The sequence below is a fragment of the Chelon labrosus genome, assembly GCF_963514085.1.
Source record: "Chelon labrosus genome assembly, chromosome: 20".
In the NCBI taxonomy this organism is placed as follows: domain Eukaryota; kingdom Metazoa; phylum Chordata; class Actinopteri; order Mugiliformes; family Mugilidae; genus Chelon; species Chelon labrosus.
This window is the reverse complement of record NC_140353.1, coordinates 5,363,170-5,468,378: the sequence shown is the minus strand read 5'-3', so window position 1 is coordinate 5,468,378 and position 105,209 is coordinate 5,363,170. Positions and strand designations below refer to the sequence as shown.

The 105,209-nt window shown below is 42.3% G+C and overlaps 12 protein-coding genes across 18 annotated transcripts; 8 read left to right on the top strand and 4 right to left on the bottom strand.

Moving 5' to 3' along the window:
* The first annotated feature begins 1,478 nt into the window (after window positions 1-1,478).
* On the top strand, window positions 1,479-6,930 carry tdrd6b (tudor domain containing 6b). 2 transcript variants are annotated; one of them, XM_084569117.1, is made up of 3 exons: window positions 1,479-6,547; window positions 6,646-6,718; window positions 6,842-6,930. In XM_084569117.1, the coding sequence occupies exons 1-3, from the start codon at window positions 1,540-1,542 to the stop codon at window positions 6,870-6,872; spliced, it is 5,112 nt and encodes a 1,703-aa protein (XP_084425243.1). In that variant the 5' UTR covers window positions 1,479-1,539; the 3' UTR covers window positions 6,873-6,930. The 2 variants fall into 2 exon arrangements, with proteins under 2 accessions (XP_084425243.1, XP_084425242.1); XM_084569116.1 differs by having other exon boundaries at window positions 6,619-6,718.
* Window positions 6,931-7,817: 887 nt separating this feature from the next.
* Window positions 7,818-9,937, top strand: ankrd66 (ankyrin repeat domain 66; the record flags this gene model as incomplete). Its single annotated transcript, XM_084568986.1, has 3 exons — window positions 7,818-7,956; window positions 9,471-9,699; window positions 9,799-9,937. The coding sequence occupies 3 exons, from the start codon at window positions 7,818-7,820 to the stop codon at window positions 9,935-9,937; spliced, it is 507 nt and encodes a 168-aa protein (XP_084425112.1).
* A 294-nt stretch (window positions 9,938-10,231) lies between these two features.
* On the bottom strand, window positions 10,232-19,551 carry adgrf3a (adhesion G protein-coupled receptor F3a; the record flags this gene model as incomplete). Its single annotated transcript, XM_084568491.1, has 17 exons — window positions 10,232-10,319; window positions 10,401-10,436; window positions 10,730-10,771; window positions 10,851-12,179; window positions 14,341-14,520; window positions 14,700-14,775; window positions 14,869-14,977; window positions 15,720-15,860; window positions 15,968-16,204; window positions 17,194-17,409; window positions 18,363-18,487; window positions 18,577-18,635; window positions 18,734-18,840; window positions 18,928-19,080; window positions 19,166-19,294; window positions 19,408-19,420; window positions 19,504-19,551. The coding sequence occupies 17 exons, from the start codon at window positions 19,549-19,551 to the stop codon at window positions 10,263-10,265; spliced, it is 3,057 nt and encodes a 1,018-aa protein (XP_084424617.1). The 3' UTR covers window positions 10,232-10,262.
* Window positions 19,552-24,425: 4,874 nt separating this feature from the next.
* On the bottom strand, window positions 24,426-38,855 carry slc5a6b (solute carrier family 5 member 6). Of its 2 annotated transcripts, XM_084569500.1 has the most exons (17): window positions 38,828-38,855; window positions 38,599-38,680; window positions 36,977-37,436; window positions 36,823-36,888; window positions 35,807-35,858; window positions 35,660-35,727; window positions 35,274-35,428; window positions 34,277-34,417; window positions 29,994-30,123; window positions 29,552-29,640; window positions 28,845-28,957; window positions 28,689-28,759; window positions 28,521-28,607; window positions 27,826-27,983; window positions 27,626-27,732; window positions 25,823-25,941; window positions 24,426-25,016 (listed from the first exon to the last, which is right to left on the bottom strand). In XM_084569500.1, exons 3-17 carry the CDS (start codon window positions 37,322-37,324, stop codon window positions 24,870-24,872), a joined length of 1,851 nt encoding a protein of 616 aa, XP_084425626.1. In that variant the 5' UTR covers window positions 37,325-37,436; window positions 38,599-38,680; window positions 38,828-38,855; the 3' UTR covers window positions 24,426-24,869. The 2 variants fall into 2 exon arrangements, with proteins under 2 accessions (XP_084425626.1, XP_084425625.1); XM_084569499.1 differs by having other exon boundaries at window positions 27,626-27,983.
* Window positions 38,856-38,858: 3 nt separating this feature from the next.
* On the top strand, window positions 38,859-44,377 carry cenpo (centromere protein O). 2 transcript variants are annotated; one of them, XM_084569504.1, is made up of 6 exons: window positions 38,859-39,044; window positions 39,235-39,386; window positions 40,648-40,789; window positions 40,890-41,161; window positions 42,096-42,255; window positions 42,942-44,376. In XM_084569504.1, the coding sequence occupies exons 1-6, from the start codon at window positions 39,023-39,025 to the stop codon at window positions 43,049-43,051; spliced, it is 858 nt and encodes a 285-aa protein (XP_084425630.1). In that variant the 5' UTR covers window positions 38,859-39,022; the 3' UTR covers window positions 43,052-44,376. The 2 variants fall into 2 exon arrangements, with proteins under 2 accessions (XP_084425630.1, XP_084425629.1); XM_084569503.1 differs by having other exon boundaries at window positions 38,859-39,386; window positions 42,942-44,377.
* Window positions 44,378-44,527: 150 nt separating this feature from the next.
* tp53i3 (tumor protein p53 inducible protein 3) lies at window positions 44,528-51,029 on the top strand. Of its 2 annotated transcripts, XM_084568446.1 has the most exons (7): window positions 44,528-44,951; window positions 48,771-48,854; window positions 48,958-49,134; window positions 49,261-49,528; window positions 49,668-49,880; window positions 50,337-50,533; window positions 50,759-51,029. In XM_084568446.1, the coding sequence occupies exons 2-7, from the start codon at window positions 48,801-48,803 to the stop codon at window positions 50,936-50,938; spliced, it is 1,089 nt and encodes a 362-aa protein (XP_084424572.1). In that variant the 5' UTR covers window positions 44,528-44,951; window positions 48,771-48,800; the 3' UTR covers window positions 50,939-51,029. The 2 variants fall into 2 exon arrangements, with proteins under 2 accessions (XP_084424572.1, XP_084424573.1); XM_084568447.1 differs by lacking the exon at window positions 44,528-44,951 and having other exon boundaries at window positions 48,558-49,134.
* A 1,205-nt stretch (window positions 51,030-52,234) lies between these two features.
* dnajc5gb (DnaJ (Hsp40) homolog, subfamily C, member 5 gamma b) lies at window positions 52,235-59,451 on the top strand. Of its 2 annotated transcripts, XM_084568600.1 has the most exons (6): window positions 52,235-52,388; window positions 52,745-52,875; window positions 53,855-54,068; window positions 54,175-54,331; window positions 55,368-55,424; window positions 57,481-59,451. In XM_084568600.1, the coding sequence occupies exons 2-6, from the start codon at window positions 52,763-52,765 to the stop codon at window positions 57,570-57,572; spliced, it is 633 nt and encodes a 210-aa protein (XP_084424726.1). In that variant the 5' UTR covers window positions 52,235-52,388; window positions 52,745-52,762; the 3' UTR covers window positions 57,573-59,451. The 2 variants fall into 2 exon arrangements, with proteins under 2 accessions (XP_084424726.1, XP_084424727.1); XM_084568601.1 differs by lacking the exon at window positions 55,368-55,424.
* Window positions 59,452-59,637: 186 nt separating this feature from the next.
* LOC311505088 (proton-coupled zinc antiporter SLC30A2-like) lies at window positions 59,638-62,665 on the top strand (the record flags this gene model as incomplete). Its single annotated transcript, XM_084568490.1, has 8 exons — window positions 59,638-59,703; window positions 59,775-59,977; window positions 60,174-60,320; window positions 60,539-60,692; window positions 60,764-60,989; window positions 61,537-61,642; window positions 61,720-61,854; window positions 62,532-62,665. The coding sequence occupies exons 1-8, from the start codon at window positions 59,639-59,641 to the stop codon at window positions 62,663-62,665; spliced, it is 1,170 nt and encodes a 389-aa protein (XP_084424616.1). The 5' UTR covers window position 59,638.
* A 1,067-nt stretch (window positions 62,666-63,732) lies between these two features.
* Window positions 63,733-75,644, bottom strand: coq8ab (coenzyme Q8A-b). The gene is made up of 15 exons (XM_084569498.1): window positions 75,505-75,644; window positions 75,048-75,210; window positions 73,354-73,656; window positions 73,204-73,270; window positions 72,229-72,300; window positions 71,037-71,162; window positions 69,715-69,800; window positions 69,481-69,621; window positions 69,322-69,403; window positions 69,078-69,171; window positions 67,108-67,249; window positions 66,800-66,907; window positions 66,659-66,724; window positions 65,442-65,528; window positions 63,733-64,391 (listed from the first exon to the last, which is right to left on the bottom strand). Exons 1-15 carry the CDS (start codon window positions 75,546-75,548, stop codon window positions 64,098-64,100), a joined length of 1,875 nt encoding a protein of 624 aa, XP_084425624.1. The 5' UTR covers window positions 75,549-75,644; the 3' UTR covers window positions 63,733-64,097.
* A 1,071-nt stretch (window positions 75,645-76,715) lies between these two features.
* On the bottom strand, window positions 76,716-80,915 carry LOC311505231 (putative deoxyribonuclease TATDN3). 2 transcript variants are annotated; one of them, XM_084568683.1, is made up of 10 exons: window positions 80,826-80,915; window positions 80,706-80,738; window positions 80,558-80,631; window positions 80,399-80,483; window positions 80,128-80,190; window positions 79,915-80,024; window positions 78,693-78,748; window positions 78,487-78,599; window positions 78,242-78,322; window positions 76,716-77,563 (listed from the first exon to the last, which is right to left on the bottom strand). In XM_084568683.1, the coding sequence occupies exons 1-10, from the start codon at window positions 80,877-80,879 to the stop codon at window positions 77,420-77,422; spliced, it is 813 nt and encodes a 270-aa protein (XP_084424809.1). In that variant the 5' UTR covers window positions 80,880-80,915; the 3' UTR covers window positions 76,716-77,419. The 2 variants fall into 2 exon arrangements, with proteins under 2 accessions (XP_084424809.1, XP_084424810.1); XM_084568684.1 differs by having other exon boundaries at window positions 76,719-77,563; window positions 78,242-78,319.
* Window positions 80,916-81,047: 132 nt separating this feature from the next.
* fuca2 (alpha-L-fucosidase 2) lies at window positions 81,048-86,193 on the top strand. Its single transcript, XM_084569114.1, has 7 exons — window positions 81,048-81,397; window positions 82,603-82,790; window positions 82,890-83,229; window positions 83,312-83,522; window positions 84,327-84,517; window positions 84,877-84,982; window positions 85,684-86,193. The coding sequence occupies exons 1-7, from the start codon at window positions 81,204-81,206 to the stop codon at window positions 85,819-85,821; spliced, it is 1,368 nt and encodes a 455-aa protein (XP_084425240.1). The 5' UTR covers window positions 81,048-81,203; the 3' UTR covers window positions 85,822-86,193.
* Window positions 86,194-94,585: 8,392 nt separating this feature from the next.
* Window positions 94,586-102,409, top strand: hivep2b (HIVEP zinc finger 2b; the record flags this gene model as incomplete). The annotated part of the gene is made up of 6 exons (XM_084569748.1): window positions 94,586-98,380; window positions 98,878-99,035; window positions 99,204-99,379; window positions 99,619-99,717; window positions 99,803-100,590; window positions 101,289-102,409. 6 exons carry the CDS (start codon window positions 94,586-94,588, stop codon window positions 101,697-101,699), a joined length of 5,427 nt encoding a protein of 1,808 aa, XP_084425874.1. The 3' UTR covers window positions 101,700-102,409.
* Window positions 102,410-105,209: the final 2,800 nt, after the last annotated feature.

Below are 105,209 nucleotides of genomic sequence, written 5' to 3'. Positions count from 1 at the left end.
AAAGCCTTTAAAAATGCCATGTGCGTATGCGCCCCACCTTACGGACACTGAATCTAATTAAAAATCACAGAGAGGACGATGAGACACGTCGTCTGCAGCAAACACGGTGAGAAAATGCGCAAAAGCCCGTATTTTAAACGATGTAGACTTGTAAAACACCTGACATATGCAAATATAATGTGGTTCTGATCATTAACCACAGGTTATATTTGCAAGTGCATTGACCAGGCTGCAAGGTTTCATAGGGATTTCTCACACAAGTTTGAGAAATGTCTTGAAATGCACTCAAATTCTGGTTCATACCTATGAATCATGTTGGCATGTTCAACAGACGGACAGTGGATGGCACCAAATGCAAACTTAGAAGTTTATAATACCCATAAATTAAGCTCACACTCCAGCGCCCTTGCTTGTCGTATTTTATGTGCATATAATCTGTCAGGTCTCTGTTTATCTACTTGTTACAGGTGTTTCCTGTGTTTGACGTGTGCCCTGTTGGATGTATTTTCAGTTTGTAACCGATAAGCCACCGAGCTCACAGACCCTCGGGCCTCTTTGTGCCGTTGAGCATTAGTCGCTGTGTGACAGCTGTGCTAGGGGAGTAGGAAGCAGTCATGTTGTAATGTATTTATTTGAGTAGAAAGCGAATGGTCAACTGGAAAGAGGCCCAGTTTGGTTCCTCTTTGTATTTTGTGCTTGTGTTTTTTAGTTAAGCAACTTCTTTTCTAAACCTGGAGGGATATATGGAAAACCCAGAAGCCAGTTTGACAACATTTACACCAGCAGCAAAGGTTTTCTTCAACAAAAACGTTTTTCCCTGGAGCACATTCCCAGCTTTGTTTTTTTTTGTTGTTTTTTACCCGTTTCCCCAGTGGCATTACTTGCATGTCTCTGCTAAGACCAACATTTAAATGCAGTTATGCAGAAGAGTGTTTGAGGACTTTACAAATGCCTTTTTAAAATTGAGTTGAATGCACATGTCGTTAAATGGCCTTAAGGGATTTTTGAAGATCACCTGGGATTCATCTTTCTGAAAAACAAATTCACAGCTCTCAAAAAAGTTCAGAAAAAATACATTGCATGAAAGAAAGCTAAAATTGCACAGTTCTAATAATGGCATTGCATTTCACAGATAAATATTAGTACCTCAGCACTCGGAGCACCATAGATTAGTAGATCTCTATTGAAATTATCAAACATCGTGCAGAAGCTTTCTTCAAGTAGTTTAAGATGGCAGCAAGGTGGCATTATATCTGGTACTATGTCCACGCTGCAAGTATTGTCAGCTAAATTGTTGGCCGGGTCAATACTGAGGTGTTTCTCAAGCGCTAAAGATGGCGTTGTGTCGTCTTCTACAACTACAAGATATTTAAAAAAGCAAATGCATATGCCTTGTTGATGCTTTACCTCATCATTGGAGTGTTAATGAAAAGCTGAAGCCTGTGCAACTTTGATTGACTTTGATACATGTTGGTTAAATGGTTAAAATGACTATTTTCTCCTCCACTTTGCAGGTGTATTTGAGCCTAGATCTTCACAATGTGTTCAATTCCCGGCCTTCCAACACCGGGATCAGAAGTACCCGTTCTCATCACAAGGGTAAACCTCAACCCCGCATGCGGTCTGGTTGAATTGTGGGTTAACATGGATGATGGGAGGAAGCATATTTATGAGCAGATGAGAGAGGAAATTCAGATTCCTAAGAGAAGCTTTTACGGATCAGAGGGAAAACCAGGCGACCTCTGCCTGGTTTGCATCAGTGACACCTGGCACAGAGCTCGGATTGTCTCGATTAAAAGCGAAACTTACAGTGTTTTTCTAATTGACCAGGGACAGCCCCACACTGCGACGAGTGAAGCTCTAGCGTGGGGACAGAGCGACAGTTTTCTCCTCCCTCCTGAAATTGAATCTTGCATTCTTGCAAACGTCCTCTCCCTTGATAATAACTGGCCTGAGAGAGCCACAAAGTTTCTGATGTCTCTGCCAGGGAAGAAGTTCAAGGGATTAGTTCAACACGTGCTGATGTCAGACAGGATTATTCTCCTTGACATACCAATGGCTTCAAGGCATATGTGCAAGTTAGGAGTTGTAAAGAAGATCCCAGTGGATGAGTTTAAACGTCTTGTGGTGGAATGTGTATGCTTGCCAAAAGGAGAGGCTTCTGAGTTCATGACACACGAACAGAATTTGCATGTCAGCCCCCAACTTGACGAACAAGAACAATATTTTTACCCAGAGCTGTCAACCAATACCTTTGAAAGTGTCACAGTGACAGAAGTAACCGATCCACTCAATATTGTTTGCCAGCTCGTCATTTTTTCCAAAGCGGTGAAGCTATTGTCCGAACAGATCCAACAACACTACGAGGCGAGCTCAGATTTTGGAGGCGCGCAGCCGCAGACCAGCGGGAGTCCGTGCGCCGCTAAAGGCGCGAATGGCAGATGGCACCGCTCGTTACTAAAGCAAGACGTCGTGAGCGGCGATGGCGAGGTAGAAGTCTTTCATGTGGATGAAGGAAAGACTGAATCGGTTCCCGCTGGAAACATCAAACCGCTGCTTGGAAGATTCCTAAGAATGCCTGTGGTCACATACTTCTGTTCTCTTAGTGGAATAAAAGAAAATGGCAGAGAGTGGCCCGAAGAGGAGGCTAATTATTTGAAATCACGGCTTCTGAACCAGACGGTGGTGGCGAAGTTTGACCACTACAGTGTAACTCAAGACGTCTACTTTGTCACTCTTTATGGCGCCAATGCCGCATGTGTAAACAGTTCTTTTATAGAGAAGATGGGCCTTATTCCACCCTTGGAACAAGTTTTCAACGTCCAGAATGAACCTCTTCCGTCATTTCTTTATTCAGTTGGAGATGAACAGTGCATGGATTCACAGAACAAAGCTGAAGGTTTACCAGACGACACTTGGACAAGCACTGGACTCAGAGAAGTCAATGGCAGGACAGATGATGTAACCCCTCCCCGTACAAACGAGATTCACATCAAAGCAAGCTCCGCATGCCCGGATGTGAAGCGAAATCTTTTAACAAGTTTCTCCTCTGAGGTGCAAAGTTCTTGTAATGACGGTACATTTACTGCAGGAAGTGTTGTCGATGTGAAAGTATCTTGCATTGAAAGTCTGCAGAAGTTCTGGTGTCAAGCAACGGACAATAGTGACTCTCTCAGAGACCTCATGCAAGACCTGCAAACCCACTATGCATCTGCCCACTGTCGGCCACTTTTTGAGACCGTCTGTGTCGCCCGCAATCCAGATGATGACATGTGGTACAGAGCGAGGATGATTTCGAGCCAGCGCTCCTCTATTGTGGACGTCAGATTCATAGACTACGGTCATATTCAAAAGGTCCCTCTGCAAGATGTGCTTCCCATTGATGCGTCTTTCTTGCAGCTGAATGCGCAGGCTTTTCAGTGCTCTTTATTTAATCTGAATAATCCCACCGATGCTGCATTAACAGAGTTTCAGAAGTTGGTTGATTTGGGTCCTTCATTAAACGCCGGGTTAAAATGTGTTGTAAAAGCCGTAACATCTGACGGAGAAGGTCTTCTTCTTAACGTGGTAGATATTGAAACGGCATCTGACAGTGCGTGCAGGCTACTGGCTGAGAAATGTGCACAGCCTCAAGCTTGTGAGCAAATTCCTCCACAGGTCCCGTCAGATGTGTACAATTACTCAACTTATGATATTGAAGTGGGTGGGAAAGAAGAGGTGTTGGTGACCGCTTCGGAGTCCGTCGATCACTTCTACTGTCAACTGCACAGGAATTCTCATCTGTTTGACAAAGTGAATGAAAATGTTGCACAACTTCTTGGCCAGCAACAGGGCTCCGATCACCCACTTCGACTAAACAGTATTTGCTTTGCTAGGTACACTGATAACCAGTGGTACAGAGGTGAAGTGGTAGAAATGTCGCCGAAAACTAAAGTGCACTTTGTGGACTTTGGGGATACCCTTGAAGTGAATAAAACTGATATTCGCCCCATTCCCTCTGAAACAAGTGCTGTCAGGTCTGTTTCTGTGCTAGCTGTCCCACTTGGATTGTTCAACGTCCCTGCAGAAGTGCCACAGGAAGTAAACCAGTGGTTTGCAGATCATGCCATTGGCCAAAGTTTTACTATTTCTGTGATAGAAAAGGGTGAAAAGGGAAAGCTGATTGTTGAATTGTTCGAAGGATCCCTGAATGTTAATAATAAAGTCAGAGAGAGGATGGCAAAAATGGGACAACACAAGATGACTGGTGTCATTCAGCAGACTGACCGGCAGCTGCCTAAAATCTCCAAAGAGCCTACGGTGTTGACGCAAGAGCTCACGACTCCATCAGAGAAGAGAGAACAAAATTCAGTCCACAGCGAAAATGGAGTATGTGCAGAAGATGAGCTAGAAATTAATTTAGAATCCACAACTAATGTCCTTTCATCTGAGACTGAACAGATTTTGGATGAAGGAAGAGAAAACACTTTGAATGTCGTTCTTGAAGACAAAGAAAGTGTGGCAGAGACTTTCATACAAGGCTGCCACAGTGATCCAGAAATGACACAGCCCTCCCTTCCTTCTTGCCTTGAGGGAAACATGAACATTTGCATGTACACGACACCAAACGTTTCTCAGAACAAAATCATAGAGGCGTACGCTTCCTGCATCGCCGGACCGCATTTCTTCTGGTGTCAGTACACCAACACTGAAGACCTGAATGCAGTGTCAAATCTTGCCCAGGAAGCGGGATGGGCACTGGATGAGGTTATTCCAGAGACTCTGGCGCCTGGCAGCCCATGCCTTGCTCTTTATTCCAGTGACAAACAGTGGTACAGAGCTCAAGTTATACGGAAATCTGACAGAAATGTCCATGTTCTGTTTGTCGATTATGGAAATGAGTCTGACGTTGACATTGAAAATGTGAGAGCCATGCCTCAGAGTGTGCTGGAGTTTGCTCCTCAGGCCTTTTTGTGCTCTCTGAATGGCTTCGATGAGTCCAAGGGATCCTGGGATGACGACGTTTTTGATGACTTCTACAATCTCTTGGTTGATAAGCAGCTGATAGTGACGGCCTTCGATATGCAAAACAATTTAGAGATTGCAGTTCCTCAATATACGGTGAAAATTGAGTGTGATAAGGTGGTCATTAATGACTTAATGCAGAAATACTGGACATCAGAGAATGATGTGGCCCAAACTGAAACTTTACCCCAAGACATTCAAACCGAGGGAATTGTAACCAAAGGAAATGGCGATACTCCCATGTACAGGGAGCCAGAAATTCTCAAAAACAAGACAGAGACTGTGTATGCTTCTTGTATTGTGGAACCTAACTTCTTCTGGTGTCAGTTCTCCAACACAGAAGATCTCAGCACAGTGTCACAGCTTGCTCAGGAAGCAGGACGGGCCCAGCAGGATGAGACGTTCCCCGAGTCTCTTGGTCCTGGCAGTCCATGCCTCGCTCTGTTTACCAGCGACAACCAGTGGTATCGAGCTCAGGTAATACGCAGAGTTGATGATGCATTCTGCGCTGTGTTTATTGATTACGGAAATGAGTCCAATGTTGAAATTGAAAATGTGAGACCACTTCCTCAGAGTCTGCAGGAGAAAGCTCCCCTGGCCTTTTTGTGCCGTTTAAATGGTTTCGATGAGTCCGAGGGCTCCTGGGATGATGAAGTTTATGACGTCTTCTACAATCTTCTGGTTGATAAACCCCTCAAAGTCACAGTGTTCAGCCTGGGGGGGCATTCAGAGATCACAGTTCCTCAGTATTCAGTGGCGATTGAGTGCGAAGGAGAGATTGTAAATGGGGCGATGCAGAAATACTGGAAACCAGTTACGGAAGAAAGCGTCATAACAGAAGACCCACAAACAGAAACCATTCTCCAGGATTATCAAACTGAGTCCGACATGACGCATACCTGTGTTTTCAAAGATAACGTGAGCACTTGTGTGTACAAAGAGCCAGCAATATCCCAGAACAAGACGGAGACTGTGTATGCCTCTTGTATCGTGGAACCACATTTCTTCTGGTGTCAGTTCAACAACACAGAAGATCTGAGCTCAGTGTCACAGCTTGCTCAGGAAGCAGGACAGGCCGAGAAGGATATAACGTTCCTCGAGTCTCTTGGTCCTGGCAGTCCATGCCTCGTTCTGTTTTCCAGTGACAACCAGTGGTATCGAGCTCAAGTAATGGGAAGAGTTGATGATACAGTCTGTGTTGTGTTTATTGATTATGGAAATGAGTCCGAAGTTGACATCAAGAATGTGAGATCCCTGCCTCAGAGTCTGCAGGAGAAGGCTCCCCTGGCCTTCTTGTGCTGTTTGAATGGATTCGATGAGTCCAGAGGCTCCTGGGACGATGAAGTTTATGACGTCTTCTACAATCTTCTGGTTGATAAACCCCTCCAAGTTACGGTCTTGAGCTCAGGAGACCATTCAGAGCTCGCTGTTCCTCAGTATGCTGTTGAAGTAGAGTGCGAAGGAGCGGTTGTGAATTCACTGATGGAGAAATACTGGAGGGGAGTGGACATAGATGGTGACTTGGCAGAAAGTTTCGAATCAGGTTAGTAGACTATGTTGAGTTTTTTTTATTTTTTTTTTTGGAAGTTCCTAAACTCCTCTTTGATTATTTAGCTTTGCCGTGTCATCTCTCGTCTTCAGTGGACCTGAATGAAACCAGCACCATAAATGAGAGCGTTGAGATTGAAAATCATCAAATAGCTGCAAATGAATGGTAAGACTTCGCCTGCCAAGTTCACTTTGCATGTGCAGCTTTAAGTCAATTCCTAGAAATGGAGAATGAATTAAATGACTTGTTAAAGTTTTAATAATGAGATTTATTCTTTGTTTCTTTCAGGTCTGAACCCAGAGAAATGACCCAGTTGTGACGCATCAGCCTGACGATCCATGTTTGTCTTGGATCTTATATTAACTAAATAAATGAGCTTCTTGTGAAGTTAATGTGTACTTTTTTTTTTTTTTTTTTTTAAATTAAATCTTTGCAACCAAAAGTAAATGACACTGACCATCTAGTGACAATCTGATGTTCTGCTGGGAAACTTTCGGACCTGGCATTCACATTGCCAAGACTAGACCTGGCACCCCCACTCCATAGCAATGACACTCCTTGATGGCAGCAGCCATCCCCAGCAGGATGCAGCCTGACACAGACACACACACAAAAAATGGTTTAGGAACAACTTAAAAAAAAAAAAAACATGAAGAACATCACAAGGTGTTGACCTGGCCTCCAAATTCACTAGATCCCAAACTGATCAAGTATCTGTGGGATGATCCACAGAGGCCCCTCCCCTCAAAGGCCCCCACTAACAAAATTCTGTTGCCAGACACAAGGGAGATTTACTCAATATTAGGAAGGTGGTCATAATGTTATGCCTGATTTGCGTATACCTATCTATAGTATTGCATTTATTATTTTGCATCCATTATTGCAAAATGCTTACTTACTTAATGCAATAGTCATATGTTGTGTCCTATTATTGGGTTAATTTTGCACTTCCAGTTAGATGCCAAACTGTACTACATGTATATGCATTGACAACAAAATTGAATCTCATCTAATCTGATATCAGCAAAGTGAGTTATCTTAAAGTCATTCAGTTTAACTTAATTTTCCTCCACAGTTCCTTCAATATTAACGTCCAGTTGTCTTGAGCTCGCGTTACACTCGTGAAGTTCACCCTCCTCACACCCTGGTTCCCGCTGTTCCTGCAGGTGGCAGCAGGTGGCAGCATCACCGTTGTGCAGGCTCAGGCCAGCACTTGGCACCGTGTTGTGTTGATAAACAGTCGCTAGGCAACGCTCGTCGCGAAATGACCGAGCTGCACCAAGCTGCAGCTGCAGGCGATCATGACCGAGTTGAGGAGATTCTGAGGCAACAGCAATGCAATCCCAACCAGAGGGACGTGGACTGGAGCTACAAGACGCCTCTGCACTGGGCTGCAGCTAAAGGTAGTCAGTTAAATATGTTTACTGCGCAGGCTGTTTGTCCCCCAAGGCCACACCTGCAGGTTTTGCATTTGTTCAGGTTGAAATTACATCTGGCAGTCACAGGAATGGGGGCACAAAAAGCTCTAGTGCCCAGTTTTGCCATCACCAATCCAGTTTATTTTAAATATCTAACACCTCTGCTTACGTGATATAGATGAAACCCTAACCCTGTCTTCATAAATACTTGTGTATAATAATAATTAATACATTTATTCCTTATGAAATGATCATCGAAAATAATAATTCATAATAATTACTAAAAGGGAAAATTGTTCATTTCTTGGGATTAAAGCTGAAACAAAATAATATCAATTATCTGAAAAATAAAATTTGAATAGAAACCCCATTTTTACACGTGGAGATTTAGGCCAAGTTACCAGAATATCTTTAGGGTTTGGATCTTACTTTATTATTTCCGCAGCATATTTTGTCTGCATTTATTAGACACGAACAGAAAAGTTAGGGGGAGATGCATCAAAGGTCCCAACCAGAGAGACGAGGACGTGGTGCTACAAGACGCCTCTTCACCGGGCTTGAGCTAAAGGTTAAATTAGTAATAATTATAATACATATAATAATAATAATAATACATCTGACAGTCACGGGAATGGGTGCACAAAAACCTCTAGACTGTCTTCAGGTGCCCAGTTTTAGGGAAATGCACATACAGTGTACGTGTTGGAGCTGCAAGTAAAAAATAAGTCATTTCTCAGTTTACTCCCGTGCTCTTTGAAGTTTAAATCCAATTTGTTGTAACAGAACAGCACAAGTTTGCACAGGCCACTGTCTTTTAGGTTGTTCTCGTTTTGTGGTGGTAATCCAATGCTTAAGTCTAAGTACTAGTAAAAGTATGTGTAATCTGAAATAAATACTAAAAGTAAAACATTTCCAATGCAGAAAAATGTCCCAGAGTCCCTGTTATACTACCATGTATGTCATCATGGGCATATTTTTACTCATTACTCATGCAGCTGTAGTTGGTTGCAATAGGGCAAAAGTTGAATTATTTTTGTAAGGGAGTGAGAATACTGATTACGTTCATTACAGGTGAACCAACATCAAATGACTGATTTATTGAATAATCAAGTGTTTCTGCTGCACTTGTTGTAACACTACAACACATCAGTAACTAGAGAAAGGTGCAATATTCCCATCTGAGCTGTAAAAAGAGTAATCGGTATGTGTCAAAAGTAGAAATTTGTGCTTAAATACAACTCTTGATTAATTGTGCTCAGTCCATTTACAGTTGTGTAAAACGGAGAATGTCCAGAAAACGGGAACTGTTTGTGTTGCACCTTGATTAATGACGTCAGCCTAATATTCCCTTCACTTAGTTAAATCCCTTTATTATATTTGTGGTTTGTACCTTGGAATGTACTTTTTACCGCCTCCTCCTTCACAAGGGGATCCTCTTTCCTGCAAGTCTAGATGAAAAAGAAAAATCCCCAGGCTCTCGTATGTGACCTTTGGCACAGGACACACTGAAACGGTCCGGATCCTCGTGGAGCACGGGGCGCGGCCGTGCCTCAGGACCGAGCACGGATGGACTCCCGCTCACTTTGCCGCAGAGTCCGGTCAGCTGGCCGTGTTGCGGCTGCTGCACTCCCTCCACGCGCCTGTGGACAAGGAGGACTGCTGTGGAGACAAACCGGCGCGCATAGCGGAAATATACGGACACCAAGACTGCGTTAGATTCCTGAAAAAGTAGGTTGTGAAGCCCGTTCTTTAATTTCTTTTATTGTTTTAATACACACACACACACATTTATACATGATAAGTAAATTCTCCCTTTCTGTGTTGCAGGGCGGAGATTGAGTGCCAGGCCTACCGCAGGGTAGCAGCCCAGAGAGGGATTTCAGTGGATGACACAGATGAGGAGTGGGAAGCACAGAAGAAAGAAAATGAAGAACACATGTTATCTAAAAGTGACATTCACACGTAGGTCTAAAACATCATTACACAACAGAGTATGTACAAGAGTTAAGTAGTCTTCCGGTTTTTCTGTGGCGTTTAACTGTTGAATTAAAAAAATGAACATCATGTAAAATACAGCATTGCTTAAAACATATTTAACATTAGCGTGCACATGCAGTTCAGTTTAAAGCTGCAAACAGAGCAACACATACAGTATATGCACATGTATAATAATAATAATAATCATGAATTCAACTCTTATCACGAAATTTAAACAATAAAACAGTCAAACCAAGGAGAAGCTTATCGAGCTATTAACAGTGATTTTAGGTGTAAAATGTAGTTTGTCGTGTTCATTTCTTCAGGGTCGAGTCCATTTTTGAGGCGCTCTCGCTGGTGGGGGCTGGAGCCTGGAGATCAGAGTCACAGTAAAATGAGTCATGGCGGTCTTTAACACACGAGTGCTGAACATCTGCTTGTACTGCACTTACTTTTTTCTTGAAGCGCTTCAGCAGTGCGTCGCGGGTCTGTCGGGATTGGATGAAAACGTTTTTAAATATGCTGTTTTATGGCATTAACACAGTGAATTAAACCGCTACCAACAGCCAGGGAAACCAGTTTCAACGTCAAGTTAAATTTGATGAAATGTGGTGATTTTTGGATCAAAATTATTTCGGTACAATAGCCTTAAAGCTTGATGCTTTAAATGTTCATAGTGTTTTCTGCTATCAAATTAAGAGCATACCTTACATGACCAGAAAATGCAAAATTCACTGAAATCTTGGTTGGCATTTACTGCTAAGAAGTAAAACCATCTTACCATTTTGTCCCCAACGCACGTGGTCAACAAAATGAACAAACCCTGGAAAGGAAGGACAGAATTTACTAAGCGAGAAATACTTGAGGTTTAGTTAATTCAGATTAGATCATAGTGATCCTACCTGGAATGCGTTCAGCACCGTGAAGATGTAATTCACTGCTAAAGCTTGGGGTCCATCTGTGAGGTCGAAAAGCATCAAAGCGAATCCAAAAATCCACGTCACACCGAAGATGGGAGTCAGAAGAATTATCGACCTGATGACAGTTTTGGCGGCCGTTTTATCCTTTTCAAAGGATTTCTCTGTATTCTTATGGTGTTCCAAAAGCTTCATGATGACGACTGCCATGGAGAATATATTGACAAAAACGATTATGCCAGCCGGTATGATAAATGTAAAGATGGACCCGCGCATGAATCCACTATAAACAAGCCAACAGGTATCTTCGGAGTAGTACTTGTCTTTTGCGCCTGCTTCGTTCGTAAGGAACGTGATAAAAACGATAAGCAAAGGACAAGCATAGCCGAGGATTAATGAGAACCTCAGGTAGTTTTTCTTGCTCACTTTATGGAACAGGAAAACTGCTTGATGAAGGAGTGTGCAGCTCAGACACAACATCCAAAAGAACATGGCCAGGTAACAGAAATGCTTCAGCAACACAAAGGCCTTACACCAGTGAGATGGAGTTTTCTTGGGATCAGCTGCTGCCAAAAAACTGCAGTCAGCAACTAGCAAACATAGAGAAATGTTTACGTGGGCAGTGTGCCGTAAATACAAAGTATTTGTCTTGACAACGTCGCTCCAGACAATCAGTTCTATAATGAGGCTGATAACGAGTGATATGACTGAAATAGACACTCCGGCGTAGGTGATCTCGGTCAGTAAAGGGATTTCAAGGGGCTCTTTTGACATCAGAACAGAAAATGCGGACAAATGGGTGCAAACGCAGCGCTGGGCGTCAGAAGCACCCGACCACTCGCATCCTTCACTTGACCACCGTCTGGTGTTGTTGTCCCATGAAACGCAAGATATTTTTACATTGCGAGGCCTTGGTCTGAACAATACGAAGTCAATTGTAATCTTAAAGCCAGTTGTCCTGTTAGCAGTTGCTGACACAACAATACTGTTGGGCTCAGTTCCATTGTCATCGTTGGGCAACAACGACTGCAGTTCTTTGAATCCAGCTGTTTTTACATTGCTTGCACCTGTGAGACTGACATTAACATTAAACACAGTGTTTTTACAGCCTGACTCCTCACTGGTATCACATGAGGCTACTTCTAGATTCGTACGTTGTTTCTTAGTGTTTTCCGTAATGTTTGATATCTCAATTAATTGCTCGACTGACTGCAGATATGTCTCGGCCAGTGTAAAGTTGCTTTCAGAATTTGGTGTAGTCCAGGAATCTACAACAGAGCTATTCAACAGATTGCTGGAAGAGTCCAGAAAGTTCTGAAAAGAAGAAGAAGAAGAGGAAATGCAGTTAGTTTAAATACAACATAAATCAAAGACTTTGTGTAACAACAAATTGTTACATAAAGTATTATACACCTTCTACTGGGCTGACTTCTACTTTTTCCGATTCTGAGGTTGTGGACGAACCACAGCAGTAGCAAATTACAGGTAAACAAGCCGACCGTCGCGCCACTCAGAGATGACATTATCCAGGTCAGAAGACATCATCCGGGGTCTGTAGGTCAATCTACAGGATGATTGTATATGGTCGCCCGTAGTGCGCATTGTATTATGACCCTACGCAGACCCTAACACCATAGCTTTCTGGGGAGGTGCACATCAGCTATGGTACAATAATACAATGCGCACTACGGGCGACCATAGACATATATACAATCATCCTGTAGATTGACTACAGACCCCGGATGATGTCTTCTGACCTGGATAATGTCGTCTCTGTCGGCTTGTTTACCTGTAATTTGCTACTGCTATGGTTCGTCCACAACCTCAGAATCGGAAAAATATTCAGCCATGTTGCAAAAAACTAGCAGTAGCAAATTACAGGTAAACAAGTCGACCGTCGCGGTTGCCCGCACCACTCCGAGATGACATCGTCCAGGTCAGAAGACACAGGTAACAGGTAACTCTGGACTCAATAGGGTATAGCATTAGCGTATCATAACAAAATATTGGCGAAATGAACCAGTTTCATGGCAGATAATGCCCTGATCACTCTCGCTAAATGGATATACGCTGATCTAGTTATTTCCTGAACGAGTGCAAATGAAACAAATGTGATATTGGTGAGTAAACGATGGTATTTTATGCTAGAAATAAGGTCTAGGTTGTAAAGTAATACACAGGATAAGATATTATAATCCCTTGTGCCAAGATCCCAGGCAAAACACATTTAGAGGCCCTGTTCAACAGTTGCTCCACAGAGGTTTCCCTGCACACAGCCCTAGGCCTCCACGCCCTTGCTGTACATGACCTATGATATCCCTATGTTTAAGAGCTGCCTGTGCTTGCTGCACTGCCTCTTTTGCCTTCCACTTCCTCCCTGCCTTAACAGTAGGCGCTACACTCCTAACCACTGGATCCTTGGACTGAGTAAGAGTCATTTCCAGTCTAACTTTAGCGCACTTAAACTCCTCTGTTAGGCCGGTAACTGGAAGCTCCAGAATGCCTTTCCCATACAAAACAGCTGAACAACAACAACATAAAAAAACAGCTGTTCCCCTTGAAGTATCAAAAGTATCGATATTTTGATTTGAGAATTGATTTTTGAGCATAAAGATCTGGTATTGGAGGTATCGATATTTCAGTATCGATCCGCACATCACTAACGTAGGCTACGTGCGTAGGTTATGGCGTCTAGTCTCGCAGTACCCTAAATGAGCCTTAAGACTATTGATAAAGAATAAACCACCATGTTTGGGAGCTTAAAGTTGTAATCCTCAATATTTTGTGTCACATCAACTAGGATTTAGTACACAACTGATGAAACTCTTCTTAGATTGTCAAAAAGTTGAATAATCTGCCTCTTTCCATCCAGCCTCGATGAACCAGGAAACTATTTCATGCAAAGTAGCTGAGAGGCTGACTGAAGTCAGTCGTTATCGTTCCATTACCCGTTGCCAAAATAGTCTTTGCTTGGGCTGTGAGAACTACAAAAAATACCAATTCATTCATTTTCTGTAACCCCTTGGCCTGTGAAGGGTCTGGAGCCCATCCCGGCTGTCATTGGGCGAGAGGCCCTGGACAGACAACCATTCACACCTACAGCCAATTTAGAATCACCAATGAACCTAACGATCATGTCTTTGGACGGTGGGAGGGAACTGGAGTACCTGGAGAGAACCCACGTAGACACAGGGAGAACATGTGAAACTTGAAATGTTTTACAGTGGAGTTATTTACCATCTCTTTAAATGAAGTATCGTATCTGCTGTGGGTCATCCCTGAGTAAGATGGGATGACGCACTGTGTCTTCTAATCCCCCATTTAAAATCTACAGGCTGTATAATATGGACACTAACAAATGTAAATTCATTGAATGCTTTATATTGTATCAACGTCTTAAGGTTTACCTTTTACCTTTCGCCTAAATGTTATTTGATATTATCCGGTAAAGACACTCAAGAACTTTGATACTTACCTCAGTCGCTGTCACATTAGTTAGTGTGATCGGCTTATCACTCAAGGTCTTCAACACACTAATTGATGCGTTCACATTGGCAAAGGAGTCGATAACGTTTGTCCGACCTGTGACATCCCGAAGGCGGTGAAATACGTCTGCAGCATTTTTATCCAGCTCGCCGAGTCCAATGTCAGAAATCTGCAACAACAGAGTAGACTCCTTAATGATGATTCATTGTGCAAGCATCCTCAGCTGATTCGGCAAAACAATTACGAACTTGATGCTTGTAAGCAAGAATTGTTGTTAGTATTCTACTGAGTTAAGTCTCAGTTATTTTTCTGTTAAACTATAACTTCACTTTTGAAAGTTATGCTTACTATTGCACTTTGAAGCACACTGTTCAGTTCTGAATTCACGCATGCCGAATGCTCCTGTTCCCAGTTTCCGTCCTTTCTGAAACAATTAAGTGATGAACAGAAAATTAATCATAAAACGAAAATCTTCCTTTAGTGATAGTTCTCTCATTAGTCTCGGCTGCAGTCTTACCCGCATTTCCTTTGTCTTATTCCAGCTGAATTCTGGCACTTTAGTTTTGCAGTATAACCAGCTTTGGTGTCTTCCCAGTCACCTTCAGCTTTACAGAATTTGTCACCTTCTGTTTTGTTTAAAGAGAAAGAAAATCCGGGTTGGGGCTCAGATTATAATGAACGCCAACTACAACAAGTTAGCCTTATTTTTATCACAAATCCTGCTGGACTCACCTTTCTGTAACAGATAACTCCATGTTAGTCATGGTAATGGACACTATTGCACCTTACTATCATCCCTGTGTATATAATATATATTCTTCCATCTCTATTTCTTGTACATTTGTCTATATACTAATATGCTAATTTGTACATTTTGCTTATACTATTTTATTTTACTTATTTTTATTTTATTTTATTTTATTTAATCTTTCTTTTATACGTGGTTCTTAAGAGTGTTACTGCTAATTTGACCAACCAATTTCCCTTGTGGATGAGCCACACACTCTGCCCGTAGTGGTTATATAACTGTTGGGAAGTCAGTCTGGTTATATATAAATGTATGTATAGTGTCAAAGAAGGAGTCCTTCCTCTGGATCAATAAATTTGCATCTTAACTTACCAGCAAACGAAAACTATAGTGTTATTTGAACATATATTCACTTTCTTTGTGTAATTTACTCTAAAGTGGGCAGAAAACAGTGGTTTCAGATCACATTTTTAAATACGTTAAAATGAATGTAAGTACTAAGTGTTATTTTAGAGCAATTCACAGTGACAACTGGTGTACTCAAAAAGAAGTATACTAAATGTGGAGTGATATTGGTTTTATATTTCCAGACAGTATTTTTAAAAGACACAAAAGCATACCTTGTATGATACTGATTTTAACAGAGGCACTTTTGCTTTGGTTGAGCCTGTTGGTAAATGTGCATGACACGGGTTCCAGTGACTTGGAGGAATCTGAACAGTCAACTGTCACGACAGAGCTATACGTTATCGTGTCTGTGTCTGCAAGAACCACACATGCATATTGTTAATGTTTACATGTTTGCACAAGAATTCATTTTAAGCAAAGGAGACAAACAAAAAACAAACAAACAAGAAATTGTACTTACTGTTCTTTTCTGATCTTTTCGAGGTGCTGTCTGTCCATGTGACATTGTATGTTTCACTGCTTTTCTGTACCTCACAGTTGACTGTTACTTGCAGAATATCAGCGATGTCACAACGTGGAAATGACGGGTTTGTGAAGGTCTCAATGTTTGGCAGAAGGGCTACATCCATTACAGCGGTGGCTTTGTGATTTATGGAGATGCTGCCTCGTTTTTGATTGTATTCACATATGTACTGTCCTGAGGAAAAACAGATGGGAATGAGGATTAAAGCCACTGTGTGTAGGACATTTACAATATTATAGAATCTCTCAGATTACTGTGATGGTTTTATTCTGATTGTTGTTGTGCTTATATCTGTTAGTAGGGTAAACACAGACCAGAGGCATTCTTTTATCTGTCTGCCTTCACTACACAGCATTTCAGCACAACACAACAATTAATAAATAAAGTCATTAATAAATAAAGTAAAATTTATGAATACAGTAAAAAAATGAATAAATGAAATAAAATAAGATGGTCAGGATGAAACACTGTGGGATGCAAAAGGATACAGGTGCTGTTGCTCACATTTGCTGATGTTTATATTTTAACCTTCACTGACTAAAATAAATCAACTGGTTAAATGTAGTGCAGTAAAAGTACAATAATTTCCTCCTAAAGTAGGTGGAGTTGAATTATAAATTGCTAAAGTAGCATTAAAAAAGTTCCTCAAAATGTAGATACACCAATCAGCCACAACATTATGACCACTTACAGGTGAAGTTAATAACACTTATCATCTTGTGACAATTCAGTGTTCTGCTGGGAAACTTTCGGACCTGGCATTCATTCATGTGGATGTTACTTAGACATGTAGCACCCACCTAGACCAGACCAGGCACCCCCACCCCATAGCAATGACACTCCTTGGTGGAAAGCATGGCAACTAAAAAAAAACATGAAGAACAGCACAAGGTGTTGACCTGGCCTCCAAATTCACTAGATCCCAAACTGATCAAGTATCTGTGGATGATCCACAGAGGCCCCTCCCCTCAACCCATAGGACCCAAAGTCCCCCACTAACAACATTCTGGTGCCAGACACCACAGGACATCCTCAGAAGGCCCATGTCCATTTTCTGATGAGTCACAACTGTTTGGGAGGAAACAAGGGAGACCTACACGATATTAGGAAGGTGGTCATAATCTTATGCCTGATCGGTGTATAGTTGCTGAAATAAAACATACCTGCCCAGAGTTCAGATACATTCTTGAGTTTGATTTCGGACTGCGTACGTCCCAGTGTTATTTGTGATTCTGTGCCATTAGTTATGTCAAATACTCTGTTCGTTTTATTCAGACTCAGCTTCGGATTACTTCTCAGGTCCTCCTGTGCTGTGCATGTAAGATTGCGGGCGCTGTTGTAAGGCACAGGGTTGACTGGCATCTTTAAGGTAACAACACCTGTGAAGATAAGCGTCAGCACAGAAACCACAAATAAGTTACATCCAGGAGGTATAATGTGTGGAAATACATCTTGGGAAAACTGTGACCTGGAGATTCTACGAGCACTTCTGAGTAATCGTGAGCTTGTTTTTGGAAAGGCACATCGATATTAGGGACAATTACACATTCCTAGTGTAGTGGGAATCAGTGGGAGTTAATGCTACTCCCTAAAACGTTGTAGCAGACTTAGATAAACTTTATTCATCCACAAGGGAAATTGCTTGGTCACAGTAGCTTAGTTGTACATAAAAAACACTTAAGAACCTCAGATAAAAAAGATTAAATTAAATAAAATAGGTAATAAAAAATAAGTAAAATAAAATCTAGTAAAATAAAATAAAATAAAAAATCACATAAAACCAAAACGACTATAAAATATAAATATCAGTGAGAACCTTTTCTAGCCTTCAACCACATCACACAAGTCTATATTTAGCTGTATTTTAGATTTTATATCATATCATGCAAAAGCTTTCCACTGCGTTTTCTGATCCCCATTTAGAATCTATTATATGGGTATGGACATTAACAAATGTAAATTCATTGAATGCCAAAATCTAAATCTAGTCTGCTGCAAAACAGGGTTGATGTAAGAAGAAAAAAAAAAACAACAACAATGAGCTGAAAGGTTCTAAAATGCTGCAGTTTGGTAAAAAGATGTGCGCATCCTGCATGCTAACTAGCCTGTGAGGCTAAACGACTAAATGCTAACCTCTGCGAGACAATGTCAATACTTCAGTTAATACTGCTAGTAGATTTAAAAATATGTGGGAAATCCTCACCAAGATATTTCTGTACAGATGTGACTTGTGTTTGATTAAAGAGTAGATTTGATGAAGACAAACCATAATTCAGTTCAGGGTGAAACTTTATTCTAACAGGTGCATTCCACTACCATAAAATGCAATTACCTGTAGTCTGCATAGAAAGTCTAGCATTTAGTTTAGTCGTCAGGTTTGTAGCTTTGTCAATCAGATTTTGTGCATTGATTCTGGAAACAATGACTAACTGAAAGTCTACGATGACACTTCCAACCCTGGGGGGATAACATAAAAAAAAATCAGCAATATAGTGATACCAGTACAAAAAACAACTGACATTTAAATCAAAACAAAAAGCAAATACCTGAATCCTTGAATTGTTAAAGTGTCAAATCCGCTTAAAGTGCTGTACTCTTCTTTCATCTAAAAGGTAACAAAGGAAAAGTTACTGCCATTTTTCATGATTCCTGAAGGTAATCTGTGAAATGTTGTGCTGTTTACTTATAAATACTTGTTTTTACCTCGTCTAACAAACCGTCATGACATTTCTGATAGACGCTAGGATTCTCGCTCAGACAACCTGTATAATTCTGTGCTTCTGTCAAAGTCAGAGAACCCGTGATGGTAACTGTGAAGAAAACGTACTGTAATTGGGATGTGCACAAACACAAATGTACCGTATGTATATGCATGTATGAAGACAGTAAAAACTTACCGATGCTCTCTGAAACGCACTCTTGGACGGAACTTGTCTTGAAGGTGCACTCTGGTTCCCCACAACATTCCTCATTAGACTTGCAAACCGTATCACTCCACTTGTGGCCAGACTCGCAGGTACACTTTGTGTTGGTTGAGTCAGTTTCACATCCTTATTAGAAAGAAAAAAAAGAAAAAAAACTCAAGGCTCAATCGTTCAGATCATGTGGGATTCAGAATCTGACAAGCGTGCTTACTTGTTGTTATTTTCAGGCTGTCGACTATGAAGGTGTTATTCGCAATGCTATTATTCAGTAGGTCTTTTATATGTTTAAGTAAACTCTTGTCTGCTTTCAGTTTGGCATGATACACTTGTGTGGAGTTGTCTGAAAAACACGCAAAACGGACATACAATCAAAAGGCACTACATCACAATGCTGCGCTTCAAAAACATTAAAGAAAAAACTGCCAGCTTCCACATTCATGCAGATCATTTTACCTCTCCCTGCAGCCTGTAAAGGAAAAAAGAAATAAATCAGTTTAATGCAATGAAATGGTGTAAGTCTGAAGATTTAACGTGCGATCACCGACAAACCTGGCAGATGATCAGGCCCAGGATACAAAGAAATATGAGGGTCCGCATCCTGTTTCTGCGAATAATAAAAAAATGGTTTAAAAAAAAAATGATGTAAGTCAATAGTACAAATATAAATAGGTTCTGGTGGCAGTGAGGTGGCTGTTAAAGATGGTGTCTGGATTCATTTTATTTTTGTCCTTCCCATTTACATGCATGAAGGAGGCAGAACTATTATCAAAAGCACAACTGGTATAGCTTGGAAGCCAGCCTGAGTTCTTGCACTCACAAAAGTTTTTGAAAAGATCTGTCGGGCCGATCAAATCTTTTAGGCGGGCTTAATGCGGCATTTCTTTCTATATCTCTTGTGACCAGTTTATGCAACTGTGCACCATTTGACGTCTGACTGGCAAAATGATCTAATCAAATAGATTATGGAAGAACACTGGCAGACAGATATATGTTCTGGAGCTGTCAGAAGATGTCAGATTTTTGGACTCAAAAATTTTGCGTAAACCCATCGATTTATATCCTTTGATGAGTCCGGAAGTCGTACATAATACGAAAGAGTGTTGGACAGAATTTGATGTCATTTATCAGTGAAAATTTATATTACTCAACTGGAAAACTGCACCAGCAGCCATAAGAATTGGGGTGATTAAATATCTGGAATTAGAGACGACTGAATTCACTCTGGAAAAACAAGACATTTTTCTCTTTATGGATCACACCCCCCCCCCCCCCGGTCTGAATGTAACATGGTCCAGAACAAAACCACAGCTAGCTGTGACCTCAAGGCCGAAACACGTATTAGTACTGAAAGTGTTAAACAGCTGAACTGAACTTAATGTGTATCGTGTCCAAAAACTGAGAGTAATACTCACTTAGTTCAGTCCCAAACATTTCTCCTTTCATGACTTGCATAAACAGAGCAATGAGAAGTACTTTTTGAAAATTCTCTTGCTGCTTTTGAATATTTTTTATTGATTCACGCATGTATATTTTAAAAGTTTAAAACAGAGAGGCAGAATATGAAGCATGCAAATTAATCAGCGATAAGGACGTATTAGGCTCCTCATAAAATGATGTCCTTAACAGCGTTTTGAAATGTATTTACTGACGGTATGCTGGTAATAATGACATGAATAAATATTTTGTCTGCTTTAAACTACAATAAATAATGTTATAAAGGCTGTCTGAGATGGCCAGACAAGGAATTTAAAGCGTTGCAATGTCTTTTCTTAATTTGAACTTAACTTTTCCTCACCTTTAAAACAACTAAAATTACCAGAAATATTAACACTAGGAATATTTTCTGTCATTCTTTCCTATTAACAGATATTCAGATCATAATAGTGAATAAAGGGCTGTTAGTTAATTATTATGTTGTGTTTAGACTAACATGAAATTAATAAAATGGAATATGTGACATTCAGAATGAGGAAAAGCTGGAGTTTTAGAAATTAAATTCTGTGCGTTTCAATATAACGACTCGTATGAAATGTAAACATAGGAAGATCAGCTTACCTGCTTTCCTTGAGACACATCAGAGAAGCATCACAGCAGTAATCAGAAGGACTCGTCCGTGCCCACTAAGGACGGCAGCACCCTGATGGAGCTGTGGCTCCAGGAGCTTACAAGGAAATACAAAATCCCCAGACTGAAGTCGGTTTTCTTTGTACAACTGTATTTCACGGTCAGTGGACGGAGCGCCATGCGAAAGCACAAAGGCTGTTATGTCGTACTAATTTGACTTTCAAATGTGGAGCATGCACGGTGTTTGTGTAACGAAATAATTTAGGTGGGGCCTGTTCGGCTGTAGAACTGAAGGTGAAGCATGACGCAATGGATGGTGCAGCAAAATTTGAACAAATATAAAATGCGAACCCTGAGGTTCAATCTAAATGTGATAAACCTGTGTCTAATCACCCTTAAAATCAAAGATGCTTCAGCTTACAAAATAATAAAATTATTATACACCAATCAGGCATAACATTATGACCACCTTCCTAATATTGTGTAGTGCCTCTAAAACAGTTGTGATTCATCAGAAAACAGACATGGGCCTCCTGAGGGTGTCCTGTGGTGTCTGGTAACAGGATGTTGTTAGTGGGGGCCTTTGAGGGGAGGGGGCTCTCTGGATCATCCCACAGATACCTGATCAATTTGGGATGTAGTGAGCTTGTGCTGTTCTTCATGTTTTTTGTTTTGTTTTTTTGTTGTTCCTAAACAGTTTTTGTGTGTGTGTCTGTGTCAGGCTGCATCCTGCTGGGGATGGCTGCTGCCATCAAGGAGTGTCATTGCTATGGGGTGGGGGTGCCTGCTCTGGTCTAGGTGGGTGCTACATGTCTAAGTAACATGAATGAATGCCAGGTCCAAAAGTTTCCCAACAGAACACTGAATTATCACAAGATGGCCAATGTTACTGACGTCTCCTGTCAGTGGTTTTAATGTTGTGGCTGATCAGTTTAAGATGATACCATTGTGGGTGACTTAACATTTTTGGTAATTTTACACAAAGGTGGACTCAGTTATAGAAATTCAACCCATCTTGGGTACATTTTGGTTGATATATTTTGTACAACAGCAGTAAAAGGGCTAAACTGATGGCAGCATTACTGTAATACACATCTGAAAGGTCAAAGTTCATGACATGAGAAGGGAAGCTTTTAACGCAGTGACATGCGACTTCATGTGGACTTAGTTCCAATCAATTAAAAGACCTAAAAGACAACACACGGTTTAAAATAATTGATGGACTTCCATCTGATAGCCTTTGCGTGGAAACCAGATTGAATCTGATTATCATGAAATTTGCTGAACATGTTCAGGCTGCATTTTTTAATACTTTGAGGTTTGGCTCAGTAACTCCTTCCTAGATCATAGACAAACATGTGCGCTACGTCACTGCTAGTATTCTGGACTTTTTATTTTTTTTACTATGCAAATAATGCTGTTTAGGATCTATAAAATATATAGATTTACAGAAGATAGCAGCAGGCACAGACCAAAGCGATGCTTTCAAAGATTTGCATCTTGCAGCTAAAGGGATTTTTTGCAGAAAGCGGATGTCAAAGATTAGTAGACAGTTAGTCAAAACAACTACAAGACGCTAAGGGTGGTGCATATTTATACTGATGTTTTTGTTGGTTAAAAAGTCGTTATCCTTGCAGTTATGTCCAAGAATATCACCTTTGATTTCTTGTCTAAGTATGTCATCAAGTCGTCAGCCTCCATGGCATGTACCTATTAACCCACAAGCCTGTAGGTGCACTATGTGATAGCATGTATTTGCAGCCTTTACAAGGTAACACGCCACCCTTGTGTTCGGGACAAACACGTGAGCAGAGTACAGGGGAAATTTTGGAAGCTGGACTTTGGCTGGCTGCTAATATTTGGATAATTGTGGCATGTAAAAGTCTAAGCTCACAACAAAGACATCATTTAGTGTGAGGTGACCGGACATGTTTAGTCAAATTATATTAATAAGCAAGGGAGCATGCAGTGGGTAAAGGTTTACAGTCATAGGCACGGTATTAAAGGTGACCCTACTTTATACACCGATCAGCCACAACATTAAAACCACTTACAGGTGAAGTTAATAACATTGAACATCTTGTGACAATTCAGTGTTCTGCTGGGAAACTTCTGGACCTGGCATTCATTCATCTGGATGTTACTTAGACATGTAGCACCCACCTAGACCAGACCAGGCACCCCCACCCCATAGCAATGACACTCCTTGATGGCAGCAGCCATCCCCAGCAGGATGCAGCCTGACACAGACACACACACACATACAAACGCTTTAGGAACAACTCAAATTCACTAGATCCCAAACTGATCAAGTATCTGTGGGATGATCCACAGAGGCCCCTCCCTTAATCCATAGGACCCAAAAGCCCCCTATAACAACACTGTGATACCAGACACCACAGGACACCCTCAGAAGGCCCATGTCCATTCTCTGATGAGCCACAACTGTTTTGGAGACACAAGGGAGACCTCCACAATATTAGGAAGGTGGTCATAATGTTATGCCTGATCAGCATATGTGTAACTGGTCACTGATGAAATGAATACATATATCCAAGATGCTTGGACACATATTGTAAGAGACTTTATGGTTGAAGTTGTAGTTATTTCTGTTCTATAAAAGTTAAAACAAAAAAAAAGTCTTACAAGAACAAATTATGAATAAAATAATGATAATAATGTTATTTTTGAGGCAGCGAATGGTCAAATTAAACAATTTAATCTATTATTAAGGTTTACAATTTATGATTTTGAGCTAAAAAAAAAAAAAAATTATAATTTTATGTCTGGCACATGAGCAAACACTGCCCTGTTCACCAGCTTCAGGTGCTAACAGGAAATCGAGAATAAAAAACATATTCTTCCAAATGGGACACAGTCAAAGCACACATGCAAAGCATTTCTTGCAACAAAGAGGCGTAAACCCAAGCAGGCGAACGCAGGAATTTTATGACTGTATATATTATTTTAACGTGCGTTGAGGGTCACGAGAGTCAAGATTCAGATGCTTGACTGCAATAAAACCTAAAAGCACGTTGGGTATTATCAGCAGACGTGTACAAGTCCTGAATTAAGACGCAAAACGACCTCTAAAAGTATTAAATTATTATCTTTCGGTTTATTGCACCTCATTCCTTAAGATTAAGCAGCACTTTAAAGATGCAGAGGACCCACTTATATACTGCTGGGTTATTTATTGATTCTATACCAATAAGTATATCTAACAAATTAAAGTAGTAAACGGCAATATTCTCCTCTAAAATTAAGCAGAAATGCAAAATAGTATAGAATTAAAAGTGCATATTCTTAACTTCTTGTAATGGAGGTTATAAATGACATGATATGTACATTTTCTAGTATTCTGGAGATGTATAAAATGAAAATAAGACGACGAAACAATACAAAACTTTAAAAAAAAAAAAAACTTTAATCCTTTACATTTGCATAACAGTCACCAGTCGGCCATGCATTTTTCACAAGATTGTTCGTACATCTGCAGCAGTGCCAAAGTCAAGTAGAAAATAACGGTATAAAACATTTTTACTTGTCCTAAAGCTCCATGGACAATCCCTGATCCCCATATAACAGTGTAGTGCAGTATTATATAGAAACATCAGAGCGGAAAAGAACCAAATGATGAATTAAAGATTATTCACCTGGACTGGATGACTACCGGGTGTAATAATCAGGCGGGACTATCAGGCTCAGCCTGTTCTGGAGGAGAGTGACTGAAAATTCACCGTGACCTCGCTTCGAACCGCGTTACTTCCTCAAACACACATGTTTATTTCAAGTTCACGTACTTTGCACGAGGTGATTTCCATAATTTCACCAAAACACTTGGTTTGATTTCACACCGCTGTTTCGTACTCGACAAGAGGCGCGTGGGCCTCAGGAAGGTAGCTGTCCGTCTCCCAGTGCGATGGTCCGTCCCCTTGAGGGAAAGTCAGTCCGTTATTTTCTTTCTGCTCTGGAGAAGTTCTCTGTTGTGTTGGAATCTGTAAAAGGATTAACATAGATTAGCTTCTCATAAGGGAGACTAAATAAAAGTTTGTTCTGCATGCACATGTGCCACAACACTTATATGCTGATGTTTAGCAGGGACAATGTTTATCATTCACAATGTTAGCTTAACATGTTAGCATGCTAACATTAGCTTAAAATATATGCAGCACAAAGTTTAGCTGAGGTTAACGGGAGTTGTTACAGATATAAAATAATTTATAGTAATTTACAAATAACATTTTGATGTGATAATGGCCCTTCAAGAACAGGATGAACAGATTTATTAAGTTTTCCTTAAGGGAACATGAACATTTGTTGCAATATTTACCAGAAATATTATTTCACTCAAAATCTAAACTGAAATCTGGTGGTGCAGGAGGAAACGTCAGGTTTTATTTAAGATGAAGTATTTCTTGATTAAACTGCTGAATTAACCAATCGATACAGCGATCTATAAAGTCGCGTCTCCTAACACATTTGACTGTTGACAATGTAAATGAGCAACACACTGTTCAATCATTAACCAACTTTTTTTATTTACCTTTGCCTTTTCAATCGGCAGCCGGAGTTCAGTACCGATCTATACTCAACTACTTTGAAAACATGACTGAGAAACTCAAAAACTCACTCATTCCTACATTGGTCCTTAGTGGAGAGTCACAGTCAGACAAGGCTCGGTAGTGCCAGAAAATATTACCCGGCCTCGGGATAGTCTTTCCTTTGCCCTCAGTCACATATCTGCATCATGATATGTGACTAGTCTGAATATAATCCTTACTGTGTCCTGGACTTCACTCACCGTCTGTCCCAGAGGTGTCACGCAGCAGAGCTTCTTTTTGAGGTGTTCAGGTAGAAAACAAAACAATCTCCCCAAGGGATAGATTGTTCCTGGGGCCACATCTTCTTCTTTCATGGGGCCTAAATAAAAACAGCATGCATGAAAACATTTCAAAGTGAAAAAGAAAAGGCTTTGCACGCGTTCGCAAGTGCTCTGGTTTCGTTCAAAGCTGGATCCCTTCTGGGAGACAGTATTTACAGCCTTATCAGGTGTTTAACAAGCTTTAACAAGATACACGCTTGAGGCATCATGCAAAGGATATGATAGCCTTTGCATCAGTTTTAGCATGACGACTTCTATTGTTTAACTGGAAAAAAAACAAAACACCTCCAACTTTTAAGCTGTGGATTAAAGACTTTACATACCATGTGACACTGGAGAAAATCCGCCATTCTACAAGAGGCTGTGGTTTTATGTTGTGAATATAAATACCAGGGACATTACGGCTTTGTCACAGGGACCCTATGCTATATATAGTTTTACTTTATTAGTATTTCTTTTTTCTTTTCTCTCTTTCCGTTCTGTTTATTTATGTGTTCTTTATTTACTGAATAATAATTTCTACTTTTAGTTTGTCACTTACACAACATTTTGGAAATTTAACGTCTATATTATCCCAACAGATCACTTCGATCTCAAAGTGCAGGCCTACCCGCGGTTCCTAGAATTTCAAAAAGTTGAATGGGAGGTATAGCCTTCAGCTATCAGGTTCCTGTCCTGTAGAACCAGCACAGAGTTTGGGTTTGGGACGCAGACACTCACTCTACTTTTAAGGTCAGGCTTAAGACTTTCCTTTTTGATCAAGCTTAAAGTTAGGGCTGGACTGAGCCATCCCTTAGTTATGCTGCAATAGGCCCAGGCTGCTGGGAGCTACGATGCACTGAGCACATGTCCTCTACCCTCTTCTCTCATGCACCAAGCTCCTATCCTCTAATTTCTTCTCTCATGCACCAAGCTCCTATCCTCTAATTTCTTTTCTCTGGCACGGAGCTCCTATCCTCTAATTTCTTTTCTCTGGCACCGAGCTCCTATCCTCTAATTTCTTTTCTCTGGCACCGAGCTCCTATCCTCTAATTTCTTTTCTCTGGCACCGGGCTCCTATCCTCTAATTTCTGTTCCCTGGCACTGAGCTCCTATCCTCTAATTTCTTTTCTCTGGCACTTAGCTCCTATCCTCTAATTTCGTTTCTCTGGCACCGAGCTCCTGTCCTCTAATTTCTTTTCCCTGGCACTGAGCTCCTATCCTCTAATTTCGTTTCTCTGGCACCAAGCTCCTGTCCTCTCATTTCTTTTCTCTGGCACTGAGCTCCTGTCCTCTACCCTCTTCTCTCTCGCACGGAGCTCCTATCCTCTAATTTCTTTTCTCTGCCACAAGCTCTTATTTAATTTCTTCTCCATTACTAGTCATGTAATTCTGTGCTACCACTGCATAGCATGTTAACTGCTCTGTGTCACTCTGCCGCCCCTTTTCTGTCTCTATCTGGCCAGCCTTAGGAAAATGGGTCCCTCTATATGAGCTTAAGGTTCTGCTCAAGGTTTCTTGATGTTAAAGGGGAGTTTTTCCTTGCCACCGTTACCTTCAGGCTTCCTCTGGGGGTTTTGGGCCGGATTTTGTAAAGCGTCTTGAGACAATTTGTATTGTTATTGAATTACATTAATTACCAATGTCTACAATGTGTTTCTTTCTGGTGACCTAATGGTACAGTAATGGTACTTTGAACGAAAATAAGAAAAGCTCTGGATCAGAAAACTTAATTTCACCTACCTGTGAGAAAGCTGATGATCAGTCCAACTAGAATAACCGTGAAGCAGTTGAATGCACTGTACCACATATAGGACAACGAATAAAATCTCTTCAGTCCAGAGGGTCGGCTGGAGAGCAAAGAGACAATAAAAGCTGTAAAGTGGCCGCAGTAAAAAAAAGAAAAAAAGAGAGCGCCCTGCGGTGCCGCGGTGATTTCATACCTCAGAGTGACGTTGCTGAGCGCCGTCTCAAAGGCAGCGGTGGCGTTGACTCGACAGTCAGGCGGCAGCAGTCTCGTGCCGGAGCTGCGAGTGACGATGCTCCCGATGCCGAGCCAAAAAGACACGACCAGACCTGAGGCCAGACCCACCAACGCTCCCTGGAAACAATCAGAAAAGAAACAAAAAGGTCTAATTCTGGCTTTTTGAGGATAACTCCATCTATATAATATATCTATATAGTAATTATAAGAAGGATATGCAGACTTTTTTGTTTTCAAGTCACATTTTTACCCCATTTGTTGTCAGTATTTTAAGTAACTACCACGGCGCGGGGAAAGATATAGGTCAGGCAGCAATCCATTCATCAATCCTGTGGTGGTTTTCTTACTCACAGCCAAACATATTTTTAAACGAATGAACATTCATCCTGCGAGCTTGTGTGGGAATTTTTCCAGATATAATGCAAAAAAATCAATAAATAAACAGGACTCAACCTCTGTTTGAGGGGATTCACTAATAATCTTGGAAATATGGAAATAGCCTATTTTTTTTTAACCGCACTTCCTCCAGCATCGCTCCTGCTTGTGACTACCTCTTTGTACACATTTCATTCTGGGATATCATATTTCCCAGAATGACACAAAACAATAGCAAGTATTGAATAACATATATATAACTGTTGAGGCTGAACTTACGGTGGAGTTGGCGCACGGGAAGAACAGCCCGAGACAAAACAGGCCGAGGATGGGACCGCCCACCAAGCCGAAGATTTTCAAAGCCACCTGGAGTTCAAGCGCACGAGCCAGTGAACATTTAGCGAGAAACATTAGTTTTTAATTTGACCATGTAACACGTGAGTTTACCTGTAAAACCGAATCGCCCATGAGGTGAGTGAGGTAGGCCATGGCCAGACACAGCAGCCCATATGATACAGCTTTTCAAAGAGAAACAAAACTTTAAAACAAATATTTCATTTATCCGTCAGCTGTGCATAATTGATAGCAGATTTTAAAGCTAACCTAAAGCTTTGGACAGCAGCGTTGCTCTCTCCTCAGTCATGGCGGGGAATTGGGGCTTGATGAGGTCTTCCATTGTCACAGTAGCTAAAGAGTTGAAGGCAGAGGAGATGGTGCTGCACAGGACAAGCAAAAAACACAATATAATCTTTAAAATACAATAAAATGTACAACTTTTTTTTTTTTTTTTTTTTTTTACAGAGACAGGCATATAGGGATGGGACAGGCAGCAGAATAAAAAGCTTGCACTGCACATTTTCTTTCAGGATAAGATAAAACTAATTCAGTTTCTTTCAAAGCTCTCCTGCAATAAATTCGCGGCACCCCCACCAGACGAGGCACCCCCACCCCATAGCAATGACACTCCTTGATGGCAGCAGCCATCCCCAGCAGGATGCAGCCTGACACAGACACACACACAAAAATGCTACTAAAAAAAAACCTGGCCTCCAAATTCACTAGATCCCAAACTGATCATTTATCTGTGGGATGATCCACAGAGGCCCCTCGGCTCAACTCATAGGACCCAAAGGCCCCCCACTAACAACATCCTGTTGCCTGACACCACAGGACACCCTCAGAAGGCCCATTCTCTGATGAGTCACAACAGTTTTGTAGGCGCCTCTGTAGACCTACACAATATTAGGAAGGTGGTTATGACGTTATGCTTGATTGGTGGATATGGACCGACATTGTGGAAAGTCCCATACCTGAGCGCTGCACTGAATAAACAAGCGACAAACAGTCCAGGCAGTCCAGGCAGGCCCTGCAGCATGTCCATCACAAAGTATATCACCATCTGCAGAAGACAAACTGTAAATATATTTTCCTGGAACAGTTGGATTTGCATGAAATTACCATTCACCAGAAAGAAAATACAAATCGTACAGCGTGTGGTCTCACTGACGCTACAGACGCCACATTCATGGAATGAACATATTATACTAACCTGGATTGCAATAGATTAAACACATACTGCTGTAATTTATAGACACTAGAAATGTCACCTTACATTCTGCATAACGTCTCTCGATCATTCTTCTGTATAAGGAAACCAGAAAATGCTGGAAAGTTTTAAACCAATGTCCATATTTGCAAGTAAAAGGAGCAGTGGACAACGAAAGAAAAAAATAAATAAAAATAGCAACTCACAGCGTCCCTTGATGCGCTGCCCAGCTTGTCGGAGTGGTCCTCTCCGCAGTAGCGTGCGAACATGACCAGCCCCATCACGCAGCTTAGAGCCAGAGCGACCTGCAGGGACGGAAACACCATGTAGCAAGACCTGCAGAGGGACAACATGCACAGAGATCACTTGACGATCAATGTGTGAGATTTTGAAGCATTTTCAGAGGATTACGAAGCCACTTGTCCGTCCATCAAGTGATATGATAATGCTAACATGGTGACTTTGGTAGGAATAATCTCTACTGTGTTAATATTCAAAGTTTGGCCCGCTACTGTGTTAACACTTGACTTGAAGTGCAACTCAGGCTGATGGAAAGCTTAAGTCACAAACCAAAGCACTTAGGAAAAGTAACTTTTTAATTGTCAGTACAGAAACATGTTTCCCTGTATAATGAACTTCTTCTGTTGCTGTCCACCCAAATTCCTAACAAATATAAAATCTTAGAAGTTGCAAGAGTCTGCTAGAAGGGCTCATCTGGGATTTGAAACCAGGACTTCTCACACCCAAAGCGAGAATCATACGCCCAGACCAATGAGTCCAAGGAAGGAAAGTCTTTAAAGGGGAACTACTATTTTTTATAACCTGGACCTTATTTCTGGCATAAAATATGGTCATTTACTCACCCATATAACTTTTGTGTAATTTGTATTCCTTTGGGATATATTTACATATGCGTGTATCCATATAGTGGGAGTGACTGGGGCACCGAAACGTGGCCTCTAAATAATTATCTGCCACAAAACTTGTTCATTTCATCAATATTTTGATATCGTACGCTAGTGCTATTCCCAGTTGAGTCCGGAGTTAGCTGTTGTCATCACCCGGGGTCTGTAGATTGACCTAAAAAAAATAAAACCTGACGTGATGAGACTATTGATCCCGAGGAAGAACATACGAACGACCTGACAGTGTTTAAATCAGCCCCGCCTTTGCACCGATGCACACATTAATGCTTGATTTAATGATTTCATCCGTCTAGATGGGGGAATGGGTCAGCGACATCTGGACTTTGCACCCGAACATCTGTCAGAACTTTGGTTTATAACACATTCTTTCACATTCATAATTCTTAAGTGACAAGAGGCAGAAAAAAGCCACTAATCAAACAAAAGTCTTGAAAAAGTAAAAACACAAATCATAGAGATGCCTCCGTGCTGCGAGAAACAGGGATCACAGACGACCTCTGCTATTATTACAAATTACCAGAGGTGAAACTAGTCATAGACACTAATCACAGAAGAAATGCATAATACATCACATAAATTCATCTCTTAATTCTTGTTTGGGTGTACTGTATATAATTAACAGCTACAAGAACAAAATTTTTTAAACGGCTCTCATTACTGATGAAGACATGATCACTTTAGGTGCTCTTGTCGTGCAAGGCCATCATTCAAATTAGCGGTTGCGTGTTTTATTCTGAATGAATGAGGAAAAACTTATGCAAGAGAACATCAGTTGCGTGGGCGGTCCTAAATGTGACCCAAGACTCATTGTGTGTTTACTCTGTGGATTCACCCGTGCTCATAAAGCCGGCCACTTGTCACCAGATCACTGGGGACTCATGTTAACATCATGTTTGGACAGAGCCGCAGAGTACTAACACTAAACAGTATCAGCTGTTTCACTGCTTGAACTGTCTGAACTAACGTTGGGTAGATTGTCATGAGATTTCTACGGGTATTCATAATTCATAGAGGACGAATCTTGAGGAATTAGAGAATTTTCTCTAGTTCCACCAACAGGTTGACATTTCTCATCTTAAAGGGGAACTACAGTTTTTTACAACCTGGACCTTATTTCTGGCATAAAATACTATCGTTTACTCACCCATATAACTTTTGTGTAATTTGTAGTCGTTCGGGAGATATTTAGATCTGCATATATCCATATAGTGGGAGTGAATGGGGCACCGAAACGCAGCCTCTAAATAACGCGTTATCTGCCGTGAAACTTGTTAATTTCACTCATATTTTGTTATGAGTCCCCAGTGATCTGGTGACAAGTGGCCGGCTTTATGAGCACGTGTGAATCCACGGAGTAAACACACAATGAGTCTTGGGTCACATTTAGGACCGCCCACGCAACTGATGTTCTCTTGCATAAGTTTTTCCTCATTCATTCAGAATAAAACACGCAACCGCTAATTTGAATGATGGCCTGACAAGACAAGAGCACCTAAAGTGATCATGTCTTCATCAGTAATGAGAGCCGTTTAAAAAATTTTGTTCTTGTAGCTGTTAATTATATACAGTACACCCAAACAAGAATTAAGAGATGAGATATTTCTTCAGTGATTAGTGTCTTTGACTAGGTTCACCTCTGGTAATTTGTAATAATAGCAGAGGTCGTCTGTGATCCCTTTTCCTTGCAGCACGGAGGCATCTCTGTGATTTGTGTTTTTACTTTTTCAAGACTTTTGTTTGATTAGTGGCTTTTTTCTGCCCCTTTGTCACTTAAGAATTATGAAGAATGTGTTATAAATCAAAATTTGGACAGATGTTCGGGTGCAAAGTCCAGATGTCGCCGACCCATTCCCCCATCTAGATGGATGAAATCATTAAATCAAGCATTAATGTGTGCATCGGTGCAAAGGTGGGGCTGATTTAAACACTGCCAGGTCGTTCGTATGTTCTTCCTCGGGATCAATATATGTATATTTTTTTATCATCAGTTAGAATTTGCAAAGTGAATAAAGCTGTCAAAAAGTGTAAAATGTTCCCAGACGTCCAGTGGAGCGAAGCGGAAAGTAGCAGAGACATAACTATGAATAGTGAATTTGAGTAAAACATAGTTTGCTTATCCCGTGCGAATGCGTCACATGAAACACAGACGTACGGGGGTCATTTCTGAATCACATGACGTCCCTAGCTAACAACTAATCCTGTGTGAGTGGCCCGGGAGTCATTGACAGACTGGCCCACTTCATGCGCAGTGTGGGGAGTCAGCCAGCCAGCCGGCAACACTATTTTCATGTACCATGATGAAAAAAACTGCATTTGATGTTGTTTTGGACCATAATCATATAGTAATCATTAACCTGAACCCTTAAGTAGCCTACTGTAAATAATTACAGCAGTATAGTGATTTTACAGCATGCAGTAAAATTATGATCTGTGAAGAACAAATGCGGGCCGATCAGTCAGCCAAAGGGCCGTATACGGCCCGCGGGCCGTGTCATGGGGAAATCCCTGGTGTCCCCGTACGCCAATCCGCCCTTGGATGGGGGCATCAGGGTAAGAAGAGAGGCAGATGAAGTGATGCTCCCATCATGCCTAGTGTCTACTGTTCAAGCCTGTGGGGGCAGTGCTATGTTCTGGAGTTGCTGCAGTTGCTCAGGTCTAGGTTCAGCAACATTATGTGCCCAAAGAATGAGGTCAGCTGACTACCTTAATATTCTGAATGACCAGGTTATACTATCAATGGATTTTTTCTTCCCTGATGTTCACGGGCATATTCCAAGATGACAATGCCAGGATTCATGGGGCTCAAACTGTGCAAGAGTGGTTCAGGGAGCATGAGACATCATTTTCACACATGGATTGGCCACCACAGAGTCCAGACCTTAATCCCATTGAAAATCTTTGGGATGTGCTGGAGAAGGCTTTGTGCAGTGGCCAGACTCTCCCATCATCAATACAAGATCTTGGTGAAAGATTAATGCAAAACTGGATGGAAATAAATCTGGTGACATTGAATAAACCTTATCAAAACAATGACACCTGATCATTTTTAAATAAACAAACAAATAAATAAACACAGTGAATGCGTGTTGTAATCAAAGCTAAAGGCGAAATATTAGAGTGTGTGACCTTTATTCTTTATTGGTCGGGCAGTGGATTTTGTCTCTACAAGTCTTCAGACACTATCTTTGGCTTTTCTGTTCTGCAGTATTTTAATATAAGATAATATTGGTCAGCTTGGTTTGTATTTTATCATATATTTAGTGTCATGTCAGTCTATAAAAAGTTGTTTTATCTTTGTTTTCAGCTACCACTGTGAAACAAGACGCTTTGGATATGGTCAGAGCAGATCTTTATGTATCGTGTAAACAACAGAGATGCTCACACAGTGGACCAACACAAGTTACGGTAAATGCTTTGCATACTGTGCCTGTTAATTGTGAACAAAGGATACGTATGTAAAATACAAATACACTGGCCTCCTTTCACCTTGTAGTGTCAGGAGTTGATTTTGAAGTAAACACTCTTTCCTTCAATAGCACATCTAAAAAACAAAAAAAACCTACCTGACAGCCTCTTTCTCTGTGCGAGCGCTGAGGTATCTCTGGACCTGAGCCTGGTTCACTCCGTACAGGGACAGCATGAGGAAGACCCCGCCAACCCCAAGAGTCCAGAAGGTGTGTCTCTCGGTGGGATCCGGGTTTAGGCTGAAATCCAGGAGAGGAGATAAAGTTCAAAGTTCATGACTTCACAGTGGATATTTAATTCATGGTGTACTAACTAAAACACAAGAGTATGTTTCAGCAAGCATTTACTCTACAATATACAAGACCATTTGAACACTATATTTATAGTATTTATCATATACTGTATAACCTGTGTTGACCTCTATGCTATTCTTATTATTCAGCTGTGTATTATAAATTGTAGAACATGCTACGCTGAAAATGTGCAAATGAAAGTAGACTAAAGGCTATAAGTCTGTATATTCTATAATGTCCAAAAATTCAGCACATCTGTCGCAAAGCTGAGCGGAACTTGAGTCTCATGTAAGTTTCACAGCTTCCAAAAATATCTACGTTTTCAGTCATTTGTTGCTGGGTTTGCACTGCATATAAAATACGAGGCATATTATATACAGAAGTTAACAGCAGGAAGACACGGCCGAGCTCGATGAGCAGCTTTAGAGCCAAATATTCTCCTTTGGTGTCGATGGAGAAGCAAATAGAGCTCACGGAATGGACAGAGACAACTTCAAATATGATAACAAGAGTTGCCTCATTAAAAGCAGGTTTAAATCTGCTAACAAAACATGGTTGGAGGATACAGTCCACTGCAAGTGGTGTTAACATAGACAGTTTGACAGCAAATATAAGCAGAACCAGAGCAGAACTTGTTCCCTTTTCCTTCCTTCCTCTTCAATAAATCAGAAAATAAGTTCCCTTGCACCCCCTACAGGCCACCTACAGAACTACAGTCCACATAAATGCCAAATGATGTAAAGGACTGTTGACAGGGTTTGTAGGATGTTGCAGGTTGTTCTCCTACAAAGTTGAGACTCACTCGATTCCAGAGATGCGGTTTCCCTCCCAGGCTTTCCTCCAGACTTCAGACACTCCTCCAGCCTTCTGAACTCCCACCACAATGACAGCCAGCTGCCCTGCGAACATCACAACAGTCTGAAAGACGTCGGTCCAGATGACGGCCTTCAAACCGCCCTGTGAGGAACAGAAACATGGAAAGATTAGTAAATAATATCTTTAAAACCTTTCCACAAGTAGGTCTTTTTTAGTAGGAAAGAACATTTCTGGGAGTAACTCTATGGCATCCTGCTTATGCTACTTCATCATGTCGTCTCTTATTGCTTTTTACTTGCACATGATCTCTTCTTATTGAACTGTTCGCTATACGCTGACTGTCAAACTAACTTTTCCTGTAATATGACTCACCATTGTTGTGTACAATGTGCACACTAGTCCAGTGGCCAGCACTACTCCCCATAATTCAAATCCAGTAACTGAAAGAAAAGACAGCAACACATTGAGCCACAAATCTCATTTGCACAACTTAACGTAAAATATATGATATTTTATTACCTGCATTAAGTGCAAAGGCAGGAGTATAGACACAAACTCCCATATAGATAACCTGTAGTCAAGTAAACAAGAGACAAATAAGAAACACAGCGTAAGAGGGTAGGTATAAACCAATCAGCCACAACATTATGACCACTGACAGGAGAAGTAAATAACATTGACCATCTTGTGACAATTCAGTGTTCTGCTGGGAAACTTTTAGACCTGCCATTCATTCGTGTGGATGTTACTTAGACATGTAGCACCCACCTAGACCAGACCAGGCACCCCCACCCTCCTTGATGGCAGCAGCTATCCCCTGCAGGATGCAGCCTGACACAGACACACACACACACTGGAACAAGCCTGATCCACAGAGGCCCCCTCCCCTCAACTAATAGGATCCAAAGGCCCCCCACTAACAATATTGTGTTGCCAGACACCACAGGACACCCTCAGAAGGCCCATGTCCATTCTCTGATGAGTCACAGCTGTTTTGGAGGTACAAGGGAGATCTACACACTATTAGGAAGGTGGTCATAATGTTATGGCTGGTCGGTGTAGATGGTTTAATGAAAGTCGCTGAAATGTTTTGCCTTTGTGTGGGGAGATGCATCAGGAGATTAACGTGACACGTCAGTTAGCTTAGCTTAGCAGAAAAGATAGGGGGGAATGGCTAGCATGGCTTTCTGCTGAAAGGCAACTGTTCCCACCAAAGAAACAGTGTGATTACACGTTTATTTTTGTACAGAAGAGAAATACAGTACAAAGACAGAGCTTTTGGGAGATTTAGAGGTTCTGGAAGCACAGGTGCCACTTTCTGACTGGAGTCTGTCTAGTCTAGACATAAAGCCGGAGAATATTTTCCAAAATTCTGCACAATTTCTTGATATAAAGTACCAATACCTGGTCTAAAGTTACCCCACTGACTTAAAAGCAATGAGCTTTGCATGTTTTATTAATTCCTGATGTTGTGTTTTAGTTGAGGTATGTGAATCATCTTCCTGACTTCATTATCTGTAGTGTGTTGCACCCACCATTTGAAAGATGAAGGTCAAAGTTCCACAGATGCGCACTGCTTTGCTGAAGCGCAGCTCAAGGTACTGTGAAATAAAAACAACATGGTAGGTCATTTAAATACAGTATTTTTCCAAGTGATTTAAAAAAAATAATAAAAAAGCTTCAGTATACCTGGTAAGCACTGGAGAGACGTAGTTTGTACAAAACTGGAATGAAAATATGGGCTGGAATGAAGAGGCCCAGAATGTAGGCAAAGCCGATAAACCAGTACTGAGTACCGTGAGTGTAGATCTCTGCCGGTACGCCGATGATGGCAACGGCCGACTGGAACGAGGCGATGAGCGACAGGGAAACGGGAAGACAGCTCATACTCCTGTCTGCCATCAGGAACTCCTGTGTCGTGCGCTGGCGCCCTCCGGAGAGAGCGTAATAGAGGCCGATGGCCAGAGAGGCTGTGAGTAAGATGGCGAATATCACATAGTCCACAACAGTGAAGTGCTTCTGTTCGGACGGGTCCATCTTGATCGTCTCCTGGCTGCAGGTGGAGAAGACTGCGGGTTCCCTCGCTCATACGGTCGAATAAATGGGAAACGCCTTCGTTAACACCCATCAGACAGGAGAATCCAACAACCTTGAGGAACATGAAAACACAGATAAAGAATATATATGTAAATACTTATATGCTCAGACTCACAAAATGCTTCATAACCTGTCGTGCACAGTAACGTGGGAGAACTTAGCGTCTGTGAAATGGGACAGAATTTGAGGTCACACAACACACAAGTGTCAACTTTCCCCCGCTTGTGCAGATCCAAAAATAATTTTTGGAAATGGGAGGTCCTAATGGGAGGTTCCCTGCTCCCACGCCAAGAAGACAAACAGATTTAACCGTCTCTGTGGGCTTTCAAGGTCACTGATATGAAAAGTTTCAACAAGAGCTGCCACCTGTGGAAGACTGAGGTTTAGAAATTATCCGCAGGCAGCTTGTGGGTTTTACCCACGTTAAAATGTTTAAATGGATCCTGTTCACACAGATGGTACTAGGAAGTGGTAATTACAGCAGCAGTAACTGGTTAATTACTTAAACAGTGGCTCAAGAAAAACCTACAAATTAGTCAAGAAATCTTTTTGAGCAGCCTTTTAAGCAGGTTTTTCTGTCTCTTATACTTATTATAAACTAAATACCTATAGCTTTTTCATTGTTAGTTGGTTAAACAAACAATATAAACATGGCAGTCGTAGGAAATAATTGTTTTTTTTATATTTTCATTCATTTAATCAAACCTGGGCTACAATTCACAAATATTATACTTTTTTTATTAATTTTATTGTTATTCTTAAATATTTTAAGAACATCCTTTCATTTCAGCAGCTGGATGATTCATCGGTAGTCAGAATAGCTGCCGATTACTATTCAGTTAATCGACTAGTTGACTAATTGAAGGATCTGCGCAGCTCAAAGAGCAGTGCAGAATATTTTCGGTGTATTTAACTGACATTTGACTTTAACTCACTTCTGCTGTTACTGTTGCTGTTAGTTATTATTAGTATCTAATGGTGGTACTTCTCAGATGTGTAAATGTAGCCCGTAGTGATCCTCAAATCTTTGGCAACAGCTGCAAAAAGTATTTAAGTACTGAATATGAGAAATATCATGACATCTGCTGCATGAGTAAGTGAACATGAGTAATTATAAAGAGAAAACAAACTTGGTTATAATAATACCACACGTATGAGAAGGAAGTGTGTTGGTAAAGGCACAACCAGGTGGAAATAGCATGAGACGAACTCACCTTTGCTCGCCAGCTAAGAGGTTATCCGGGTCTGTCAGAAGAACCATGCTGGAGAAGGAGGCGTTCAAGAGCGCTACGTTAGCTAAAAAATAAAAAACAACAACTTGTCTTAGTGTTTACATGAAAAAAACAACAACTTTAAGCGCCACACTGGGCCACACTTCCTAGAAAGATAACAATCGCGTTATTATCTCTTCTGCTGTGGTCAAAGATTGGTATATTAACCTACCATCTGGCTGGCTAATCTATTGCTCCATGTGATCGCTAAGTGTTTTGAATTCTCTTCCGGGGTTGCGTCTGTGGGCGGCGTTGCTAGTGACGACGACGCAGCCGCCGCCAAAATCAAAAAGGTTGTAGTCTGATCTGAGTCGCTTAGATTTTTGCGACAAAATAATAATAATAAAAAAAAAAGACCAAGCGAAACATGGAGGGATCGTCTACGAAAGGTGCCTCTAGTGCTACTGCTAATTAGCTTACTGACACTGCTAGCTGGCTAGTAAAAAAAGAGTTTGTTGTGATGCTGCGTTAGCGAGCTAATGCTAGCAAGTATATGAGTTATTAGCCTAATGGTTATAGCTGTCAGCTCTGTTGCTTGAGAGTTAATGAGAGTATTTTTTTTATTTTTTTTATCCGCAGGTGTTTTGAATCATCTAGATCTGTTGAAAGTGCAGGCAAGGAGCCGTAGATGTCAGCCTCAGCAGCAGAGTCGTGTGAAGGAGCTAAAGGCTAAAGTTGAATCTCTGAGGCTCCAGAGGGAACAGCTGAAGGCAGAGATACGGACGCACAAGGTGGGATGACTGCAGAGGGCAGACTAGAATAGATAATTATCTCCCAGTTATAGGAAGTTTTGGCATGACACTTGATGCAACACAATTGCCTAAGCATGTTTCTATTATTTTGACAACACCATATTAGTCAATGGGCTAGGCTAAGTACCATAAACACTATGTTTAACTCAGTACAGTTCAACTACATCCTACAAAATGATGATACAGTTGAATTAGCTCATTTCTAAAGCTGTTTTAACATAAACTGAACATTATACATACACTGAATAACTAAAATATGTACTTAGCATATATTTAATCTCATCTGTGTGTGACAAAATGAACATGTGGACTCTTATACATACATATTTAAAATGATGAGGCAGTATAATTTGAGTAAATATGCAGTTTTCACCATGATATGCTGTTACGTTATTGTTCTGAAAGTCAATGAGAAAGACGGTATTTTACCTTTTATATTAATCTTGTGTTGATTTATTCTGGATATGCCGTGAAACAAATATCCTTAGCGCGCTATGTTATTTTACAGCAATGTTTACTATCATTAATTACTCAATCAATTTTCCTTCTAGTTCATTTTTTATTTTTTTTCTACGTGCTTGTCCTTGCATATCTAAAACAAAACTAAGATTACATCCTTAATCTACCGGTGCGGGTTTCCTTCCACAGTCCAAAGGCGCACAACTTTTTGCAGCTTTCAGCACGTGCTGAACAGTTTTGCAACCTGTTCCTGTCAGCCAGCGTGACCACGACCATGCTGTGGTTTACCAAAACAAAACTAAACTCCACCACTTGTTGTTTCACCGCTCTAGCAGGTAGCTTCTTCGGTTCTGAAATTAATAAGCCATTCGCTTACTTGGACGAGCGGTGAAACAACTTCGAGAAAACAAGTCCAGTTGTCTTTGTTTTTGCTTTGTTTTACTGTGACCTGGATGACGGAGAATCTTCACAGTCATCGGCATAGTCAAACCCGTCACAGCGTCCATACAAGTTGCAAACATGTCGTATGTCTTTGGACTGTGGAAGCAAAAACCCACGCGGGCGGAGAGAAGATGTAAACTCTAACCAGATGGGCTCAAAACAGGCAGATCTGGGTTCAGAAGCGCTAAAAACTGTATCACCATGTCATCTGATTCATATTCATATTACTTCATGTACTGTGATAGAGGGTTTTGCGCCCACTTCTGTGACAGCGATGAAATCCTAAATGAGTGTAAAACATGATGGTAACTTATTCCGACGGTTGTCACGTAACCTCCAGGAACTGAGGTCGTCCTTTGACAAACGGCAAGAAGATGAAGGAGACGAGGAAATGGATCAAGACTCGGAGGACTCGCAACTTCTGCGGCTGATGGCCAGACACGCACAGCTGAAAGATCTTCTAAATGCTCATCACCTCATTGGTATCAACACCTAGCTGTTTTACTGCTTCTTTCCCTTCTCTTTCTTAATCCTCTCTTTTTTTTTTTTCACAAGCCGTGTTTCATTCTCTGGTGTCACTAGGTGGGTATGACATTGTCAAGACCCGTGAAGGTAAAGGAGTGTGCGTGTCTCTGGCGGCCGCCTACGAAGGCGTCTACTTAGACACCTACAACCTGCAGATCAACCTGAAGCCGACAGCGAGGATCGTTCGGCACAACATCCCCCCCGTCATTCCCCTGGACAGCCTCGCCGAACAGAACGACATGAAGAAAGACTTGAAGACTTTTCTGGACGTGCTCCATCAGCATCTCAATGGGTTTGCGGGTCGCAAGCAGCAGCTGAAGCTTGTCAAGGTGCCAGACTTCATTTTTTTTTGGTTAAATGATATCTAAGTGGCTGTTATGTGGTGAACCTCAAGCACAAAATAAATTTAAGCACCACGAAAAAGCCGTTTTATATACAGACAGCTGTCGTCTAATATATGAAGATGGTAGGCAAGTATTTCTAAATAAGCAGGAAGTAGCGAAAACACAAAAAATACCTCTAAAGGCAACTGGATAGACCGACAGCCAGTCAGAGCCGTTTTGTAGTAAACAAATTCAACACCAACCACGGCGCTCAGATAACGCAGATGTCCACATCACTGTTGCTCTTGTGTCCATCACCACATAAAGCCCGCCTCAAACAAGCGACTCCAGATCATCTTTTTGCCACAAAACAAAATGTGTGGGCAAGGGAAGCCGGGATATTGACGTTGAATAAGCTGAAATATTTACAGATAAGAATCAGGAAGGAAAATAATCAGCTATTCAACCTGTGCAACGTGCTAAAAAACGACAACAGAACAGAAATGTTATTTTGCAGCACCCGTACTTATCGGTATGCTTCAAGCTTCATGGCAGGTAGGTTGTCAACTTACATTTCGTCAGTGATTCACGCAGTGTCGCTGTCTTCTGTCTCTTCATTAGACCCCTGTGGAGGCTACCCCATGTGATGCAGGACTTCTTGTCAGTGAATATAGCTCTTTGTGACTCAGGCTGTGTGTTTAGGCTCATTGTCCTGCTGCAAAATGAATTTATGTGAACGCAATCAAACCCTCTCAGACAGCATGCATTTGGTTGGAGTTTTTAACAATTTGACGTGCAGGCAAGACTCAGAAATGATTAGTTTCTAGTGTTCTTTTATTCTAGGAAGTAGAAATATATATATAGCGGTAATAGCAAGGCTAAGATTGCATGCCTTCTACTTGTGAAAAAATTTCAAACTGACCTTCCTGCTTGTTTATAGGAGCAGCATAAGTCTGTCGAAGTGATGGAGAGTAATGTTTTATGTTCGATACTGGTGCTGATGTTCACCGTGCCGAAAAAGAAGACGGCCGTGCTCTGCACACTGGACTACGCGGACCGCACCAGATGTCTTCCCACTCGAGTCCAGTTTGAATGTGAAGGTAGGATTCAAACCGGAAGCTGCACCTAGTTTCTGTAATTGTACGGGTTCCTCTTCTGTGTGTTTTGCGTCTTTCTAAATCACAAACGACACGCACCTTTTCATTCATTCATTCATTCATCTTCTATACCCGCTTAGTCCTGTTAAGGGTCGCGGGGGTCTGCTGGAGCCTATCCCAGCTGTCATCGGGCGAGAGGCGGGGGTACACCCTGGACAGGTCGCCAGTCCATCGCAGGGCTAACACAGAGACAGACAACCATTCACACTCACACTCACACCTACGGCCAATGTAGAATCACCAATTAACCTAACGAGCATGTCTTTGGACGGTGGGAGGAAGCCGGAGTACCCGGAGAGAACCCACGCAGACACAGGGAGAACTTCGAACCGGTCACCTTCTCGCTGTGAGGCATCAGTGCTAACCACCTCGCCACTGTGCCGCCACACGCACCTTTTCTGTTGTTTAAACCTATTAATCTGTGATAAAAGAATCTGCAACCCACAAGCTTAAGCCTATGAGAAGATAAGAAGATGAGAAAAGGTTAATTAAAGTTAGTTTAACAATGAGTTGAGGGTCTGTTCAGAAGATCCTCCAACCTTACATAGTCAATTTTAGAATATGGTAATACCAGTTTTGTTACCTCACATTTCCTTGTAATATTTGCGTCTTTTTATGTTTATTTGCAGACAAGCAGCTTCCTGACTCTCCTCAGTGGAAGAACGATGTCAACTTACTAATGGAGACTCCTCTGCACAAAGCTTTGTCAACCATGAAGAAGATGGGCAACATTGTTTAATTTATTCAGCACTTATGGACTTTTTACATTTTAATCAAAGAATAATGTACATACTCATTGTGATGAAACACTATCATCTATATGATATGAGGTATTCACATAATAAAATCAGTTCAACTTTTAAGTTCCTCTATGGAACGACTTTTTCCACGTTTCCCTTCTCCTTGAGCCTTTCTATAAAAGAAGTGACCCTGTTGTGTAAACTTTCCCACTGAAGCCGCCTCAGCCTCTCCACTTCCTCTTGGGCTTTCTGCTGTTGCCTCGTCAGCTCTTTTTCCGAGATTGAGTCAATCATTGCGATATTCTTCATCTGCATGAGCGACACGTTACTCTGGATGTTGCCTCTGTGTCTCAGTGAACTCGTGGGTTCGGCCGAGGGCGGCGGCGGCGCAGACACCGACCGACTCTGCTCCGCCGCTTCGGCTCCTCCGCCGTGACGTTGGGATTTGGTAGAAGGCCGTCTTCTCCCGTCAGATGTGTGAATACTCCTGCTGAAGCTCGTCTCTGCGTCTTTGTGTTCTCCTATTTCTTTCATGGCGATGTTGACCGTAGCTTTTGGTTCGCAGACTTTTACCATCACCACTTTTCTCTCTTCTTTTAACAGCGAGTCTCTTCTCTGTTGAAGCATTTTGCGGGTGTACCTGTACTGTTTCTCCAACATGTTCAGTTTATGCTGCAGATCTCTTTCCTCCTTATGGTTCAGCACTCTCAGCTCTCCCTGTCCCACAGGTCTTCTATGCATTTGATCCATTGCAGACAAGGACTAGAGGAAGAAACACACTTTTTCCTATTTAATCTTTTTTTTTTTCCTTTTTAAATTAATAACTAAAATGTTTTCCTACCTGAATTTGTGTCCACTGCTCACAGAGAGCACGGTCACACAGGTGTGTTTGCTGCTATGGCCATCTCGTGCTCTGTAATATAATAGCCCATTGTAAAGTGTGACAAGTAAAAGTGCAGTAATTGTGCTCGGACACATTCTTCAAAGATTAAATTTCAGCACAGTCACGAGGGCCCTCTTGCACAAATAACGACTGACCTTGTGCAAAGTACCCTGGTGATGCTGCTGGAATATTTTAAATAAAATAACTGAGATGTGAGAGATCTGTCATTTCTAATTTCTAAACTATGAGTGGTCAATGTTAATGGTGATTAAATAAATAACTTGAATTAAATATTATAAGAGAGATATCTATCAGACTGCCTCAACCAAAATATTGTTTTTGAACAAGTATTCAAGGTCTGAGATTTTTTTGTGTGAAACCATCAATTTTGAATTTTTTTAATGAGCAAAATAAAAAATCTAAAAGAAATCTTATTCTTGTTTGATAGTAACCTTGGTCGTTTGGGATGATCTTTGGGCTTTGGTGTCAAAGAAGAATTTCACTTTATAAAATCTATTTAAAAAAGTATATTTAATTAGTTCCCTCCCCTTTTTTTTAAATTAATACATCTATTAATGAGTAGTGGACTGTAAACATGATGAAGACAATTTGTAGATTGGTCAGAATTTATCCTAAATTGTGTTTTTGGGAACATGTGGTGGTAATCTGGTGTAGCAGTATGAAATAAAACTGACTAATCAATATTTATAAATAATGAAAATTAATTTGCAGCCAAAATCTCCTCACTGACAGGGATATGACTCCTATTACTACGCTTGTGTATTTGATTTGCCTATAAATTGTCAAACTGTCAACACAACCTGCTCTCAGTTTCTATACCATTGCAGTGCCCCTTTAATGTTCCTGGTCACAGACATAGACCATGTTAAGCCAGCCCATTTCGGTGGTTTGATCCCTCCCGCGCCAAATTACAGTCTGGTCTTGAAGATGGAACAACAAAACTTCCCAAAATCTCGCACAGTCCCCTCAGATCTCGTGAACTGTTGACACCACAGGTCGGTAAATTCATTTTCTGCAACGCTTGAGCTTAATTTACATATAACTGATCGATCTACGGTAAGTTACCAGATAGAGGGTTTTCTGCACACTGCTGCCTTTTTGTATAATATAATATATTTATATATATATAATCGTTTCGGTAATAAAGCTCAGTCAATCGGTTATATCGACTTAGACGCTTTAATCGAAAGTTAAAGAAATTAACCTGAACGTGTTTGGAGTTAGATCGCATGCGCGTTGCGTAACGGGATCGTAATCGTGGAAGATCACTGACTCGTATAAATCCTTAACTACTCTCTTTTACCATTTACTTCCCCTTTTCTTCTCCTTCTGTTAGAGTTTCGTTATAAGTTATAAGCTAATAACCTAAAGCCAGTGTTTGCTTTGCACCATGGACTGTATAAATTATAATTAATATTACATAGTCAGTGCTTTGCATCTGTATGGAGGTCCCGATGGTCCAAAAATGTGTCGATTTTTTTATTTATTTTTTTTGTATTTTACTTAAATTCACCGAAATGAAAAAAATAAATAAATTCAAACAAAAGCATGACAGCAATAAAAACATAATATCTAATACTGAAGGCCTGTGGTGAACAGCTAGCCGGTGTGTATGCTTAGACTTAGACTTAGATAAACTTTATTCATCCACAAGGGAAATTGCTTGGTCACAGTAGCTTAGTTGTACATAAAAAACACTTAAGAACCTCCGATAAAAAAGATTAAATTAAATAAAATAGAAATAAAAAAATAAGTAAAATAAAATCTAGTAAAATAAAATAAAAATAGTATAAGCAAAAATGTACAAATTAGCATATTAGCATATGCACAAATGTACAAGAAATAGAGAAGGAAGAATATAAATTATAAATACAGGGTAAGGTGTAAGGTGCAATAGTGTGCATTAACATTTATAACATGGAGTTATCTGTTACAGAAAGGTGAGTTGTTGTACAGCTGGACAGAGAATGGTATGAATGACATCCTGTAGCGTTCAGTGTGGGAGCGGAGCTGGATCAGCCTGTTGGAGAATGAGCTCCGCTGCCCCTCTATAGTCTGGTGTAGTGGATGTGAAGGATTGTCCATGATGGAGAGCAGTTTGTCCAGTGTCCTCCTGTCCCTCACTGAGACAAACGTCTCCAACTTACTGCCAATCACATGACCAGCCTTTCGGATCAATTTGTCGATCCTACTTATGTCCTTTTTGCTGGTGCTGCTCCCCCAACAAACCACAGCAAAGTACAGGGCACTCGCAACAACAGACTGGTAGAAAATCTCCAGCAACTTGCTGCATATGTTAAAAGACCTAAGCTTCCTCAGGAAGTAGAGTCTACTCAGTCCCTTCTTGTACACAGCATCACTGTTGTCCCTCCAGTCCAGTCTGCTGTTCATGTGGACTCCCAGGTACTTATAATGGTCCACTACTTCCACCTCCAGACCCTGGATGGTGATGGGCTCCATTGGTGTCCTTTTCTTCCTGAAGTCAATGACCAGCAGAAGATGCTGACATCTTCAACATGTCATTATCTCAGGCTGTAGTCCCCCGTATCTTTAAAACCTCCACCATCATACCAGTCCCCAAAAGACCAGACACACCCACCCTAAACGCCCAGTCGCCATGAAGTGCCTCGAAAAAATAGTCCTCACCCACATCAACGACACGGTCTCAGACACAGTCGACCCCCTCCAGTTTGCATACCGCCCCAACCGATCAGTGGACAGCACGGTACCAATAGACCTTCACCACACCCTGCAACACCTGGAGAGCAGTAGAACGTATGCCAGGATGCTCTTCCTTGACTGCAGTTCTGCATTCAACACCATCCACCCAGGCAGACTGATCGAGAAGCTGACAGACCTCGGAGTCCCCACTCCCACCTGCAACTGGATCTTGGATTTCTTGACCGAAAGACCACAGGTGGTGAAGATGGGAGGACGGGTGTCTGCTGAGCTCAGGGTCAGCACAGGATCACCACAGGGCTGCTGCCTCAGCCCCAAACTCTTCACCCTGTACACACACGACTGCGTCTCCACCCAGGACAGCATCATCATCATCAGATATGCTGATGACACCACCATCCTGGGGCTCATCAAGGGGGGAGACGAGTCAGGATACAGGGCCCTGGTCAACAACATCCTGGTCTACGGAGAGGAGAACGACCTCATCCTGAATACAGACAAGACCAAGGAAATAATTCTGGACTTCAGGAAGAATCCTCCCCCTCTACAGCCTCTTTTCATCTGAGTGACTGAGGTGGAGAGGGCAGACATCTACAGATTCCTGGGACTGCAGGTCACATCTGACCTGAGCTGGACTCTCAACACCACAGCCACAGTTTCATCAGGCTGCTCAGGAAAGCTGGTCTGAACCACCGCCCCCTCACCCAGGCCTACAGAGGGCTGATAGAGAGGATCCTCACTGCAGGCATCACTGTCTGGTACGGCAACACCACACAGGCAGAGAGGACGGCTCTGCAAAGAGTCATAAAGACAGCGGAGAGGATTTTAGGGACAAAACTTCCTTCCATTGACTGTATGTACACGCAGCGCTGTAGGAAACAAGCAGAGGGAATCACCAGAGACTCACTCCACCCGGCTCACTCTCTGCTCAGACACAAACACTGCACGTACAACCTGAGACACAGCAGAGCAGACAGCATAATCACACATAGAACTCGCTTTTTCAACAGCTTCTTCCCTGCCACAGTCAGACTGACGGCAAAACAAACACTACCTCACTTTAATTACATGTGCGATAGCTGACTTAATATTATTATCTCTGTACAATGTGAAATTTGTTCTGTAGTTCTCCGATAAATGTGCAATAGTTCATCAGTGCAATATTCCCAATACTCTCTCCTTCTCTCCTACTCTCCCCCTCACCCCCACCTCACATTCCTAGAACCAGTCCAACCAGTTTATCTATCTACTATTATTTATTACTGTCACCAACATTGCCCTCTCACCTTCATACTTGTTTATTGTAATATTACAGTTGTATATTGCTTCTATATTTTGTATTTATATTTTTTTTTGTATAGTGATTTCTATATTTTATACTTCTTTTTTAACTAAACTGTTGACTCTGTGAGAGCCCTGCCCAAGAATTCCAATGTGCCTGGACTGTTGGTTTATGCACAAATGGCCAAATAAAGAACCTTGAACTTTGAACCTTTTTGTTTTTCATAATGCTAACAGTTGTGTACTCAGTGCAAACTGAAGAAACTACTCAGATGAGTGCTGAAATGTCTTCAAGAAACTCTACAAGTTCAGTTGTCTTTCAGCTTTTTCAGCAAAAAACATTGAAGAATGGGCAACTGGACTTGTAGAGTTACTTGAAGACGATTTAAATAGGAACATCTGTGGGTGTAGCCCAAAGTTGTTTGACTGTTGTTTGAGATTCCGGCACGATAGTGTCTGTTAAAGGCTAGATACTTACCTGTCGTTGTCCCCGTCCTCTCTTCCTAAGGAATGGTGTCTTCTCTGGCTAAATGTAGACGTAATTCTTCTTCAGATGAATGATGTCTGTCAGTCAGGTGTAGATGGATTGCTTGATCGTTTCCTGATAAGCTGGTCCTCCTGTGTTGGCACATGCGCTTATGGATGTTTGAGAACCAGCTTATCAGGAAACAATTCAGCAATCCACTCACACCTGAACGATAAAGTTGCCTTTCTTTATCACTTTTGGATATACCATGACTTGGATGACTGAGAACCTTCATAGAGACATGTGATGACCTGGACGACCGAGAACCTTCCCGGACGATTTGTGCTCTTAACTAGTTTTCCTTCCTTTTTTTTTTTAATCAATCAAGCCACGGCTGCCAGTGCCGAGACAGCATCAAATGCACCACCTTCTGCGAAGTCGACAATCTTTACTCAGAAATGTCCACCAGACAGTAAGTGTTCAAAGCCTTCATAGAACTGACTTTCTTGACATTGACATTTGGTACGCAAATTGCAGGAAAAAAAGTATTTAATGTAAAACAATTCCTTTTATAGGCCTGGCACAATTGTTGCTCAAGTTTTGCTAAGATGATGATGCAGGCAGTGTGTGTTGACGTACCTGGCGGACCAGAGAATTTGCTGCTGCGATCTGTTCCCAGACCTCGGCCTAAAGAGGGAGAAGTCCTGATTAAAGTTCATGCAGCTGCCCTCAACAGGGCAGACTTACTCCAGGTACAATACAATATTCTTTGAAGGCGTGCTCAATGCAATCTGTTGTAAATTCTTGTTCTTGCTTACTGCCATCCTGATTTCGAAGCACGTCACAATTAATCTGGTCTAACAATGTGTTTTTCGCAGAGACGAGGTCTGTACCCACCTCCCCAAGGTGAGAGTGACATCATAGGCCTGGAAGTAGCTGGTACTGTGGACACTCTGGGCTCAGGAGTGAAAATGAATTGGAAACCAGATGATAAAGTCATGGCCTTGCTGTGCGGAGGAGGATATGCAGAATATGTTTCCGTGCCTGAGGAGCTTCTCATGCCTGTTCCCTCCAATCTCACATTCTGCCAAGCTGCTGCGATCCCAGAGGCTTGGCTCACTGCTTTCCAGCTACTGGTTTTTGTAGGTATGGAAAAACAAAAACTAATACATAAAACTGCTTCAAACACAATCCAGAACAATAGTGGGTGGAGAGAATTATTTTCTACTTTATACGAGAGGTCAATATTAAACTCTGTACTTGCCATCTGTCTTCTCTGTCACAGCTCAGGTGAAGGAGGGTGAGGTGGTGCTGGCTCACGCCGGAGCCAGCGGCGTTGGAACAGCTGCCGTACAGCTGATTCACCTGCTTGGTGCCGTGCCCCTCGTCACCGCAGGGAGCCCAGAAAAACTGAAGGTGGCTGAGGAACTGGGCGCAGCGGCTGGATTCAACTACAAAGAAGAGAGCTTTGTGCAGGGAGTTCATGACTTCACAGGAGGTGAATTGTGCGGCCGTGCAGACTGTTTACGATTCTTTGCTGATAATCTGTGTTTTCTGCAAAGTATTTGCATTCTTGTTTTTGCACTGAATAGAAAATTTGATTATAACTGTAAAGGATTAAACTATTTTCATGCTGTTAACAAATCTGATAAGAGGATATTTAAGTCAGTCTCTCAACTCCATACCTCGTGTTTGGCTCAATTTCTGATGAAGAAGTAAATCTATAAATAAAAGTACAAAATCTACAGTTTATTTATCATTATTTAGTATAATACTATTCTTTAATATACAAACATCTTGACTGCCACAGTAGAGAAAATAAAAGTGTATTTGCAGTGGATGCATTCCACTTAGAACATGTCCTACTTCTGTGCACGCTGGTTCATTGGCACGGCGGACCAGGACACATGAAAAGGGTCTTTTATTCATATTAATAATACCTGTGATTTTACAGGCAAGGGCGCAAACATCATCCTCGACTGCATTGGTGGGCAGAACTGGGATCAGAATGTGAGCTCTCTAGCCATGGATGGCAGGTGGGTGCTGTACGGCACCATGGGAGGCAGAGCAGTCAACGGAGATCTGCTGGGCAAGCTGCTCTCCAAGAGAGGCCACTTGCTCAGCAGCCTCCTCCGCTCTCGCAGCCTTCAGGTGAGAATTCAGACCAGAATTCACGCACCAGCTGTTTGTCTCCATCCCTGCATGTGAACACACTGACTAATGTCAAGTGTAAATTTAACACTTCTGCTTTTCCTGTTTCCTCACTGTGTCTGATCTTCCATAATGAGGCAATTTGCAAGTTAGTTTTGACACATCATTTGTATTCACATGTGTGTATCTGGGCCTGATTATTGCTTTGCATTTCCCCCCTCACAGTACAAAGCCGACCTGGTGAGGGCTTTTTCACGCAGAGTCTTACCATATTTCTCAGATGAGCCTGCCTCCTTGAGGCCAGTGATTGACAGTACATTCAGCCTGGAGGACGTCGCGGAGGCTCACAGACACATGGAATCCAACAGGAACGTGGGAAAGATTGTGATTAATGTGATTCCTTAGGATGAAGACACACAGTGATTAACTCCTGGAGTAATGTTAAGATAAATGCTGTGATAAATGCTGACAGGGCTACTTTAAAAATATTTTTATCTAGTCCCATGTTTATTATGCACTAATAAAAAGTTCCAAATGACCGTTGACATCATGAGTGCAGTTTCTTTTTTTAGTCACTATTTACTGTTAAAAGTTTATTATAAGTCTGATCGGGCAGGTAACACAGAAAGGCTGCAGCAGAATCACATTTACACATATTATCCAAGTGCTGTAATCGGTTTTACTAAAACTTTACAAGATGAATGGTAAAGAAGAGCTAGTCTGCTGTGTAGACATCGTGTAGCCTTGTCACTAGTTGGGGAACAAAAATGCAATTAAAGAATGATACATTTAGATTTTCATTAATGGTGATAAATTATTATTCTAATGTGTAATCAAATAAATGAAAATAATACATCATTGTGTTGGTAATAAATGTTGATGCAAACAATTCAGCAGCAGATGGTCTAGTCTGGTAAGAATGAGCCTCTACAGTAAATAGTCACTTAGAACCTCAATGCTCTGCAGAAGAGGAACCTTTTATATTTTACACAATCTGGGAGTTTTCCCTTTAAAAAAAAAAAAAACGCCACTCCCAGGCTGAACTAATCTTTCAAGAACTTTCCCAATTACTGGCGATATGCAACAGTTGGCGACTGGTGCAACAGTTCAGCTGGTGTCAGTTTGATTATTTGCAAATTAAAGTTCAATTTAAATCTAGCATTATTTGCTACTTTTCAGCCCCTGTCTTGTACACTGGTTATATTAGATACAGATAGAGATATAGAAACAGAAAGTTTTATTAATCCCCAAAGGGCAATTCAGTTTCTACTGTCCACTATCTACACATACAACCATTAACACAACAATAGTATATGGCAGGAGTGATATGATATGGCCTGGGTCCAAGTACAATTAAGTAATAAACATCAGAAGCAGAATAAATAATGATAAAAAAAGAATACAATTAACCGCTTGTCCTTGATAAAAATAGCAGCCCAGAATATATAATATTACGCTTATATTATATTATATTATATTTTCAAATAATGTATTTATACATAATAATAATATGTTATATATAAATGATATAATCTTGCTATTTTTATTAGTTTATTGCTTTATTTAGCTAATTCTTGGTCCAATGGTCCAGTGTCTTGCCAGGTTATGCCATAGACTGTAAACCAAACGGGCCAATGAAATAACAGGATTTATTTTTACCCAGGATTCCTTGCGGTCTCAAACTTCCGGGTTTACCGCCGCGGCTCCTCTGAGTTTCTCCCGGGGCATGAGGAGATACGTTCGAACATCAGAAACCATGCTCCAGTGACACTTAAATGAAAATTATTTTACACCTGTCACCGGATAAACTCTCGGACTGCATGATTTAACGGAGAACGACACGTTTATTTGTCTGGTGGGTGAGATTTTAACTTCTTCACGACGCCCCTGCTAAAGTTGTCTGCGTCAGTTAGCAGTTTGACTCGAGTTGAGCCCTCGGGGGGTTAGCGTGCGGCGTTAAATATTTGAGTCAAACAGATGTTTTGTGTGTATTCGAGTCTTTACTTGCATAAACTATAGCTGTGTAACGACAATCTGTGGCTGTCAGGGCTTCCAGCACTCTGTGGCTCACGTTGTCTGTGGTTTAATTACTTCCTCACTCAATCTTTTTGTAGTTTAAAGTCACGTTGCCAGCCTGTATGCATATGTGTGTCTGCCAGGAAGTGATTGGTAATTCTTGTGTTTTGTTTTTTGTTTTGTTTTATGTGACAGCCCCTCATATCCTGAAACATGGAGGATCCAAACAGACCTCAGAGGAAAATGTCAACAGCAGGAGACAGCCTGTACAAAGTCCTGGGCCTTGAGAAAGGAGCGTCTCCAGATGAAATAAAGAGGGCCTACAGGTGTGTTTACCTTCACATTTAGAGCTGTGACATGTGATGAAGACACTTCTCCTTTCGCTCATTAATCAGTTGGTAAATAAAGTGTTGGAAAACATCACGGTTATGGTGGCGTAAGTGAGATCTTTGTCAGTATTGGAGGAAAAAGCCTGTCGGCAGTTCAAAGGTCTTTTAGAGAACTGAAAGTTAACGTTTATAGCTACTGAATGATTAAATCTGTTAGATATTATATGTTTATATTTTCTCCTAACATTGATTTAAGCCATAAACATGAGAGGAAGTTATACTAAACCCTATTTTTTTTTTTATGGGATTGTCCCTGATCTGATCCCCATGAATTTAATATTAAATTATCGTTCACTCAGAGTCCTGATTGCATTTTTATTATTACATTATTATTATTTTTGCATGTTTCGTTGACTAAATTTTTCCCCTGGTGTTCTGGTGCTCCGCTTTGTGATGTCCTGGCTGCTGGACGGGTGCAGCCGAACATAGCCAGAGAAAGTCCCACCGACTGGTTTCCTGTATGCTACGTCAGCAGCCAGTTATCATGTCATCACAGTTGAACATCTTCCTGTCATGCAGTGCACAGACACTTGTTTGTTGACAGGACAACAAAAGCTGCTTTTCCACTTCAAACCAAGCAGAACGAGTCTGTTTCTCTGTGAAAGTGTCGACATCGAGCGACTTGTCGGCCCTGCAGGTTGTTTTAGCCGAGGAGAAGACTGTGGAGTCAGAATAATTACTTTTTAAACCTGGTGTTCTGTGCACAATTGATTTATTTACTTTGTTCACTTAGATTGTAGGTTTAATCGTCATGTCTCATAACTCTTTGAGTGTTTGGCTCATTAATTAGACCGGGCCTTTAAATGTGTCTTGGCACAAGGGATTGTTACATCTAATCCAGTGCATTAACGAATTTTACTATTTTTTTAAACATATTATAAGATATGAATTACAACTCTTGTTTCCCTCCCCCCAGGAAATTAGCATTAAAGCATCACCCTGATAAAAACCCAGATAACCCACAAGCTGCTGAGAGATTCAAGGAGATCAACAATGCCAACTCCATCCTCAATGATGAGAACAAGCGTAATATCTACGACGAGTACGGCTCCATGGGGCTCTACGTGGCCGAGCAGTTTGGGGAAGAGAGTGTCAAGTATTATTTCCTCATGTCCAGGTGCTGGTTCAAGGTGAGAGGCTCTAAAGGCGCAAACTGATCGAATATCTGCGTGCAAATGTGTTGTAGTTGTAGCTGCCAGCAGGTGTCTTAACGTGTCTCACATTTGTTTCCTTCAGACTCTTGTGGTGTGCTGCAGTATCTTCACCTGCTGCTGCTGTTTGTGCTGCTGCTGTTTCTGCTGTGGGAAGTGTAAACCGTCGGAAGATGAGGAAAATTTCGCGTACATGGACCCCGAGGACCTGGAGGCAGAGATCAGAGAACAAGAACATGCAGGTAAGGGACTTTGATTGGACGGTTGGACGGCTGGTTCGGATTCATCGTAGCTTCTGCAAAATAGAAACAAAACGGTGAAACATCTGGAAAACAACAACGTTACCTTGCTGATTGTCAGGTTTTTAGTTTTTCAATATTTAAAATGTTTCCTGAAGAATTTTAGGATAGCTGAAAAAATCCCATAAAGATTAATACAGAACAGTTTAATTAAAAACCCTAACTACACAGTGACACAATCATAAGGTCATTTGCTTGTCCAAGCTAAACATTTTGTTATGCTGCCAAGTTTTCGTGGTGTATTTAAGCACTTTTGCCCTAAATAAATGTCTAGTGTTATTAGCCATGCTGAAATATGGCTGCTGGTCATCTGGTAACTACTCATCATGACAATCTCACAGGTCTTTGGTTTGTGTTTAGACTGAGCAAATGGAGGATACTCTGTTTTCACCCGGATACACAGCTGCAGTCTGCGCATTGATAAACTGAAAATATACCGGTGGAGCAGCATGTAACAGTCAATATTAACATTAACAGAGCCTTTTAGCGTACGACTCAGCTGCCGTGGAGGTAAAAGGAGTAGAATAGGATCTAATCTAGATTAGATAATGTGCTTGTTTGTTTCCTTTCACCTGTGCTGTACGGATACACCTGGAGCCAGATTCTAGTTAAACTAGAGAATGTGTTCAAAGGTTGTGTTGGGTTGACTCCTGGCCAGTAAATACCTCAGCATTAAGAAATTAATACAGAAGCAAATACATATAATAAAACGGCTCAGTGTCAGTTTTGACACTTGGTTTTTGTCTGAGTTAAGAAATTTGGATTAAAAGCAAATTAGTTGAGACAAAGCCAGGGTGGCTGTTTCCTCCTGTTTCCAGTCCTAAGTTTTGTTTTTAGCTCAGATCCAAGCTGAAGGCAAGAAAATGTGAAACTGTTCCTTTAAATCCAGTAACTCTGAAGCTTGTCTTTTTTTATAAAATCAGCTCAGGTTGTTTTATCAGCAAGCAGCTTTTCTCAGAGTTGAATTCTGTTTTTACAGCAGGAGACAACGTAATAGTTATTCAGCCGAGCTCTAGCGATGCCGCTGTAACTTCAGGTAAAGTTTCCTCCATCCTGTCCTCCGCTCGCCGCCGCTCTGTGCTGCTTGGCTCAGATATCGAAGCAGACAGATTCTTCTAACACACCAACTAAAACAAAAAGTTTTATTTCATACAAATGTTAAGAAGCACTAATCTCAAGCGACTGATGTTGGTGCAAGCTACGAAAAACTAAAACCATTAATTTAATGGTGTTTGTGCTGCTTAATCTCAAGCTTCTGTTTTGTTGTCGCGTTTGCTCTGTTGACGTGCTCCTCAGTGTCGTGTCGTCTAAAATGTGTCTTTCTCTTTCTACCTGCCCTGTACGACATGTTTGTTTACAGCATTGCATTATCTGTTGGACGGCTTTATTCACCGTCATAAATGCTACGCTTAATGGCAGAGCAGAAACACGAAATAATGTTGTTATTAATTTAAAAAAACTCCATGTAAGATACGTGCACAGAGCAGAACGTACAACCAAGCTGCTCAAAACTACAGCATGACAACAAAACAATGAAGAGGGGAAAAACTAATCAGATAACTTACATCGTCCGTGGTTAAAAAATGAAACATGCATGAGTTGGACAAAATGTGTTGTCTCAAATATTTTAAAGCACTTCCTGCCCAGATGTGCGTGAAGTAAATATATTCATTTGCACAATAACATGCATGTGGGAAAGTGGCAAATTCTCCAAACTCCAATTTGATGCATTTTTGGTATTTTTGCTTCAAAATTAAAAAAAAAATTCACAGTCTACGACCGATACATAGTTTTAACTGATTTTATTTATCCCCTCACTGTTAGAGAATAATTTCTCTTCAATACTGCTGGGGTGAGTTATCTGCCCTATTTTATCTTTGAGGAACATACCAAGGCCATGGTCCCTCTTTTGGCTTCTTCAATCTCACTGTCTGGCTGTCTACAGGCACAGCTGTAGAGTTAGATGATAACGTCCTCCGTTCCTGGAAGACAATTTGTATTTCCTAGCTGGTGTGAGTCCTTATCTTCATGTTTATGTACAATAGCCAATTGGATGTTAACACATCTCCCCTTTGCTGACTCGGCCCACCTTTCTGGTATAAGAATCTGAGCTTTACTGTTTGACCCTTAGAATTGAGGTGGACTCATGCACTTATATTGTGATGACAAATCTTCTGTTCTCCTCGTATACAAGCCTAAAATGAACTCCTTCAACATAAGACATACAGGACTCTGGTGGTACTTCTTCTTCATCGGCATCACCACAAATTTCTCCCTAACACTGACTTTCTCCAGAGTCCCTAGCATTTCTCCAGGTTTGTATTTGTAGTTTTGAGTGAAATGTCTCAATATAGCAAGAAAAGAAGCTCAGACTTTTCTTATTTCTTATAGAAATTAATTATAGCACGTCAGGTCATCACCTAACTTGTTATCTATCACCATCATCCGGTCCAGGGCTTTGGTTCAGGATGCTAACGCACTAAACTTAAAGGGGAACTACTGTTTTTTACAACCTGGACCTTATTTCTAGCATAAAATACAATCGTTTACTCACCCATATAACTTTTGGGTTATTTGCATTCCTTCAGGAGATAATTAGATCTGTGTATATCCATATAGTGGGAGTGACTGGGGCACCGAAACGCAGCCTTTTAAATAACGCATTATCTGCCGCGAAACTCGTTCATTTCGCCAATATTTTGTCACAGGTAACTCCGGCCTCAACGGGGAATAGCACTAGCGTATCATAACAAAATATTGGCGAAATGAACGAGTTTCGCGGCAGATAATGCGTTATTTAAAAGGCTGCGTTTCGGTGCCCCACTCACTCTCACTATATGGATATACGCAGATCTAAATATCATCCGAACGACTCCAAATGACACCAAAGTTATATGGATGAGTAAACAATTGTATTTTATGCTAGAAATAAGGTCCAGGTTGTAAAAAACGGTAGTTCCCCGTTAATATACTAAACATGCTAAACATTATACTTGCTTTTGTTTTCATGTTTCTGTGTGAATTTCTGTGCTTTTCTTGCTCAAAGGTAAATTTTACAGCTGATTTCATCATCTTTTTTTTTTTTATTGCAGGTGAAGACGTGCCGATTGTGATTCAGCCTCAAGCAGCCAACGGCGCCTCAGGCCCCGGTGCCACCGTCATAGCACTGCCATCTGGGGAATGAATAAATAAATAACTGAGCGAGTGCTTGTTTGAGTCGTGGTGCCGCTGAGAGCTTCGGCTTCTGGACTGAATCATCACCATCATCATCATCATCAGCAGCAGCCGCCGCCGTGTTGATGACGAGTGTAAATGCAGTGTGTGTGTGTGTGTGCTGGAGTGTTTGATCTCAGAGGCTCATTTGTTTACATGAATCAAGCAGCAGTTCGATTGTGCCATAGTTATTTTTTTTAATGCCAATGGTTTTGCCTTTGATCCGATCTGATATTTATTTTTTATTAAAACCTTTTTATTTCTGGATTTTTGGGCAGCATCTGCATTTCAGCGGCAGATGACGGAGCCACGCAGATCAAAGGCTGTGATTAGAATAACTGTTTCTCATGTGCACTTTAAAGTTTGAAAAATCCTTAAGCTGCCACGGGTACGTCTGGTCCCACGGTTCAGAAACGTTTTAATAATTTATTTTAATAGACCTATTCAGGGTTTTATTTTTGTCTTTAACAGATTGTTAGATGCCAACCACTTGGTGTTCAGTCACACAGCACATAGGGACGTAGTATAGGAATATAATAAGGGCTTACTGATGCGGTGGAGGCCATAGAGATTCACAGAGATTAAACAATTGTATGTGCCATTGTTACTAAACCAGATTGTGTATGTAAAATATTAGGGTCTTAACAGCTGATAAGTAATCAGTTAATATTAATATTGTAAGAAATAACATAGCATTTTAATAGCAATACTTAAACACCTTCTTATAACAGATTAAAACCCACATTTGACATGTATGTAAGGTAGAGATGGAACAATTTCTGTGTCGTCATCTTTTTTTTTTTTTGTTTACTTGAAAAGTGATTGGAAACGAATATGTACAGATGGGACATGACCGCATCATTGGGTGTGGAGCTGTAGCAAGGAGGCTGTTAGCTTAGCTGAGGCGGGGAATAACCTTAACACCTTAAAAACCTACAGTGATGTGTCTCAGTAAGGTTTCTTTAATATCTTCCTGAAAAATCTAATATTCCCAGTTGTATGTTTGGAGTTGATTAGCCTAGCTTAGCATTAGAGCTTACCTAGCTTAGCCGTCGAGAAATACTTCCTGCTTTTGTTTTTTTTGTTTGTTTTTTTTTCTGTTTGTGTACGAACAAAACAAAAGAGGTACTCGTCAAGGTGTTGACCAAAAGAGTGGATGTTTCGCCTCCGGACCTTATGCTAAGCTAACTGCCTTCTGCCTCCTGCCTCCGCCTCCGCCTCCTTACCGACTCCAGGAGAGGCTATGTGTTCTGTTGCTTTAGTTCGATGCACAAAAACACATTAATTAAATAGGTTATGACAATTATATACAATCACACAGGTTGCTTTTCTACACTTGACACTAAACGCGGCATTTTTTTATTTTTTTTTTAAAGTAAATTAACTTCCTAAATTTTATTGCCTTTTATTTCTGTGTGTGTGAGAGAGATTAATTACAGATATTTTTTTTTTGATTGGAGGTTTTATGAGAAATTGAGTGTATATTTAGCTTTTAAATTATATTTTTCTATTTTCTGCTTGGTGTCAATAGAAGGTTGGTATATTTCGTACACATCTGGATCTAATGACATTGCAGAGAGAGCGATAGTCAGATTGAATACTTTGCCAGAAATCATACTTGAGAAACCTCACAAAAGTGCCTGAACAGATTTTATTCTAATAAAATGTTTATCTTTCATTTTTATTTTTTTGTTGCTTCAGATTTTAAGATTATTAAGACTGTGTATATTTAGTTTCATTGTCGACATTCCCACCTATTTTTCTATTCATTCCACTGTTGTTGTGTTACCGTCCGTGTCAAATGACTTTATTTCTCTAAGATGATTGTTTGTCTGATGAAATAAACTTGGGTTCAACTGGAAGTTGTCTGGTAAATTTCACTCTTTGCGACTCTTTGTTAGTGTTGGCACCTCTGGACTCTGTGACCTCTCATTGGCTCCTGTAGTGATCCTCCCCTAGCAGATAACATGTGCCTTAGAGCAGGTGGCGAGTCGTCCAGCTTCATTTTATCCCAGTATTTGGGAGTCGACTAAGGACATGGAGCTGTCTCAGGACTCGGAGAAAGAGCATCTGATTGAGGCTCAGCTGGAGCCTATTACATGGTACGTCCTCATTCTCTCATATGAGCTCAAATAAAGCACGGGTAGCTTTTAACGTTTCTACTTTCTGAAAGGACGGGGCCTTCAGAGGAACAGTTTTCAGACTCGGAGCTCAGTGAAGATGACTCCAGTGTGGACGGTCTGTGGCAGCCTGAGTTGATCTGCCAGGAGACGGACGTAATATCGGGGCCTGAGAGTGACGTGAGACGTTTGGCAAGAAAGAAGCTCTTCATCGCCTGCGCCGTCAGCCTCGTGTTCATGACGGGAGAGGTGATTGGTAAGAAGTGAGACTAGAGCCCCTGTCACAACTGTGTCTTATTAAATCCAGCTTGGATCAAGATTAAACTGAGACCCTTTTACATCTCAATGTTTCTTTGAGTTAAAACAAAAAGAGTACACTTACTTTTTCTTTCACACACGAGCTCAACCCTTTCCCTTCGACGATCTACAGCGATCTGTCTCCTCCTCTGCAGGTGGATACGCCGCTCACAGCCTGGCCATCATGACGGACGCGGCTCATCTTCTCACGGACTTCGGCAGCATCGTGATCAGCATCTTCTCTCTGTGGGTCGCGTCCAGGCCTCCGACACAGACCGTGACCTTTGGGTGGCATCGAGCAGGTGAGGGAGCCTAAAACAGGACAAGTTACGATGCACAGATGATTCTGATAATTCACTGCACAGGTCACAGCTTTTATGTAGATTTAGATATGTCTTCATCATTTTGTAGGTGTTTTAATCTCTTTTTTACAACCAGTGACCTCTGGTGTCGTCTGTGTGATAGTCTAAAGGTCCTAAGCTAACGTGTCTCATGGCTGCATTGTTGTTGCTTTCCTCAGAGATTCTGGGCATGTTCCTGTCCATTGTGTCGATCTGGGCCGTGACTGCGGTGCTCGTCTTATCCGCCTTCCAGAGGATCACTGACGGAGACTATGAGATCGACAGTCAAATCATGCTCATAACCTCAGCTTGTGCGGTCGGGGTCAACGTGCTGTGAGTTTCCTCGGCTTATTTTTCCACCGTTTCCTCTTTTGGCTAAAAACAGTGGTTTGGTTTTTACTTAGGATGGTCCTGATCCTGCATCAGTCGGGCGCCTCGCACGGCCACAGCCACGGGTTTCCCACCTCCACCGGCCGGACACAGAGGGACAACAACCGGCGTCACCAGCACGGTCACAGTCACGGTCACAGTCACGGTAACGCGAGCGTGAAGGCCGCCTTCATCCACGTGGTGGGGGATCTGCTGCAGAGCGTCGGCGTCCTGCTGGCTGCAACAGTCATCCACTTCTGGGTTAGTGTCAGCGACAAACGAACGGGTAAACACCTTTGCTTTAAAAGCCTGCTCCTTCTCGTTTTCTTGACTGACTGCGTGACATGTACATCTGATATTTACTGGAATATTTCTACCATTCATTTAACAGTTGGCAAGAAGTTTTGCTCAAATGCTACTCCATTTTTTTTTTTCCAATATACCTTTTCTGATTACAGCTAAATAGCTTCAACTATCTGAACTTATTTCCAAAACCGTTCTGCACACAATCAAACAGTGCACCTCCACTCCGGTGTCAGCTTTTTCGGCTCTGTGCAAACAAATACACATGGATGAGGGAGTTTAGTGTGGGAGAACTTGACTGGCCTGCACAGAGTCCTGTTGCAAAGGGTGGGCCAACGTCATATTATGGATTAAGAATGGGATGTCACTTAAGTTCATATGTGTGTAAAGGCAGATGAGCGAATATTTTTGCCAGTATAGTGTATCTTCAGTAGGTAGTAGAAGTGTCAGGTCCAACAGTGTGGTTTATTATTTTCCTCTAATCATATTTCTTTGTTCCTCACAGCCTGAATATAAAATAGCAGATCCTATTTGCACGTTCCTGTTCTCGTTCCTCGTTGTCGGGACGACGCTTCCCGTCACGAAGGACGTTTTCAGGATACTGCTGGAAGGTAAAACGCACCTCCCTTCGCCTTTCACTTTATCTCCAGGGCTGCTCATTATTTAGTGTCTCCGCTTTTTCCTGCAGCGTCTCCTCAGGGCGCAAGCTTCAACGGCGTCAGGGAGCGGCTGCTGTCGGTCAGAGGAGTCGTCGCCGTTCACAGTCTGCACATGTGGAGCCTCAACATGGCTCGGTCTCTGCTCTCGGTCCACGTCGCCACAGGTAGAGGATGAATCAGTGAATCAGTGCCGAGCTCTGCACAGAAGTAGTCGACCCAAGAAAATGTTCAGGGGCCCCAGATCAGATTTGACACGTCTTATGATGTGTGACGGGTTCTTTTGATGGCATCATTATTTTCTGAATATGTCTTTCTTAGTCAACATGTTTAAATGCCTTCAGCTGATTGAGTTTTTGCACAGGGAGGTTATTAATAGATGTTCCTGAAGCTTGGTTACATGTGTCAACAGTTATCAAAAGCTCCACAGTATTATCAACGCTCTCTGCTCTGGCTACTTGAGGGAATTTTATATATAGATATATAATACAAATGCAAATTACTACCTTTTAAATATAGCTTCATTTAACTTCTATAATCATTTTTTGTATTGGTTTGTCAACACAGCTAAAGAGGTTTCCAGTGATTTAACCGTCTTACACAATCCAATTTAGAACTGAAACGTCTGAAAGACCAAAATACACAATCAACAGTTTAAATAGATCATAAGATACCCTTCTATGCATTGGCGTTTTGTCTTTTTTACTTCCATGAACTTTTGCAAGTGTGTAAAAGCAGCACGTGAAGAGACACGGGCTGACAGACTATTAATGTAGTGATCTCTCAGAGTCTCCCTTTGTGCTGATCGTATATTAATTGTCTTGTCTGAATTTGTGTCCTCCAGAGGAAGACGCCGATTCGCAGATCATCCTGGCGAAAGCAACAAAGCTCCTGCGCTCCGAGTTCGGCTTCTCCGGCGTCACGATTCAAGTGGAGTCCTGCAGGATTTCTGCCGACAGAACGGAGACTCTGGCGTGAGTCTCGGAGCCTCCTACTCACCCCAATTTGACTCTTTGTTAAACTGAACGTTTTTTTTTTTTTTTAAAGAAGTTTGTGATGCTGTTTCTGCAGCTCTAAGGATGTCGTGTTTTAATACGGGGGCAGCTTCTTCCTCTTGATCTACTAGGAGTCTAATGCTATTTATTCCTGCTGATCCAGTCGTCCTGTTTTAGTTTAGTTTATCAATCTAGACAAAAACTGGTAGTGTGGTGGTTAGCAGCACTGACGCCTCACAGCAAGAAGGTCCTTCCTCCCACCATCCAAAGACTCATGCTCATTAGGTTAATTAGTGATTCTAAATTGACCATAGGTAGGTGACAGCTGGGATAGGCTCAGCCCCCAAATACTGGGGAACGTCTTACGGCAGTATGTCTTCAAACCAGTTTAACCGATTCTGATTAGAGATTCTGTTTACATGGATGCAAAATACAATTACAAGATAAATGCACGCCTCGAAATATTCAGAACAGAAGAAGAAGAAGACCTTTCTTGGACTGAAATCAGTGATGACTAAGAATGGAGCTACATCTTTTAAGGCGTCACCCAGACCGCTTAGTGTGCTTCGCTCTTCTTTTCAAACACTTGATTGGTTGTTTTGTTTTGAGCCTTTCAGCTGTAGACGGGGGTTCAACAATCTGTGACCTACCTTGTGACCTACCTCCACGTTTCCGTTCCTCCTGGAAACCCATCACCTGATGACTTACCCCACGTTGAGCAAACATGCACGGGAAGAATGGATTTATTCCAAACCAGAGGGAAACAATCAGATCTAGTGTTAACATGGTTATAGGAGCTAATACTGTCCCATTGAAAGGATTATAAAAGGTTTACGCCATTAAAATTTCCTCCTGGTCGGACGTGTCTGTTATATTCTGTTTGAGCGCACATTACATGACCAAACATTCTGAAAGTTCCTTCGCCATATTCGTGGGAATACTGGGACCCCGTCTGATGACAGAATCCGTGTCTCTGTACATATTTTCACCTGCACCTCGAAATGAACATAAACATTTCAGCTCTCGAGCAGAACGTGTTTGGTTTCTCTTTGCAGCGTCAATTTATTTCAACCGACAATCCTGGTCAGAAGGAGGACGCCTCCCTCCGACCACACGGGCACAGGACTATGAATACACACACACACACACACACAAAAAAAAATCAAACGATATTCACACATTATTTTAGTTAGTCTGAATGACTAACTCTAGCTTCTAGCAGAACGTGCCACTGAGTATGAAGCACATAGATATGAAACAGGCAGACTACAGTAAAAAAAAAAAAACGCTTTGTGGCCCAGGTCGTCCAAAAATATATCTTTGCAGATAAGAATGTGTGAGTTAAATTGTTCAACATACCACAAACAATCCTAGAAAGTCCCGGTTTGAGCATGCTTTTTAAGGAAGACCGGCGTTCAGTGTGCAGACTGAGGCGGTCCGTCTTTCCAGTAGTTCCTGTAGGCCTTCTGGAACATGTTCTTGCAGGGGATCCTCGCCTTGAGTTTGGAGCAGATGAGGAAGGAGCCGCCCATCTTCCTGTGGAGGGAGTAGGTTTCCTCGGGGGGCGGCGTGAGTCGCTCCCTCAGCATCACCGGGATGAGGCTGTGGATGCGCTCCGTGGTGCTCTGAGCGCCGAAGTTGAAGGGCTCCTCGGAGGAGAAGGCCTCCCCGAGGATCATCACCGCGTCCACGTGGGCGTTCTCCATCGCCTTGATGACGAGAACATGACGGCGGTTAATCAGCAGGATTTGAAGAAACAGAATTATTTGCTTTTAGATTAAAAAGGAAGCTTTGAGCAAAGATGGGATCATCTTATCTGACTCAAACAAAATCCTCCTACCTCCACTTCTAAACCTCTAATTATAAAACCAATTACACCCTTAGATTATTATCATGGATTACAAACTAATTTGTGAGTTTTCTTAGTTTAAGTTCTTATCAAAGTATTTTTTTTCCAGTAATTGGTGAATAAAAAAGTACATTTTAGCTCCGTCAGCAAAAGACAAATTTCTTAACACACCCTAATATGCTCATAAACTCCCTATATCCAACACAGAAACTAAGCTTTTTATACAACAGGCCTATGTAATGGGTAAATGGCGCGATTTGGTGGTCAACGGTAAAATTGCCAAATTTGAGCCCTTCTGAACACTGGAAATCACCAGGATTGTAAAATGCATTGTTATTTAGTGTCATGTCTGTGTATTCAAAAAATGTGGTTATAATGGAAGTCAATGGGGCAAAAACAGCCACGAACAGCATGCGAGGGAGTTTTAATGAAAATCTGATGCTGCACAAAAACTAAATATACATGAAAGTCAATGATGTAACTAATCATTGACATATCCAACTCTCCGATCATTTTTTATATTGAAAATACGTCACTTTATGTGTATTTCCCCCACATTAGTGACTTTATTATTTAAAGTTTTGAATATATATTTTTTTAATGTTTAGTAGTTTTGATCAGGACTGAGGTTAATTAACATATTTAAGCAAAAACAGTTGAAAAGAAAATATTTATCCGATATATTTTTACAGCAGTCAAATTGACAGAAAGGGAGAGACAGAGGAAGAAATCATTTCTGTTGTTGCAGTTCCTCCTCTGTGCCACTAGGGGTCGATAAAGGAAGTTGCTAATATACAGTACGTTATCAAAATGATTTGTTCTATTAAATCATCTCTAAACAATAAGAACATGACAATAACGAGCTCATTAATTAACACTGAGACGTATATTATAATGTTTGCATCTTTACCTTTGACTCGTATCCTGTGAGGAACTTCATGTCTCTGGATTTCAGCAGGACTCCTTCTCCGTCCTGCTCTGCAGCCGCTTTAATGATCTGACAGGACGAATACACAAGACCATGTGTTAAAAAAACACTTCTTATTTCAAAGTGTTTGTCTGCTTGAAGGTAAAGCATCGGTCTCTGGGTATGTTTCTGGAAACTATTCTTGAAACCACTGGAGGGTTCCTGAATGTGACGTGGTAAACATGAGGTTGCCTTACAGCAACATATTCCTGAATCCATAAAAAAACATGTTTGTAAAGTTCCTTGTTATACTTAACTTCCAATTCCTACAATATATATTTTTTCTCTTTGTATTTAAGCACACTGTATTAACAAGGGAAAAAAATCAGGACACAGTTTAATCAACGGCTCTTTAGTGCTGGGCTTTAATATTAGAATGCATAGCGTACCTAATGAACTGGCATGTTAGTGTATATTGATATTCAGGAAGCTGGCTTCTCTAGTACAGCTTGTGTACAGTGATTACGAGACCAAGATGATGTAATATGAGATCCTTGCTAAGTTTGACAGATTAGTTTGATTTCACAACATTTTTTTTTTTTGTTGCTGTTTTTGAGGAAACGACATGTATTATTCAAATGTCCCAAGTTTGAAACGGATTTAAACAAATGAAACAACTCAGAAATGGTTCGTGTTTGAATGAGTCCACATGTTGTCATGTTGGAAAGACAGATAATAATGATACTACCAGTAGATATAACTCTCTGTTCTCAGGGGAAACGTTCCTCGTAAAACAATGTCCTCATTACAAAAACTAAAGTTCAAATACTGGGAAACCCAACTGTAGATAACTCAATTTATTTTTAGTCCTAAACTAGAGATAACCTTGTTTATTTTGAACCGTTTCAAATTTATGTGGGACTTCCTGTTCCAGTAAAAACTGTAAAATAAAAACACTAAAAGGAAGAGATTTCATGTGCTAGAAATCCTCAAACAGGCGCAAGGTTCATGTCTAATGTAATACAGAAATATTAAGATTTTAAAGAAGATCCATTCATGTGTAAAAGAGTATGTAATTGATGGTTTAATTTAATTAACAAACAGCTTAATTCAATTTTAAGCTGATGTAAATGGTGGAACTGTAACATATTGTATATTTTCGTTTGTATTTTTTCGCTCTTAATTAATCTAAAATCATCAGCCCAAGTGTCAAAACTCACCTCAATGTAGGTGTCGGTGAAACTCTTGTCAAATCCTCTCGTAGCTCCAAAATCCAACAGAGCAACCTGACGACAGAAAACACAGAGCAGCTCAGCGACGTGCGGGAGCATCGAGCGTTTCCGACCCGACGCAAAACTGACCTTGTGAGCTTGCGGATCGAAGAAGAAGTTGGACCAGTTGGGATCGGTCTGCATGTATCTGAACTCAAACAGCTCCCTCAGGCACAAAATCAAGATCTGCTCACATATCTGTCAGAGAGGAGATTATTCAGTAATCGTGTGCTGACAGCAGAACACTGACAGGTGAAACGTGAAGAGCTAAAGCGGTCTCATGGGGTTTGAGACGCATTTGGCGCCTTCGGGCACCTTTTCATCGAGTGGGCGAGTCTTCTTGGCAGAGCGCAGGTGTTAACTGTACTGTAAGAGGTATTGAAGCTCTGGAGGCATACCTCATTCCTGAGTTCCTGAGAGAGGTCCGTGGCCTGGTCCAGGGGGAAACCAGGCACCAGCGTCGTGGTGAGGACATGCTGGCTGCTCAGCTCGTCAATCACGTCGGGAACATAGAAGAACGGGTGATCCTTCAGCAGCTCCCTGCAAACGGCAGGGTTAGGGTTGGAGGACGCCTGAACAAGAGTCCACTCACACAGGAGAAAGCTTTTATTAACTTAGAAAGGCTTTGAGTTGGGATTTATATAATATAAACATTATTTGTGCATGTAGGACTAGTGTTTTTACTGGTTTCATAAAAATCTGTCTTTTAGGATATTAACAGGAACAAAGCAGATTAATCTGTTTAGTTTTAAACTGATTTTTTTGTCCACTTTAAGGCAGGAATGAGCTGAAATACTCTGGACAGGACTAATAAATACAGAGCATCCTCATTATTCATTTGTAGACGTCTTTCTGTGCACCTGAAGAATCTAAGTCCTGCGCTTTATCTCCTTCAAGCTCAGTTTGAACTCTCCAGCGGCTAAAGTTTACCATCTAATAGCAGCTTGCTGCCGATTGTGAGTCCCGTAGGCTAAAAACAGTTGCCTGCTGCTGAAAGTGTCACTGCGATGAGATTGAACTGAAGCATAAAAGGTGAGGGCCGTGAATCCAGAGCGAGGAGTTTGGAAGTTGCTAAACCCTGCGTAGAGCTGAGAGGAACGGTGGAGCCTCTGAGGGTTCACCATCGTGACTCATTATATGGATATCTGTTCCATATAACTAGCTATAATTAGCTAGAACTGCTAATTCTGCAGAGGTTCACCAGGGTCTGGAGACTGCGCCACCCTGGAGAGGTCACCATACAACCTCCATTCACACGTATACACCTGAGCTAAGGTTTGTCCTGGTGGAAGGATACACACAGAAAGACCAACAGACCGTCTTGCTGTGAGACGACAGAGCTGAAAGGTTTGAGATGCTGTTTCTCCAAACAACAACACCGCCTTTCTATCAGAACCAGCACGAACCTTTTTCAGACGTTGGAGCTACAGTAGCTCGTCTGTTGGAGGCCAGCCTTCGCTCTCAACGTGCGTCAGTGAGACTCAACCCTGTGAATTTTCCTTTCTTGGGCCACTTTTGATAAATACTGACCACTGCAGACCAGGAAACACCCCACTAGAGGAATCTGACCCTTGTCAAAGCTGCTCAAATCCTTCCACTTCACCATTCTTCCTGCTTCTAAAATGTTCACTTACTATCTAATATGCAGTATATACACCACCCACTGACAGGCGCCATGATAATAATCGATGTTATTTACTACATTTGTCAGTGGTCGTAATATTATGGCTGATCAGTGTACACCACGGGCATGATGCTACAAGTAAAAACTACAGCAGGGTTTAACATCGTGTTTCCTCGATATTTCTGGTGTTTCCAGGAAAAATGTGTGTTCGTGTGTTTATTACATAACAGTAGAGAGAGTTTGCGATAAGAACGAAGAACGAGCCGCAGCCGCCACCACGACTGGAACCGACAAGATAAATATAGGCACCAACGGGATAACAGATAAAAGAAAAAACATGCAACAACACTGGATGCAGGCTTTTCATTCACAAGTGAATTCTGGGAAATGTGGTGCAACAACATCGACAACAACTTCAGACCCAAAACCTAAAACTGGACATAACAGATATACTACACACATAAAACGGCTCCAAACCTGAGGCCCCGACCCCTGGATGGGGCCATGAAGTTAATCTCTATTATAATTAAGTTAAATTAAGTTCATTTCTTTGACTTTTCTCACATTTTGAGACACTTACTTTACCATTTAACACCTGCAGGTCAGGAAGAAAATACTGCTTCACGTTAAAGTTAAGGGAACCAGCTGCTGCAGACTACAGTTGAGTGACGCTCAGATTCTGGGAAAGACGGGTAAAATATATCCCAAACTCAACACGTGCATGAAGAAGAAAAGACGACTCACTGGAATTTTTTGGCACATTTGGCCTCCCTTACGTAATCACACTCCAGCGCCAGCTCACGGCTCATGACCTCGATGAGGTGCTCAGGAAACAGGCCTGTTAAAGAAAACCCACGTCAAGTCGAGCTGCTGCTGCTGCTGCTGCTGCTAAGCATATTGACAGTAGCCGAGGTTACAAACCTCAGACAAAAGCAGCTGTTAGAAAAATAATAAAAAAAAAAGAAGATAAGAAAACCGACAATGTTACCTTCAGGCAGCGCGTTGCTTAAACTCAGAGCGGTCATGATATTATTCACGTCACTGTCGATACTCTTGGCGACTCCGGGGTACTGAGGGAAAAGATTTGATTGTGTGATTTATTTTAGTGAATGGTTTATTTAATATCCCTGTGCTAAAGAACACTCACCTGAATCTTCATGGCTACCTCTCTGCCATCCTTCATCCTCGCCAAATGCACCTGACCAATGGACGCGGCCGCAAACGGCTTCTCCTCAAAGTACTCCAGCTTGTCCCTCCAGTTTGGGCCGAGATCGCTGCTGATGGCTTTCTGTGGAGAAAGGCATTAAAATATATATATAAATATATAATTACAGGACAACTTTTATTAATCTATTGTTTGCTACAGATCTCCACACTCTACCATCATCTGCTTGGTGGGCATGAAGTCCGCACTCTGTCGAACTCGCTCGAAGATTTTAGCCAGCTGAGGGTTGATGAAGGCGTCATCTGGGAGAACACATAAAAACATTTCTAAGAAAGCAGCCAACCGGAGAAGAGTTTACGTGAATAATTACTTAAATCGTGAACTGAAATTGCTAAATAGCGGCAGTACTAGGTTTGGTTTATTGATTAAACGCTTTCACTTGTTCTCCCTCTGCCGATAAAGATCATTTGATACGCATGAAGGGGCCACAGAGGTACTAAATGGACCTCGACGTGACGTGTTTTGTCTGCAGCTGTTTCGAAAATCGAGAACGAACTGTGAAAGTCAACATTTTCCTCCTGTATATTAGTTTCTGGAAAGAGAAAACAGTCTGGAGACGCCCTCAAAGCAACTGTTGCTGAACGACCTTGTTGGCTCCTGAAAGCGTTGCCAGGGATTTATCTGTCGGAAAACAAACGCTCAACTCTGTCTCTATGACTCGACTAAAATTATGATAGATAATAATACACGAGAGGCTGCGGGCAAAACAACATCATACTGTAAGCGTGCTGTTTAAAGTCAGCAGTGTCAGTCCAGACTCTGCCTACAATAGCTCGACAGGAATGGCACTTATTGTGTTCAGCTGGGCCCCGTGTTTATTTTCGGTGATGACATTTCGCCGCCGGGGGAAGGGATCTCGTCGGTGTGCCAGCGAGCCCGAATCATAAACATGGTTTAAGTCTTGTTGGTGGAGCCGAGGACGAATCTGCGCTCGGTGTGTGATGAAAGCTGAACCTTTGTTTGTGCGCCGATACAGGAGGGTTTACCGCCCGCAGCAGGCCTCGGAAGAGGATGAGAGGTCTGGACGTCCTTGTGTTGTTTAATGTCAGGGCGTGTTGTTGCAGTTGTCGGGCATAACATTATGACCACCTTCCTAATATGGTGCCGGTCTCTCTTGTGCCTCCAAAACATTTATGACTCATCAGAGAATGGACATGGGCCTGGTGAGGGTGTTTTTCTTAGTTGTTCCTAAAGTGTTTTTGTATATGTGTCTGTGTCAGGCTGCATCCTGCTGGGGACGGCTGCTGCCATCAAGGGGTGTCATTGCTATGGGGTGGGGGGGCCTGGTCTGGTCTAGGTGGGTGCTACATGTCTAAGTAACATCCACATGAATGAATGCCAGGTCCAGAAGTTTCCCAGCAGAACACTGAATTATCACAAGATGGTCGATGTTATTCACTTCTCCTGTCAGTGGTTTTAATGTTGTGGCTGATCGGTGTATTTACAGTGATTAACATACACTGGATTCATTCTCTTACCTTGAATACTGAGCATCTGTCCGAGCTTAAGAGCGGCTCCTCGGACTTTACAAAGCGTCCGGACAATTCTTTCGGCGTTCGCCTCAGAGAGGAAGGCGCTGGAATCCAGGATGGCCTTCTTATCACCTAAAAGAAAACCATACACATCATCCAGCACAGCTGCCACGATAATTCAGAATACCTTTCGATTTGTTTGCCCCCCGTTTAGCTCAAATGACGTCAACACTCGGACTCCTGACGTTTATTCAAACCCGATAAGTCACTTTTCTCCCGGCGTGAGCCATCACAAAGAGCTCCCTATCGTGACAGGAATGTTTCTCTCTCAGGCTTCATAAATGTTCAATGAGGTTGAGGTCAGGTTGAGGCCGGTACAGTCATTGTGCAGCAGACGGTGCTTTGATTTAATTTTCCATGCACAGCCCCCTTAGAAAGCTTCAGTCTAGCCTCGATTCGATGCCGAGGAAGCTCCCCTTCGGCTCCGAATAACAATCTGACTGAGGCCATGTCGTATTTATAAGAGGTGGTAAATGGCTGCAGGGTGATTTGCTCGAGAAGCTTCGAGACCTGAACGCCTCTTTGAAAAGGAATGCAATTCAAGGAAGTCTAAACTTTTACATGTTGCACGCTCGGTGCCACTAATCTGCTTTTAATTTGACTAAATACTAAATATTTATTGCTTCTAAAATGATTTTTCTGCAGGTTTTAAATTAAGAGTGACAGACGAGAGTGGAGGCTGCACTGCAGTTATCTCATCTTGACATAACGCCTTGACAAAAAAAGGTTTTTGTGTTCGATCTGCACAAAAATGATCAGTGTAAATCATTGTGCTTCTACAGGAAGTCACATGATACCTACTTCTTCTTCTTCTTCTTCTTCTGGAGCAGTGATTTAAAGCTAGCTGCTCGTGAGGTCAGTAATAATAGTACAAGTACAATCTTTGGAAAATGTTTAATACCCAGTCCAGAGTTAGATAATCTGAGATACTAGGCAACAGGTTATTTTGAATTTGAAGCTTCCTCCACCGTCTCAGCTAAATAATAAGTGACCTACACCTTGCCCTGTGTTGCTCTTAGAGGAATATCTGGAGCCTTATCATAATCATCATGAACAGTGACCATCGTAGTCATTTACAACCATCACTCGTTATCAGCCGTTCAAACAACTAATAAAACAAACTTCCTCCTCATTTCACCTTCTTGTTTGGGCTTGAAACTCTTCTTGGCCACTTCTGCAATCGCTCCGATGCCGAGTCCGACGGCCAGACCTGCACGAAAACACATGAAATATGTAGTTTTTAAAAAGAATTGAGTGAATAGACTGTTTGAAATGTGACATTATCTAATAAGAATCTGATAAGAGCAGCAGCAAGGACGTGATAACAGCAATCAGTGAGCAGAGGTCTAATTCCTTAAAGCAACACCCGGAGCCCTTGAGAGGTCTGGGTCAGAGTAAGGCCAAGAAAGAGTGGAAGTAAATGTGCAGCTTCTTTGATGAGAAGAAAGCCGGCGACATGTTTTAATACGAGCTGGATTCTCAGGCATGAACCGGAGACATTTTCTCAGCTACTGATACTCTTGTAATTCCAGTCGGGCACTTTCCTATACCCCGTCCTCGGCTCTCGTTGAACCGCTGACCGAGCTCACGAGGTCGCGCTCTGATCTAAATCTAAAGCTGTAAACACTCGGCTGGCACGGGGAAGAAATAAAAACGGTTCCACGTTCTGACTTTTCACTACATTTACATGAACTCCGTCATGTCGACGCCCTGCAGAGTGACTTGTTAGTCTCCCGCGAGCTTTTGCTGCTCTGGAGGAAGTGTCATTTGCACAACTCGTTTGCACAACGTCTGTCAAAAGTTGTTTTGAGTTACCAGAGTCCATTTAGAATTATTGAGATTTCAAACCAACTTAGCAAGCTCAGCATTACGTTTTTACCAGGGATTCAGTGAACGGCTATTTCCTCAATTAATGTTTTGGGTTTGAAAAATGTGTGACAACTAGAACTGCTTCTGTTTTGTTAATGTTTTATGAATTAAAATACTTGAGATACATGGATTTATTCAAAGATGACAACTCCAGAGCATCCAACATCTGCACGGCAAGCTCACTCATCATCATCATCATCAGCAGCAGCAGCAGCAGCAGCATTTCTAGGTTTTACCAACCCACCTCCAAAATTCACCAGCCTTCCTATCCGTGTGACGGGCACCTTCCTCTCCCGGGCTCTTTCACTGAGCTGAAATAAAAGCACTCAGCTTGTATTTACCACTCTCTCATACGTTTATAAAAGCTGATTAAAAACAAAAAATGTGAGGATACCACTTGTTTATGCTGCTTCACGTCCGTTTTCTTGGCGTTCCTCGCTTTATCGATATCCTCCGATGTCAGCCGCCCCACCGTGGAGTTGTCCTGGTTAAACAGCCTCGTGTGTCCCGAGAACAGCAGCCCTGACCAGTCCCTGCGGTCCCTCGGGCGCTTCGTACCGGATCTTCCACCGCAGCCGCCGGGGCCCACGTTTGTAGTTCCAATGAAACAGGTGCTGAAACAAGCGCCCATAGTCGAGTATCTGTGGAACTGCGCCGCCGCGGCTCTGTGGACTTCTTTCTGTCTGTTGAACGTCTCCTGGATGAACAAAACACGATTAGTGTAATTTAAGACTTTGTACAACAGCAGAATTCATGAAAACACTACGTGTGCGTCCATTATTGTGTAAAAGGTGTGTTGCAATGGTCCTGCATGGGAACTGAGCTGGTGTTTCCAGTGAAACTGTACAATTAAACATGATCATCAAGTTTTTACGAGATGCAACTGCTACGTTACAAAAATGCAGAACAAGTCTCAGTAAAGACTGCAGCCTGCAGGTATTTGAAATCCTGCAGATCTTAAGACACAGATATGAAAGAAAAGGAGCAAAACCAGCATCAACCTGTTGTTTTAAAACTCATTTCACTGCACAGACACTTGTGCTCTTTAGTTGGCATGTGTACATTTTGGACATATTTGCATAAAAATGTGACTTTAGAGTTAGAAATTGTTTTCTTTCAGAATGTCTTGCGTTTTAAAATGTCTCTAAAACACCAATCTGCTGAAGGTTTGATGAAAACAAATTGATTTTTGATGTGAGTTTCAGACCTTTATCGAGGCTGCAGATAGAAAAAAGCCTAGAAACTTCTTCAAAATAAACAATGGGCACATGATAATCAGCTTTACAGGTGGATAAATGACTATTTCATCTTATGGAGCAGCAATATCTTGCAAGCTACTATCTCATAATCTGTAACCAAGACGTATGGAAGAAGTCCAATTCCCAGTCCAGGGCCAGTAGATATGTGTTTTTTAAACATAACATAATGTTGGTTAGAACCGTTAGTTTGGCTGGCGACCTGTTCGGGGTGTACAACACCTTTCACCTACTATTACCAGAGGTAGGTTTTTGCTTTTAGAGCGTTTAATCTACTAATCTTTTACGGTAAAGATTACTTTCTGGATTCTGGGAACATTAAGGAGCCCAATAACATCTCGTCAGGTCTGAAGGTTCTCAGTCATCCAGTTTTTAGCATATCCCAAAAAAGGGCACCAGGGCTTGTAAAGTTTCTTGAATTGGTTGTGCCACTCATCCAAGTAGCTTTTTTCCAGTCAATATCTGGCTGCCAACAGATCCTAGTCATGCTAGATTCTGGTGAGTAACAAACAGATGTTCCTACTCAAACCCCAACTCCTCATTAGTTCCTTAGAGCAGAAGAATCTACTTGGATAAAACATCTTCAAGAAACTCCACAAGTCCAGGCGCCCTTGTTTGACCAATCTTTGAAGGTGGGTACGTTTCAAAGACTGAAGCCGAGTCTCTGGAGGAGACATGGAAGCTGTGATGTGACAGAGCATCGCCGGCCTCGCTGTTGTTGTGTTGCCGATGAGGAGACAAAAACACACACAGAGAAGGTATCTGGGTTGCATGTCTGTGAAACCTGAACCCGGGCTGCTGCGTGGCGGCCAAATCACGGCTGACTGCTCACCCTTGCTGACCCGACGGAGTGATGGAAGTTTACCAGCCTCTGGCTCCCGGTGCAGGTCAGGCCGCCCTGCGGGGCTCTGCCGGCCGCCTGCTTCACCCACCTCAGACCCCTCCAGACCACCGTGTCGCTGGCTGCCATGTTGTTGATGTTGACCTGAGGAGACCTGCACGGGGTTTAACATAAAGTCTGTGCAGGGTCATGGATTCAGGAGCTCATCAGTGTGTGTTCCCACACTTCCAAACAGCACGCATGGACAAAACAATCTGAACAAACACTGATAAAAGTGTAATATTAACCTGGCTGCTTGTCTGATAAGAGGGCAGAAAGTTAAAAACATGCACGCTGAGAAGTTTTACTATTAAACCTGAGACAATAAAGATTAATTAAATGACTTTATTGAGCTGTTTTGACGCCCAGTGAGAAATGGTTAAAGGAAGGAAATGTAACTTCCACTCACCAACAGAAGCTTCGCAACAAAAGTCCTCTCAGATCAGCGGGCATGCAGCGCGCAGGGCATTGTGTAACTGCTACACAAGCCGCCGTTCACCTTGATTTAACTTGACACAATTCCCTTTTTAAAAACACACCAGCTCCGGGCAGGCGGCGACGCGGGCGACGCGCTGAAGGACATGCAAATTTCTCCCCGACTGAGGCGACCCCCCCGGGGGGGAGTTTAACCCACACGGGCCAATGAGGCAAAGTTCAGCCGCTGGATGGGACCATCAACAAACCTCCGCACTGGTCGGACGGACTGTCAGTCGTGCGCCCGCCGCTCATCATGGAGCTCAGCGACGGCTGACGTGTCCGCTCGGGGCGGTCCGTGAAGGGGGCGCGTGATGCGTTCAAGCGCGACCCGCAAAATCCGAGCTCACTTTAAACTATAAACTCAATGAAAACAAATAGATTTTTTTAGGACAATAAAGAAAGTAAAAATCTAATTCTAAAGTTGAAATTATTTGCTATAATAATACATTTCAGTCATGAGACATTCAGAGGTGCTTTACGCAGAATTTATGAGAAATAAATTAAAAGTAGAGCGTTTAATCTAAATTAAAATGAAGCCTTTAGTTTTGATTTAAAAATATTCATCTTTAGTTTATTCCTAATGTGATCAGCGCAGAAGTTAAAGCCAGCTTCACCAGGTTTGGATTCAACTCCCGGAGGAACCGGTAAACACGTAGCCGAGAGGTCTGAAGGGTTAACGTCGGAGTCAGCGGATCTAGGATGTGATGAGGGCCAAAACCGTTTAGTGACTCATGGACGAGCAGGAAAATGTTAAAGTCACTTCTCCCTCTTACCAGAGCGGAGATTAGTGGACTGCTGTCATATGTTTAAGCCTTTTCAAGTCTAGACTTGGGTAAACCAGGACGTGAATAAACCTCATTACAGTAATCTGATCTGCCACAACTAAAGATGACTGAATCTAATCCGACTAACTCAAAAGTTTAAGATGAAAAATCACCAGATCAGTTCAGAGATTCCTTAAATCTAAGATGCTGCTTTCTTGCTAAAGTCAAAATGCAAAATAAAGAGTGTTTCTGTTATTTTGTTCTCACTGACTGATAGAAATAATGTAGATAAAATAAAAGAAACGCCCAGAACAAGATAAGACAGCACCACAGACTGAAGCAGACAGCAAATATACCTCCAATATACTGAACGCATGATCTGTACTGATGAAACAACATCTCTAATTAGTCATAGGAAAGTATGAGCCTCTCTACCTTCATTAATATAGGACATACAGTATTTATTGTGTACCTAATAAACTGACAACAGAGGTTACGTGGCTGCTTTGTAAAGTCAGATGAAATTAAACCTTCTAGTGTTTCATAAAAGTCCTAAAGATTCAATTAAAATTTCACTCAAAAACATGTTGGTACAAGTTTCATTCACCAGAACTCAAATGTAGGAGGAGCACTTGAAGGCACCAATACCCCATACAGCTGTGAACTGGTGACAGATCCATGAGAGTCAAATGAATGAGGAACTGCCTTTTAATTATAGTACAATGGAATTACTAGTGGTCCTCTAACCTTTTAAGATCAGCTGGTGGACAGAATGAAAACGAAATTAAACCGTGGGTTTTTCATTTTTTATTCCCTTTAAACAGTGTTTAAATGAGTGACCATGTCCGGCGCTGGTATGAGGCTGCCGTCGCTACGTGACAAGGCGTCGATGAAACGCCTCGTGTTTCGGATGCATCACTTCCTCGCTAAATGGCTGTCTCGACTGCCTTCATTCAAGAACGCAGGCACTCGCAGCCAGTTTTAGATGCGACGCAGATGTTGTATTTACACTTCGTGAGACGTTTAATCAGACAAATCACTGAATGCGAAGAAGTGTTTTTTAAATCGACTCTGAGGCCTCTGTCAGGGTCTGATGGCAGACTTCAGCTTCGGGAAGAGTCTGAGGGCGTTTTGGGTCGTCACCTCCATCACCGTCTCCAGTGACACTCCTTTGACTTTACTGATGTACTCCGCTGAGATGTGAATGTTCTTCGGCTCGTTTCTCACCTGCAATCAGGACACACAACCACAATAAACTAGAGTATTATAACAGAGACAAAAAGCTTTACCATAACAGAGTCAAACTTAAAGAGGTTTACATATTCAGACTACAGATGAACTAGATAAAAAAGACGTAACGGCCCTAGTGCTGTTGTGGTTGTTGTGGTGTGTTGATGTCTCTCTCTCCCTACTCTCCTCCTCCAGCCGTTTCCACTCAGGTAATCAGCTGATCATGGTTAAAGAGTGGGGGAGAGGTGCGGCCCAGAGAGAGAGAGAGAGAGAGATGGTGGGCCACAGTGGTGGAAGCGTGAGGCTTGGCTTTGTTTGTGGTGATCGTACTAACGGTGAAGTATACTGGCTAATCTTTTCTGTGGAAAAGACATTATTAATCATTCTTGGGTTTTCCTGCGTCGTTTGTTTTTGGTTTGTCTGTTGGATTTTCCCATGCCTTTTTTCCCGCAGAGGGGCGGCGCTTTTAGTTTGTCTGATTTAGTTTGTGACCAGCGTTTTACAGTCACTATTAGTTTTGTTTTTGAATAAAGAAACATTATTTTACACACAGTTATCAGTGTCTGTGTCGCTTTCCTTTTCTCTGGAACTATTTTCTTTTGTTCTCCTCCCCTCATCCCCTGGTCACACACTTGGGAGGTAACAAAAGATTTAAAAAAAAAAACATAATTGTACCTGTTTTTCTGGCCCGAGAGCTGGTGAATCTGTTTCCAAACAGATGTTCTCCAGAGGCAGCTGTTTCACCAGTTTCTGCTTCTTGTTGGAAAGCGCAACACCACCAGTCAATCATTAACAATCGGCGTGATAAATTCGACCAGTGAAAACAAAGTCAACACGCTGGTGCTGTTTGACAAACGTAAACGCAACCAACGCGTGACTCCGCTGATTAAAACCACGTGTTTTTCGTCTGCGGGCTGTACCTGCTCGCTCCGTGTTATGGACGGCGGGATGGAGAAGAAGTATCCAGCCTTCACTCCCTCCATGGCAACGGACGGTTTCCCATCAAAAGCGTGGAGAAGGGCTTTCTCGACACCTAGTGGAATTGTAGAGGAACTGCAGTTTACTTTACACGCTCACGTTGGCAGTTCATCACGAACGTGTATGTACAGGCGGTACAGATGCCCACCTTGCTCCTTCAGGAGGTGGATGGTGGGTCTTCCTGCAGACCTTGAATGAACATTTCTGGAGAAAAAAAAAACACATGAAATATTATATTATAAGGAAGAATGCAATTACAATACATAGCAACAATTCTATGTCTCTGCAAAACTCTTCGGGCTCGACCTCTGACCTCCAAGACTCCTTTCAAATGATAATTTCTGAGGCTTTTAAAAACAAAAACTGCTGAAACACAGGAGGAAAAAAACGTTCAGCCCCTTGTAGAAAAATGATCAACAACAGGCTGAGACAGTGACATATTCTCTGAACAAGCTCGATCAATACTTGTTCATGCAACTGCCATCAGTTCATTATGCTTACGCTACTGTAGCAGGTACGAAACAACCAAGCGTCGCCGGCTACATTGTCAATGAGATGTCTATGAATATTCGTGACTATGCTGTTGCCTGGATACAAGTGAGACAGTGTCTATGTCTTCCTGTTATGACATGTTTTCTGTTCCGTTTTTAGATCTGCAGTCTGAAACTTTTTATTTTGTATCTGCTTTTTATTTCAGTGGTAATGTTAAGGTACCTCTAGTGGCGTACATTTGTTCATGTATGAACGGTTTGGTAAACCTAAGGATTCTTTTTGTAAGAGTAAAAATAAAAAAAAAGACCCCAGCGTTCAATTTAATTAAGTTCAGTTCAATTCAATATTATTTATCTAGCGTCAACAACAATACAAATAGTTTTGAGACGCTCAAAAGAACCCAGAGCAAGCACTCAGGTGACAGTGGCAAGGAAATAAATTCAGAAACCTAGAGCAGAACATAGCTCATATGGAGGGACACATCTGCTTGAGGCCAGCCGGGTAGAGACGAAGAGAGGAGAGAGGGAGAAGAGAGCATAGAGTTTGATGTTGCTGTTATATTAGCATTACATAAAACAAATGAACAAGAAGGCTGCGTGTTCGAATCCAGGCCAACTGGGGTCTTTCTGTGTGGAGTTTGCATGTTCTCCCTGTGTCTGCGTGGGTTCTCTCCAGGTACTCCAGCTTCCTCCCACCGTCCAAACACATGCTTGTTAGGTTCATTGGTGATTCTAAGTTTGCCGTAGGTGTGAGTGTGAATGGTTGTCTGAGATTGGTGGCCTGTCCAGGGTGTGATTTTAAAAGGTCTCTCATTAAGTGAACTGATTCTTGATTGTCTTACTTCTGTGTTTAAGCTTTGAATAAAACCCAAGACTCACAGAGGGAGGTCCAGCTCCTTGGCTATCTGTGCTTGCCGGATGAGAACCTGCCGTTGATTCTCTTTATCGGTGTCGTTGCCGACATATCTGGGGGTAAAATCCAAGCCGACCTAAAAACAGGAAACAAAAAAGCTTAACTGTAAAAAAAAAAAACACTGGGACCAATGACGGAAAACTTGTGTTCAAGTCACATCAAAGACGCTGAATCTTTACCTCCCCGATGGCGACAAGCTGGTCTTTGTATTTCTCTATTAGGGGTAGAGCAGCATCAAGATCCTGCAAAACAGACATGAACACAGACTTTACTCCATGTGTAGAAACTATGAATGAATGAATGAATGAATAATAAATGTAAACATATATAAAAACTATGGATGAGACGCACCCTGAAAGAAACTCAACAGCAAAAATCAGCAAATAAACCAAAACCAAAATCTACCTACATTATTGTAGCTAACTTATAATATACTTTAAACATTCCTACCTGGAGAGACGCCCCCCTCTGTTGCTCTGGGGACACTTCCTGAACAGGGTGGACTCCCAGGCAGGGGAAGACAAAACCTGGAAACCTAGAAAAGCAGTGAAACCGTGAATAAACTACATGTTAGCACAGTAAACTTAGGCTAAATCATTCAAAAGTTACCTCCGTGACAGCTCAATAATCTTCTCAAATTCTCCAGCATGCTCGGCCACAGCTAACAGCGCCAACAATCCAGCCTGGAGATTAATAAAGAGAGATATTTAGCTCAGAAAACACGCATGACTTATAGCTTCCAGCTGATATGGCTCACCTTTTTAGAGTTTTCTATCACCTCTTCTGTGTCCTGACAAGAGAAGAGAGTAAGTAAAAGCTTCACGAGGCGTTTCAAATATAAAACTTTAATTGTAATTCATTTAAAGCGTGACTATACCTTGTCAAAATCCCCCGCAGAGATATGACAGTGGCAGTCGATGTAGCCGTGCATGTGGACGACTCAAAAAACCAAAACATTAACGGTTTCCTGACAGGAGAGCAGAGTGCGCATGCGTGGAAGCGTCGTTTCCTGGGGGAAAAAAAAAAGTGGAGCGCGCATGTGCGGAAGCGTCGGACAGCGAGATCTGAAATCTGATTGGCTGAACCTGGATGGCGGAAGAATGGCAAAGTAACAACAACCGTTGGAGGCGTCTGAAGAGTTAGTTGCTGTATTGTTTTATCTCTTTATCACGTGCCGGTTTCTTTCAGTTTCATACTTTATCATGTGATAGTCAGACGGATTATTTGTCTCACTGATAAAAAAAAAAAAAAAAAAATGGGAGCCGTATCCATGGCTTCTTTACTTTTGGTGGCGGTGGTGCTGATCGGTACCAGCGGAGCCACATATGAACCCAACTGGAAGTCCATCGACTCCAGACCGCTGCCAGAGTGGTACGACCAAGCCAAGTTCGGCATCTTCATCCACTGGGGAGTGTTTTCTGTGCCGTCCTTTGGCAGCGAGTGGTTCTGGTGAGTTCTTCTTCTAACATTAACACTTATCTAAGCTTTACAGATAACTGGGGGAAGCTGGGACAACGAGGAAGAGGAGCTCTGACATACTAATACTTCATTTTTATTTGGCAGTGTTGATGAATTTCCTAAGTCACTGCAGCTCTGTGTGAGAGAAAACGCATAAAACCGAATTAAAAATAAGACTTAAATAAATAAAAATAAAAACAAAACTACAAGGTGCGTTTATTAATTATTCCGGAAGTAAAGCAGGTGTTGTACCAAAGCTGGTAACCCTTCCAGGAAGTGTGCCTCTGGATCAATCCAGGTTTTGGGGGTGTTTTCAAACTAACACATGGCTTGTAGATCAAATGTAATGCCTTTTATTTTATTTCAGGTGTCATCACACTTAATTCAGCATATAAACTGAAAAACAAGGCAATCAAATCCTTCCCCCCCAAAAAGCAAAACCTGTTTTCACGATACAGCAACCTGCCAATGATATAACACACCGTGAAGTGAACAACTTGGTCGTAAACTGTTAAGAAACTGGTCAAATATGCTGCTGGTCAACTTTTAGAAACGAATGTGCCAAGTAATGTGATCCTGTGGTAAGCGCCGTCACCTGACTACTTGTGGCACCATAAAGGCAGCGACTGTCTCTCTGCAGTTAACAGATTTACAGACTCACTGCCAGGTAGGGCGGGGATAAATATTCTGGTTTGTTTCCACAACAGGTTCTGTCATTTTATGTAAAATTCCTGTGGCCTCAGTGGCAACTGGCGTCACTCCCGTTGCACTTCTGTGGCAGCTAACGGCAGTCCTTTGGGAGGAAATAGTCTACAAACATTAGTGTTCCAATATTTCCAGAATAAGTCTGAACAAAATAAGCATAGATACACCAGGAACTAACTAACAGGAACTAACAAACCAAGATAAATTTTGCGCAACTTCCGTAATGAAAGCACAACTGTGGTTAACATTTTTGTATTATTGTATTTTATCAACAATTATTTCAAAAAGGAGAGATCATTTGTAAACAAAGAATAGGTACGTAGTGACGTTGAAACTAAAAATTTAAAAAGCAGAAATAGAGATTCATTACGTGTGAACAGGTCCCTTCTATTGAACTTGAAAAAAACTGCACCACATATGTAAATTTCGTGATTGTAGACGAACATTGTTAATCTCCCTTCAGCCTGTTTTGCATTTAATTTGTGTTCCAGGTGGTACTGGCAGAAGCAAAAGCTCAAGCCGTACGTTGACTTTATGGATAAGAATTATCCTCCAGACTTCAAGTATCAAGACTTTGCTCCGTACTTCACCGCCGAGTTCTTTGACGCCAAAAAGTGGACGGAACTCTTTGCAGCGTCAGGAGCAAAGTACATCGTCCTGACGACCAAACACCATGAAGGTACCCCACTCTTTCTGTATTTTTTTTTCTTGAGGGAGATCTTGTGTACAGCCTTTCAGACACGCAGGAGCTGAACTGGTTTGTTGGTGTCTTTCTCAGGTTTCACACTCTGGGGCTCAAAAAACTCCTGGAACTGGAACGCTGTGGACGTTGGACCAAAACGAGACTTGGTGGATGAAATGGCGAGCGCTCTACGAGCCAACAGCGACCTGCGTCTCGGGCTGTACCACTCTCTGTTCGAGTGGTTCAACCCACTCTTCAAGGAGGACGCTGCCAACGTCTTCACCACAAACTACTTCCCCACCACTAAAACGCTTCCCGAGCTTTACGACCTGGTTACTAAGTACAAACCAGATGTGCTGTGGTCTGACGGGGACGGAAACGCTCCTGACAAGTACTGGAACAGCACAGGATTCTTGGCCTGGCTCTATAACGACAGGTACACATTCGCGCCCCCCTCCATCACGACTATACACTGAGAACTGAACCAAATTAATTCTGTGCTCTGTGTTTTCTGACAGTCCAGTACGAGACACGGTGGTGACGAATGACCGGTGGGGCTACGGCTCCATCTGCACCCACGGTGGATACTACACCTGTTCCGATCGCTACCAGCCAGGACACCTGCTCAAACACAAATGGGAAAACTGCATGACCATCGACACTAAGTCCTGGGCTTACAGACGTAACGCTCCTCTCAGTGACTACCTCTCCATCGAGCATCTTGTGGCGGTGAGAACTAAAAATCTTCTTCTCGTTGAACTGCTATAACAAAACTGTTATTGCAAAGTTCCAGATTCTGAGATGAGATGATTTTATTCCTTTTTTTTGTCATATATGATAGAAAACTTAATAACTCTGGGTTCAGGCAATCGGACAAAACATAGAGGCAACCCTGATAAAATTCTCAACAATCGACAACAATCTCGTCAGAATATTTCTTCCATCTACAACCTAGTGTGAAAATGCGTATGCTACTTTCTTATATTATTACCATGAGTTCTTTATCTGCTGGTAACAACCCTGAGATACAGCAGAAAGCCAAGGAATTAAGTGAGGAGGACCTTGAAATGGAGAGAACACGTTACCCAACTATCCTCACATTATTTTCATTCCATTTCACTTTGTGTAAGAACTTAACCTGAAAATAGTTGTACTTTTTCCCCCTGACATTTCACTCTTTCCTCCATCAGTAAACAGGTGAATTTGTCTATTTTATTTTCTAACTCAAGGCTTAGTTGAATTTGAATTTGTATGAAAATGTCAGGAAATCGTGGAAAAAGCACGTCAAAAGTTCCCAGAGGTTGATTTGGAGTATTTAAAATTTAAACAACAGTTCAAAACTCAGAGATATTCAGTGTAAACCAACTAATGTTCACATTTAAGAAGTTTTCGTCAGTGGTTATAGTTTCAACCAGTCATTTAAGGCTTAAAGCAAATCACCATCCAGCTATTTCGTGCTTTAAAGTCTATTTGTTTAACTTAATTAGATATGAATGTGTGTAAATGATCTACCTGTCTCTGTGTGCGTTTCAGACACTGGTGGAGACTGTGTCCTGCGGAGGAAACCTGCTGATGAACGTCGGCGCCACGCACGACGGAAGAATCGTCCCGATCTTCGAGGAGCGTCTGAGGCAGATGGGTCAGTGGCTGAAGGTGAACGGGGCGGCCATCTACAACACGACGGTGTGGCGTGCTCAGAACGACAGCGTCACCCCAAACGTCTGGTGGGTTTTCTTATTTGGTTTGCAGCGACCGACACGTTGGATGCATCAAAACCAGTCTGACTGCAAATCCTTCATGTGTAATGAGCTGTGGTAATTAATGTCACGCCTTTCTGCGTTAGTTAAGAGTTTAAGCTAGAGAGGTTAGCAAGAAAAATAAAGAGAAGTGCCCTTGAACAAGACATCTAACCCCCAAGGTTAATTCCATAGAACAAGTCAGTGAAGTTTATTAAGTTAATCTTACTGTGAGTGTGTTATAAATCAGATATTATTATATTTAATGATCTCATAAAATCCTACATATTGGTGCCTAAGTCCTGTATTTACCCTGAAAGTTTACCAACGAGCCCAATCATCCACAGGTACACTTCCAAACCACAGGAAAAGACCGTCTACGCCATTTTACTCAAGTGGCCGGATAGCGGAGTGGTGACGCTGAGTGAACCGACTGCACAAGCACAGACTCAGGTGAGACTAGAGCTCTGCTGGTAATTATCTAATTTATCTGTTAAGTTATCTGCTGCTTACACGTATACTGATCGTGTTTAACTCTAATACAGTCAGTATTTATCATTTAACGCATCATGTTTAATGGATTCACTTCTACAAAACACTTTCTAGTGCGTGCACAGTTACATGTACTTTAATCCTGAGCAGCGGCAGCACTCTGTCCATTGAAGTATAAGGTGTTTGTTATTGATTAACGGTAGAGATTTACAGCTTTACTGCTTTATATTACAGTGCTTAACGTTTTAATGGTGCATAACTCCCCAGGGAGAAGATTAAAGTTTAATTTTACTATTGATTAAGATAGAAATTATATGTTTACATATTCGTAGGTGAAGAAGAAAGGTGGAGGAAATGTGTTGAATCCTCACTCTGGAAAAGCTGCTTATTGCTGCTTTAAAATGATTCTAATCTTTTACGATAGCTGTTGGTTTCAGCTTCGGTGTAGCTGTGGTCTGAGAGTAACCTCCATCTCAGCAGCAGCAGTAGTAAAATAAATAAAAAAAAGCCGCTACTTAATTAAAAGCTCGATATATTGACTGGTCTGACTCTGCAGTAATGTCCAATAACCACAATCTGACCAAACTGAGTGAAATGTGGCTGACTGGCTGTTCTTTTTTTTTTTTTTGTCAACCTGTTTCTGTGTTATTTCTCAAAACAAGGTGGATCTTCTCGGTTACGGGTCCCTGAAGTGGGAGACTTTGAGTCCCCGCGGACTGCGAGTCCTCCTGCCCCAGCTGTCCTTCAACCAGGTGCCGTGCCAGTGGGCCTGGACGCTGAAGCTGACAGGTGCCACTTAAAGGAACGCCACAGCGTTTGAGGAGAGGAAGCCACGGAGCAGAAAGCGGAAGGAGATAGGGACCAATATATGCTGAAATCACTGACTACAGATTGTCCCAAAATAGATAAAATTCTGAGGATTAAAAAGGGACAGTTACACTTTCTGTATTTTGTACTGTTAATATAAAAACTGGGTGAAAATGTTGATTCTAAAAAAAGGAAATCTTAATGCACTGTTTACGACCGTTGATGTCAAAACATTAAGAAACATGTTTGATTATTGTTACAGACTTATGCACTTTTCTGATTTTTAATGTGATTTTTTAACGAGTCTCTTGAACTGATCAGTTGTCGATTATGTGTGTGAATCTTCGAATAAAGTCTCAGCTGAAGTGTGGTGTGTTAATCTGGTTAGTTTTCACTGCATCACATTTGCCTTTTACGCTCCTAGGTCATGATATATTAAAAAAACAAACAAACAAAGGCAACTTCTGGACTTGATGAGTTTACCTGAATATGTTTCTCTGCTCATCCAAGTGGCTTCTTCAGATTTACGCACAGCTCCACGAAAGGGAGACAGTCCTCAAGGCACAGACTGTAGGACAATGGACAACAACGTTCAAATGTTAGCCAGAGAAGACAGGGGATTTGAAAGAGGAGTATGCAAAGCCATCTTTGTAAAACTGGACACCATTAAGCAGCCACTTACAACAGTCTTTAACATTTGTCCCCAAAAAAAGTTTCACCCCCTTCAGTCTGGAGTTTCTGGCCAATAATATATTGTTGGAGTACTACTATCCATCCATTATTCATTCATTACTGTGTATCTCAGCTGTTATTGAATTTCATAGACAGGTCGCCAGCGTAACACAGAGCGACAGACATTCATACACTACACCCTGAGTTCAATTTAAAATCACTGATACGACCTCCTTGCAACAGACTCTAACACAGACAGGTTGCATTAAAACATTGGGGCAGGAGCCTATCCCAACTGGACAGGTCTCCAGTCTATCTCAGGTGTGACACAGAGAAACAGACAACCATTCACACTCACACCTACAGGCAATTTAGAATCACCAGTGAACCTAACGAGCATGTTTTTGGACGGTGGGAGGAAGCAGGAGTATCGGGGGCAGAACCCACGTAGACACATGGAGAACATGCAAACTCCACACAGAGAGGCCCCAGTCGGCTCTATGATTTATTAACAACAGGAATGAATGAACGCTTCACTTGAGGGAGAGAGAAAACTTCCTTTACCACTCACCACCAGCAGGGGGAAATAACTGGAACCTGTAACATGCATTTGGAGCACCTGGAGAAAACCCACGCAGGCACAGGGAGGCCACAGCCAGCCATCAGGTTCAAACCCAGAACTGGTCTCTGAGGCGACAGTGCTAACCCCTAACTAGTAGCAGTAAATGTGCAAAAAGAGCATATTGTACATATTCTATATTTGCACCAGTATAGCCTATATTTTATCAATCTACTTGTTAAAAGACCCTCGCCATTTGAGTCTCAAGTGTGCACCACTCACTGATGTTTCTTATAACAACCTAAACTCAGTAATTTAGAGTTAAACTTAAGTCCAACTACCATTATTTTACCTTTTTTTTAGTTTAGTCATTTTTATTTATGTGTTTATTTTTAGATATACCTGACTTATCTCTGCTACTGCCTCCCTCTGGCGCCCCCCTGCTGCCCACATCTATAACAACAGCCCCGCCGCTTGGGACGTTGTAAAAATTCACCCTGACGACGCGAATCTGATCTGTGTGTGTGCACCCCTGCTGTGGAAAGACGCCTCAAGAAAACCCACTTTTAAGCCTCCGAAAATGTATCCGGAAAGAAGATGCCTGCATGCCGCACAGTGACCGGTAAGCCTCCCCTCTCCTGCACCCTCACACCTCGAGCCACGGAGCGCCTTAAAGCCGCCCGTTCCTTCCCTCCGTGGGACTGGGGGGGGTTGTATTTTGCCACCTGAGATGGTGAGTCGGTCCGGTGCGGGGCAGATCTCACTGTTGTGTCTGCTCCCCCGCTGCACGCCTTTAAGGTGGGAGGTCCCTGTTCTGCAAATGTTCCATGACGTGCAGATGGGGGGGTTTGCAAGGGGTTCTTCTCACGACCGTGCATTTCCCCCCCTGCAGCAGACTATCCCCTAGCCTGGGACATGACAGCTGATCCCCTAAAACAAACAAACAAACAAACAAGCGGACTGGAAGCGGTGAGGGTGCAGATCACGTGTGGGTGAATGCCTCATGTTTATGCAGTCGGTTATCTGGAAAATGCAGAGGCTGTCAAATGGGAGGCTTCGACATGTGAAGGTAGGACTACAGTTTAATATTATCACTGGAAGTCAACAAAAAAACGTTTTAATTGTACAATGATGTGCAGGTGAGTCAATTCAAGCAGCTGTATGTTAATTGAAAGTCAATAATGGAGGGGTTTTTAATTATGAAATCAATTTGACTGTCAGTTAACTGGTGGATTTTGACCACAAATAAATAAATAAATAAATAAATATCCATCTCTGTTGATACTGCTGCTTTTTGTTGCTATGAAGAAGCTCCAATATATTTTCTTGCATATCAGTGATTTACTGATTACTGATCTGCACATTAAATAACTGAATAAAATTGCTGTTATTGGAAAAAAAAACAAGAAAACAAGACTTTTTTTGCATTAAATTTACTTCAAAGTTCCTGATTTATATTTCTGAGGACATATATATCGAATAATCCTGTAAATCTACTGCATTAAACATTAAATTTTGGATAAATGTGATAAATGCATACAGTGCATTGCCAAAAACTAAACACCATTTGCCTTTCTCTTTATGACTTCATGCTGTGGGCGGCTTACGCGTGCTCACACATGCCACACGCCGAGTTCAGTGCCCGCTCCCTCCGCTCACTCCTGCAGCCTTGGCGCTGCAATCTGTGGCAGTAATTATATATGTAGACAGGAACTGGGAAACTGTTACAGACGGTTGGCATGGTCGCCATGGAAACACACAATCATGTCAAGATTATTTTCAGGTGCTGCTGCGATAATGGCACGAGCACGGGCTGCCTGAGGAGGCTCGACTACACCCGTGGAGGGATGGATGGAATGAAAATCGATCACAAAAATAAAAATAATTTAAAAAAGAAAAGTGAAGGAGGTGAGGTTTTCTGAATGAACCGATGGGTGAGGAGCGGAGGCTTGCAGCGGGTTTGATATTGCTGTGTTTGTATCAGCTGTTTTGTCCGAGCTGCGGGGTTTAGTGTCCCCTGTGAGGGATATCTCAGTCAGCCATATGACCTCCACTAGTAGGGGGGGACCTCATTCCTTCCATTCATAAACCCCCCCCCCCTCCCTTCCTCCCCTCCTTCTCCCCTCCCCATCTATTTTAGCACTAATGTGATTAGAGGCCCAGGTAGTCCGGTGCATGTGTGGCATTCAATCACATGCAAATTTGTGGCAGATTTGAGCCGGTCAGCGGAGCAGCGGTGTGGCTTTAGATAGTGGAAATGCCGAGCAGTGTGGAACATCCTGGGGGACAGACCATTATATTTATAGAGACGGGCGACTTGACCTTCACTGCACATTGAGTATCAGCCATTTTAGTGCCGCTCCTCTAGATACTGAACACAGCATAATGGATCTCGGGCTGCAGTGCAGTTAGTTAGCTTCAACTTCATCTTTGGTTTGTTACAGGCTATGTCTAATAATAGCTCTCTGCAATTCCATACTGTGGAGGGACTCAGTACACAGCCTCTGCATTCACCGCTCCTCGAGTCGCCCCTTTTCTGACCGAAGCGCTCTGTGAAATTACAGTTTCTGCAGGGAATAAAAGCTTGAAGTCCAGCTACGTCCGTCTGAAGCCTTTGTTCTGCCGCGTGAGCTCGAAGAGTGTCTGTTAAATGCGCCTTATAGCCACGGTGAGCACAGCTGGTGCGAGCCCAAAGCCAAGGACTCCTATTCATAGAGGAGCCCAGTTGTTCTCACCAAGCGGCCCGGAGTGAAACTGAGGAGGATGTTCATAGTATTTATAGTTGTGTAAATTATATTGTGTTGATAGGCCAAAGTTTCGCACAAATGTCTGATCACTAATCAGTTCAGGATGAGGGGCTGTTTGTTGTTATTAAGAGACTCCTTCAAATTAAAAGCCAAGAAAATTCAAGTTTGCTACGTCCTTCCTCGTATGAAGTTTAGTCAACAGCAACCAGTCTATACCCACATGCAAACTCTTGATGTGGCAGCAAAGTAAAAGGCACAGATCAGCCATAACATTATGACCGGTCAAGTGAATTACACTGACTATCTCATTATCGTGGGACTCGTCAGTGGGTGAGAAAGTGAAAGTCACATAAAAAAGTTTTGTCCTCAAAGTTGAGGCAGGAAAACATTTGAGTGACTTTGACAAGTGACATATTCCAGCAGTGGTCAGTATCTAAAAAAAAAAAAGAGGAAGGAAAAGATGTGAACAACAACAGGCTCATGGGTGGCCAAAGCTCACAGATGCGCATGGAGAGCAAAGGTTGACCTGTATGGTCTGATCCGACGGACGAGCCGCTGTAGCTGAAAAACGCAGAAAAGGTGAATGCTGGCTCTGATAGAAAGGTGTCAGAATACAAGGTGGATCTCAGTTTGTTTTATACGGGGCCGTTGTGTAGCCACAGGGATGTGCTCGGTCTGCAACAAGTGGCGGTACATATCCGAATGAAGGCACGGACCCAGGTAGAAAACATTGCGTGGATGTTATTCACTTCACTTGTTAGTGGTTTTAATGTTGTGGCTGATTGTTGAAGTAAAAAAAGTTCAAGTTCAAGACAGAAAATCGGGTGAACTTTTAATAAATCTTTACAGAAATCTATGATATAACCTGGTCAGGCTGTGTCGATGGCTTTGCAAGAGTTATAAGAAATTAACGGCAAGTAAATCACTAAAACTGAGAGTTTAAAATGCAAAAACCGTCAATAAGATCTTTGGCTTCATGCTCATATTTTATCTAATCTTGTTCAGAGGAAGTCTTAACATTTCCCAAGTTAATGCAGTTGCTTTAATAGTGTTAACTCATACATCTGATTCACGGGATGAGTTTCGCAGCTGCACATAATCTGCAGCATTGTCCCAGTTTTTCTTTTTCTTTTTTTTCTCTCGCCGTGGTAATGACACCCTCATCACGACTCACTCTCTCTCCATTCACAAAGCGAATCCTGTCGTGACGGGAAGAACTGGCTCTCTGAACAGGCTGTGGGTGTCTCACAATTCAGAGAACATGTCTAATTTTTGCAGCATCCTCACATCCAGCCACACGCTGTCTTTTCATTGAGCTCCTCTCAGTGCACGCGCTGAATAGGATCACACTGTAGGAAATGTACATTCAGAGCTGCGGCACCATGTGATTAGAGTCTTTCAAAGCGCTCTGCTCTGCGTATGCTGACGCGCACGGTTTTGCAACGATAATGCGAGCTAACACCTGATTTAATTTTTGACACGAGTAGCTGAATGGACCGTGGCTGTGTATAACGATGGTGTTTGGCTCTTCCTGACAGAAGGCTCCCCACTTTGTGTGTAGAGTGAGGCAGCTGCTGCTTTGAAACACACTGAGAGAAAGAGAGGGAGAGAGAGGGAGAGAGGAAAGCGTCCTTAAACGTGGGCTGTTGTGTAATCCCTCCCAGGGCCCCTTTGCTATTTTTGTGCCTGGGTCCGCACGTCACGGTTGGGTATTTTCTCTGGTGACTAGCTCGCATCAATAGATCTTCTAATGTACACCCAGTCGGCCAGCGGCTTCATGACTGATGGGACTTTACCTCGCTGATTTCTTTCATTATCGTCACCCAGAAATGGGGAGAATGGAGACACGGACTATGCAGTATGAGGAATGTCACATGTGACTGTCGATATGGGACAGGGGACGATTCAAATGTCAGGTTTGTATGAGGATTACATTTGATATCTGAATGTCAGCTGCCGTATGAGCCGAGGCTTTTTCCCTCCCACATCAGACCGTGTGCTTCATGTCATTCTGATCTCAGGGCTGTTGATTCACTCTGCATGCTATGCTGCTGTTACAGCACCACAGAGGGTTTTGCCATCCAGCCTCTTTGAAGCCAGTCATCCACTCATGATATTTATGGATTTGTTGTCAGCGTGGGACTTCATGCCCGTTCCCTTTAATGGCCAACTTAGCCCCTAATGATGTAATGCAGCGGCATAACGATGCTCTCCGTAGCCACCATTTGTTTGCTCATTGTCCTCTCCCGTGTGTGGAAAGCAGTCAGGGATGTGCCACACGAATGTCTGCCGCTCGTATAAATGCCTCCATACAGTCATATCTCCATCCATGCGGACATACTGTACCGCTGTCAGCCCACTATCGTCCTGAAGCACACCTACTGCCACCCACCTGCCTCCTGTTGTTGCACGTCATTGCTGCTGTGTCATATATTTTCGTATAAGGTTAGAGCTTGTTGCCCTGGAGTGAGAGAAATTTGCTGCTGGTAGAGTCTTGATGTTATGAACAAAAAAGTCTGCAGAGAGACTTGTCAATGAATGTGTCGGCTCTGTTCCGTCCCTATCGTGCTTAGTTCAAAGGTATGCATTGTTTCTGGGGTCTTATCTCATTGTCACTCTGCGCCCATATTCCCCTTCCCTCCTCTCGTGGCTCACAGAGGATGGAAACTAAGCAATGAGGTCAGATTGACCTTGAAAGGGAGCTCCCTATCAGGCCTCTGAATTTTGTTACCCCCGGGCACCCCACTTAGTTTACCTCTAAACACCTCCCCTCTCAAACATGGACCCTTCCAATCTGAGCCACCCCTTTCCTTCTTGTACCATTTTTTTTACATCCTACTGTAGAAGAAGCCCTCAAATCTGAAACCTACTGAACCATAAAGAGGCCAGAGAGGAGTGGACGTCTGAAAAAGAACATAAAGGGTAGATTATCGTGCTTACAGCGGGCTTTCAAGCATCTCTCGGCATCTCGAGAGTCACCTTGGATTCATATCCTCTGGTTTGTGCCTGAGCAGTGTGTGGTGCGCTAACAAAGAAAAAGAACGGGAGTGAGAGAAAGAGAGTCGGAGGATGTCCTAATTAAGGGGAACTCAGAGGGTTTGAACCAGATAATCTTACGTAACCTCGTTAGGGAGGACACAGCATTTGATACTGAGAAGATGGAAATGACGTGCCCTCAGAAATCCGTCCCTGTGGTATAAGGAGAAGAGTGTAGCGGTGAAACCAGTTCACGTCAGCCACAGGCAGGGTGATGTTTGAGCATGTTGACACACGGCGGAGTACAGTATGCGGTCCTGTGCCGCTCAGCGAGGAGGCAACGACACTAATAATAAACAGACAGCTTCGGATAAAAGAGTTAAGCGGAATATTTGGGCATTTTATGCTATGTGCATCCCAAAAAGAAAGCAAAGGAATGCAGCCGATAGACTCATCTCTTCACTGATAATGATCTTAAGCCCTGTCCACGCTGTTGATCTCTAGTGGATGTGCAAGGCTCTGGTTGCCAAGGTAACCCTCTTGTATATTTCCAAACCCCAAATATTTCCGACTGAAACAAGCAGAACGCAAAAATATTCATAGCGCATGGAAGGAGCTAGCTCTTCTTGGTGTAAGCGCTCTCTGTTCGAAACGAAAATCCCGGCAAACACCGCCGATGCTCCATCTGGGTTAACCCAACGCTCCAAGCATGGTGAGTTTGGTGGTGGGGAACAAAATTAGGGATGGTGTTTCCTTTTAGTTTGGGGAACTCTTGTGCTTGTGCCATCTGTCAATCAGCTGATTCGGTCTGTCACACTGCCTCAAAGTTGAGATGAGTTCAACGTGGTGTCTGCCCGTTTCACGTCGTCAAAGTTTTTGCGCCTACCATCGCTACAAGAGTCTAAATTTCATTAGCATTTTATGGTCTTTTGTTCCTAGTGTCTTTCTGTCTGTGTGTCCCTTAAGTGTACCAACTATGTGTGCTGACAACTGCTGTTTATTTCCAATTTTGTGTCCTCTATCTTCGCAAAAGTTTTATGTTTATGTGCATCTATTTTTTTACTTTTCCTGACGTGTGAACATCCATCAAATTTGAGATGTTTTCTTAATAACCCACTATTTTGCACATTTTCAGTTAATGTAATATTGCAGGGGTAAATCTGGTTTCTTCTATTTCTGGTATCTTGTTGCATTTTAAGATAACAAAGTCACTGCATGCCTGTGCAGATGTTTTCGATTAAATTTGTCACTTTTTTTTACTTAAATGTAAAAGTTATTCGTTTCTAATGCAGATCACACACACACACACATACACACTGAAAATAAACATACACACATGTACAACTATTCATGACACACATACCACAGTACTGGTATGCACTTTAAATACCTCCACGCTCATTTGTGCACGTTCACACGGCTTCAGGAAATTTGGGACATCTGCCAGGGTTGACATGAGGTACCTTGGTAAAGAGACTCATTTTTTATTTTCCATTCCTGCTGCGATGGAGCTCATTATGAATTTATTTTCCAGTTTTATTAGGAAGCCTTTTGGGAAACAGCCTCATATAGCTCTCACTTTCAAGTTAGATTAGATTTTGGCTCTGAGTTTACTGCTACAGATTCTTCCGCTTCTTGGTCTTGACATCTTTTATCTATATTCGTGTTGTCTAACTCTCACTTCTCCTTCTTATTTCTTTCAGATGACCCTTCCCTGCAATTCACATTTATGTTAATATCACTACAGTTACATAACAGATATTGCCCTTGAAAATCGATCGCAAAGGAAGTGACATTGGATTCATGGAGTCACTTGAAACTACTGCAGGGGTGAAAAGCTCCACTGAGGGTCAGGACAGAAATGTTGCACAGAAAAAATGCACATCAGAGGCAGCGCTGACTAGGAGGAGACCATCAGTCGAACTGGAAGGCAAAGGGTGGCACCAACAACTAGAAGAAACTCAAAGAGAAACATGCGGTTTCAAAGAAATGTCTGACTCAGGGAAAACACTGCAATTAGAAGATCAGCACTCCCAAACTCAGTCCACAAGCCATCAAGACTATGAGGTGTCTTCATATCCACTACAGTCCACAAAGCCGTATTCTGTCGGTAGACAGAAGGTTTCTGCAAAGTCGCCCAGTTCACCTGAAGCCCAACAACAGGGTTCCCATTCAGGGATGGATCAGCTGTCAGAGACGGCATGTAAGGTGGAACAGAAACCACAAAAGCCTGGGAAGTATGTTTGTGATTACTGTGGACGGGCATGTGCCAAACCCAGCGTGCTTAAGAAACATATTCGCTCACACACCGGGGAACGGCCCTATCCTTGTGTCCCCTGTGGATTCTCCTTCAAAACCAAGAGTAATTTATACAAACACAGAAAGTCCCACGCTCACTCAGTCAAAGCTGGAACAGTGCCATTCTCAGAACTTGGTTCTTACAATGCCAACACGGAACAGGGGTCTTTTGAAGGGGAAGGAGAGTTATTCTCTGATGCTGAGCAAAGCACGGACACGGACGAGGACACTGTTAATGACCCACTGCTTCTGCTGGACTCTCCAATGGAGGGATCAGATAACACTGCTGTAAAAGTACTAAATCTCATTGCTCAGAAAAAGGGAGCCACGTCAATGTCAACTCAGGATGGTTCATCCCAACCCCAAGAAATCAATGCACCTCCTGCCGCTGCCGAGGCTAGTCGTGCAATTCAATCTTCCACGATCAAACAGAGGCTCGCACTTCGGCTGTCTGAAAAAAGAAGCAGTGACTCTGACCACAATCTGTCCCTCCCAAGTCAGTCTAGCAAGGGCAGCACGGACTCCGGGTACTTTTCACGCTCTGAGAGTGCCGAGCACCAGACCGGCCCGCCAAACACCAACGCAAAGTCCTATCAAGAAATCATGTTTGGAAAGTGTTATCGGCCGAGCCCTAAACAGACAACGACTTACAGCACAGACTCCAGTGAATATACGGGGAAGCGCTCGGAGAAAGGCGTGTCCCGTGTGTTCACCCAAGAAAAAGACACAGTGGAGTCCATCAAGATAAACACAAAGTCATTTTCAAAGGAAGAGGCCAAAGAGCCAGAGTTAGACCCCGGATCTGATGTGGGGCCTCTGATCAGAAGCAACTCAATGCCAACATCCTCAGCCGTCTGTCTGACTATGCCTCAAGCGCTCAGAGGCAGCCACTCGTTTGATGAGAGAACAAGCACCGGGGGCATGAGGAGACTCAGGCGGCAAGCTGCTTTCGAACTATCGGCGCATGATGGCCACGCAGACTCTGACAGCCACGGAAAGATTAGCGAGAGCGGCATTTCACCCTCAGGACTGGAAATGGAAAATTACCACACTGCGGCGCCCAGTATGAGCCATCAGAGACATGCGATGGAACTGGCAACACGCAAGCGTCGGAAAGAGAAGAGGGAAGAGGAAGATTTGCCAGGTCACTACGAGGTTCATCATGAACAGTGTGAAGAAATGTTTGATTCAAGCAAGGACTACGATGTGAAACAAGCAGCAGTGGGCATTATGGCTTTAGGGAAAGGACATTCTCAGATGGACAGGTGTGACATGGACATATCACTGAGCCTTGAAATGTCTGGGAGAAAAACCTTAGGGAATGTAATTTCAGTTATCCAACACACAAACTCCATAAATAGGCCTCCCTCTGATCAGTCAGAGTCTTACAAATATCACGGGCAGAGACAGGAAAGTATTTCTTCATTTCAACCCATGGAGGCAAGTGAATCATTTGAGCTGGAAAGGAGTGACAGTGGATTGCGGCACCCGGTTCAAGTGGGACCCAAGCTCGTGCGGCAGCCCAACATACAGGTCCCAGAAATCAGGGTCACGGTGGAGCCTGACAGTCCAGAAAAAGCTCCAGAGGTGCAGGTGAAGGAGCCAGAGAAGCACGTGGAGGAGTTTCAGTGGCCTCAAAGGAGTGAAACTTTAGCACAATTCCCTCCAGAAAAGCTTCCTCCAAAAAAGAAAAGGCTACGCTTAGCTGACATCGAGCACTCCTCTGGTGAATCCAGCTTTGAGTCTGCCTGCACTAGTCTCTCCCGCAGCCCGAGCCAAGATAGCAACTTATCTTATAGCTCCACTTTCTCCTTTGACAGGGAAGAGAGCTTAAAGTCGGTCTCTCCAGCCAGACAGGATGAATTTGGCAAACCACTGGAGCTCTTAGCTGTGCCAGGCAGCGGGCACTCCCTCTCTGTGCTCACGCAGCGTCAACAACATGAAATGAGACGCTCCTCCTCGGAGCAGGCGCCGTGTAACTTGCGCAAGGAGTTCCCAGAGGTACGCAGCATATCATTTGACTATGGAAGTCTTTCTCCAACATCCAAAGTTAGACACGTGGACCTGAGCGCTCTGAAGGAGAGAAGGAGGGGAAACCTGGTGCGCCAGGAGTCATTGAATATGGACACAGAAGTATCACAAGTCCCACCACAAGTGTTTCCACAGTACCTCAGCAGCACCTCCCCTCCATTCACTGCAGCCACTGTTCTGCCGCAGACGTTGCCAATATTTTCTGCCGGGAATACATTTCCTCAGCTGTCACATCCGAGCCTGTTAGTTCCTGTAAGGATTCAGACTCACGTGCCATCGTATGGCAGTATCACATACACCTCAGTGTCACAGATATTTGACAATCAGTACGACTGCATCAGCTCCACTACGTCCACCCTTCAGACTCAAACTTCAAGACTGTCTGGAAATCTGGATTCTAATGTATCAGCTCATACAAAACCTTCAACTCACACTCTCAGTGTTGAAGCCCTGGATTTGTCATCAGCTAAGTTGAAGACTGGCATCCCTCTCTCTCTGACCTCCAGGACTATCTCAACCACGAACGCTTCCAGTGGCGGTGCAAACAAACGGATGCTATCCCCTGCCAGCAGCCTGGACTTGTTCATAGAGGTCAAGCAGCAAAAACGTGTGAAAGAGGAAAGAATGTTTGGGCAGATTGTGGAGGAGCTGAGTGCTGTGGAGTTGGGAAAATGTAATTTGAGCGAAGAGAAGGGGCACAGGTCAGAGATGCAGGGTGCATCAACACCTCATGCTCAGGATGACTCACGTAAGAGTAAATTTATCACACTTCAGCAAAAAGTGACCGAGGCCATCGACCATGGCGACGAGTCAGCTATGGAAAGTAGCTCCCTGGAAGCGAGCTCGCCTCCTTACTCCATGATATCCATCAGCGAAGTGAAAGAAGTTGGCATGGAGAAGCGGGTGCAGATGGATATAGTGGCACAGCTGGTTACCAGTCAAGACATCCTGATCTCAGACGTTGAGCATTCAAGACTGTTATCTCAGTTTCCAAGTCTTCGCACGACGACAGGTGTGAGCTGGTGTTATCTCAACTACACCAAGCCGAGCTGCTCTCACAGCAGCACCCCTTTCTCCTCCGTGTACGCCACCTGGTGTGTGAGTTCCCACAACCCAAACCCTCTCGAGCTGAGTACCAGTGCGACTCTGGCTCTGCTGCGATCCAAACAGAGGGGAGACAAGGTTATCTACACCGTGGCCGCCATGTGCCAGCCTGGTACCGGGAAACTGGTTTCATCTCTCATCCTGTGGAGGCAGACCATGGAACAGGTGAGAGTAAAACCCTATTTATGATGTGTTTAACTGGTCATACTAATATTACCATTCCCTATACGTGACTAAATAAAGCTACACTAAAGAAGTTTCACCTTGGTGACCGAAAATGTCAGCAAGAGATATCTGTCTGAAATGTGGAAAGTTTAAAAGACCTCATTACCCAGAAATTGGCAAACTGCACACTTGAGTCATTTGGCAGAAGGTTCCTTTGGCAAGTGTCTGGGAACAGCATTTGCCTGCTGCTGATTATGATGTTTAACTTTGACTTGTAACTTTCTCTGCATAGTACAAAAAGAACATAATACAACCAGAAATATAAAATCAAAGTTACCTCGTCTGGGCTTTTCCCCAGCAGCAGCATAATTCACGCTGGCAAAACATGCTGCGTAATGCCATGTGTGACATACAATATTGGACGAGTCACGTTACACTGTCGATAACGGTGTCCATTTAAAATAGATGTTAACACAATGTTTGTTCATCTGATTCAGCTGCAGAGGAAACCGGAGCCCAAAGAGGTGGACATTAACTACGGGAAGAAGGTGAAAGACATCAGCTGCAGAGTGAAAACTGCCAAGGAGGAGTGGAAAGAGAGGGAGGCCTCCACAACCCAAACAGTGCCAACACGAATTAAGATCTTCGAAGGAGGGTCAGTCAAGATATTAGTCGTCATAACACTTGTCATTTCTGCTGACTGGAAACTCAGCAGTTATATTAGGATGTTCTCTATTGGCCTCTGCTCTTTTATTCCTTACTTGGGGCTGTGTTATTTGATGATTTTCTTCATTGCCGATAAAATATTGTACACCTCTTTCAGGTACAAGTCCAATGAAGATTATGTGTACGTCAGAGGTCGAGGCCGGGGGAAATACATTTGTGAGGAGTGTGGGATCCGCTGTAAGAAGCCAAGCATGCTGAAAAAACACATTCGGACTCATACAGATGTGCGACCATATATCTGCAGGGTTTGCAACTTTGCTTTTAAAACTAAAGGTGAGCATTTTTAACATCCTAGTGAATGTAGGCATAAAGGAAATGCATCTATTAGAATGTGTGTGTGTGTGAAAATCAGCAGAAGCAAAGCTTTGTGCTGCTATTTAGAGGTACTACAGTATTGTGCAAAATCAGCATCTTGTGATTTTCTCACCACTTTCTATTATAGTTTGCGCTTTCTGAGGTGTTTTCTGCGGTACAGAAGAAATCTTTTGTTTCAATGTGACTTTCTTCTCCAGGAAATCTGACAAAACACATGAAGTCCAAGGCGCACATGAAGAAATGTCTTGAACTGGGAGTGTCAGTGACGATGGATGAGACGGAGATCCAGGAACATGGTAAGATGCTGACCTGTCTTCGTCTTGCACATTTGCTGCCCCGGTGCAATAAATCCAGCTAAACTGTTGCGTTTGTCTTTTAAAGTGGACGACGTCCAACAGGAGTCCAAGACAGAGGTGACAGTGACAACCAAGCATCAGTTTTCAGACGCTGAGGACTCCGACGGCATGGATGAGGAAGTTGATGAAATAGATGAAGACGATGATGAGGACGATGAATATGAGGGCGATTCTACCCCGAAGCTGCGTTCAAGAAGCACGAGTCCTCAGCAGTGTGGAGTTACCTCTTTGTCGGTTACAGCCACTGCTGCCATCCACGGCTGCTCTCTCACCTCTCTGCCCGGAGCTGACGTCCGCCAACAGTCCTCCATCCGGCGTTCGGGCTCAGACCATCGACCTGTCCTCACGACCGACCAGAGAGAGAAGTCAATGGATGAAGACTCTCTGACCATGCTGTCTCCGGACCAGAGCAGCTTCCTCTTTGACCCTTACTCTTCTTGTCTGCTCTCTCCTGGCTGGGAGTCCCCCATCAGGGAGCCGTCCCCTTCGCGTCTGCGCTACCCGTCCCCGCGGCGAGAGCTCTCCCCGCGAGGTCGCTCCTCTCCCAGATGGGACACGTCTCCACTGAGGCCCGGTTCGCCCGGCTTCTCGCCCATCCAGCACCCCTCCCCGGTGTCGATGGAGCGGCCCATGTCACCTGGAACAGAGCTGGCTGGAAAGCGGGAGTCATCAATCAGAGGCCGGCAGAGGGTTGTGCTGAGGGCGGTTTCCCCACGCAGAGGTTCACATCAACATAAAGGCAGCGGTGATAAAACCAGACATCAAGCAAAGATGGAGATGGCTCAACAACAAGGAGCCTTTGATATGGAAATGGTACGTAGCATCCAGTTCAGCTATAACTCTGCCAAGGAGATATTGTTTGATCACATATGTTGATGCCTTTTTGGTCAACTTGGTATCTAAAACATCTCTTGACGGCTTTGATGAAATTTGGTGGATAGTTCAGTAATTATTATATAAATCGATATAGAGAGAACAAGGGATTTTTTTCTATTTTCTCAACAGGATGAGATGCTATCGTGCTAAGGATTAGCTGGTTTAAAGTTCAGTATTTTTGCTAGTGCAGCCATTTTGCAGGTATTTTATCATGAGATAAAGCATTGGACAGATTAAGTTGAGCTGACGATGGTACAAATTCCTCCTGAGTATTATAACGTCTGTTTTCCTTTACTGCCAACTAGTTTCTCGAAACCACTTCATGAAAAGTCGGGTGCTCGTTCATCCAGTGGGGACCATCAATGTAAAAACAATCCAAGTATTGTTGTGGCAATATTTTAGTCAGGACACTGTGATCTCTAGTGCTTCACTGGTTAAATAAACATATTTTCTACCATTTTCTGTTTGAATAAGAAATTTAGAGGACTAATCTGTAGCTTTCTTCTGTGAGTGCTTTCATTTTTTGTTTCATAATACTCACATTTCTTCATGATTCCTAACTAACCCATCTTCAAATGAGAAATTATCCTGGCAACGCTGAAGCTGCTGCTAACGCTGCCAATATGTCGTTTCAGGATCAAAGGAGCTGCTTGGCTCCAGCCCTGCCCGGTGCTGCCAGTTCTCATCACCAGAACATCCTCAGCCACCTCCCTCTTCACTCCCAGCAGCAGGCCCACAGTTTGCTCCCCGTCGTTCCTGTCGGAGGGCTCCAGATGTTACACTCCCCGCCCTCCTCCAGCACCGATGTCAGCCCCTCTTCAGCGCCGAGCCCCCAGAGCAGCGAGGGCCAGCGATGCAGCAGCAGAGAGGGATCTGTCCACGGGCCGGAAATGGCGGGAGAGGACATCAGAAGCCAGAGCCAGCTGTCCTGTCATCAGGAGACAAGCCTAGAACCCGAAGTCAGGGACAGCAGACAGGAGGAGAACGTCCAGACCTGCTTGAAAGCCATCGCCTCGCTGAAGATTACCACAGAGGACCCTCATTAAGATACGCTTTTCTGTCTTCTCGATTTGATCCAGGAACAGGCGCCCCCTGCTAGACCTGCAACCTTGTCATCTTCGGCCCTTTAGGCACATAACCTCGTCTGTATCCCATTAGAGGCAATATAATAACACTTCCTCTGGTCTCGCACATACCCCAGACAGCTTCTTTTAAATATAAAGAAGAAACCTACCCCGTCTGATGTGCTCCTCTTCTTCAGAGGCTCTTTGGAACAATTAGACGAGCAGCAGGATGTTCTGCAAGGTGGAGAATCATTATTGGGTGCAGGTGCAATATGGAAAGATATTATGCTAATATGCCTTTGTCTGACATAGTAGTTTGCGTACAATTGCACATAAATTATATTTATGGATTCTGTACAAATGTCCTTAACATATACTCCTTCTTAGATGCATACAAACAGTGTATTTTACTGTGTGTACTTTGAAAAATAGACTGTTGTTTATGTAATCATATCAAGGTGTGATGCAGTAGTGCAGTAAATAAAGGCTATTTATAAGGGGAAAAGTATGTGTATTATGAAACAGTCTGACCAAATTTTAAGTAGACGCTTCTTGTGCAGTTTGGTGCTTCTGATCAAGCGGCAAGGGTCTGTGCCTTTATTTTGCTTTTCATCGTTTCTTTATCAGACGGCCGTCGGCGAATATTGAAAAATGTACTCTTTATTCAGAGGTGTCTGCGGTTACAGAGAGTTTTGCTCAAAGGAAGGCCTTTGTTTTTGTTTTTTTCTTTCTTTCTTGTTCCGTCGGTTCGGCTGACGGATGGATGCAGCTTCGTTATCTTAAGAAAAAAAAAAATGTTTCTTATGTTGCGTTTTTCTTAATGTTGTGGTTTTTATCTTAAATGCATGGGATTTGCTATTGCACAAAAATAGAGAAAGTAATTATGTAATTATGAATACTGTAAGATGTATTTATATATTAGAACGTAAGCACTTATTGATACTGGTAAATATTTGACTACTATTTATATGGTATATCTGTACTTATGCAGCAGTGATGCAGTTATGCAGTGAGCCACGCTGGCATTGCTTTTGATCTCATGATAAACAGACGGCTTCTTCTTCTTCTTCTTCTTCTCTTCTTTATTTTTTTTCCCCTCGCTTATACAGATGACCATTTTATGCGTTTTAAAGATGCACTTTCATCCTTTCATCTTTGATGTTTCAACTGACTTGGTCAGGGGAGACGAGGGAGGAGTAAAACATGTTACGTTCTCTTGTGGTTTTTGAAACATTCCAGTTGTTTTTCATATTTCTCGTTGTGTGAGACGTGTTGCACACAAATCCAAGGGGCTATGATGATCAGTCAATAGTACATTTTTCTTGCATTTCAAGTGTAACTGGATAATTCAATATCACTTACTGTAAGTTATACTAAAGTAATGATGTTAACAGCATGAGATGGTTGGCTATTACTGTGCTTCGGCTCGAAATGTAAGTAATCATCACCAAATGCATTACTTCTTCTCTGTATATATACGTGTATTTTTATGATTTAAACTATTTTTGCAGTGTTGAATTATGAAAACTTTTTATGTGGATTGTTTATATCTCTTTAAGAGGTAAAATGTCTGCAGCTGATGCAATGGCGGAGGTTTAAAGAGGGCGAACATAGCACAGTGTTGATCGCTAACAGTGTGTCACATCTTTAAAAAAAAAATATATAATGTATTCAAGTGGTTTGAGAATGGATTTAAATTTAAAACAAAAAAAAAAGAAAACCCCACTTTGTTCACTCATGTTTACATAAAAAATTTTTAAAGGTGCACTGCTTTAATTTTTGTGTTTTCCCTCTCTGAACATGTATGTAGCTTTGATTTCAGGTACTTTAATTTGTCGTGGTATCGGTGCGGAACGCTCATAAAATGTGAAGGGAAAGTGAAGCCTTTTATTTGCTTTTGCATACAGTTACCTGTATTCAGATTGTGTTCTGTTTTTTATTGTGTATTCACATTTACTGAACTGCATTGTGCCTCTCATGTCTACGGAAATTCCCTGTAAAACACACAGAGGACGAATCATTTTACCTCTCAGCTAAGATTTCTTGAGGGAAAAGACCTCAGTAGCCAATCCGTTGTTGTTTTCATCAAAACTGGTTAGTCAGGAAGGAGTGCCTCTTTTATGCTATGAGGAATTTATTGTTTGGTGCTCTACTTTTTCAAATTAAATTCAAAATTGTTTTAAAAGAATATACTTCTAACCCAAGGGACGTGTGTCGCTGCTTCTTTCGTGCGTTTTAACTCTTATTATTCACAGTGCAGCCTCCATATACCTTCTCCCTGCCCCCCCCATGCATAATTCACCACAGTTTTAAATTAGATCTCACATGAAAAGGTTTTCAGATGAAATCATTCACATTTTATCTTTAGGGGAAGCTGAGTGAAGAATGGGAGGAACTCCTACCAGTGACATCCTCTGGTGAAAAATTATCACTGCAGTCATAACAGGAAAAATAAATGAATGCGTCCAAAAATAGTTCTCGTAGACGATATTCAATCATTTCTGTTTCAACATTCAGTAAATCTGATGTATTTTTACTGTTTATCTGCAGTGCATGCAGTGGTGCGAATAAATACTTCATGTGTTGGACATGTATTAAGAGAGGAAGTGATCTTACAGCCCAATGCTCTTCTCTAGATCAGGGGGAAGGTCTGTTCTAATTCTGGCCAATCAGAGCGACAGATCTTTTTTTTTTTTTTTCCTCTCTCCACTGCTCAGTCACCAGGCTCGTCAGGCCCATTTGTTAGAATAATTATACGGCTGTTAACAGCAACCCAGCTTAAAATAAAACAAGCACTGCATTGCTTTAAAGCGGCAAAGGCGTCACATAAAATGGCTGCTAGGTATCTTGATATAAGTATGATGACGTGAATGCATCCAGAGAGCGTTAGGATTCACACAGCTACAAATCCCTGCCAAGATTACAATCAATGAGCTGTTTTTTTCAAGTGTCCCGGCCAGAGAGACATGCAGCAGAGAGTCCCTGTCCTCCCTCTCTCTGCTCAGAGTGAGCTCCTCTGGTTTATTTTGAGGTGGTCTTATCACAGCTGTTGTATTTGTGGTGGCAGCCTCCTGTCCGAGCCCCTCGACACTCTTTCTTTTCCCCTTCTGGCCCTTGGTCCTGGTAAGACCCTGTTTGCTTATTACCCCGCTTCTTCAGGGACATTTACACTTAAATAACATCAAATTAACCCTTTTTGAAACATTTTCAAACCTATTACTGTTCTTAAATGTACTAATAAGCGTGCCACTGGATTTTACAGCTGTTTGAGGGCTTGTCAAGTTTGTTGAAGATGAGAAGGTTGTTAGCAGCAGTGAGGCTCGCTTGTCACATGCTTACCAAATGGAAAAAGATATACTGGACCTTACTTTGTTTAAGAAACAACTTTAATTGCTCTTATTTGCTCTACAGCTCTTGTGTCCTTTAAAAAAATCAATAATACCTTTTCCTATAATCATATATTTTCATCAGTTTAAATGTCTGCCACCTTAA

Bases quoted from the DNA above. Each gene is read 5' to 3' on its own strand.
- tdrd6b (XM_084569116.1), top strand. From the start codon at position 1,540: ATGTGTTCAATTCCCGGCCTTCCAACACCGGGATCAGAAGTACCCGTT. The intron at 6,548-6,618 runs GTTAGTAGACTA...TTGATTATTTAG, and splicing joins GGCAGAAAGTTTCGAATCAG to CTTTGCCGTGTCATCTCTCG. The intron at 6,719-6,841 runs GTAAGACTTCGC...TGTTTCTTTCAG, and splicing joins CAAATAGCTGCAAATGAATG to GTCTGAACCCAGAGAAATGA.
- slc5a6b (XM_084569499.1), bottom strand. From the start codon at position 37,324: ATGGACCCGTCCGAACAGAAGCACTTCACTGTTGTGGACTATGTGATA. The intron at 36,889-36,976 runs GTATACTGAAGC...TTTATTTCACAG, and splicing joins GTCTCTCCAGTGCTTACCAG to TACCTTGAGCTGCGCTTCAG. The intron at 25,017-25,822 runs GTGAGTGAAGTC...ATCCTTTTACAG, and splicing joins TGACACCTCTGGGACAGACG to ATTCCAACACAACAGAGAAC.
- cenpo (XM_084569503.1), top strand. From the start codon at position 39,201: ATGAGAGTATTTTTTTTATTTTTTTTATCCGCAGGTGTTTTGAATCAT. The intron at 39,387-40,647 runs GTGGGATGACTG...CGTAACCTCCAG, and splicing joins CAGAGATACGGACGCACAAG to GAACTGAGGTCGTCCTTTGA. The intron at 40,790-40,889 runs GTATCAACACCT...TGGTGTCACTAG, and splicing joins AAATGCTCATCACCTCATTG to GTGGGTATGACATTGTCAAG.
- tp53i3 (XM_084568446.1), top strand. From the start codon at position 48,801: ATGCACCACCTTCTGCGAAGTCGACAATCTTTACTCAGAAATGTCCAC. The intron at 48,855-48,957 runs GTAAGTGTTCAA...TTCCTTTTATAG, and splicing joins TCAGAAATGTCCACCAGACA to GCCTGGCACAATTGTTGCTC. The intron at 49,529-49,667 runs GTATGGAAAAAC...TCTCTGTCACAG, and splicing joins CCAGCTACTGGTTTTTGTAG to CTCAGGTGAAGGAGGGTGAG.
- dnajc5gb (XM_084568600.1), top strand. From the start codon at position 52,763: ATGGAGGATCCAAACAGACCTCAGAGGAAAATGTCAACAGCAGGAGAC. The intron at 54,332-55,367 runs GTAAGGGACTTT...CTGTTTTTACAG, and splicing joins CAGAGAACAAGAACATGCAG to CAGGAGACAACGTAATAGTT. The intron at 55,425-57,480 runs GTAAAGTTTCCT...TTTTTATTGCAG, and splicing joins CGATGCCGCTGTAACTTCAG to GTGAAGACGTGCCGATTGTG.
- coq8ab (XM_084569498.1), bottom strand. From the start codon at position 75,548: ATGCCCGCTGATCTGAGAGGACTTTTGTTGCGAAGCTTCTGTTG. The intron at 65,529-66,658 runs GTGAGTTTTGAC...TCGTCCTGTCAG, and splicing joins TCACCGACACCTACATTGAG to ATCATTAAAGCGGCTGCAGA. The intron at 64,392-65,441 runs GTAAAGATGCAA...CTCGTCATCAAG, and splicing joins TCACAGGATACGAGTCAAAG to GCGATGGAGAACGCCCACGT.
- LOC311505231 (XM_084568683.1), bottom strand. From the start codon at position 80,879: ATGCACGGCTACATCGACTGCCACTGTCATATCTCTGCGGGGGATTTT. The intron at 80,484-80,557 runs GTAACTTTTGAA...CTGCTTTTCTAG, and splicing joins ATTATTGAGCTGTCACGGAG to GTTTCCAGGTTTTGTCTTCC. The intron at 77,564-78,241 runs GTACAATTATGT...TCCTGATTGCAG, and splicing joins CTCTCGGGCCAGAAAAACAG to GTGAGAAACGAGCCGAAGAA.
- fuca2 (XM_084569114.1), top strand. From the start codon at position 81,204: ATGGGAGCCGTATCCATGGCTTCTTTACTTTTGGTGGCGGTGGTGCTG. The intron at 82,791-82,889 runs GTACCCCACTCT...TGTCTTTCTCAG, and splicing joins GACGACCAAACACCATGAAG to GTTTCACACTCTGGGGCTCA. The intron at 84,983-85,683 runs GTGAGACTAGAG...TCTCAAAACAAG, and splicing joins CTGCACAAGCACAGACTCAG to GTGGATCTTCTCGGTTACGG.